General features: G+C 40.9%; 7 protein-coding genes across 23 annotated transcripts in view; 4 read left to right on the forward strand and 3 right to left on the reverse strand.

The window, feature by feature from the left end:
• Window positions 1–1,309: 1,309 nt before the first annotated feature.
• ulk3 (unc-51 like kinase 3) lies at window positions 1,310–14,468 on the reverse strand. Of its 11 annotated transcripts, none has more exons than XM_020080133.2 (19): window positions 14,333–14,468; window positions 13,969–14,122; window positions 13,603–13,661; window positions 13,281–13,412; window positions 12,856–12,996; window positions 12,496–12,616; window positions 12,141–12,236; window positions 11,766–11,909; window positions 11,023–11,105; window positions 10,043–10,198; window positions 9,737–9,842; window positions 9,546–9,586; window positions 9,262–9,364; window positions 8,782–8,846; window positions 8,400–8,478; window positions 7,007–7,047; window positions 4,374–4,421; window positions 4,094–4,157; window positions 1,310–2,398 (listed from the first exon to the last, which is right to left on the reverse strand). In XM_020080133.2, the coding sequence occupies exons 4-19, from the start codon at window positions 13,377–13,379 to the stop codon at window positions 2,382–2,384; spliced, it is 1,404 nt and encodes a 467-aa protein (XP_019935692.1). In that variant the 5' UTR covers window positions 13,380–13,412; window positions 13,603–13,661; window positions 13,969–14,122; window positions 14,333–14,468; the 3' UTR covers window positions 1,310–2,381. The 11 variants fall into 11 exon arrangements, 10 of the variants coding, with proteins under 10 accessions (XP_019935692.1, XP_069366492.1, XP_019935686.2 ...); XM_069510391.1 differs by having other exon boundaries at window positions 13,603–13,692; XM_020080127.2 differs by having other exon boundaries at window positions 13,576–13,692.
• tars3 (threonyl-tRNA synthetase 3) lies at window positions 14,379–25,996 on the forward strand. 2 transcript variants are annotated; one of them, XM_020080125.2, is made up of 19 exons: window positions 14,379–15,031; window positions 15,472–15,552; window positions 15,726–15,913; window positions 16,169–16,292; window positions 16,384–16,508; window positions 16,851–16,968; window positions 17,891–17,955; window positions 18,083–18,161; window positions 18,281–18,427; window positions 20,156–20,254; window positions 21,518–21,684; window positions 21,779–21,941; window positions 22,097–22,234; window positions 22,574–22,651; window positions 22,747–22,847; window positions 24,035–24,139; window positions 24,340–24,412; window positions 24,533–24,647; window positions 25,621–25,996. In XM_020080125.2, exons 1-19 carry the CDS (start codon window positions 14,711–14,713, stop codon window positions 25,767–25,769), a joined length of 2,436 nt encoding a protein of 811 aa, XP_019935684.2. In that variant the 5' UTR covers window positions 14,379–14,710; the 3' UTR covers window positions 25,770–25,996. The 2 variants fall into 2 exon arrangements, with proteins under 2 accessions (XP_019935684.2, XP_019935683.2); XM_020080124.2 differs by having other exon boundaries at window positions 14,680–15,031; window positions 15,729–15,913.
• A 279-nt stretch (window positions 25,997–26,275) lies between these two features.
• Window positions 26,276–32,201, forward strand: tm2d3 (TM2 domain containing 3). The gene is made up of 6 exons (XM_020080347.2): window positions 26,276–26,933; window positions 27,496–27,597; window positions 28,892–29,052; window positions 29,239–29,413; window positions 30,451–30,526; window positions 30,959–32,201. The coding sequence occupies exons 1-6, from the start codon at window positions 26,828–26,830 to the stop codon at window positions 31,122–31,124; spliced, it is 786 nt and encodes a 261-aa protein (XP_019935906.1). The 5' UTR covers window positions 26,276–26,827; the 3' UTR covers window positions 31,125–32,201.
• A 2,699-nt stretch (window positions 32,202–34,900) lies between these two features.
• On the reverse strand, window positions 34,901–41,324 carry larp6a (La ribonucleoprotein 6, translational regulator a). The gene is made up of 3 exons (XM_020080293.2): window positions 40,504–41,324; window positions 38,348–38,546; window positions 34,901–36,875 (listed from the first exon to the last, which is right to left on the reverse strand). Exons 1-3 carry the CDS (start codon window positions 41,319–41,321, stop codon window positions 35,778–35,780), a joined length of 2,115 nt encoding a protein of 704 aa, XP_019935852.2. The 5' UTR covers window positions 41,322–41,324; the 3' UTR covers window positions 34,901–35,777.
• A 7,164-nt stretch (window positions 41,325–48,488) lies between these two features.
• On the forward strand, window positions 48,489–85,376 carry LOC109624731 (leucine-rich repeat-containing protein 49). 3 transcript variants are annotated; one of them, XM_020079603.2, is made up of 18 exons: window positions 48,489–48,746; window positions 48,861–48,926; window positions 49,009–49,078; window positions 50,116–50,358; window positions 50,521–50,620; window positions 50,994–51,197; window positions 51,949–52,015; window positions 57,231–57,374; window positions 62,858–62,919; window positions 65,111–65,258; window positions 67,398–67,481; window positions 68,974–69,149; window positions 69,873–69,968; window positions 76,282–76,516; window positions 77,763–77,948; window positions 78,771–78,880; window positions 81,621–81,774; window positions 84,554–85,376. In XM_020079603.2, exons 1-18 carry the CDS (start codon window positions 48,666–48,668, stop codon window positions 84,767–84,769), a joined length of 2,442 nt encoding a protein of 813 aa, XP_019935162.2. In that variant the 5' UTR covers window positions 48,489–48,665; the 3' UTR covers window positions 84,770–85,376. The 3 variants fall into 3 exon arrangements, with proteins under 3 accessions (XP_019935162.2, XP_019935163.2, XP_069367009.1); XM_020079604.2 differs by having other exon boundaries at window positions 48,528–48,746; window positions 48,861–48,920; XM_069510908.1 differs by lacking the exons at window positions 48,489–48,746; window positions 48,861–48,926; window positions 49,009–49,078; ... (3 more) ...; window positions 51,949–52,015; window positions 57,231–57,374 and adding an exon at window positions 62,618–62,727.
• A 4,328-nt stretch (window positions 85,377–89,704) lies between these two features.
• On the forward strand, window positions 89,705–136,693 carry LOC109624789 (thrombospondin type-1 domain-containing protein 4). Of its 4 annotated transcripts, XM_020079704.2 has the most exons (19): window positions 89,705–89,988; window positions 90,738–90,766; window positions 90,974–91,025; window positions 91,191–91,260; window positions 92,461–92,777; window positions 93,991–94,414; window positions 96,184–96,286; window positions 98,387–98,523; window positions 125,843–126,047; window positions 128,025–128,200; window positions 128,386–128,482; window positions 129,344–129,541; window positions 130,075–130,204; window positions 130,617–130,821; window positions 131,131–131,304; window positions 133,089–133,262; window positions 133,402–133,581; window positions 134,568–134,712; window positions 135,049–136,693. In XM_020079704.2, exons 3-19 carry the CDS (start codon window positions 90,997–90,999, stop codon window positions 135,189–135,191), a joined length of 2,907 nt encoding a protein of 968 aa, XP_019935263.2. In that variant the 5' UTR covers window positions 89,705–89,988; window positions 90,738–90,766; window positions 90,974–90,996; the 3' UTR covers window positions 135,192–136,693. The 4 variants fall into 4 exon arrangements, with proteins under 4 accessions (XP_019935263.2, XP_069367107.1, XP_069367141.1 ...); XM_069511006.1 differs by lacking the exon at window positions 90,738–90,766; XM_069511040.1 differs by lacking the exons at window positions 89,705–89,988; window positions 90,738–90,766; window positions 90,974–91,025; ... (3 more) ...; window positions 96,184–96,286; window positions 98,387–98,523 and adding an exon at window positions 113,582–113,872.
• A 3,041-nt stretch (window positions 136,694–139,734) lies between these two features.
• Window positions 139,735–143,379, reverse strand: part of pepd (peptidase D) — a 13,921-nt gene continuing 10,276 nt past the window's right edge. The window contains exons 12-15 of the mRNA XM_069511178.1: window positions 142,173–142,321; window positions 141,675–141,859; window positions 140,885–141,076; window positions 139,735–140,805 (exon numbers count right to left, since the gene is read on the reverse strand). Of these exons, the coding sequence (XP_069367279.1) occupies window positions 140,668–140,805; window positions 140,885–141,076; window positions 141,675–141,859; window positions 142,173–142,321 (664 nt within the window). The 3' untranslated portion in view covers window positions 139,735–140,667. The remainder of the gene's footprint in view (window positions 140,806–140,884; window positions 141,077–141,674; window positions 141,860–142,172; window positions 142,322–143,379) is intronic.

Genomic DNA, 143,379 nt, shown 5'->3' on the forward strand with positions numbered 1-143,379 from the left:
TTCCTGCCTCTATCTGTTGCTCCACCTTTCACCTGAATAATGTGGAGGATTTGTTGTTCCCGCTGCGTTGTGCATGTGTGAAAGGCAAAGTCTGGGTAAACTTGCTGACCCAACTCCGGACTTTACCTGCACGTCATGTCTGAAAGCGGCTTTAGGGTTTACACTTTGCATTCTGCGCTGGTAGTCAAGTTGTCACCCTATGGTCATGACTGATGAAAACAAATCAGGAAGCAAATGAGAGTGACATTATTTCCCAACATCTCTGTTTTTGCCTGTCCAGACTGCAAAAAAGCCCTGGAGTGTTCAAAGTACAACAGGTCAAAAGACACTCGAGTTTGGACGGCAGGTGAAAACGTAACACCAGTGATGCGTTTGACAACTAAAATGTAGTAGTTTGGATGTAGCCACTGTCACAACATCCACAAATTCCAAATCCTCAGTCTGTAACACAGGCTTTCTGTTGATCAAGTTGTAGCTCGAAACCCTGATGACGTCACTATGACATCATCAGGGTTATTTTCTCCCAGTGCCCCTTTAAAACTGATCTGTTAGGGCGACATGGCTCAGCAGGTGGTCGTCTAATGATGAGCAAGATGCTGATACCTCAAACTGCCCCTAATGCAGTATTATCAGTGTGTGTGAATGAGTTATGGTAAACACTTCAAGTGGTAGAGAGAATAGAAAGGTGCCATATAAATACAGTCATTTACTTTATACTTGATCCTTTTCATATTTGTGGTGATGCTAATCCAGTGAAGATCTGTCTTTGACATTGTAAAATGGTTCACTTTTTAATATCTCGGTTTTTAGGAGCTTAACTCTGACTAAATGTTACATTACTCTTCATACATTGAGTGCTACAGTATGGGCTAATTTTGAGCCATCAGTGAAAGAAGTGTGACTGTCACGGTGCAGTGACACGAGCTGGATCTGTCATGAGCTGCAGAGGAGCTAGTGACGATTGAAGGAAACAAGATCATTTTCTTTTAATAAATTCTTTGTGTTTCTCATAGTTCTGGAGACTTTGGTGAATTTAGTTTCCATAGTTTTCCTGACTTCCATACAAATCATATAATTATAAAATGTCCTTACTTTCCCCGGCGTGCCTTCCTGTCTCCTCCCCTCATGAAGCCGAGCCAGCTGTTACTGCAGAGCGGCCTTCCAGATGATGACGACGACGGCAAGGGAACAGCAGCGCTGCTCCCCCGACAGCACATAAATCTTTCCATAGGTTCTGAAAGCGTTTGCCCTGCGCTGTTGACAAAACGTCTGAAGAGCTTTCAGACTACAGAGACGCCAGAGACTGCCATTTTATTTTCCACTGAATTTCTCATTTAATAAATACATTATATAAAATCACAGCTGTATAAACATTCAAATAAAGATTAAAGTAAACAGCAGTGCGGAAGTCTTGTCAGATGACACACAGTATTTATACTTTCCCTCATTTGACTTCGGCTTCAGGTATTCTCTCCAAAATGATTTTCACAAAGTACAGCTCCCTTTTCACAGTTTTCAAGCACTTCACCTGTCTAATATGAAAACAGTGCGTGAAGACTGAAAACAGCGTGGATTATCAGCCTACCACCACTGTTAAGCCTTTCACTATTTCACAGAGGCCCAGTTATAAGGCTTTCCTTGAGCGCCACAACTTACTGTATCCCTCAAATCCCCGTCCACTGCCAAACCTAAGAAAATGCAAGTCTAGAGTAAATAAGGCAGAGGCCGCACCTCTCCAGTTTTCCCCTCATAGTGGTGGAGAGGGCTCCATCAGTGGAGAGAGCATGGTGAGCCTGTGGTTGACCCACAGTAAAGGCAGTGGGTAAATGGGGGGGTGAGGGAGTGTGTGCATGTTTGCAAGGGCCTCGATATAATATTCTTAATACTACAGTTCAAAATCCTCATGATACCTAACATCACAGTTTATATTTGATTGTATCATCAGGTTTTCTCAGTTTTTCTGAATGACTGTCTCAGTTTAACTTGTTTACCATGTCAGTGTGGTATTGTTGTACAAGCTGTCCTTCATTTACATATCAATGGTGTGTCAGGAGGAGGGATTTGGGCGAAGCAGTGCACCAGTGTAGCGCAAGAGCCGGAAACTTTCAAATTCACCTCAGTGTGCAAATTCAGATTCCACTATCTATTTTTAGTAATTTACAAGCCAAACAGTTTTATTCCTCCAAATATTAATAATCTGATAGAAATACTTCCGGCAACCATGACCATATTTTGCCTTTGACTGCAGTATCCCACCCGCACACATTGAGTTGGTAAGGGTGAGGTGTGATGCAGATTTGATTTGGCTCCAACAGAAACCTGGTCAGGTGGAAGTTCTGAGTCCATGAGTATCCCCGCTGGTCCGCTGGTCCGCTTCAAGCTCACTGCAAACAGCAGGCTGAGGAGAAAGCAGTGATTGTTGTGTTAGGCTTCACTTTTTTTGAAGAATGTAACACGTTTACAATTTCAAATTTCATTCTATAATTTAAAAACCACACCAGTCATTCTCTGAAGTGTTTGTCTGTTATTGCCCTCACAATTATACAGAACAATATTTTATAAGTTTAGGACAAATTATGTCCCACTCAAAAACAGGTCAGTGCTTGGTCCTTGGATTATCATACTTACTGTTACATTACTGTGTTCCTTTACACATAATGTGGATTAAAACTGTTTTGACATTTTCTCTTAACCTACTTTCTCTCAGCCTATTCTATCAACCTCTAAATCAATCAAATCAGTGATTTTAAATGCATTCTAATTAACTATATCTTTCTTTGACATAATGAAAAAAGTAGCCCTTATAAGGGTAGTAATGTCATAGTAATGTCATCATTATTATCATTATTATAAAGAAATTAGTTTTCCTCCTTTTCATATGTATTTACTATGATCCTGCTAAATTGTGTATACAGCATAGGTGCACTCTTCTTGTGTTAACTGTCAAATACTGCATTAACTAGACAGATATATTACAACAGTCCTCTGCATTTTTCAATGAGCTACATGGTCCCCTTCCATTAGTTGCTAAATAAACTGAACCAGATTGGTGAGAATATACGTACAGTATCTAAAACATACTGTCATTTATAGATTAAGTACTGTAAACACATTTCAACGTGACAACACCTCTCTGAAGAGCTCTGAGTCTTTGCTCCTCAGGTCCATACACTGATCATGCAGGTGATGTAAGTCTGTGAGGGCTTAATGAGTCTGGGACGTTTTTACTTGCAGCGTGACATCAGAAAGGTACGCAGTCTGAGAGTCACAGTGTGATGTTCTCAGAATACCTTCTCATCTTATTTTGGTGTAGTCTAAGGTCAACAGGAACACTCCCACCGCTGCTGGGACCCTCTCCTGTCTGGCTGCTGCTGGATCAGTGCCAGCTAGCGTGGCTGACTGCTCTGTGGTTTTATTAAAATAACAGCAGCAGAATAAGAAGCCACGTTCTTCAGGAAACCTGAGCGGCCTTGAGAGTCACTGGTGCCCTTCCCCCATACCAATTTTTTTTTATTCACAATTCCCTAGGAATTTCTTGCTGGGAACAGGATATTGTCTCGGCTTTAGGTATCCTCTAACCATCTCGAGGCTGAGGCAAGAAAATACTAGGAACAAGAATATGTGCATATAGTTTACAACTAGGGAAGTGTTATAAAATGCAATTCATATAAATAATAAATTGGTTTGAATACAGTTTAGTGGTTAATTTAAGTTTAAGTTCATTAAAACTTTCCATTAAATAATGTGCTGTGAATATGTGAAAGGAATAAAGTGACGGTGTGTGCTGTTTGTGTTTTAAGTCACTTTTTGCTCACACTACGTCTCACTTTCACAAGGTAGTCTTTACAAGAGGGCAGAGGACAGAGCGGCCCTGGGCTGCACTGAAATGAAATCAAAGAGCCAGACAGTCCTGCGGAGTGGCCGGCACAGAAAGAGAATGGCTCATATTTTATTAGTGGAAAAATGTTCGCTGAAATGACATCCCATTATGACTTTAGAAGACCATTCCTCACTTAACCTCCACATATTAGTCACATATCTGCCTGCAGGTTCAGCACATCAGAGGAAAAGTTTGAAAAGTAGGGAAACTCACAGCTTCTGACAGAGTCGGCAAGAGGTTCTCGATCCAGAGACACGTCTCTCTGAGTCTCCTGCATCTGGTTATAATAAAGATATGCAAGTAAATCCACCTATAACTAACAAGCAAGCAGCAAAATATGGCCAGATAAATACAAACACAAAGGCCTGGGATTTAGGGTTTTCAGGAATATTGGTATTAAGATGATGTAGATTTACAATGATGTAACACAAATCTTTTTTCAAATGAAATAAGTTCTGTGTTCTGAGACACAATTTAGGGGTCACATGCTTACCTTGATGTGTTTTTTGAGGTATTCAGCTCTGCTCATAAGACTTTTAATCTGGTGAGACAGAAAAGTCCAATAAATTTAATTACAACAACTGGTTTTCTTTGGCAATATGTTTCCTACCGTACTTTTTTTCCCCCTAAGCTTGCTGTGTGCCTTTAGGGATGGCTCTGTTGGTTTGCTGGTCAATCACTCTCCAAATAACTCAACAACTATTGGATTGACTGACATGATGCACAGATATGCATGGTTCTCTGATGAATCCTGTCAACTGTGGTGTTTTAAAATGTGTGTAGTTATATCAATCTCTATTACTGCATATGGGTTGCAAGCTGGAGGCTGTGGCATCGTACACACCTGGTATTAACATGTGGTTTTTGTGATCTGATCTCAAGTGGACAGCTCTAAATACAGGTGTGAACCATAGACTGTGAACCATGGTGTGAACACACTCAGACTGGATATAGATCCAGTCAAACCAGACCACATTTGGAGGCGGGATGGGAGCAATCAGATGCTTCCCTGAAAGTATTTTGATGAGAGTGTATGTATTAAAGACAAACAGTGGTCAGATCAAATAATGAATGCAGTTGATTAAAGAATCCTCACTTTAAGTATTCGGTCCACATGTATCCCTTTTTAAATTGTGGAAAACACCAGATGTGTTTTCTGAGCTGAGTTTGTTTACTGTCTATGTGCAGCAGGGAACAAAAAAAACTTTAAAAAGCATGTTGACGTCCACATCCAAATCAGATTAAAATGATCAGCTCTGTTTCTGGCTCTTTCTGTTATTTTTTCAAACCATTTCATATGGTACACATTTGCAAGTAGTAACTGCTGTCAACATATGCTCGAGGCTGCCCTTTTTACTTTAATCAGTACTCTGGTGATGATGAAAGTTCTTGGCTGAACTTCATACTTAGTTGTATCCCCTCTCTGGGTATTACTGCAGCGACTTCTGAGGTCGTAATAACGGGAGACCTAAACTGATGGCTTAATGCCCCTTTAAAACACGTCCTCTGTGGTAAATAATCATTGTGACCACAGGTTTTTAGTATCCAGCCTTGACCCCAACCTCGTGTAGCCACAGCGCTTTAATCACAACTCCTTTAATCACCACGTACAACCATTGTGGAAGAAATCTACAAGAGTGAGCAGGACACATTGATAATATACAGAGTAACATGGAACATCATTGGGGTAAAAACGTCTGAGACCATTTACCATCGTCTAAGACTTTTGGACCCCAATGTACGTCTACTGAAACACAGGATATGTATTAAGTTAACATACACTGGTTCAATCAAACCTGTGTCTCATATATGAGAAGTCAAGATAGTGATTTGCAGCTTTGAAAGGCTAAAGTGAGCTCTACAGTTGATATGAACGCACGTGGAGGCCAGACATGGTGGCATGTGTTGGTTCTTTTGGGTTCTCACATGCACACATGCTTTCGATCAAACCCCCCCGTCTCTCTAATGCTGTGTTAGATTATTACAGCCGCATCTGAATTTACTTAAGACAAGCACCCATAAAACTTCAAATAGGGAGGTCTATGAGGCCCACTCAACCCCCCTATTTGTTGGTGAAATACTGTAGTCTGTTATAGACTTAGATGCTGGTTAAATAATGCACAAAAACAAAAGGTCTACCAGCATTAATGGCAGGCATGCACAAGTGTTTGACATGTGTTTGTTTGAAAAAAATATCTAGCTGCTATTCAGGGTCTTGATTCCGAAAAATGTATATAATATGTTAAGGTTGGTGCACAGGTATATATACTGGTGTATATTAAAGGTTATTATTATTTATTTCTTTATTCTTTGATTGGAACATAATGTTTATATGCAATATATTATGCAGTCTAAACCAAAAATGCTTTTTGTAACACAGTTCATCAAGTTACGTTTGTCAGATGTTTCACTTCATTTAACATTGTGTTTTTTCAAGAAATGCAGAAATCATGTGAAATGTAAAGTGGATAAAAAGACCTGGATTTGACCTCAATACACGTACTTGCAATATGATGGTAAACTGGCCAATCGACCTTGGTGGAGGGTCGTGCTCTCCAAGTGCTCTTCCAGTTTGAGCTTTTTTTTTTTCTTTCCTCAAACTCCTGAGGGAAATAACTGCTAACAACAGTTAGTTGCTAACTTTCTCTCTCTTCTGCATAAAGCTTAAAGAAACAGAATCTTGTTCATTTCCAAGAATGTTTCACGTACAAGGACTTTGCCTTGGAGTTTTGGTGCATAACAATGAACATAGTGAGCAGATCAATAAGAGCAGATGTTATTAAGTTTGCAGAGCTGAAGGGACAGACTGAGACGGATAATCCTCCACTTCACTCCATGGGAATCTTTTCACACACAAGTGGTCATGTGATCCATCGCTTATAGCCACTTTAAGTATCTAATTATAAAGTGGACAGTGATTTATGTGTATGAAACAGTTCTACAGATGACAGATTACATTATTTGAACACACGCACATATGACTGCAGGACGAAGGCTCATGGGTTATGTGATGGACTAGCGTGCTCTCCTAACTAGGTGAACAGCCGGGGGCTCGTTGGAGGTGACAGATAAGTTGTTCCTACCGTGAGCACTCAACCAGAAACCCTTCCGTCCTTGCACACTCACCTCACCGTGGAGCAGCTCTCTCCTGCGGCCCTGGGGCTCAGCTGGCTCACCAAGAGAGAAACAAAATAAGACACAATAATAATGAGCAGAGCAACGCAGGACAGAGTCACTCCACCACCTAATCACCTACTCAGTGACTAGATTGGATTTTTTCTGGCGTGCAGACTGGGGGCTCAGGGATGGAAATGGTTCTAATGTAGGCCAATGTTTTCACAGTCAGTTATCCTGGAGGGGAGAGTGACAGGGAGCAAAAGAGGGAGGAAAAGAGGGAGGAAAAGAGGGGGGTGGGAGGAGGAGGAGGAGGGTTCTCTGTTGGCAAAGGCATGTGGGGAAGCTGTACAACAAAGAGCTCCAAGCCAAACAAAGAACCAATGTTTTCTCCCCACAATCCCCCTGGTGGTTATCTTATGTGCCACACAGCCAGGCTCCCTGACAGCAGAGAGGGAGGCTGGTTGGGATTGCGTGGGATCCACTGACAAGATGGAGGTTCTTAACAAATAAACACACTCAAAAATTAGATTTAACTATCCCAGTCCAAATTTTGCAAACAATTTCTCGGGCTCAACACTATAAAATAAGTGGACTCTGGCTGGACGGAGCTGAATGATGTGATATGATACTCTCATCCATTAGTAAGATAATAGTTTTTATTTGTTTCCAGTGTGCAATAACACAAAGAAATGAAGTGTGCTGCATGAATGGGAAGCAGATGGCAGGGCTCTTATACCACACACAGGGAGCTGGCACCAGGTCTCATTCCGACTCAAAGCCACATGTGGATCGCTCTATCCCACCTCTTCCATTAGGCCGATCTTCCAGATGAGCTCATGAGCCCGGGCTAATGAACGCCAGGCCACAGTGAGAGTCACTGAAGACTCCTCTATAGTGCCTCTGTCTGTCTGTTTGTCTGCCTTATTAAGTGTCCCTGTCCCTGTCCAAACCTATTGCTTCACTTTACTTTCACTCTGTCAGTTTGTCTTTCACTCTTTCTACATCAGTTGTAATTTTCCAGTCGTTTTTACATCCAGCTCAAAGTCTCTTTCTATTTGCCTCTCTCTGTTTGCACTTAAGTCTCCCTTAATGTATCTCCATACCTTCACTGGATATCCAATACATTATGTCTTTTCCAACCTTTCCCTTGTGTATTATTCTCTTTTCTTCACCTGTCTCTCAGTTTCTGGCTGTAACTCTGGTTCCTGCCCTCTGGTTCTCTACTCACTTACTAATTCACTTTGTATCCTCATGCACCTCTATCTTTCAAAATAAATCAAACATTATTTAAATTAAATTATGGTTTAAATTTCTAACTCAGTCACAAACTGCCAAATCTTGGGCTACAGTGGAGTGGCATAAAGCCATCTTGTATAAAAATGTTAGAAAGGAGTTTATTTACCTGCTAGCACCAACAGTAGTTCTCCTAGGCACTGCTGGTAAAGATCCAGAGCCTCATGTTCATCCAGCCCGTTTTCTTCCTACAAGGGAATAAAAATCAAGCAGGGCTGCACAACACAAATGTTTTAAGACCACAGAGATACTTGGGTCACCCTGATACTTTTCACACATCAGTTTTTGTCTGTAAAAAGCAGAGGCAAAAAAATAACATGAAACAACAAATGAGCTATGAGCGCAAGATGCTTTGGTTCACCCAAATGTGGTTTGAAAAAGCAACATTTGAAAGAGAGATATTTGTATCCTATCTTTTTTTTTTTAATCACATCTGCCTCACCCTGCCTTCTATATAGCAGTCGCATCATCCAGCAATAAACCCTTCTAACCTTAGCAATGGCAGTAGAGGCCATCTCCAAAGCAGCCAGCAGCCGTGGTTGGCCCCGAGACATTTCTGAAAGAGTAAGAAAAACAGAAAAACTAATTTGAGTTCTATTGTTAAGCATGGTAAAAGTACAATCGTCTGGAAAGTATGTAATACATGTCCATTGCAGTATCTTAAGATTCCAGTGTTTATGATACTTTGATTATTTAAGATTTCTTAATATTTATTTCAGAGCAACAGGGTCATTGATCACAAGTCTGTCTGATCTGAAGCATGGGATTAAAAATGACTTATAAAGAAAAAAAAGGATCAGAAATCTTTGCTTTCTTGTTTACAGCAGTTTGGTGTGAGTTTTCATTACTATAAAAATTACACAGTGGAAAGTGTAGTAAGGTTTGATTCAAACACACATATCATTTCTCAGGCTGTCCTCTCATTCAGCACCTATCCTGTCCTTGCCTCTGCACTGAGCTGTGTGCGTTACCTCGGAGGACATCCCTGGAGGTTCGGGCCTCCTCAAAGCTCAGTCTGTTGTCTGAGGCCACCAGGGCTTTCAGCTCCTCAGCTCTGGACACATACTGGCTGACCTGCGGGAAGTCCTCTTAGATTGAGTCAATCACATCAACCATGCCATATGCTCTCCATTCAGACCATATGGTTCTCATAGAGGAGATTTCATTCCAAGTGAAAGCCACTGGAATTTAAAAAAGACCAATAGAAAATAGAAAGTAATCCAAATGTGAATGCAGGGAGTGTTTTCAGGCCTACCTTCTGCCTGAGGGCATCTTTACGTTGTCTATCTGTCTCATCTGGAAAAGGGTGTAGAGGAGAGGTCGGTGTTAGACCTGGTTTTACGTCTGCTGACTTTAGTTGACCAGTGTATTATGGTGGAGCAAAGGCAGTGCATTGTTTTAAGGCTTAAGCCACAGACAGGATATGAGAGAGGTTGTTGCTCTTACAGTGGATAGCGGGGACAAAGTGCTCGAGGGCAGTGCAGTACAGAGAGAGAGCAGCAGACCACTCCCCCTCCTGGTCCTTCTGAACAGCCTGCAGAACCAACTCTTTCTGAAACAGAAAATAAGAACTGGCATCACTGAATGCAAACGATAGCTACTCTCCAGAGTGAAGGAACCTAGGGTTAGGCATGAATGCAAACCTTCTAACACATATGTGCATGTGCTCAGAGTCAGTCAATCACACACTCATCATCCACGGTTATCTAGAAAATACACACACATGCCAACACATACTTCTTCTTCTCTTACCGCCTTCACTATACTCTCTGTACTTGGCATGTGCTCCAAATCCACAAAGGGGTGGGTGAAAAACTCTGCAAAGGTGATCCGGACATCTGGATTTCTCTCCAGCAGTCGCAGCAGAAGGTCCCTGCAGTCCTTGGATACCCTGGCCCCAGGAGGGAGCTCAAGCACAAAACACGACCTTATTAAGTTGCACTCAATCCACAGGAAAAGGACAGCAGATTGTTGCCAGGAGAAGTCTAGTCTCACATCACTACCTCCTGTCAAAAGATGACCTTAAAACTTTCTATGTGAATCCCTGGGTAATGGACCATATGCTAATGCAATCCAAAGTGCAAGCCTAATGTTTGGCTCAAGAATTCCAACATTTTGCAAGCGTACAGTTATCCTTTACACAACAACAACTTTTAACTCCTAGCAGAAGTTTTAAAATCTAGAGACATAATTGTTTGATGTGTTTAAGCATTAAAATAGACTTTTATACCATAAAATTACAGGTACAGGTTAATTAAACATCTGAATTATAGATCAAGTCTTAACTGAATAAATGAGCCAGTCTCTTCCTGTAAATGATGAGTTTGTTATTGGCGAGGAGCATGAAGTCTCCATTTCAGTGGAGTGCCTCCACTGTCACTGCTAGTAAGTGGAACAGGAGCAAACTGAGGAAGCATGACATCTAGTGGTTTTACAGTGAACATTCACAAATGTTCAATCTACATATCCTGGCATAAAATAACAGCAAAATGAAAAGACCCTTTAGTGGCACAGAGTTGCTGTAACTAAATGTAATATTGGCTTTATGCTTAAATTTTGGTTTTGATCTATTCAATTACCCAGAATGTAACTCATCATGGTCTTTCAGAGGTTTACGCTACTTTTATTAAACACTGTGCGAGCGGTGACTCATTCCGATTTTACTGCAGGACAGCTGGCGTCTCACTACAACACTCTCACTGCGGAGGAACTCATTTCTCATCGACACTTACCTCAATGGGCTGGTTACTCCGGATCTTCTCCTCCAACTCAGAATAAGACCTTGACGCAAATGGTGCTCGTCCAAACAGCGCCTCTGCATCCATAGAAACATAACTGAGTAGACTTTTGAAACAGATAATCAGCACTGATTACAGAATAGGGTGAGATTTTTGAGCATTGTGAGTGGACGGTTTATAAATCTTTTGACAGATTTGACTAAAACCGTGAAAACATACAGTCACAGAACTTCATCAAAATGAAGGCTGAGTTTGAAAATGTGTGTGGTCCAACCAATTAATACTCATATGATAATGTAGTAACCACGACTGACGAGGGAGACATTCTCATGAATTACATGCTGTTCTATTCGATGCATGTGACTGACAGAGACTGTAATTACTCTGATTATATTGTATATGGTACATTGTCACTCAACACAGTGCAATTACTTTAGTGTGCTATTGTATTAATATTTCACAATTACTGTAACAATAAAAGGGGGAGCAAGCCAGGGTTCCATTTTATGATTTATAATATGACTGTGACCTACTGAGTGAGCACTTTCAAATCTCCGCCAATCAACTGATACGCCCTTTATAATTCAAAAAATTATTAATCAGGGATAGTCATGCTATGCCACAAATAGATACTGTCCATGGAAATATTGGCAGTGAAATAATTGAATCACTCTGGTATCTGTGTGAAGTAGTGTGTAATTTATACGAAGGGTGGATATTAAAGTCAAAGTACTCACCATAGAGAATGACTCCAACTGACCAGAGATCCACCCTGGAGTCATACTGGCGTCGGCACACCATCTCAGGAGCCATGTACAGAGGAGAACCTCTCAGGACACTCTGCTCGTCCCAGGGTGACATGTACTGGGCAAAACCAAAATCTAAAAGCAAATCAGAACATTTTCACTGGGAGAGGTCCCAGTATATGAAATCCCCCTAAAAATGCCTTAAACTCATGTTTAACTCTACATTTATATAAATGTTCATAATTAAATGTGCACAAATATGACATTTACATTAGAAACTCGTATTCATTCTTGTTAACTCTGCACAGATAGGAGCTCAAATAGCATGACAGTAGTATTTTTTCTGTGTCTGGCACACAAGATCACCTGCTAGTTTGAGGGCAGAGCCGCTCAGCAGAATATTCTGAGGTTTCAAGTCCAGGTGTGAAATATTTCGTTCATGGAGAAACTGGAGAGCGCAGGCTGTATATTGAGACACAAATACACAATTAGAGAAAACAGCAATACTAAACTCTGCCTGTATCATCGAACTCATACTTGCAATAAATTATTGAGTATATATTACATCGTTACCTATTTCCAGTAATCCAAACAGGACACAAACCCTGAAGTTCACTTTTGACTCACGTTTGATTACCAGTCTTGAAATTGAGTTATTTGTAAGTCCTCTTAACTAACTCCAAACAGATGCATTTGTAAAACAGGTCTGGCAATTACTCACCTATCTGCTGCAGGAAGCGTCGAGCCACGCTCTCTGTTAAAATCCTGCGACTGCGGATGAAGCGGGAGAGATCTCCACCAGAGCACCACTCCAAGATCAAATAAATGTTCTCAGCATCCCACTAATGAAAGAGATTTCCTTTTTTGAAAAGAAACAATCTCGACAAAGTAGGTTGATTTTCTTTTGAGACTTCTTATGTCATGGCTATAAATTAAGACATAGCTTGTTTGGACAGATGCTCAACATTGTTACCAAAGTGAAAATACTTTGGGACATTTTAAATGGAAAGAAATATATCTTTATTCACAACACATCTGTTGCAAGAGCGAGAACAAAACTAAAAGATATAAATGAGCTTACCTGAAAGTCTTTAAGCTGAACTATATGAGGGTGACGCACCGTCTTGAGGATTTCAATCTCTGTGAGCAAGTTTTCAGTAGATGCCTTGTTAAGTGTCTTCTTCCCAATTACCTTCACTGCCACCACCTCTCGACTGTCGCCCTGCAACATCACATTCAGAAAGTATACTTCAACTTGCACTTTTAACCAACATACTAACCCTGCTTAAAATAATGCCAGCAAGTGGTATCTGATAATAGACTCATCGCGGACCATGCTCTTAAAGCCTAAGGGCAACATTTGAGATGGCAGAAAGCAGATTTAGTAGTGACACATCCATTGAAATGTCAATGTTAATGAAGCATTATAAATTAAGTCAGTAAAGTACTGGGAACCTAAGTGTTGGGCATCAAACATTTAACGTGACATATGACACACTAACCCACCTTCCTGTAGGCTTTATAGACTGTAGCATAGGTACCACTGCCCAGCCGCTCTGTGAGGATGAAGTCTGCCAGTTTTGGAGGAGCAAAGCTTGAGGCCATGTCGACAACATCAATCGAATTCCCCAAGCAGGTCTTTGACAACAAAGCATAAAAAAGTTAATTAAAACTTCAACACATACAAGCAATAAAATGACAATAAAAATAAAAGGTAAAAAGCAAAGGATAAAATCACAGTATCACATGAAAGCAAGTCTATAAAAGTGGGTTTTAAGATGATTTGAAAGAAGTCACTGACAGGCCCTGATGGCAAAGGCACGGTCACCTTTCGTTTTCATCCTCGGCTTTAGAACAGCAAGCAGACCTCCACCCGAGGATCTGAGGCTGCGTGCAGGCACATAGAGGGTCTGTAATTCTGTGACAGCTTGAGGTCAGACCCTCTGACACAGTGAACTATCAAATGACATGTTATTGAACAGAATCTGGTCTCTTAGGGCTTCAGAGCTAAGTTTAATCGAGCTAATGTGGCCCTCGCTGGGCTTTGGTGGCTGTACAGTACATTTAGCTTGTTGGTATGTAACTCCCACAGCTATGAATGTTAGTCCACTAAAAAATAAACTCTGAAGTCGATAAACCTCTCTGATGTCTTTGAATATGTTAAAGAATGCGCACGGAAGTAGCTGAAACGTACCTGTGAGCTAACAGATGCAGCACATGAGTGGAGGGTGAGTGTTTACATGGCACAGGGACGATGTGGGCTGGACACACGCTGCACTGCAGAGATCAGCTGACCGCAGAACGGAGGAGAAAATATCACACTGACTCCTGGCGTCGCTGAGAGGTTACTGCACATCATGGGAGGACTCGTTTCAAAACATTTTAGCGAATCACTGTTCTCCCTTCATGTTCAAATATCCACTGTGCACACAATCCAGCAACAGACACAATCCCTTATTGTTTTAGTCAAGTTCGGAAAACAGTCTAATTATTATATGTGAGGCCGATCAAACTTAACATTATTAAATGTAATGTGAATTAAATTTATTTTGCTTTACCTGGAGTTTCGCTTCAGTGTTTCACATGATCTTACTTCCGGAAGCTGCGACAACCCGGAACAACAACATGAGCTGCTCTCCTCCAGCCCTGCTTTGAGCATCACAGCTAGGCTAACGTTAGCAGGCTAGCAGCTAGCATTATGATCAACCAATCACAGTCCACCTGACCACTTTAATTAGATAAGTCATTCACTATCATCTGATTTTTAATATTATATTTATGGACACTCGTAGTATCATAAATAAATATAATTAGTATTCATTCATATTAAATTAAGTGATTATAAATATCTTTTTATACATTTTGAGTCAACAGGGCTTTTATTTTTCGAGTAACCCACACCGGATGTTAACTGTGGTCGTGGTGGTCTTTTAAAGATGGCCGAGTGCCTGGCAGCACGTTTGACCGCCCAGGAGGAGCAGATTCGGCTCCTCACCCGGGAAATATCCGCTCTTCGGGATGGACTGTGCAAAGGTCTGTGCGCCACCGGTGTCGCGGTTGTCTCCCCGGAGCTGGAGAACCTGCGGGCCGAGAACGAGAAGCTCCAGTACCGGCTGCTGCACCTCCGCCGGGGTCTGCAGGCGGAGCTGGAGCTGGAGGGGGCGCAGGGCAGGAGACAGCATGCTGCCAAGTGCGGCACAGCCCCGGAGAAAAACACCCGCAGAGACCCGCAGACAAACAACCGAGCTGACAACAAGGTAGAACAGAGACTGTGAACCCGTTTACATAGTCAGGGAGGGAGGACGAGTTGTTATAGAGCTGCTACAGGGTGAGGGGCCTCTGAACCAGCACACCCCCACACACACACGCGCTCTCTCTCTCTCTCTCTCTCTCTCTGTGTGTGTGTGTGTGACTTATATATAACCTATAACAGCTGTTACAAAGAGGACAAATAAAATATTTGTCCTTAAGAGACTTCCCTGGCTCCCTGTCCCACAGTGGATCCATTTCAAAGTCCTTCTCACTCCCAAATCCCTCCACAACCAGGCCCCCCACCTCACTCCCTCCCATACCCTCTACTCCATTGAGGCCCCCCTCCTGCTGCCTCCATCAAAACATTACTTATTACATATGCAAAGTATCTTAAAGCATTGTTAAAAGAGCTCTCTGTATATATAAAGATTGTGTTTGTTAACAGCCTGCAGCTCCTGATACCAAATCAGTTGAGAAGAACAAGAAGGAGAAGGAGAAGAAACAAGGAGATGGAGGCGCAAAGGAGGTGACTGTTACAGGACCCTGAGGATATCTTGTCCCCACTGTTCACCTATTGTACTAACGTGGACATAAGTTGTCATATTACAGTTCCTCACACAAAATAAATCAATGTTGGCCTCTAGTTCAACACTTGCACAACCAAAATCTCAAGTGTTTTATTATTATTCTTCCCTGTAGCAGAAGCCGTGGCCTGGATACGTCGCAGAGCGCCTCAGCCTCTATGAGCAGCTGAAGAGGGAGAGTGATGCCCTGCTGGCAAAGAAAGCTGCAGACAGCAAGCCGATCACTGTGGAGCTGCCAGACGGACGGAAGGTGGCAGGCAAGGCTTGGATCACCACACCATACCAGTGTGCCTGTGATATCAGGTTGGTTCCAAAACAGCTGTTCACAATCATCCGATGTCCAATCTGCAACTGCTCGACAGCTAATAGCTGCCAGTCTGATCAATTAATGAATTATTTAGCTATTTACTAATATCTCCGTTGTGTGACTGATCAAGAAATATCTATGTTATCTCACGTGTCCCCACCCCCACCTTCCTTTCTATGTAACAAATAGAATCATTCTGTAAAATGTGGACACAGAATGGCTGAGACAAATATCTTGCATTGGTCTTGCAGCCAGGGCCTGGCTGACAATGCTGTGATTTCTCGGGTGAACGGGGAGCTTTGGGACCTGGACAGACCTCTCGAGCACGACTGCTCTCTTGAGATTTTGCGCTTTGACAACGACGATGCTCAGGCTGTGAGTACAAATAATGGAGAAAAAAAAGAGATTCATTTAGTTGTACAGAAATGTCTGTGATCTGTAAATCAACCTTCCTTCGGTGTCCTAGGTTTATTGGCACTCCAGTGCTCACATCCTGGGGGAGGCAATGGAGCGTTTTTATGGAGGTTGCTTATGTTATGGACCCCCGATCGAGAATGGCTTCTACTATGACATGTTCCTGGATGGACAGAAGTGAGCAGACGTATTTTCACTGTCAATGTCTTTGCTGCTCTGGCCAGACTTTTCAGAACAGTTACATTTAACAGACATTGAGCATAGTTTTTAAAAAGTAAATAGATTTTTATGAATTGGCACAAGTTTATACATTCTATTCTTAACTGTGTATTTCTGTGCACTGAGTCAGTTAAGTGTTAATTTTGTGGAGCTAAAAAGAAGGTTTACAACAGAGCATGTACTGTTCTCTCACAACATCATCATGTCAAACATGATTGGTTAAATAAACATCATGTTACTTGTCAGAGTAGCCTTGACCATGAGCACTTGTAATGAGTGGAACACATTTGCTGTTTCCAGGGGAGTGTCCAGCACTGAGTTTGGGGACCTGGAGACTTTGTGTAAGGCTGTGGTGAAGGAAAAACAGCCCTTTGAGCGGCTGGAGATCAGCAAGGAGACACTGCTCAATATGTTTAAGGTGAGAATATGAACGCTCATGTTGGCTCTCTCTCAGCAAAGAATTCTCTGCTTGTCTGGGAGAAGTAAGAGTGGTGTGGTCCAGTTGTGGAAAAATACTGGAAACCCCCAAGGTGCTATTGTCCTTTCCTGCCAGTTTCTTGAACTTCCAAAAACTGATTTTCTATTTACACTCTGACCCAGTCTTACTACATCCTAATACCTGGGTGTGACACTCGACAGTCAACTCTCTCTTACTGCCAACATTACTGCAACAACCGGCTCGTGTAGATACATGTTGCACAACATCAGGAGAATATGTCCCCTCTCACTCAGAATGTGGCACAGGTTCTGGTCCAGGCTCTTTTCTTCTCACGCCTCGACTACTGCAACTCCCTCCTGGCTGGTCTACCTGCTAGTGCTATTCAACTGTTGCAGCTCATCCAGAATGCAGCTGCTCGACTGGTCTTTAACCAACCTAAGTTCACTCACGCGACTCCGCTCCCTTCACTGGTTACCAGTGGCTGCCCGCATCCGTTTCAAAACACTAGTACTTGCGTATCATGCTGTGAATGCCTCGGGTCCAGTCTACATCCAGGAAATGGTCAAACCTTACACCCCAGCCCGTCCATTCCGCTCTGCATCTGTCAATCGGCTTGCTGCTCCCTCACTGTGAGCAAACCATTCAACTGCTGTCCTGGCTCCTAGATGGTGGAACAAGCTCCCAATTACCACAGACTAAAGACACATCTCTTCAGAATACACCTTGGTTTAAAAAAATTATATATATATATATATATATATATATACATATATATGCACTTATATATATATATGCTAAATGTAATGTAATACCTTTCTTGAATCTTTTAATCAACAAAGACAATGTTGTGTGTGGTGAATATTCCTACTGCCCAGAACAACTTCTGACTTGTATCTTTCAGTACAACAAATTCAAGTGTCGCATTCTGAATGAGAAAGTCACCACCCCCACAACTACAGTCTACAGGTTAGTTTGTTACAAGTGAAAATAAGAAATAGTGACTGGATCTTTTTCATTTGAGATATTGTTGTAGTTTTGGATTTTCTTTTTCTGTGCCTTGAAAAGCTAACTGTGTCTTGTGAATGCTGGCTAGATGTGGGCCCTTGATTGACCTGTGCAGAGGTCCCCATGTCCGACACACAGGCAAGATCAAGGCCATGAAGATCTACAAGGTATTCTGAAAACAAACACAAGGTCTAATTTTGATGTTAATCATTTTTTATTAAAGTAATCTTTTGCAATCTTGTCTAGTAATGTCAATATTCAACTCTCTTCCACCCCCTGTCATCAGAACTCCTCCACCTACTGGGAAGGTCGCTCCGATATGGAAACACTCCAGAGGATCTATGGGATTTCTTTCCCCGACTCCAAGATGCTGAAGGAGTGGGAGCGCTTTCAGGAGGAGGCCAAGAATAGAGACCATCGCAAGATTGGCAAAGTGAGTCACTACAGGCAGTCATGTTCAAGCCCACCCAGCTGGCTCAGACCTAAAACCAGAAACTGAAACCCAGTACAAAGTGGATTTTGATTTGTAATTGTATAATGTGACAGCTGACACATCTCCTTAGAGGTTTGTGGAGGAGTTTTTCCTCATTCGAGTAGGTTTGTGGTTTTCTAGATGTGGTGAAAGGCTGAAATTAACCTGGACCAAGAACATAGTTTCTAGACATGAACTGTAAAGCCCTCTTTTCCAAAAAGGTTGAGTTGACTGCGCATAATTCTATGATCCAAAAATCTTCAGGCAAAACTGGTTTTCATCTAAAGGAAAATCCAAACTTGGATGAATCAGATTCAAGAGTTTCAAATCCACATGAAAACCACGTTGTTCTGGACTAAATTGTCTGTTACTGCTTTACACCAGCTGAGGGCACTGTGCTCCTTTTTCTATTTGCACTTTCAAGACAACTGTGAATCATCTGAGGGCCCCAGCTGGTTTCACAGCATGGGAGACGCAGAAGGCAGCACCTCAATCCGCACTGATTACAACACAGTTCCACGTTAAACACAAGAGTCAGGATATTGCGATCGAAGCCAGTTGGAGGGAGGTGACAGAAGTGGCATGTTGTTTTAAATATAGCGTTCCATGGTGTGACCCCAGTCAACCCACAACATTCTGGAAATGTCTAGATGTAGTTGTGTTACTCAATAGCACAAATATTGGGGGGGAAAAAAATCCCATCAGGTGCACCAGCAGGGATCCGAGTGTGTCAGTCTAATAAAACAGATCCAACATGTTTTACCTCACTACTTTTGACATGGGGAAATAAAAGCACTGCTCTGTGAATTTAAAGTGGTCTCATGAAGGGTGTTTCTTAAAGTAAAGTCACTAGTAACTGAGGCTCATTTCCAATAAATCCTGTTCTATAAAGCAAGTTAACAGTAAGTTACAATGTAAGTTACAATGTAAGTTACCATGGGTACCGTCCCTCCAGTCTAGCAGTCCTGGTCTGTTTTTATTTTTAAAGAACTTAGCTTGATCTCAGGCTTAACCTGTGCTGTCAGACAGAAAGATTCTGTTCCACCTGAAGGTTCCTCTTCACTGCTGCACTCTGAAAATCAGTCAATTTACAGTCAGTGTCAGATTAATCACATTGTGGCATAAGCTGCACTAGTTGTGTTCATTTTTTAAATCTATTTTATCAAAACTACAGACCCATAAACCCATTTGTTTAAAAGGAAGGAAGCTGAACGAAGCTTGCTAGAATTGTGTTAGCAATATTTCTAGTCACATGTCCAAAACAAATAAGCAATAGTCCAACTGATAGTTGTTCAGTTTCTAGAAAATGCTATTGCCTTAAAATAATTTGCATGGCTCTGTCCCATTGATGCCTCAGCGTATGTTGCATCTTAGGCAACAGCTTTTCTTTACACATCCATTTTGTTTGTTGAGGATTGATTCAGTTCATGTCAATTTATGTCAACATTTCAACTTTTAAAGGAAACTAAAAATACACATCAATCTGCAACCCCCCCACACACTCACACTCTCTTTCTCTCCATTGACTCAATTGAGCTTTCTTTCAGTGGTCAGGTACTGACAGATGGACTATTATGTGATGATTGGACAACTCCCTGCAGTGCTTAGTTGAGTTTCTCTCTTTCACTCTACCTGCAGACAAAAAGAATGTGTGAAGTCGTTAAAAAGTCTCCTTTGTCTGCCTCACAGGATCAGGAGCTGTTCTTCTTCCATGATCTCAGCCCTGGCAGCTGTTTCTTCATGCCACGCGGGGCCTACATCTACAACACACTCATCGAGTTCATCAAGGTAGAAGGCTAACTGCTCATCAGTGCCCATTTTAGTCACAGTGAATTTCATTATAATTGAGATGGAGAATTCAGTTTCATGTGCCTATGTGTGCTTCAGAAGCCTTCATCGTTTTTTTATCTTCACTCTTACAAAAAGTCATACTGTATAAATATTCATTAGCGTTAACAGTATGCTTATTGGTTCAGTTTTTTATGTTTTCAAATTGTGACATAAATTGTGCTGACTGTTTTTGGGGTTCCATCAACTTATTTTACAGGAGACATATTATACTCTATTATATTCAGGTTCATTCTTCTCATTTTGGAAGATTTAAATCCTCTAAAGTTCAGATATCACATCACTTTCTTCATACTGTCCATTGCTGCGCCTCATCTTTTCAGCCCCTTTGTGAAAAGCTTAGCTCCTCTCTTGAAGACCCCCCTCCTGATAAAGCCCTGTCTGCTCTGATTGGCCAGCTGGTGCATTCTGTTGTGATCGGTCAGTCGCTTCCTGAGTATGTTGGAAATGTCATCCTCTGCTCTCACTTTACCTGGATTTGTTAGAGAGCATACCAGACGAGCTGCCAGGCGTGTATAATTCATATGTGGGGCATTGACCTATCACATGACATCACAATGGTGTTGGAAGAATCAGCTGGAGTAACTTGAACTCCTTTGCCATGTTCAGTGGCTGTTCAGGAACATGTCTCTGTGATGTATTTACAGAGAAGTGTTGACATCTTGAAGACTTTCACAGCATACACCAACACACCAGACAAAGCCAAGAAGGCCTCTCATACATAGGACAGAAGTTGTGCAAGATAATTATCACGTCACTTCGGATGCTGTGAAAAGCATGCAACAGAAAAAGACCAGCATGCAATGTGTTTCCCCCTATGGCTCTATCACTAAAACATTTAATGGTGAGAACTCACTGTGCAGGGTAATGTGCTCACATGTCCAGCCTTTTGAGCCTGGGTTTTAATGCATTAATGCAGCATGTTTTCATTTAGCACATGGCATCCAGGGAATCATATATATTCAGGAAAAGCTGACTGACCTTTACATTCTCCATTGACATCACTCCTCTATTGTTGACAACTAAACACAACAACTGTACAATACTCTGCCTAAGGACAACAATTTGATAAAGCCCATAAATTCCGATTTCCAACGCAACTCCAGATTTTGTGCCAGAAGTCATGATTGAGCTCAACTCAGGTTACCTTTGCAATCCAACTGGCGTGTTCAGCCTGTTTATGTGGTTTAACTGTTTTTCTAGGATGAGTACTGGAGAAGAGGCTTTCAGGAAGTAGCCTCCCCCAACATCTACAATAGTAAACTGTGGGAGACATCTGGCCACTGGCAGCACTACAGCGAAAACATGTTCTCCTTCCCTGTGGAAGATGACGTCTTTGCTCTCAAGCCAATGAACTGCCCCGGGCACTGGTGAATTTTGAGTGTTTTATCAAATGTTGTAAACCTGATTATATTTTATACATGTTGCATTTCATTAACTTCCTTCTCTGTGGTTGTCCTTTAGTCTGATGTACAGCCACAGGCCTCGTTCGTGGAGGGAGCTTCCTCTGCGGCTTGCAGATCTCGGGGTCCTTCACAGGAACGAACTGTCAGGAACTCTGACCGGCCTGACCAGAGTCCGGCGCTTCCAGCAGGATGACGCCCACATTTTCTGCACGATGGACCAGGTGACCACACCAGGAGTGTTTCACACTTTTCTGGGACAATAGAAGAGAATGCTTTCTTTTTTGAACTCATGAAAACATTTTGGGAAAAACAAGTACATACTTATTTACTCACCATGTCGTAAATTCTGAGTATTCTTTTTTTGTTTGTGCTCCAGATCGAGACGGAGATGAAGGGCTGTCTGGACTTCCTTCGCTGTGTTTATGATGTGTTTGGATTCTCCTTCCAGCTTCACCTTTCCACTCGTCCAGAAAAATATTTGGGGGATATAACTGTGTGGAACCAGGCAGAGAAGGTAAACTGTGTCATGTATATTATATTGATTTGTGGCATAAAATCACAAAAAATATCGCTCAAGATCTGAATTTGTCCTTAAATTATGAAAAAGTACTTTGCCACAACTTAGTTTGTAGCAAATAAATGAGTGGCCTCTGTGGATGAAAGAGCTCATTCCCTGCTGTGTAAGTTCTTATGAAATTCTTTTGAATTGCTCCAGGTGGTGTGTTGATTTCTGCTATTATGTCCAGTAATAAGTCCTGCACTTAATTGTATTCTTCGGTACAATTTAGCCTGCCTCATAGTAATTGCTTTTCATTGTTTGGATTTAAGTTATATGCTGACCTATTCCTCACAGCAACTGGAGAACAGCCTGAACGAGTTTGGGGAGCCATGGAAACTAAACCCCGGAGACGGCGCTTTTTATGGACCCAAGGTCAGAACATGTCTTGATATTTCCTGCCAAATGCAAAATCAATTTAATTCCCCCATATCCTGGAAAGCTCTGTAATTCTTTCTGTGCCACTGCAGATTGACATTAAGATCAAAGATGCAATTGGACGTTACCACCAGTGTGCAACCATTCAGCTGGACTTCCAGCTGCCTATCCGCTTCAACCTGACCTTTGTGGGGTGAGTCACCTAATCAAAACATTGACACACTGCTCAGTCTGTGTGCTTTACTGCACCAAGGATTATATGTTAATCTCCTTCTGAGGGAGATGTCTCAGTGTGTGCTCTGTTCCCCAGAGTTGTGCACTTAAGAGGTGAAGAGTCACATGCAAATTTGAATTCACTGAGCAGATGACTGGTTAATCTATCATCTCACCAGAAACCGCCTGTAAACATGGCAACATAACATGCATCACATACAGCAGCAGAGAGAATGTGGCTTGTGCATCGGTCATTGTAACACATAGAATGAATAGATCAGCAAAATGATCCAAAGTGGTAAATAATTGATACATTTTAGAGTCAGATTTAGGGCCAGTTGGTTGGTAGATACACGCTGCATCTATCTTATACTCACATTTATTACTTTTGTCATGTTTCAAACAAATACTGCAATTTTGCCCCTTGTCTGTTTTTTCGTCTCTTGTATTTTAGCCTTTTGTTCTTTACTCTTTGTGAAATGCCCTTGACCTGCTGCTGTGATCCAATAATTTCCCAAATTGGGATCAATAAAGTACATCTATCTATCTATTTCACTTCTGTCCGTCCTGGGAGAGGGATCCCTCAAATGTGGCTCTCTCTGAGGTTTCTGCATTTTTGGTAGTTTTTCCTCACTCTTGTTGAGGGTTAAAGACAGAGGATGTTGCAACTTGTTAAGCTCTATGGGACAAATTTTGATTTGTGAATATGGGCTATACAAATAAAATTTGATTGATAGATACAGTTGGAATATGTGCAGTGTTAATGGTGAAACATTGTACAGTTGTTTCACTGTCATTTAAAACACTGTAAACTTCTTTTGTAAGAAACTGTGCTTTACCAATCTAATGGGAATTGGATTCAAGACAAATAGTGCTGAAAAATAATGAATCTGAAAGTCCAATAATCATTTTAGTTTACATACTTCAGAATCCCTTGGATGGTAACAGGGGTCCCTGTCCCCTTCGACCTCCTAAAGTCCACCACCAGTTCCTTTGTCTTTGACACGTTGAGCTGAAGGTGGTTTTTACAGCTCCATGTGAGAAAGTTGTCCACCACAGTCCGGTACTCACTCTCATTACCATCAGTGATACATCCTACTACTTCAGAGTCATCCTGACCTATTTCACAAGAATCCTTAATATTCGTTCTTTTGCTGTGTCTTACAGGAAGGATGGGGATGACAAAGCCCGACCAGTTATCATCCATCGTGCCATCTTGGGGTCAGTGGAGAGGATGATTGCCATTCTCACCGAGAACTATGCAGGGAAATGGTGAGTTGTTTTCAGCCTGCTCTCGCATTTGGGAGCTTTAGTTTAAAATGTCATTACTTTTAAAACAAATCTTTCAATTAACCATTGTCCACATTCCTGATATGGTATCAGATGGTTTGTGTCATTTGTGTTGTGTGTTGGTAATGTTATCACATTTACACGTTTCAAGTTTCATTTAAGCCCTTCTGTCCCTGCACCAGGCCTCTGTGGCTGTCTCCACGTCAGGTGATGTTAGTGCCTGTCAACCCGTCCTGTGAGGATTACGCCAAGAGGGTGAGTCTCCTGCTTCCACATCTCGACCACATCTAAGGAGAGACGATAATTATCTACTGCATTCAGAATTGTAGAATACAGATGGGACGTACATTAATGAATGGTATATCTATCCATCAGGTGTGTAAGCAATTTACAGAAGCTGGTTTCATGGCAGAGGCTGACCTGGATTCTGGTTGTCTTCTAAACAAGAAAATCAGAAATGCACAGTTGGCCCAATACAACTTCATTCTTGGTAAGAAAAGGGTAAACACTGACTGACCGCTGGTTTAGATAGCATTTTCAGCACCGTTTTGCTGCTCACAGGGTTTCCTGCAATCACTTAAAGTATACAGAAGTGGTACATTTTTTGTCACTGTGAATCACCACAATTAAGAAACAAGACATGGACTACATGTGGTTTTAAGTGGCTGCAAGTTTAAAAGGAACACACCACACAAAATGTATGCATTTATTGCACATGCTTTAACCCTTCTCTTCAGGGAGTATAAACTTTATACTGATGTCAATCATTTTCAGAGTTTTTACTATTGTGTAAAACGTTGTGTGGCATTTATTATTTAAAAAAATTTATTCAGTGGTGTCCAGCAGCTTAAAGGTAAAGGTGCGTACTTGCAGAACTGAATGTCCAAGCTTTGGTTTCTGTCCAGAGGATCTGCATGACATGCCCTTCTCTATTCCCCATCACATTTCCTGTCTCTCTAAGCAGTTAGCAAACAAATGATTGGAAAAACATGCCCCAAAAAAAACGAGAAACAAAAAGAAAATCCATCTGCAGTAAATGTCCAAAATACAATGTTTATATAAAGCAAATGCGATTTTTAGCAAACTATGAAAACCTGATTACGTCTTTAACTATTTGGTTGTCTGCAGATTTACCATTAGGAACTCAGAAGTCAAAATACACTTTAACTGGTTTGAATACAAAGCGAATGGATCTCCAGGCTGGCTAACCACCCACAGTTGTTGAATTCAGCTGCGCAAAGCAGAGAATGTGTTAGGCTTGCTGTGTGTGTGTGTGTGTGTGTGTGTGTGTGTGTGTGTGTGTGTGTGTGTGTGTGTGTGTGTGTGTGTGTGTGTGTGTGTGTGTGTGTGTGTGTGTGTGTGTGTGTGTGTGTGTGTGTGTGTGTGTGTGTGTGTGTGTGCACGTGTGTGCGCGCTGTGACTTGGGCCATGTCAAGCTGTTATATCATATTGTGTCTTGGCAGTTGTCGGAGAGAAGGAGAAGATGACTAACAATGTCAATGTGCGCACGAGGGACAACAAAGTCCACGGAGAGCTGTCGGTGGCAGAGGTGCTGGCTCGCCTGACCATGCTCAAACAATCTCGCTGTCGAAACGCAGAGGAGGAATTCTGATGAAGACGAAGGCTCACATTTAAATACCTCACCGTGTGAACTACTGCCAGGAGAGCAGTAAATGATGGCACATGTCGAGGTGGTACAGGGGAAATGGTAGCACAAAAAAAGGTGGTACTGGGAAAGTGTAGTACAGAAAGTTTGTGAATGTGAAATTGGCCATGGTCTATTTTCTCAAATGTCTGTCTCAATGGAGAACAGTAGAAAAATAAATTGTATCTTCCAAATGTGTGTTTTGTTCTTTTAATTTCACAACATAAGTGATATGTTGACACACAGCCTTCCATGCATTCATCCTGGAGGCTAAAAATGAGTTCACTCATTCCAGCAACAACATGGTGCTGAGAAGATGCTTTTAGCCATTAGGTTTCAGTGAAGTGCAAAGAATTATAGTTTGGAACACTGAAAGTACAACTTTAAATTTAGCTGTTGAGCAATACAGGGCTACATCCTCTTGCAGCATGTCATGACATGAACATTCCACAGTGTCAGGCCAGGTAATTAATATCTGATGGCTTCTCTTTATAGGAGTTCCTCTGGTGCTCATTAGAGGTCAGAGTAGTGTCAGCTAGTGTCAGCTATCAGTTTTCCCTGATCACAAACCTCAGATGATTTATTAAAATCAATCTGTGTATAAGATAAGTTGTACCTTTATTGAGGAAATTCACAATTGAGAAAGCGGCACAAGGAAAAGTAGCAGTGCGAGGGGAAAAGATAAGTATACAGGTTGTTTAATTCTGCAATTCATTTACATATATACAATCTCTCAGCATGTAGTAAAGTTAAGTAATTACACTTTATTTAATGCACCTTTCACAGAGCAAGTTATTACCACAAAAACAGTTAATACATTTAAACTCTAAAATAATCAGACAAAGCATTGGCCCTAACTAGACCTAATCTAAGAAGTATGTGAATGGATAAGTGTTACAAACATACTTGTAAGCATTTCAAGCCCATTGAATTAATCTTGCATGTCATTTTAGCTGCTTCATTAGGCCAGGCAAGAAGCGGTTATTCCTACTTGATTTGAACGCATCCTCCGCTCTCAAGCAACAATGGCTACGATCTGTCAAACATGGAGACCGGACCGAGGACGCTGCTTCAAAACCTGCGGGATAATGACTCTGTTGTTCATGGACCTGGTTCTACAGTGTGTGAACGGTATGCCTGTGAACACAGCCACATGTTTACACTAGCCTGCTTCCTGTCTGGGGCTTATTTTCATTTAACTCGGGCTATGTGTGGCCGCTCTAGCACCACAGCGTTAGCTTCCTCCCATTGAGTTAGCATTGGCTGGTTAGCTTACGAGCTAAAACTGCCCCGTTAGCGCAGCTAGCTAGCTAGCTAGCTAGCAATACACGGTTCCGATTTTAGCAACGTTTTTCTAATGTAACGGGCGTGTTGTGTGAATGATAAAACTTTAAATGTACGTCAAAGAAAAGCTAACAGCCATATGTCGCTGATGCACTGAGAATAATGTCACTACCATGTCAACGTCTTCCCAAATGTGAAGTAGTGAGATTTGAGCTTGTGTTAAACACAAAGACCTGCATCCAGTTACCAACACCACTGCTACGTTTCTGAACTATACATGATATTGTCGCGTCTGTCTCCTGACACGTGAGTGCAGCAAACGTTTGTAGCCAGTACCCATTTCCTATTACCTATATAACTGTGCGATCATGATCCTGACTCAGACTAACACGAGCTGGTTTCTTGTCAGGATACCTGAGCTCTCCTCATGTTGGCCAGGAGCCCCCTTACAGCAGAGATGCCCAGCATGGTCCTGTCATCACCAGCCCAGTGGTCCCTGCTGCATCTTCAGGTGAACACACACACACACAAGTCAATAATCCACATCAGTCACACTGACTGTAAGCAGGGTTAATTTTTACTGTGGCAACGTATAGGTCAGACTATAAAAATGTAGGACATGACTGCAGAACATTTATGTCAGCTTTATGTTATGTTTGCAACTGGATTTTTTTTTTTTATAAATAACCAATATTAATATTTCTTTCATTCCTTTCTTCTCTATTACCACAACTCTTGTGGTTTGTGGGCTTCTTAAGAGTATAGGACTATTCAACAAAAGAATAACTATCATTTTCAATTATATTTAACTTTCAATAAACATCAACACTCTTACAAATCATACAGTACAAACAAAAGTATAAAAGACAATAATCACAAATGACAAAAAAAAAACTATTAAAGGTTCAGTGTGTAGAATTTCATGACATCTAGAGTAGAGGTTGCATGTTGCAGCTGAATATTCCTCACCCTCCCCTTCCCAACATGAGAGAGAACATGTGGTGAACTTCAAAAATATAACGTATTTGAATATAAAAGGCGCATTCTAGGGTAAAGAAAACAACGATTTTTTAGTTTTTATATTTTGTCTTTTTTCTCCTTAGAACTGCACAAATCAAATTAATATACTCAGTGACTTCTGGCTCTGTTCTCTTTCTCTCATCCTTTCACTCTCACACCAACAGACATACAAATACATAGACAAAGGCTCAATCTGTTTAGTCAGACTGGCTAAAAACAACATAATTTGGTCTTCACTGAAAAAATTACAATCATGTTTATTTGCATTTAGAGCTTGAAAATGAGATCTGATCACAGTGTCAGCAGACGAGCTGAACACCTGACCCACCTCTCAGGACAGATTTTAATCCCAGTTCTGAACAGGGTCACAATCTGTTTACAGAAAGACATAACAACCTGCCAAAGTACTCAGAAGGGCCTCTGAGGTACTCCGTTACAGCAGATGTCTATAGAACCATATTTTGTCATGATGACATCCAAGGGGAAAACTATACTAGCCATGCAGTCTCCGCAGCCTTGATGGTGCAATCAGGAGAAAATGCCCTTGTTCACTCATTCTTTGATGGCCTTTTTGTTGGAGGCAGAGTGTTAGTCATTTACCTCCCACAGCATTTCCCAGTTTAGCAAAAGATTTAGACGGAAGCAGTTCCAAGTTTGTTGACACCCATAACGGATCCTAGGCGCTAAGTCTTCTCAGTGCTGATATCTTGCATCAAAGCTTTGTTACATATTATTGATTATTTGCACAAATGAATTCCCATAACTCAATGTTTGCTGTTTTGCAGTGTCTCCTTCTGATAAAGAGAACTACACCTCCAAGTGTCCCAGTGGGGGTTTGTGTAGTCGCCTGGCAGCTGATTGCATTCAATGCAATTACCAATATAACTGCACCTACGGGAAAACGGCTTCCTTCACTTGTAAACCCAAGAAAGGGGTTCACTGTATAGTGAGTAGAAGTATATTTTGTAATATTTAAAGTTCATGCTGCATAGAGGTAGAGTAAGATCAGCATATAAATATACCCACAATTGCATTTGCATTGTTTGTTGATAGAATTAGATGTAATCAAAAATAGCTACCTTAAATTTGGGAATAGCTGTGGAGTGATTTCCTGTTGTTTCTGTATTTTCAGGGAGAGTCAGGACAGCAGCAAACCAACTTCTCCCTCTCCATCATCTGTCAGTTCTGCTGGCAGCTGGATCCGTCCCAGTATGACTGCTCAAACTTCATCAACTGTATGACAGTGTCCTGCCCACGCAAGCGCTACAACGCCACGTGTAACGTGTTAGACCATGTACATTGTTTAGGTACGATAAAGCCTGCAAGGCTTCATTGATTTCAGTCAAAGGCAATGTAGACACAGTTATTTTGGGAAGGCAGATTTTCTCATCCAATGTAAGTTTTAAAAAAGGGAAAAAATGGATAAACAGTAAAGCATTTGTTTACTGAGGCACATCCACTGACTCTATCAATCAGACTGTATTTTATAGCACTTCTCATACAATGTACCACAAAGTGCTTTACAGAATAAACGCAATCAGAATAATACACCCACGTGACCCACACAAATCCATGGTAATATAATCCAAGGCAATATTCGCGGGATCTGAGGAAACACTATCGTTAATCTCATACATTTGAAATGAGGAAACACCACAGGCTGGTTTAAAAAAAACAAATATAAAATAAGACTTAAAGAGAAGTATGTAAACCCAGAGATAAAAAGGGTAGGTCTTGAATTTGCCTTAGTCTCTTCCATAGTCTTTATGTCCTCATGTTTTAAGGGAGAATAGATAGAGAATAATAATTATAATTAAAAGATGCTTCATTGTGGGTTCTTGTTCCATCTTTGGGTAAAATTCAAAGTTCATGACCAAAAGACATGAGGGTTTGAGAGGGATCAGATTAGTAAAATAAAATCTGATAAATGATTAGGACCCAAGAGCATTAAGAGCTTTATAAACCAATAAGAGTTTTAAAATCAATTCTAAAGCAGACAGGCAGCTGGTGCAGAGACTTTAAAATTATTGTAATGTGTAATTCTCTGTTTCTGGTCTTAGTCAACACATGAGCAGCTGAGTTTTGAAGCAGCTGCATTTGAAATGTAGTCTTATTGTAGAGACCAGAAAGTAAAGCATTACACAATCCTCACTTTTTGCTTTTTATTGTCTAAACATTCCTCAAATGTTCCTTTTCTTGTTGTTAAAGAAAATGTGTCTGCAGTAAAACTAAGTTGTTTTTCGGAAATGTTCCTTTGTTTCTGTTTTTCCCTATTTCTTTGAAGATCTGCCATGAACATCTAAGCTGCTGTACTCTATCCACTAAATGTGTTTTCCCTCCGTAGGTAAAAGACGTTTCCTGAAACGTTTGTTTTGTGACTGGACTGGAGGATATAAATGGTCAACAGCCTTAGCACTCAGGTAAACCTGCCACCATCAGGGAAATGGATATTAACATTCCTTAATAGAAGGGCACTCAGAAAGTGCATATCTCAGCCAAGGCTGATTGGCCAGTTATTTACCATATTGCATATACATGTATTCAAATCAGATACATCCAGGCAATTTTCTGAGTCCACCCAAAATTTTACCTGCTCAAAAAATTCTGGATCTGCCCTCTTAATTCAATCTGTTCCAAAAGTTAATGGGGTCTTCTTGTCAAATACTGCACCCTTCCACCAAGTTTCAATAAAATGAATCCAGTAGTGTTTGTGTAATCTTGCTACTAATCAGACAAATAGCAGACAATAAAAAATAACCCCCTTGGTGGAGATAAAAATCCTATTTAAGTGGCATGTGTTGCTCTGGTAGCAGTTTGTTTTATCAGTGTTTCTTTTTCTCTCATCTCTTTAGCATCACACTTGGTGGTTTTGGGGCAGACCGATTTTATCTGGGCCAGTGGAGAGAGGGTCTAGGCAAACTGTTCAGCTTCGGAGGCCTGGGTATTTGGACTTTGATCGATGTTCTTCTGATTGGAGTTGGTTATGTAGGACCCGCTGACGGTTCTCTCTACATCTGAAGCAAAGCCCTGGAGACGTGGTTGAATGGTTGATGCTTCCTCTTCAATCTCAAAAAGATTGAAGATCTGAGATGCTGTGTCCTTAGCACGTTTCTCCTGCCCGAGCTTGCTGTGCAACACATCATCCCATCTGCTAACAGGCAGGAAGTGTTTTCCTCATCACACCATTGATGACTCTACCCACACAACCATCAGATCAATCCCAATCATTCTGCGTCTGTCTCCTGGTGAGATTTCTGCTTCTCTGGTTGGTTTGACTCAACTGGTGGTTAGGCTCTGTTATGCTGATACATAGATAGGTTCGGTTTCCTGTGGAGCCCTGCTTTCATAGACATCCTGTCACATTGGAGCCGTGTGTTGTTCCTGCCTTGTTGCAAGGTGAAAGCATCACTAGGGGGGTGGGGCAGTCAAATGGTAACCATGGCCACAGAGCGTTTTATGGTGACACCAGACACAATTGATAGCGCAAGTGTAATATTGATGTCCTGAAAGAGAGCATGAATATGCAGAAGGGAATATGTTCAGTGTTTTTATTGAAAGGAGATACAGTAGTTGCTCCTCTGGAGGATTTTTATGGTTAATTTGCATGTTCAATGTTGATCATACACAGAGTCCACAGTGCAGGTCACAACTGTAAGAATGTCCCCCCCGACCTGCTGCAACACTTAGTCTGATTTTTAGAAAATGCAGAGACAAAAATCTCAAACAGAACCTGTTTGCACAATACACAACAAATATTGACACACCTTGGATGTGTTTCACTTGCAAACTGCAGTTTCTTGTGTTGCAGATGTTGGAGATATATCCTGTGTATTCAACCAGTATTTTTCCCTCAAACACATCATCTCATTCTTCACATTGTTTAGAAAAGTATTCTGTGTACTAACACTGTAAGATCTGAGTTTGAGACTCTGTGGCACCCCTCACTTCATGTAAATATGTTTTCAGTTTCAGGTCATTTTAATTTGTTGGGACACTGTAAATGACATTTTTTAAGTCATGTAAATAAAACTGTGTGCAATTTTGAAAGCTTTTGAAAGCTTCCTTAGTTTCACTGAAATAAAACCCTATGTCTGATTTCCCCCCCCTCCTGATGTTCTATCTATATTTCAATAAGAGTTCAGGTGTCAGCGACATCTCAATACAGCTTTTCTCCTGCACCCTCTAAGGGAACTCAGCTCCATTATTAGCTGAGGTCCTTTTCACAGATGTCTGTGCTTTTTCTCACGGTAAACACAGTGAGTGGTGCCAGGAGCCCGTGTTTCCCTCAGGCATGTGTCACATAGAGGAGGCCAGGAGGCTTATGTAGAGGCTGAGGGACACTCCCTTCCCAAACTTGTTATAGGGCCTTTGTGCAAGGCATCAACCTGCAGTTGTAGCTCATTTCAGTGAAGCCAAGCCTGCACAAGAGCATTGTTGATATCTCTGCTCATCTTATGTAATGAGTTTAAAAAAATAAAAAAAAATCAAGGGAGGAAAAAAAACTCATGTTCTTTCTAGTAAGTTCTTAGTTTATGTGTCGACTTATCCGATTGGCTGCTTTGCTGATGCTGTTGTAAATTTACTCCACCCTAATTCTAGTTCCTCAAATTTGACACCAGCGCTGCAGCTCCCTCCCACAGACTGACGCAAGTGTTTGTCACACACTGTGCTGCTCAAGGAGAAGACTTGAAACTCCTAAATACAGTGTAGTCTGAAACAAGACGAGTTCTTTTTCTTGTACTTTTAGGAAACGTAATAGAACAAATTGAAATACATTGTGATCTTTAGTTCATATGGCATTTAAAACGTGGAGTGGGTGTGTTTATATGCATAAATTCACTGAACTGTTTCCGATGATGCAAACTACAGCAACTATGATAAATATGTTGGAAGAATATTTTAGTGGAATAAAAACCTGACAAACTGACCTCAAACTTAGTTGTACATTTTAGCAGAAATAATCTGATCACCTCACTAATTACAGTATATTTTGACTAAAGAGCAGAATTACTGCACGTAATAACCTCATTCACACATCATTGTCCACTGCCCAATTACAAATAATAGCCAGATTTTTTCTGGTTTTCTCGCTTTATGATATTCCCATTTGCTGTGATATTAATGGTAATTATATAAAATTGTATTTCTCTTGAGAATAATAGTTTAATTTTGTCAATTATTCCAAAGTCATTATCCACACTTTTTGGGGAAGAGAGACAAAATATTGTCAGTCACGACTTCTTGGTTTTGAATAATGCGTGGAAGAGAACAAAAGTTTATTCACTCCACTGAAATGCAATCCCACTTAGTCTCATCACTGCTGTAAATTCTATAGCGTCGACTCTGACCCTGTGTGTCCAGCGCTGCCCTGACAGACTGTGTCCACCCATCACGTTCACTCCCACAGGAGTGTTTCTCACAAAAAGTGCACGAACAGAATCCAGAGGCGTGACAACTCAAAGCATTCTATGGTCCTTTCTCTCACACTTGGACAGAGCATTTAGCACCACCTGGGGATATGGTACAAATTACAGTGCAGATAAAAAGTACACACTGCCCATGGACTTTTTCCAGTTTGCTGTCACTGAATCACAAAGGTGTGACTCATTTGTTTCAATCAGCCAAGAGGACCAGTTAATGACACAGAGTGAAAACAAAGCTCCATATGCTCTAAATTAAGAACAAATGTGAAAGTTAGAATGACTCTCAGTAGAGTGCATATACACCAATGCGGAACAGTCTCCTTATGAAACCACATTTAAATTCATTAGATCCTTATTTTTATTTGGACCTGCACCACATTGCACACACTCATACGTATCAGTCCCCTCAACAAACCTGTTTTTCATCAAGCTCCATGAATTATTCTGAGAGAAATCGATGATTATGTGTAACAAAGAAAAGTTAACAGGAAAAGTCACTGTTGTAGACAGTTTTTTATTTTAAGTCACATGATACTTCAATAGAGCTCACCTTGTGTAATGGATTAGTAAGAAGTGTTTTCAAGATGTGTGCGTCTGAATGTGAAATGTCTTTTTAATGTCAAAAAAAGGAACATTCCAGGCGATTGTGCAACACAGTTTTTGAAAAGTAGCGATCTGTGTAAGAAACCAGCACATTTCCCAGCGTAACTGTCAGACCACATTGTCAAATGAAATCATAAGAAAAGTGAATTTCTCGGCATTGCATACAATCAGTGGCGGATCTGGGTTTTTTCTAAATAAGGGGCTAGAAAAGGGGCCACAATTTACACAGAGGGGCCAATTATATGCACAATTCCTCATTCAGTAAGGTGCACATTGAAGTCATTCCATGTTAACTGTCATCGTTTCATATATTTTTAAAATTGTTCCTCATTTGAGCACATTGTCTAAGCTTAGAAAATAAAAAATTTATATCATCAATTTTTGTGACAAGGTCACTTTTGTTTTAAAGACTACTGACAGGACAGGCACTTCAGGGCCCAATCAGATACCACCCTTAAATCTGCCCTTGCAAATAAGCAACCTCAAAACATTACTGGTGCAACTTGTATCACTTTTATACAATTTAAATAGCACATAATCCAAAAACTCTTATCCTCCCATCTGTGCAGTCCATTTTAATAACAGTGTGCCAGTTCTGCTTTCCAAGTCTGAAACCACTCGTATAGACTTGGCAAGGCAACAATGTCTCACTTATTGTGCTTACATATATATGGAATCAAAAACTAAATAAGGTTGGATCATGGTTGTTTCAGATCAACATGACTCAAAATATGTAACAAAAATAAAAAGGACAAAGTCAAACAGACAGCAATTTTAGTGATTTATTTGTACAATAGGAATTGCACTGTACAAATACCCCAGCTCAGATGTGAAGGCAAGAACGTGTCAGCATCTGCTCTGTTCTGCCTGACCCGAACATCCCTCAAACCACACTGTGAGCATAGACTGATGGAAACAGATATGCACAGAAAATAACAATAAAAATAAAGCTAAAAAAATAAATAAACCAGCTGCCAGCTGAAAAAATTAACAATTACAGGGCAAGAAGAGACCCTTCCCAACTAAGTGCCAAAGCATACTGAAAATATTGAAATTAAAAAAGGCTAAATAAAAACTAAAAAAATAATATCATATCCAAGTTTACCTCTCCAAACTTTATGGCAGTGGAGTGATTATGGTCTCAGTTTAAATAGCATGTAAAAATGGAACTCTCAGTAGACGAATACAGAAAAAGGCATATGGTGATATCTCTATCAGGTCAATGCCCCTATGACACTTACACTACGTACACATGTATACACCATCCACAGACACACTAAGGTGTGAGCTTTTACACACATAACGGGACACTTGCATAAAAAAAAATTCCTTCTCAAACCCACCCCATTTAAATCACGTTTGACAGCAATGGAGCATGGTGTATGCAAAGTTTTCTCTCAAAGCAATATCAATTTACATTCACTCAAATTTACATTAGTAAATCACTAATGTTACCATGGTAACTGAAAACGTCGTATAAAAATATAACAAAGGCTGAAAACTGATGCACTCAACAAAAGTATATCTACACAGTTTCAAATGTGGGGTGGGGGCTGAGCGACATGGCTAAGAACAGCTCGTACTTCCAATCTCTCATCTTGTTTTCGGGAGGGGGGCTAGGGAATGTATAAGGACTCTCCGCACATCAAGTCTGAGTAGCAGCAGTTTTTCCCCTCTCGCCAATAGTGACACAGTGAAAGCCGCGGGTTCCATCAGGACCCCTGGGCAGCCTCATTACACCCGGTGGTAGGCCGTCAGCGTTCTGCATCTTTCGACCCAGCATCGGGCTGCCGACCGGGCTGCTCTCCTGAGATGCCACCTGCTTGCGCCGCTGAACCCACGGACTCCCTGAAGGGGTGAGGCTACTGTCTGAGGAGTAGTCTGCCCAGCGACGCCCGGGTTCAGGGCTCAGTCTGCCCTCACTGGCCAGGGGAGACTTGTGGGAATGTGGGGATTTGCGCTGAGGACAGGGGCTGCCGCGGGGGCTGGACCATGGACTGTTACGCGGGGACATTCCAGGACTCAGGTGATTGTTCTGGAAGCTTATGCTGGCAGTTGTGGGGCTGAGCTTGTTGCAGGACTGGGACTTCCTGGCAAGCCTTGGGGATGTAGGGTTGCTCTCAGTCTCTGAAGAGCTGCAAGCGGAGTCGTCCCCGTGGTACTGAAGCTCCCTTATTCTGCTGTTGAGCGAGCGACTCTTGCGCATCCCTCCCTCCTCACGTGGTCTATCTTTGGGTACCTTCTTCTTGGGCGGCTTGGTGCCAATCAGGACCACTTTCAACCCTAGCAAACTGGCCCCACTATCGTCACTCCCCACAGCTTCGTTGGCTTTAACAGCAGCCTCCACCTCCTCAAACTCCACGATGGCACACTCCTCAGAGCCCAGCTGAGTGTAGCGGCCACTCAGCCTCTTCAGGTCAGCCGGCAGGTCCTTGCCAGGCTTCAGGACTCGAACAGAAGCAATGGCCCCGTATGTTCCAAAAGCTTTCAGCAACAGCTTCATCAGCTGCTCCTGCTGGGTCGCTCCTCCCTCATTCCCTTCATTATCCTTCGTGAGAGCAGCCAGCTCTGGCCACTGCTGCAAATCACTTAACAGCAGCATGCGGCTAGGCAGCGACTCACTGGCAAAGACGGGCACTGCGGATTTACGCCGCACCTTACGCCCCTCATCATTCAGCTCAAGTATCTTTGAGTGTCTCAGAGCATAAGCAGTTGTTCTCCAGTCACGAGTCAAGTGTTTCACCTGCAAAGAGATGATGGTTGTGTTACATGGGTGAGATTAAATGGTTTAGAAGTGCCATCTCTAAACCACTGGGTCGCACCTTTGGTCTCTGCAACTGTTTCTATTTTTACAGCTTTTACTTTTTAAGGCTTGAAATGTTTCAACAATAACTTAGGCTTGTGCGCATTAGGGCTGGGCAATGATTCACACTAGCTCATGATCAATAATTCTCACAATGAAATAATTTTCATATATGGATATAATGCTTATACGTTGTGTAAGCAGAGTGGCATAATTGATCTACCTCAGATTTGTACAATATTTTGTTGTTTATCAAATGTTCGTCATTCTCTGCTAATAATGAGTTTAAAACCACAACCCAAACTCAGGCAGGGGCAGATCCAGGGTTAGAGTAAGGGGGCACTGGCCCTGGCTGAAATCTGGATGGCCCCTGAAGTGCTCCTATAAACTAGTCAATTATTAACAATACTAACCATAAATATGACAATTTGTTATAGAATGATATCTTTTAAACTGTTTAAAATGTTTTGTAGCTTTACTCAAAGCTATAGAGCAAACTGTAAACAAGGAATGACTTAAATGCGCACTTTATGGAATCAGGAATTGTGCACAGAAAAATTCTAGATTAGCCACAGCACTAAGTCTTTAAAGTTAAAAGATATAATGTGACATTTATTGGGATGATTATCAATATCAACTTATATTAAAACAATTATCTTGATATAATCTTTGGCCTCATCGCCCAGCCCTGGTCAGCATGGTCAATCAGTTATGTCTTCCTTTAACTCATAGGTCCTGAATCAATAACTGAGTCTGTGGCCATAAGCCAATCAGTTCAAGTATCCTGAATTCACTGCAGGAATTCATTAGTCACATCATCGCTGTATAATTTTCTCATCTTTAAAATGTGTCACCTCAGTGTTGCCAAACGCACGGTTGAATCCCTGTTTACATTAAAAATTTGTGGGTGTGAGGGGGACTCGGATCACTTGTAGCATAAATAGAAAAACACAAACACACAGGCCTACAAATCTGTATGCATGAACCTCAAGTAGCACCAGCTTTTGTGAATCAATAGGAGAACACCGTTGCATCCCAACAACAAGTCATGTTGACATTAGATACGTTCATTACTATTAAATTCTCACAGGCCTCTGCATCATTGCAATTAAGATGTCAAGCGCCTGGTTCTTATTTTAAAACAGATTTTTCCTCAGCTTTGTTCGTTGTACATTTTTTGTCAGTGTTCAAAATACTTTATATGATTGTGGTTGGATACTATATGCAGCTGACTCTCAGCTCGATCAGTATACAAGATTAGAGCCCATAATGAGCCACCAGTGGACGATTGGACGCTATATTTTAGACTATAATACTCAATGGCTTTGTGTGCAATTCGCAGCCTTATTAGCTAAGGGAGTTTAAATGACTTCTTATTGTGGTTCAGGAAAATACTGTGCAGTCATGGTTACCTTTTTGAATGATGTCAGCAATTTGACGCTGACAAATCCCAGTTTGTTACGCCTGACATGTTTGAGCAGGAAGGCGTCGTGCTCCAGGTTCTCATCGGAGAGGTAGTACTCGATCTGGGCGACCAGCTTCTGGATGAGCTCTGGATCTGGGGGCTGCCAGCTCTCCTCCTCCAGCTCCCCTCCACTGGTGCCGGCCCCGCTGTGTATGGGAAGACAAACATGCATCGTGGTCAGTAGTGCGTCACTGAAACAGCAGAATGTTTGATACCCTAAAACTGCAAACTAATAAAAAGTCAAATCCGATGCAGAAATACACCATGTAACCTTGCCACCGAGAGGAAACTGCTTCTCAGCCCAGCTTGTACCCTGGTGTTCGGAGGATGACTTAGAATCATGGAGCTTAAATATGTCAAAATGACTTAAGCACAGGTCTTTTAATGCAAAGGAAACTGTTTGTTTACCCAATCATAACACGACTTGGACTTGTTGTTATAAAAATGTCTCATACCCTAAAACTGCAAACATTACAACTGTTATATGTCTCAATTTCATTAATACAATAGGCCAGAGAATTACAAGTTGTTGGCAGCAGTGCATCATTATCCTGCCATGCCTCTCTGCAACATGAGAAAAAAAAGAGATGGACTGTCTTCCTCCTTTCGGATTTTGTCTCTCAGTAGTTGACAAGCTGCGTCTCCAGCCATGTCACCATGCCTCACTGCCAGACTTCGACCCACAGTGTCGCCCCAGTCCTGAAACTGCCAAGACCTCTCCATCTGAAGGGTGCAGAATCACAGGCTCTACTTCCCACACAGAATATGGTGGCTCACAATATCAAATACACACAGTTTACAAAAACTGCTACAAATACGGTAGAGGTTTAGAGACAAAAAGCACAAAAATCTCCTGCAGGCACCTGGCCAAAGCCACGAAGCAGCACAGTTGGGTAGCCCTGCAGATTAAAAGTGAGGGTCTGAATGAAATTTTGTGGATGACTCATCACCTCCCCCAGCCTCCTCCCTCGCACACCCTCGGTCAACAGCTTTCCAGCAGACTGACCACACAGCTGGCACAAGCCCACGGCTTCCACAGAATAACCACCAGCATTCAGAGGAAAATACTCTCACCGCACGATCAAAAAATCATTTAAAGATGTGCATCGGAGAAAACACTGCAGAGATGATAGATACTGAAAAATGTCTGCACTTCTCACATCGCTGTTACAGCGCAATGTGTAACAGGAATATCAGGTGCAACAGCCGTATGAACACTATCCTCTATTGGTACCCAACATCCTATCACATGTTTGGTGCTCTTAAACTACACACTGTGTGGAGAGCAAAAATGTGCACAGGTGTGACCTACAAGCAAATAAAACGCTCGGAACAGAGAGAGTGATTTATTTTTCTCTTTGGCCCTTTCTACCACTGACTCATTCTTTTTACACGTTGTCCAAGTGGGAACTTGCAGGTCAATGGATAAAAATAGCAGGCCATGACGCAGGGGAATTAGATTAAAGTAAAGGTACCTTCCTTTATCTCTGTCACAGGTGTCTGGCTTTTACAGCACTGCCACTGATGCCTGCAGGTGGTTACACACTTCACTTCCCCATTGTCCCACCCAGGAGATGATAATAATAATAATAATAATATCCCTCAATTATGTCTGTCTGTGAGAATTTGCACACCCGGTTGGGAGCATCTATTGTCCTCCTGGGCACATTGTGATTCCTCTTTTTTGTGGTCATCTGTTTGGATGGTAGCTCTGTTTAAACAGTATCTGTGTACACAACTGGCATTCTTCCAGTGGCAGAACCACTCCAGCTGTACCTAATGCAGTGACCTGCCAGCACATGAGCAGCAAGTGAAGCTACAGGCTAATACAGAGTAAAATCCAATCCAGAATGTAACCTTGCCACCAAGAGGAAACTGTTTCTCAGCCCAGCTTGTACCCTGGTGTTCGGAGGAGGCACTTGACTTAGAATCATGGAACTTAAATGTGTCAAAAAGGCTAAAGCACAGATCTTTTAATGCAAAGGAAGCAGTTTGTTTACCCAGTCTTAGTATGAGGCACTGTCAATGTACAGTAATCTGACATTTTCTTGTACAAAAAACTCTGGTTGTTATGAAAACTTAAAACTATAGAGTAACTACAACCTTGATTTGTCATATCTTCCTATTTCGTCCTCGCTGCAGCTTCCCCCGAGGAAGTCGATGATGCTGGACGACACCTCGGGCTCCTCGTCCTCCGCCGCCTGAATGGCCACCGTGATCGTCACCGTCCCCATCTCCTGCGAGTGCTGATCCACGGTGATTACCTCATCGAAGCCCTGCTCCGCTGACGCATCCGAGGCGCACGCCGCCGCGTTCGGCGCGGGGATGCCCACAGACCCACTCATGGTCCCCGAATAACCTGAGGTCCTCCTGCCTGCTGCCTGCTCTCCTCCGTCGGCTGTAGCAGCAGCGGCAGCAGCGGCACCAGCGCCTGCCTGGGCGCTTCTAATGTGGCTCGAGTCGAAGGCGCGGGCAGGATGCGCGGTGCGTAAAGCCGGTCGACGCTTCTTCTTCGGGCACCAGTAATGGCGGAGAAGCACCCAGGGGGTTCCGAAGACGCGCTCCACGGCTCGCCAGAGACCCCCGATCCAGATCCGACCCGGTGGAGGGCCCTGAGGAACAGCGGGGCTTGTAGCAGCCGGCGAGACGCAGCCTGGACCTGGCGAGACGGACGGGCTGGAGCCTCCGCGCAGTGCCTGTTCCTCTTCTTCCTCCTCCTCCACCACCGCCGCTGCTGCCACTGCTGCTACTTCCTCAAATGTAAGAGGCTTTCTGCTTTTGAGACGAGCTCTGCGATTGGGCCGCTGCAGCAGCGTGTCTTCGCACTGGTTCCCAGCCCACAGGCAGGAGCCGACACAAAGCCGAGAGGGAGGAAGGAGGAAGGCCAGGCAGCGCATGAAGGCGTTCACCAAGGCGTGCATACTTCTGTTTCTCTTTTTTTGCTCTCCACACATACACACACATGCACTCTGAGTGTTGTCTGTTTTCCGTGAGGACACGAATGCCTCGTTTGCATGTGTCTAAGTAGGAGAGCAAATTCACGTGTTCCACTTCCTTCTAATTAGGAAAAGGCCGTGCCAAGGGCGACCCCGTCTCTAACGCTGCTAAGTGGATAATTGGCTTTGGGCTCCTAGTTGCAGGTAGGACGGAAGTTGTGCTCGTGGAGGAAACCCATAAATTAGTGGTAGGTGTCATGAAAGATGAATTGGGATTACAAACCATTGGTAGCCTAGTCCCTGAAAGACTAATTATGCATTATGTTTGGTGATTAGGTGCACAGCTCCTGGCCAGGGCTGATGATTCCATGTTAGATTGAACTAGTGCAGTGTCCTTAACCTGACTGTTTTCTAGCCCCATGTAAGATCTGGAGCATCTTCAGAATGATTCCTTGTCATTAGTGAGTCCTCCTCCAACAGTTAGTCTATGGTGCAGAGTGAATTCATCCTACATGGTTTATCTGCAGTGAACATTTTACAAGTCAGAGACATGACATTTGCTTTATTTCTGTTCGTGTGTGGGGTTTACATATAATGGGATAATGATTTACTTAACTGTTGTTATTTTTCATACAGTGCATGTTGGGTTTTTAAATCTGACACTCTAAAGACAATTCTCTGCCAATTGCCACTTTATGGCTACATTATTTTGGAATGGTCGCACATGTCGGCATTGAAAAGAAACAGTGTGTGACCTTGTGAAAATATTTGGTACATCGTTTCATCGCAGTTTGTTAAACTCTAAATCCTACACTTGATCTCATTAGGAGTATTTTGTATTCTTCAGTTAGACAGATATGGTAATGTATCATCATATGATTGTCTTGCAATATATCCATTATCACAGAATCACTATATTGTGATATATATATTATTCACATCTTATATGGTGATTTCCACCAGTGGTGTTAGGCAATCCACACAGCCTTTAGACCCAAGTTCACAACGTTTCAAAAATAAAAGCTCACCATTAACAGTACACTTGCTAAGTGTAAAGCTGATGTGATAGATGTTTGTCGAGATGTGCTTTCAAGAGACAGATTTCTGACACAAGAGAAGCAATTGCAAAATATCCAAAATACCCAGTTTCCTTCCGGTTCAATCTTAATGAACAAGGTCACACTCAGGTTATTTAAAGTGGATTCAATTCTAGTATTTCTGTATAATGAGACATTGACTTCCTTTATTACTTTGACAGTCACTCACTATTTCAAACAGGTTCATTTGTTCCTGTAATTTAATTCAGGCAGCGCTCTTGTTAGGTTCAGTGACTGCATAAGTCATGTTTTCTTTATTCCTCATTTATTCAGAGTATTTTTTGTTTTACTTTGTTGTCTCTTACATCCCATCTCTTTTCAGATTCCACTTCCTGTCTTTGTGTTTCTCACCACTGTGATTGTCTTTGTTTCACCTTTGTCTCAGTGTCTCCTTGTGTATCCAGTCTCTGTGCTGCCTTCTCTCGGTGCCACTATGTCCTTGTTTCTTGTGACAGTGTTTCATTCGATCCTTGTGTTTAAGCTCCAATGTGCTTTTTAACTTTGCTTAGTTTTCTGACTTTGCCATGTTTGATGTTGTTTGTGTGTCTGCCTGATCACACGTGGAACCTTATAACTTATTTTTTTTGCCTTGAGTTTCGCATTCGTCACAGCTAAACACAGAAGCATTACTCTGACTGGCACTTTGTGTTTGTTTAAGACAGTTTGAAATGTTTTCTTCTGCATCCTAACTGTATGACTTGAATTTGCAGCACTGATGGAAACTCCTGCAGTAGGGACAGTAAAGTAGAATCTTCATGTGTTGACTTTGCGTTTTGTTGAATTACAGTGTTTGATAGTGAATGATGACAGTTATGGAACAGAATCACAACCACTTAAGTTGTCCTGCTTTTCAGGCATCAGTGATTGAAATGCAGCACAAGTGTAGTAACAATAGCTGAGAGAAGAAATGTACGTATGTTATAATACTACTCCTATTATGAATTCTCACAGGACATGTCAAGTCTTTATTTGAAAGGGACAGAACACGATGTCATAGTCGTGCTCCCCGTCTCAGGCCTTTGCAGTCTAAGTGACCCATGAAGGAAGCAGTCATTGTGGACCGCATAGACCCTCCCAGGGATGCAGCCCCTGAATTGAGACAAAGCTTTTGACTCTTCCCTTTCTTCCTCTACCTCTTCTTCTACAGGGCAGAGTATATATTTAACATCAAAAATTAAATTAAATTAAATTAAATGATAAGAAAAACAGATGACAATGATCAAAATGCTAATCCCCTGAACTGAAGTTTGGAGAGGATGGGTTTCGGAGGAGTGGACGGACATGCAAACACACAATCACACAAGCAATTTGTAATCTCCTCTCTCTATACAGGTGGGGGTATACAGGCCCAAAGTTAACTTTAGAAGCACTGATTTCAAGGTGATTTGTCGCACAAGAGCACATATGGGTGATTTGTATGAGGGAATTATAATCACAGTCATCTGATAACTTCTCTGTGGGCTCTAGCTCAAGTCCATTTTTGCCACTTGTTGCCGGACTCTGTTCTAATAACCCTGCAATCAGCCACACCAGAGTTGTCGGCTGTTGCCAGCTCTACATGAAATATCTTTAATCCTCCCCACTGACAAGCCACGCTCACAGCTGGTGAGCAGTCTGACTCACTATCAGCACCACATGCCAGTTTGTGTACAATGCAACATGGGGGCCTGGTGTGGGGGATGGGGGTGGGTTCTAACAATTAATCTGTAGACATTCAGTTTCTTATAGTTATTGCTATATTCAGTGCTATTGAAGATTTTTTCCTCAGAGCAAATTACAAAGTCTGGAAGGTCATTTCCACTTTTCAGTGTAAATAAACCATGTCTCACAGCTTATCATGCCTTGTTTAATTAAATTTACCAGCATTTTTAGAAAAATCCTGAAGCAACAGAATTGAGACCACCTCCTATTTTCAGTAAACATCTTTTGTCAAATGACCTTCTTCTCTTTCAACTGCTTGTTTTCTCACTTGTCTCACCTCTGACACATTCTTGTGAATATGATTAGCTACACAAAGACAGATTTAACTACAGGGTTGTCTGGTTAAGTTGGATTAATTGCATGGGGTGTATCTAAATCTCAAAATCGCCATGTACATGTATCAGTCATGAAATCATTTCCTGGACATTTTCTTTAATTTTTAATAATTACCACTTTCCCACCTCTGGCTCACACTGCAACACCAAACATCTCTTTGAGGTGTCTCTCCTAAGGATAGACCCCCACAACTAACACTCCGATTTTTCAGTCTTTTTTATGCTTTTCAAGAATTCTACCTCTCAACTTGCAGGCAGGGCTTAAACTGCCAATCTGGACCTTTACACATCACAGCTTTCATTCACATTGAAAGATCGGATACATTTGACTTCCCATGAGACTGTGATGAATCTGCCATGGGAGTGTGGGAGTCTTCATTTGACTTCACATGTGTAATCTAGGGACTCACATTTGCAGAACATAAATTAAGTCCTATTAAATAAAAACAATCTCTACTGGTGGTACAAAAAGTAAATTACTTATATAATGCTGAGGCCAATTGTTTTATGTTGATGATTTATGATGAAATATCTCAATAAGCACTGAATGGATTAAAAAATACTGTACAAATAATCAAGGTCTCCAGGGACAATCTATTATTATTTTAGGGATTCACTTACTTTTTTTCACTGGAGCCTGCATGAGGTTGACATTTGTTTAATTTGCAGAGATGTCGCAATGGGGTACGGCAAAGCAGCAACTGCCTGAGGCCCTGAGTAGAGACGGGCCCCCAGAGACCAGCTGATTATGTTTGTTCAAAGCAGCTGCACTTTGTGGGACACCGCTTGTTAGACTGAAACAATGCTATCATCAGAAACCCCCTTAACATGACCAGATTTTAGCCAAAAGCTTTGTTATTTCAGTGCAGCAGTGTTAATTATGTGATCAGTAGAGGTTCAAGTGCCAAGGACTCATCTGCCATTGCTCAATAGAACAAATCAGCACATATTTGATTGAAAAACCTGAATGTCTGTGTTGAACACCCAATCCTATCCAGGAATAACACCTTTTATTGTTCGGTGTCTGTGTTTCTTCAGTGATGTATATTAAGAAATATAAAATAAAGCTTGAATCTACATATTTGTACGTAACTGGAATTTACATTGTATTTTTTCAATGATGGCCTGTCACATAAACTGTTGATGATCGCCTCCCATAATGTGTCAGCGTGTGCTTCCTGAATAGACAGTGACAGGCAATGTGTGGGATGTCCCTTTCATGAATCTGGATTTGTGTTCTCTGAGCAACTGCTTATTACTGCTCGAGTAAAAAGGCTGAAACAACTGTGCACAGTTCTATTCGATCATTCGATTAGGTGTTCTGTGGTGTTACTGACTGAGATTAAATTTGGATTATAGTTTATTGTATATAGAGCAAATAAAGAGCATCAAACATGTGTGTAAACAGTATCCAAAATGGTATTATGTACTCACTGCATGACAAAGAATTAATAAGTTGTAATACAATCCATGAAACAAAGCATATTTTAACTTTACAGTCACTCAAATGGTACTTCTTCACATTTTCAGGGTTTTCTGACTCGTCAAAAAGGTCTTGGCAATTAAAGTTTGGATTACCCTACATTGAAATGTTCAGTCTATGTACATTTAACTGTTATATAGAAGAGGAGGTTGATGGCAGGGATAAATCAGTTTAAAATAAATCAAGGTTCTGTGTGTGGCTCCCTGCTGCAGCCGCACTGATACGCCTAACCCTAAAGTGGAGCCATAATTTGTCTGATTTGTCGCACCTATGCCTCTTTTCATGTAATGACAAGATGTCCGCAGTGAGAGGTCTGTCATCAGAGGTGTTGGGGTAGTTATCGCTGCAATCTCAGGCAAATACAAAGCAGAAGGGAAAAAACAGGCCCAAATATGATGTTCTCAGGTGCAAGTGTAAGCAATTACTTTCTTTTTGAAAGGTTTTGTTTTAATTATGTTTAGAATGATGATGGAAAAAGTCTATGCAAATACATCGCAATCATGTGTAATTTGCAAAGAGACCTCCAGTGTGATGAGAAAAAATTGAAGGCCGCTCCCCCCGGTGTGACCTGTGTGCCCCTGCTGACTGCTGTTCCTCTCACTCTCTGTGAACAGTACACAGAGTGTAACCTGTCAAGTACAGTGTATGCAGCAGACATCATATGGTTGTTTAGAAAGCCAGATTCCTAAGAGTCAGATCAATGTGGGATGCTACCCTCAGTTTATTTTATGCTTATTTGACTTAAGAAAATGTTGTTGTGGAATAGAGCAATGTTAACACAATGTACAAACTAAAGTAAATCACATTTATACTGCTACTACTTCAACTAAAACCACCGCAGTTACTTCTACTTCTACTACTACTACTACACTACTACTGCTACTACTACGAATAATAATAATAATAATAATGATTATATAAATAGCACTTTTAACAATGATCAAAGTTAAAAGGAACAATATTTAAGAGTGAATTTTGTACACGTCTCTTCTACAAAACACTGCCTCTATGGACATTTTACAATTTGTTGTTCCCAAAGTTCAGACTGAGTTACAAAGGAAAGCTTGAAGGGTTTTGGTACCTGATTCATGGAATAATTTCCAGACTGATATTTAGTTTTAAAACCATGTCAAGTTGAACAAGTTCTTGTAAAATCTCTTGGGTCCAGGTTGTAAGTGTGCAAGTGTTTAATATGATCAAGTTTGAATTTGAATGTTATCAATTACTTTTACTGCTGAAGCTCTTTTGTAAAAGTGATTGCTTTTATGTCACTGGGACTAAACTGGTTAAATAAAGGCTTATAAATAAATAAATAAAACTTCCACCATTTAAGCGAATAATACTTTAAGGAGGAGCATAATAGAATGAGTCCACCTATAGGGTGACTTTGGGTAATGTGGGACATTAGGTTGTGTTGGACACCTAGGCTTTTTTTCCTTTTCTAACTAAATCAAATTTTGTTTGTGGTGTCTTCAAGCAACAAAATGTGCATTAAGTTGTTGAAAATGTGTTTTAGTTTTTTTTCTCCAAATATTTTTTAAGTTGTCCCACTTTATCAATCATGATCTTTTATGTGGCACACCATGCTTTTGGTAATCACTGAACATCTCTAAATGGGGAAATGTGCATTTAGGGACTGAAGCAAAACAATGATCAACTAAAGAGATGTAGCATATGATCTGTAGTTGTCAGACAGGAGTAAATGGTAAAAACAGTCTGTCCCAGTCTGTTTAAACTAATTGTCTGGTTATTTAACTGGCACATAATCAGTTTGCTCTCAAGGACAGAGATGATCTAAAAAGCACTGAAGAGTCGGTCCTGTGTTCTGCAGCCATTGGTTTCACTAAACACGTGGAGAAGACAATGGGCTGATTGATGATGGTGAGTCTCTCACCTGCAAGGACAGTTTGTTCACCCTGATAGAATGAAACATTACTGAATGGACAATCTGATATTGTTATTGTTGCTTGCTGTTGATTGAATTTTAATTGATTTAAAAAAAAAAACCAATTTGATACACCTTTAATAGAATGTTTTAATTTCATTTTATAGTTTCTTTATTTAAGATGGAGTTCTTTACAAAAATAAGTTAATAAGAACCAATGACATTTCCATGACTTGTATATGTTCTTATTGAGCTTTCTGTAATGTATGCTTGGAGATTCAGACTTTCTTTAAAGCCTAATACAAGTGTCCCAGATTACAACACGACCTGTGCCAGATTATCAAATACAGCCAGAAGTTTTCTAAGTTTCTCTTTTGGCACAAAGGATATAAAAGCTGTGTCATGTCTCCTGTGAGTATGATCTCTCCATTCTTTCCTCTGCTGTGGTTAGAAAACATCTGAAGGATGACAGAAAGGTGTAAATCTGTTGATCTAATGTGTGAAGTAAAATGCCCCGGATCTCCTGAATTCACCCTATAGCAAGAGGAACATTTAAAGAGCTGTTTCTTCTACGGATCGTTTTTTTGGTAACACGGGAAGTGAGAGTAACCAAGCAACTCCGTCGTTCCCATGGTAACAGTGCTTGCCTTGGAGGAAGTTTGTAGCGTCAGAAGTGAAGATGAGCGTCGGTTCGGAGGAATACATCTCAGATGCAGCCGTCCAGCAGCAACTGAGTTCTTCTGCTACACGTGTTAACCCTCCTGACGTTGCACCGGAAACTGAAACAGCTGTTTCACCGCTGATATCGGTCCAGCACACGTTAGCCAAATGGAGCTAAATAGCAAAACGAAGCGCTCTCACAAACACAACACGTGTGTGAGTGATAGAGTGATGCTCCTCACCCCCATGGTAAATATAACTTTCAACAGACCTCTGTTTCAGAGGACGTCAGCTAACTACTAAAAGTTGAGATGATCCCGTCTGTTTTTGTGTCCTATTCAATGCAACACAATTGATGTGCAGGTCAACAGCTGCAAGTTGCACCTCACACCTGACAGATCACTGGTGCTGGACCGAGCCCAGGTAGTGGTGAGTCAGCACAAACCACACATGCAATGGTTAACCGCTTGTTTCCAACGCTTCACCGTTTGTCGTGTTCACCATTTTACAGTCCGCCTCTCAAGATACTGTGAAAGACACACACGTGAATTCTTACCCAACAATGGATCGCTCCAACCAAGGTAACCATAACCCAGTCCACCCATTCACACACCCACCGTGAGATTCAACATTAGATTGTATTGTAATATCAATCATTTGGCTTTATTTATACAGCACCTTTCAAAACACAGTGACAAGGTGCTTTACAAGTTAAAAACTATTAAAAAGCAACTAAACTCTGAGAAACAATTTCAAAGCAACTTGAAGATCTCACAGACAGAGAAATTAAAAATGTCGAAGATGAGAAAAGAATGATAACATGATGAAAAAACGTTATTAAATGATTAAAATAGACAGATTAACACAAGGAAAAAGCACAGTAAAAATGGGTCTTTAAGAGAGATGTATAAGTGAATAAGGAGTTTATTCTTCCAAAGAGTGGCAGCCTTGACAGAAAAGGCCTGGTCACCTTTAGTCCTCAGTCGGGACTGTGGAACGGCAGTGTGAGGACCTCAGTTGACCTGGCACATATGGTGTCTAAAGATCGGAAATGTACTTAGGTTCAAGTCCAGTCCGGGCATTAAAAGGCAGCATTAAAATCAATTTGAAAAATTAAACAAATTCTGAAATTTACTGGAGGCCAGTTAGGAGGAGCTAAAATCTGAGTTCTATGTTATCTCTGTCTTTTAGAAGAGTTGGTGAAGAGTGTGGCTGCTGCATTGTGGACGAGCTGTAATTTATGTAGACTCTGTTGGCTCAGGCAGGTGACGAGAAAATTACAATAATCCAAGCCAGTGGAAGTGAAAGCATGAATAACAATATCCAGGTTTCTCCTCGATGAAAACATGCTGATCTTTGAACGTTTTCTGAGCTGCAGAAAATACGGCCGGACAACTGTGTTGACATGATTATTTAAGGTGAGGTCGTAATCAAAGGTGACACCAAGTTTTTTTTTACAATTTTACCCAATATTTTGAGCCAGAGAACCCAGGTGCTCTAAGGTGTTGACTGTGTCAGGGCCTCTCATCATTACCTCGGTCAATATTAAGCTGCAAGACCTTGTGGGCCATTCAGTATTTTACATCCACACTCATTAACTGTGATATCATCTCTGTAGGAACCTGGTTGCTTGCGTGCAGCCAGAGAACATTTGTCAAGACAACACCACCCGTGCCATCATTTGCCAGTGACTCTACAGATACTGAACATCATGATGTACCACCAGCAGCAGCTGCCGCTCTGAGTGGTTCGGCTGCATTTTCACATGCTGCACAAGACGGAAGCGACAAATCTAAGAGACCAACCCACAGCGCTCTAGCTGCATACTACCATAATGTCTTAAACCTTCCCAAGCCAGCTGGTAAATGTTGCAACATCACTTAACACATATTATGACATTAGGAAACTGTTTCTTTTGGATTTTGATATGTACAGTTTATAATATTCTCATGTATTGCACAGATTGTTATTCAATACACAGCATAACGTCTTTTGTTAATTCAGTGTGTAATGTCTCTGCCAGGTGGTTCTGGAGGATACTACAGTGCTGTTCCTGGTGTCCCTTTCACACAGTTGCCCTGGGACAGTTTTGAGTCCAATTTTCAACGCATTGACTTGGACAGGTACCTCTGCCCTGTTATTTACTTTGGTTGTAGTGTAGAACATCTTAGTTTAACTGGAAGTGGCTGTAAATGGGACAAAAAAACTGGAAGAATTACAAGCAGTGCAGACCACCAGACTTTCATCTAAATTCGCAAGTGCTTCAGGTAGCCACCAGGGAGCAGCATAGACTCAATTAAAACCCACCCCGTGTCTCCAATGATCAATGTTTGCTGACAAAGAATTGCCTTATTGGTGAGAGTTCAGAAACAAGTCAGTCAATATGTATATATTAAACATCTCTAATAGCTCATAGATAAAATGTCTTTCTAATGTCAGGAAGATGAATCGATGATCTGAATAAAACCTACATTGTGAAACATTTTTCTTTTCCAGGCGCTGTCTGCAGGAATGCCCGCAGCTGGGCATCATGGAAAAACTGCAGCTACTCAACCTCCAGCACAATCTAATAACAAGAGTCCAGCATTTGTCCCATCTGCAGCAGCTTGTTTTCCTGAACTTGTACGACAATCACATCTCTGAAATGACTGGCATTGAAGCTTTAAGTTCTCTCAGGATCCTAATGCTCGGGAAGAACAGGTTAGTTTTCATTACAGACACAGCAACAAGCACAGGAATGAAAGAACATGTCAGATTTGTCTGAATTGCCTCTGCTATATGTTGAAGGTATTACGGTTTAGTTCATATTTGTGGCAGAGCAGATACAACTTCATTGACAAATAATTATTTTTGTTCTTGAACAAATGTGAATTTAATGTGACATGCGGCAACACTTAAATATTACACAGTGGCCAAGCAACATCCTGAGAAAGTGTAAGTGTCGCTTGTATAATTTTTAATACATTTTGGATTTAGAGTTTTAATGATTTATTTAATCACATATATTTCATTGTTGGCCATTTTTATTTGAAAATGTCGACACAGTGGTTGTCACAAAGATCTTACAGATGCACATGTATTCCACAGTTATAAACATGACACTCGTCTTTTTAGACTTACTTCCACGGTCAGGTGCAGTTTCCGAAAAGAATTCTCTTCATATTCCATTGGCATTTTTCAAGAGACCAGAGCCTTTCATCATGAACTGTAACTTGATCTGAATCTATACGGACGCTCCTGAACAATAAGTCACTGTACACTACTGTAAGTTCAGTATCCTCGGGGGAATGTAACCTTTTGATACGCTTTGATCCCCCCCCCATCACTCACACACGCACTCTACCAAGTGGCTTAGCCTGGTACAGTCATGAGAGCTGAAATGTTATTGATTGACTTGTGACAATATGTATTTCATGTACATTTTATATCAATTCTTCCTGATGCTTCTCAGAATCCAGAAGATCTGTTGCCTGGAACGCCTGTCCAAACTGAATATCCTCGATTTGCATGAGAATCAGGTACCACACTCCCACCTACAGCGTGTGTGCGTGCGTGCGTATGTGTGTGCGTGCGTGTGTGTGTGTTCAGTCTTGTTCAGACACCCATACTGTGAATGGATTAACAATTTTCAGCTGCAAAGTTCCATAGAAGTGGACTTTCTCCTCTTCCTCCTCCACACTGTTGATAACTGCTGGGTTGTTATGTGAGACGCAGTTCTCTGAATGATAGAGTCATAAAGACCCGACAGCGGGAAACCAAGCAGCCGTGACAATTGATGTAGTCATGCTACGTCTAAACCCTTCATCTTAGTTGACTGACCTATAAAGGGATTTCTACCCAGGGCACTCGTATTAGCTGAATTGTCCAGTTGTTACTGTCAAATGAAACTTTAAATAGTGCAGCTCTATTTTGTAGATCCTAAACACTCTTGGGAACATGTAGGTCATGTCCTGGAATCACTGTGTCATATTTAAGCCAGAAATCATATTGGTATTAAAATCATTCTCTCACCTAGGGGCTTGTCTTTAGCATGTGATTTAGTTCACAGCACTGTGAGTGAACAAAGGACTGTAAATCATCAGAGTCTACTCCCACATCCACTTTCTCAGTGACCCCAGTATAAGTCATTCAACAGGCACATTTTAGTTCTGCGCTCTTGCAGTTTACAGGCACACCTCAGTAAAACAAATGCAGTCTAATAAATCCAGTAAATCCTGCGTCCATCAGAGTTATAATGTTTTGTATTTCAGCAAAGTGTTGATTCAACTTTATCTGAGTTTTGGAGGCTGCAGTTTGCGCTGCTCTTAAATTCTATTGCATTATATAGATACATGTTTCTATATGTTTTTTCAACAGATACACCTCTTTGTATAACACAATACATTTCAGCAGCATTGCTAACTAGAAAGGCTTTGAAAGGATTTACCAATTCATCACCATTTTGCATATTGAGATCAGATATATATACCATGTACACAGTTTTAATCTGCAAACTGCTCACAAAACATAGGTAAAATATCAATTCTCTTATATATCTGAAATTAATTATTTGATACCATACAGTAACTGAAAAAAAATCACCCCCCTAAAAATATTTATTTTGATTCACAAAATCTGAATCATTATCCACCTGTTCATACACATGCCTGATTCTCTTCATAAAGATCTTTGCATTATGTCTTGAGAAAGTTGAGACTTGAGAAAGTCAAAAGACAATCTCACGGTGTTAAAGAAAGAAAGAAAAAAATCCTGGATCCCTGAATTTAGTGGATTCTTCTTGGATGTATATATAATTTTTGTGTAATCTTGCTTAAAATCAATCGAACGGAGGTAATTGCATCTTCCAAAACTAACATATGGTTGTATAAAAGCCTGAGTAAAACAATTTCAATCAAACTTGAACCTTCTCACCTTCATGAATGTGGGATTTATTTCAGGGCTGCTGTGTTAGACTGCATTAGACTTAAGCTGCAGTAGGTGTAACTAACAAGCTGCCAACAGAGAGTAAGTTCACAGCATTGGCAGTGGTTTTCAGCTGTGGCAGATTAGACTACTCTGCAATGAATTTGAGTATCCATGTATTATTAGGTGCTGTTTGCTCAGCCTCTACAGCAGGGCCTGGCTCACTGATATCAAAAGCCAGAGAAATAAAAAATAATGCAAGTAACCCAGATGTTAGGTGAGGATTCTAGCAGCACTTGCCATAAAAAAAAGAAGAAAGAAAACAATAGGATAGAAAAGTGTCCCTTAGTCAAATCAGTGTTTTGCCAGCAGTCTGCCTCCACCCCCTCCTCAGAGAGCAACTCCAGACCTCTCTAATGTTGGCTCCTCTTTACACGAGCAAGGGTCCCAATTACTATTCAGTGACTGTTCAGTGTTATGTTATTTTCCCTCACACAGGATGCTTTGTTGCCTTAAGCTCTGTGCATTGGCTCTATTTCCTACATCTACATCTGTACAGTGAATTTAAACATCACTGATAATGTGACAATTAAGTGAGTGACTTTAGAACGAGGTAATAAATATAACCTTTCATGCTGTCTTCGCTGGTAATGAAAGCACATTGTATATATAGGTAGCCATTTGTTGAAAGGTGCCTCTTGAGTAGCAGATGATAAAGCTATTATTCTGCGCAGGTTTCTTTTCAATCACTTAAACAACTGTTCAATCGACTTTCTTCAACATTTTCCAAACTTGCCAGAGACCTGACCACCCAAACGTTATCACTGCGATGATAATACAAGATGATGAGGTGAGGGAATTCAGCAAGGGGGAATAATAGGCAAATGAATTCAAATAATGTTGAAGTCATGGTTATTTTACCCACTCAGGTTGTTGTCAAGTTTCTGTCGTGCACATAACACCAGCTGCTTGTCCTCTTTCCTTTGGTTTGCTCGCTCCAACCACAAGTAGTACATCACTGTCATCCAATCACTCCCGACCTTTTTTTTTTTCACAATCTTTTCACTCATTTTTATTTCTTTAGGAGGATGCTGTTTCATTTCCATTTTTTTTTAGGACTATTCAAAAGCAGATATTCTCTTTGGGAGTGTGCATTCACTCAGTCTGAGTGAGAAGGGATGGGGCTACAGTACAAAGTGACCTGACCTTGTTGGATAACCTTTTTTTGTCCACATGATTTTTTACTAGTTTCACAAAGATCTCCACAGAAATCCTCTTCTCTCTCAGATTCTGCTTACATATTTATTAAAATGAAATCATATAACTGTAGCACAGATCAAAGACTAAAACCACCTTACTATATTCTGCATGCCTGACCTACAGCATTCATGATGTGAAATACAAGATCCTCAAATATCTTCAGACGGGTTTATCCAAAGTCTACTAAGGTTTGTGTAGAGACACTGTGTCTTGACAGATATTTGATATAAAGGCGCCTGTCCCGTGTCCATCAGGGAAGCCAAAGTCTGGCTCTCAGATGATGTTGTTTAAATCTTTGCGAGTGTTTTTGCTCATATTAGTACATACAGTGATAGTTCACTGCACACGTGGTTACTTTACATCTTCTGATATTCAAAGCAGAAATCATCACAAGTCTGGGTCTGTTCCTTTTGAAACGCTGTCGTCCTGTTAGTGTGTCATGATAATGTGTTGACTGAGGGTGTTCACTCCTGTGAGACCATATACACAACTATTGTAAAGCCTTTGAATGCAGCGTGATGATCTCACTCTGTAGTGTCCAGCACCAGATGAGACTGTATTACTGTTTATACTCAAATTCTTTTAACAATGCTGCTCACTGCATATGTTCACATGTGGTCAGTAGACAGAACCCTCTTTAGTTAAAGTTACTATCCATTTTGTCAAACTGACAATAGTCTGTGTCTTTAGGTGTCATACAACACACAACTGACAGTTGGACACACTTCCTATTGTGCCTGTAAGAGCTATTGACTGTAATCTTTGACGTGGCTCAAGCAAAGAATAAGATTCAGAACCTTATCACTAATAGGAAGAAACTGTTTAACAGTATCTCAGTGAAAACAAGTTACAATACCAGCATCTATACTGTTAAAGGAAAAGATTGTAGGTATCTGTATGCAGTGTGAAATATGCTTCTCTACAGATTAAATAATACTGGACATTACACACAGTTAGTGAAATATTTTTAACATAATTTACTGAGTGAAAACTAGTAAATAAGAAAACAAAATAAAAGTATATATATTCACAGTTCCAGAGCATTTTGTTCTAACTTTGTTACCTTGCAAATGATCTTTAAATACCAACAGAAAAGGCAATTTTTACATTTCCGTACCTTTCTGTTTTTGCACAGCATCAGATTGGTGTGAATTGCTTCATAGAGTGAGGGAGATAGCACACAAACAAGGTTGCAGTTCTCAAGCAGTTACTCAGTGATTAACTGAAAGCCTGCGTCACAAACTCATAGGAATGTCAAGTTTGACAGATGGTTGCATTTTCCAGGCAGACATACATATTACTGAGTTTACGCTAATATATTGTATGTGTCTGTGTTCCTCCCAGCCAGAGTCTGAAGGTTTTCACATTGTCCGTAAGTCTTTCTTGTGTGAACGCAATATCTCAAGAACACCCTCAGGAAATTACTTCAAATTTGGTGAAACATTCACTTGGACTAAGATAAACTGATCAGAACTTGGTGGTTGATGGTCAAAGGTCCCAGTGAGCAAATGTTCTTGTGACTGTGATGTTTTAGGAACACCCATAGGGAATTTCATTACATCTGGGACAAACATTCCCTTGGACCCAACGACCTGATAAAATGTGGAGGTCAAAGGTCAAGGTCACTGTGACCTTACAAACATGGTTTTGGTCTTGTGAACCAATGGATCTCATGGACACCTTGAGGTACTTTCTTTAAATTCGCTTGAAGGCTAAAGGTCAGGGTCATATGAGTATTGAAAAATTATTATATAGACTGAAACTCCACTGGTTGTTGGAGGCAGAAAAGTGTTTTTTAAACCTTTGTTTCTAGTTTAAACCAGATTTCATTGTTTGACTCTTATTAAAATTTCTATGGTATTTCACCTATTTCACATCATTATGTTTTGACAGAATCCTTGAATCCTTGATAATTGTTTGTCCTTACCTTCACATGTACAGTGTGCACTACAGAGGGTAAACACATCATCCCCTTTGGGGAACAGCCCCTGGGAATTTATAAGAAACTGTGTCATAATGACAGAGGCTCCTAAATTATCTCCCCCAGAGAGAGAGAGAGTGAGAGAGAAGAAGGGAGAAGGCAGGCAAGAGTTCACCACAGTTTGAACCTGAGCAGTTTGTTTGTTATTATAATTTGAGAAGTCAAACAGGAGTCAGGGCTTAATGTAACTCACTTTAAATCCGTCATTTCAAATCTTACCAAGTGATACAGATAGTCTAAGTGAAGGGGTTCACATGAGGAATGTGAGAGGTATGGAAGCGCCATTTCTGTTTCAGTGTCAACTGCAGAAGGAGTAGCCTCGAGCATTGCAAAGAAAGGAGAACGCTGCTTTTGGGGTTTCTTTCACCCCTCAACATTAAGCTGCTGCAGGCTAAAGAATTCTAAACGAATTTAATCAGATTATCCTCAAGTACATGGCCTGAATGTGAGAGTGAGCACTGAATGTATACAATTCAACTGTGTTATGCTGTGCTGGTCCTACCTCCCTCTGTGTCACTCTACATGTAGAATATGATTATCTAGATCTGCTCTCTGACACAACACTCTGTCTTTACTGTGCTCTCCTGCAGATCTGCAGGATGGAGAACATTTCTCACCTGAGTGAGCTACAGGTGTTGAACCTGGCAGGAAACAACATCTCCAGAGTGGAAAATCTGCAGAACCTCGACTGCTTGACTGAACTTAACCTGAGGCACAACTGCATCTCTTTTGTGGTAAGGGGCCCCTTCTCCAATCAGTGACCGCTTCAAGCATTTTATTCACTGCATATTCAATTAACTACAAAGTCATACAGAGAAAGAGGCACCGACTGTTCAGTGAACACAATCTTATTTTAATTCAAGGCTGAATTTTCATTTAGGAGGTTCTGTTTTCTCCTATTTGAAAGTGTATGGTAGATTTAGAAATATTTTAAAAATGTTATACAAGGTAACCACAATATATTTGCAGGATACAGTCAATACAGAATAAATGACTTTTGTATAGGCTGCTCCTATAACAGGATTTAACTAATTTGTTTGCACATGTCTTATGTGATGATGTGCATTGAGGCAGCTGTTTACATGCATCATTCACATGTATTGGCTCAATGTTAATTCAAATCTAGTACAAGATGGTATACATGGTAAATGGTTCATTTATATAGCGCTTTATAGTCACAGAGATCGGCAGGTTTTTGTCATTCACCATTTCACACACACATTCATACAGCGCGTCTATGATCAGCACCTTTTTTACAATGAGAAGGCAATTTTGGGTTCAGTATCTTGTCTAAGTGCATTTGGGCATGGCATAAAACAGAATGAGGAAGACTGGGGTACAAAGACTGGGATTGAACCCCAAACCTTCTGGTTAAAGGATGACCCATATAATTATATTATATATATATATATATATATATATATATATATATATATATATATATATATATATTACAACATCCAGTGGTTTGACAGGTGTGTAACATCTTGTGTGCCAATTAAGTTCCTGCCACAAACACTCACACAGATCCTGACAACTGGTCCTTGGAAAAAAAAAAAGTTCCTCACAGGATGAAGGGGCTGGTGTTGTGCTTCATCTTTCATTTAATATCATTCCTCTGGACCAGGTCCTCTGGATGGTTCCTGTTTCCTCTCTTATGGGATCACATGTAGCAGTTTTCGCTGTCACAAAAAAACAAACAGAAAAATTACATCAATAGAATCTTTGTTAGGAACTCTACGGTGTGTGTGTGTGTATCTCACTGGCGTTACCTAGAGAGACGTAGCTCATTATCCACAACCTCCCACCGACTCTCTGGCGCAGATAAAAAGAAACTGGATATTCTAAACATGGAAATTCACTTCCCTTGGTTACTATAGTTTTAATCTGATAAACAGAGCAGCGCATGCCAAAACAGGCCCCTTCATTTGTATGCAAATCCCCTCAGCCCTTTCCTGCTTTTTGGGGTAGAAAATACAAACTGAATCCAACATTGTGTTGTGTGAAACCTCTTCCCGTCACTCAGCTTGTCCTCTGCCTCCAAGTTCTGATCAAGAACCACTTCCAGCCCTAATTATTGGATGCAATGTTTTATTTGATACATGGGCGGAAAAAAAAATACTACCCCTCAGCAGATTCTTCAGTCTCTGTCATTAGAGGTATTTGCTGCCAAGTGCACAAAATAAATAATCATCCTCCAGGTGTCCAGGTTTTTTCCTGAAGAGAAGTCAGATGAAAAGTAGAAACCAAAAGAAAAATTGTCCCCTGAAATCAGATTTCAGATGGTTATATACTTGGCCCAGTTATTAAATAAATGCATTCTATCTATGTTTAAGTGAACATTACAATTCTAGACACTCCTTGCATTTGCGTACTGATGTTTGTAATGCATCCAGTAGTGCAAGTTTTAGGATATTTAATGCATATATATACTTTTCGTATTTAACCTACTTCATTAGACTGTTGTATGTGCTCATCAAATACCTTCAGTGTAATCCACACCATTTTCATATCCGAAATTGATTTCTATCTAAAGGTCCAGTGTGTAAGATTTAGGTGAAAGGGATCGATTGGCAGAAATTGAATATAAATAATAATAATCCTCATGATGTTTTCACTAGTGTGTTTCATCAAAATTGTATGCATGGTTGTTTTCTTTACCCTAGAAGGGGCCATTTATATTTGAATACTTCATATTTACATCAAGGGGGTCCTCTCTATGGAGGCCGCCATTTTTTTAACAGTAGTCCAGACTGGACAAACTAAACACCTTTTGAGTTTTTATGACAACTGAAGTCCACCACAGGTTCTCTTTCATGTTTCGAAGGGGAGGGTGATGTGAGGGGTGTTCAGCTGCAACATGCAATTTCAACACTAGATATCACAAAATTCTACACACTGTACCTTTAATTTTTTTCTGTTTTAATATAAATGACACTTTTATAATAACACAATAACTTATTACACATTAGTGATTCATCCCATATTGACAGGAACATGTTTGCTGTTTACACTTGCTCTTCACATCTAGAGATCCTGTGGCAGTCAGTAAGTCATGCATTTTACAGGTGTGGCAGCAGCAACAGTCAGTTTTATAAAACAGCAAAAGTTAAAAGTTTCCATCAGAAAGAGACTATGAATCAGCATTTTATTCGATGGACTTGTCTTCTTGCGGGTCAGTATTGGGTCAAGCAGCATCATGGTTGAAAATGTAAAAAAAATACTGTAATGTTCTTCCACATTTTTGAGAATTTTCTGTTCTACATTTTATATACATGCTGCCTCAAAGTTGTCTGGAAAATAATTGAATTTAATAAAACATTTGCCACTATACAGTTACAGCAATAATACTGTAAGTAATGCCCTAGATGCAAAAATATTTTTTTTTAAAGTCGAAAATTAAATTTCTTGCAAAAAAAGAAGCCTTAAAAGTATAAAACTGTCTTAAATTCAGATTGTATAAGTCGTTTAGCAGCACGTTTATTTGGAACTAGTAAATGTTTACTTTTGTTGTGTATTTCCATCACATGTTTAGTCTTAACTTTAACTTCAAGTGGTATTAAAAAGTGGTCTTAATAAGTCTTTTGACTTATAAGTCTTTTGAACGTTTAACTTGTTTATAGCTGTAGACACACTCTTTACGGGCCGAGAACATGGAAATGTTACAAAGAGAAAATCAATCCTCTGTAACCAAAAGTCCAAGAGGAAATCTATGTGACTTGTGTTTCTAGTGCACAAAAGCAGAGGCTGACAAGCTGACATCTCAAGTCTGTGTTATTCAAAGAGCAGCCACGCAACACAACAGCGTAGAGTCTTTGAAACCCCCTCAGCATCCACATGTGCCTGTGTCTTTATTTGAGCAGCTTCCCTGCCCTTTTGTGTTGTGTGTTGTTGCATGCAAAGGAGACAACAGTGATGAGAGGTAGTTGTGTGTTTGTCGAGTAATGTATCTACCAGAGCTAAGTATGAGTGTGAAAAACATAGTCACGCAAGCTGTCAGGGAGAAGAGGGTGGAGCAGGAATAAAGAGGTGAAGGCACGGGCACACAGACACATAAATACACCCCTGCAGGCAACAGACACACACACACACACACACACACACACACACACACAGAGCTACAAAGCTGTGCCGAATCTCACATCAGACGCCGTCCGCTGGTTGGTTCTGATCAATCTGTTTTTTTAAATGAGACTACATTGGTGGGCGATTGTTATGCAGCACATCAGCTCAGTGATGACATCATCCTGTCTGAGAAAGGGCTGCTATATTTAGTTGCAGACAGCGTGCAGTGGCTGCCTCTTCACCAGCATCCATACAGGGCTGGGCAGGGACAGGGACTTAGTGAGGTGGAGGGTCAGTATTAGTCAGGACTGGATGGTGTGACTTGCATTTTATTTTATTTTTTACAAGTAAAGAACGCAATCCTGTATTGCTGTTTTACACCGAATAGCATTATGCAGCTAAGAAAAAAATAATCAACACTCAACTGTAGCCTTGATGTATATAATAACTTTATTCACCATGTTGAATTATTGTTCCTGAGAAGAATTATTATTATTATTGAGCACAGCAACAGTATTACAAGTGTCCATGGATCTCGTTTCTGTTCTTGTGTTGTGAATTCAACATTGATTGTAAACTAGTGTTCAGCAGAACTCTTCTCTGAAGAGATACAGGAGGAAGAGTTTTGGAGAAAAGTCAGACATGTTTCTTCGGGTGTGCTCAGTGTCTTAAAGTGAAAAGTTGGGAGACATCCATCTTGTTGATGACTAATGTTAAAGAAACGCGCGGGTAAATCTCAATTTATTTGTCATATTGGCATTAAGCTCTGGCTTCAGGCCTTCTCACCATTAGCTTGTCACTAATCAGCTGAATTTGAGACATGTTTCCTTTGTTAGCTGACTGCGTTCAGCCAAAATATTCCACTGTAATGAGTTGACTGGCTTAAAGGTGTGATTCAGATTTTGTTGGCTTCTGGTGGCAGTTTTACCATTCAGACACAAGACTGGTATCAATCTTCTCATGTAATTTTCAGAATGAAAATCAACCCAGTGGGTGTATGGTGAATTACACATTGAAAAGTAACAATTCATTCTAGCTTATAGGATATGAAATTGATTTATATATATTTTATCAACTAAAATGATCTAATTAACTATCTTAAATTCCAAAGATCAAGCTTCAAACACTGAAACATACAACAATGGCTGTCTCCATCATTGCTCCTGTTGCCATACATTGTACAACAGTCGGCATGTTGGCTGCTAGGATATGTAACTGGATGTGTGGATTGGGTTTGTTGCACTTGTGTGACTAATGTGATGCTGCTGCTGTGTGGTACTGTTCTCTGCAGAGAAGCTAGCATAGCTTTAATGCTAAGCCGATATCCCATTTTAATAGAGACTGGCAACAGTGCTGAACAGTGCTGTGGGGCGGTGGCTGCAATATGGGCGGATGTTGACGCAGCTCATTCAGACTGCTGCTGGGCGTGTCCTATCAGCTTCCATGTGCATCACTGGCCACACACACAGATGTACATGCAGCACAGACCTTGAAACCACCTAACATGATTCCCCCCACACTGCCATCTGATTAGCTGAAGTCATCTGGGTAGTGATACTGCCCACACCCATGTGAGTGCTCTGGAGCCTGCCAGCTGGCCAGCTGCTGCTCTTCACCCCTTACACTTCGATAAGTGCGGCATTGATTTTGTTGCTGCGTCTACCCGACAAAGAAACACCCCCCACCCCAGCCAGTTCCCATCTCATCCTCACCATTGTTCTTGGGAGAGGAAATACAGCAGCTGGTGGGCGTTCATCTGTATGTATATGGGTTTCAGTGAGCTTTTCGAGTCAGCCTCCTGCAGCAGGGAATCTCTGCATTAGCGCAGCTCTGCTCTCCCTCCCTTCCCCCTTTCTCTCACACACACTTTCTCTCCCCTGCCCCTCCTCTCCATGTGCAGACAAGGCAGCATGCTCTATGTGTGTGTGTGTGTGAGTGTGTGTGTGTGAGTGTGTGTGAGTGTGTGTGTGTGCGTGCGCAGGGTGGATGGGGATGCTGTATGCTGGTGCCGAGAGCTGCAAGGTGACTGAGGGAATGGAGAGGGATACAGAGCTCTGACGACAGTGACGATGCAGTGCCCTCTTCCCATCCACCTTTTCACATCCCTCCATATCTATCTCTCCCCTCTCCCTCTTTCTCTTTCTCTTTCTAGACTGAGGTGGACCGCCTGCCCTGCTTGCAGCGCCTCTTTCTCAGCTGCAACAACATCACCAGGTAAGAGCTCACAGCGCTTAACTCCCTCATGCCCGCAGTGCAGGAACAGGGATGGTGGCTGGACAGTGCCACGTCCCCCTCCCTTGGCTCCTGGCTGGGCCTGGCCAACAAACCGCATGCAGAACACACTCACACAGAAACATGCAGAGACACGCACAGGTTTGCTTTAGTGGGCAGTGTCTGTAACCTAAAAAAGAACAACCTGGAAGTGTTCTTTGTTTTTAGAAATTATCATGCTGTAACCTAAGAAATGGGTGTGACTATTTTTTTAAGTTCTGCAGACAACACAGTGGCAGGACGAGGTGAAGGTTGCTAATTTCCACAGGAAATTAAAGAGAGATTAGAGGGTTGAGTGAGTTCAGGAGCAGCACAGCTGGATAAGGGTGTATAGATGAAGAGATGAGAGCCGTGTTTTGTTCCTCACACTTTTTCCAATATCTCTCTGTTAGCTTCGCTCAGAGCCCAGCAATAGAAATGTCATAGAGTTAACTTGTTAAAGCTGCATAGACTGTTCATCAGCCTCCTTGAGCGTAGTCACTTCATGCTGTGATAGATCCGACCTGACGTTTAAAACACAGCCCTGTTGTTCGGGTGCCTGTATGTATCTGACACGCTGTCACAGAGAGGACCATGATACAAAAATCAACAACAAATTATCACTTTGGGCTCTGAAACTTCTCAGATCATTACACGGTGACAGCTTCTTCAAAGTACAATATATATACAGTGTATTTTAATCAAATTTTGATTGTATGTATTTTATTCTCCATGGTATTCTACATTTAGTAAATATAATCTTAATAATTGCTACTCTTTTCAATTTTATAATGGTAGCATAGAAACCTGGTGCCTTTTTGAAACTCATCAATGCTGATAGGAGAAGACTTGTGCTCTGTTGCTAGGTAGAGGGACAGTCCACATGCGTTTACTTGGTGCAGTCAGTTTGGCCAGTTGAGGATGTTGGGGTTAAAAAATCCCTCGTCATTATATCACTGAATATAATACTGCATTTTTAATTTATAATGCCTGACAGCAGAAAAGAACTGATGTAAATCAGTAGATAAAAGATGCAGGTGTTGTAGTGCCACTATGAAGTTGGAGGCTACGCAGTTTTTGACCCCACCCCACTCTGAACACACAACATTCACACTGATATTCACTCCTCATTGCACCTCTGACAGCGTCCAGGGACTGGTGTAGAGAGAATTTTCATTACTATTGAACAATTTTATTGGAATAACAACTCCCAAGAGAGCATAAGTGATTGCGACGAATGCAAAAATGTGGCAAATTATGTATGAGATGCACCATTTCCATCTCTCTATGTTTCGAATGTGTTTTGTATTTATAGTTTGTAATGTCCCATTGTAGTTCTTTCTAAATCATACAGATATTAACACACTATAATGGAACTACAAACAACATCAATGTTGAACTGTTATCTGAGCCTCCAAACACCCATCTTCAATTTTGGTTCGACTCCTGGATCTCTGATATTCCTTCACATCAGTCGTACTTGAAAATAGTTAGTGAATTTCATTCATTACGGTTTTAAAAAGTCTAAAATTTTGCTTATTTAAACCTGCAGGAACCCTGAAGATAGGAAGAAACACTATCATATGACTATCATAATTGATATTTGAGTTGTGAAATTTTGCTCTGCATTTGTTGGAGCTACAACATTGTCCCCTGATGGTTGTACTTGTTTTAATAGTTCAGAAAGGCTAATATATGGGCCTCGTGTGCATCCAAACAAACCTCTGGCTAGGTTCAGGCACGGTGCAGTGTAGAAGTTCCAAGCAAATGATTTATCAAGGTTATTATCACAAATTAACAATTAAATATCTCCAGTGCCTGACATGGCATGACTGTGCTTTTTCATGTATCCTTTTGCCGAAGGCTGATATCATCAGTGTAGCGGATCTGTCTTCGTTGCCTCCTGAGTAATGTCAGGCTGCCACTGTGCCTTCAAATTACTACTACTACTACTTGTTTTAGCTTAGCGGTAAAAGCCAAGATTGAAAGTTTAAGAATCTGAGGATAAACAGAGGACGTTGTCTTGCTTGACTTACCCAGAGGATGACTCAAGCTTCCCAGTACTTATTTAGGTCAGCATGCCTCTCTGTCATTGTCAAGCCCTCTTCCTTTTGGAAAAAAAGTCTCATTTAAAATGTACTTTCTTCGTTTGCAGTTTTGATCAGCTAGCCTGCATCGGAGAGTCACGCTCTCTTTCTGAGCTCACCCTGGATGGGAATCCTGTAGCCCTGAAGACATGGTACAAGCAGGCCGTCCTGCGCTGTGTGCTTCATCTGAGACAGCTGGACATGAAGCGCATCACAGTAAGACCGGATTGATTAACTGTGTCTGTTTACAATAGGAAAACTGTGCCAAATTGTACTAATTACTATATGGCTGGTAGGTTTAGATTTAGTTTTAAGCTTAGTTAAACTTCCTTCCAGGTATTTTCATTTCTGCATGTTAGATACAGTGATCACAAAACCACAAACTGGGACCATGATGTGATGTGACAGTTTTCATCATGCTACAAACGAGAGATAGATGCAGATGTCTGGCTCTGTATATTGTTATAGTTGATGTAATTAATACGTCACTGAGAACAAATGTTCTCATGATTTCACAGGTCTAAACTAAATAAACAAAACCTCAGAGGCAGACTCCCATTCACTGCCAATGGGGCATCTCTAAGCTCCTGTGTATCTTGATGACAATATACTCTTTATTCTTTTGTTCTCTGTTATTGGCATAGCATTCATCATGCTTTTGGTTGCATATTAAAGGCAAAAATGTGTCAGTGACTAAACTGAGATCATGAACAAAGCATTTAAAATACACTGTAAAATAGATCTATAAAAACAGTGTGTGTACTTCATGCATAAACGTGAAGTCATTGTGTTTCATACACTGTGCCAACAAAGTGATACAGTGCATATCTGCATGCTTTTAGAGGCGGCAGGGAGCAGTCAAGCAGGGAGCACCCAGGTCTGAGCTTGTATTTTAAAGGAATCTGAAAGAGCACCACACACCTTGCCCTCAGAACATTCTGTTAATATTTAAAAAAAACCCTCATAACCCCAATTTCAACATGTTTTTACTTGAATTTTAAGGAACAGGCAGGTTTTCACGACCTAACGGTCCATTGCATTTTCCCAACGAACTGCTGTCTGTAGCTGTCAAGCCTGAAAACTGAGCTCTTTGTCTTATTTCCATAGAGTTTACTTAAGGGAGATGCAAAGTTTTGATTTGAAAACAGAAATGTCAGCCGAGTGCAGCTTCCATCTCTTTAAACTGTGTCACGATATCGCCATGGGGGAAAACTTTGTAGAAGTCACTGAAGATCTCAAATTTTTTTTTCCTCCAACTAATTTGGAAATACTTGCCCCTGTGTGCACTATACTGTCAGTAGAGGTGAGATCAGATGATCTGAGATAAGATCTGTGCCTGACTGCTGGAAGATTGACAATTATTTATGAACGAAGTTAATACCACAAATTAGATGATACAGTGGTACTGTTGTGCTTTGGGCTAAAAAAGTGAATGCCGTTCCTCTGTCTCCTGCAGGGTTTTATATGTGCCAGCAGCATTTGAATTATTTAAAACAATAAATAGAGCAAGTTAAAACAACACACATTCAGTTAACTGGAGCTGACCAAAGATATTATCAGTTGGCTAACTATTAATTATATTTTATTGAATTTATTAAAATGAATTAATCAAATCATTTTTCTTGATTGCATCATTTACCTGTAGATACATTTAAAATAGCACACAGAGCTTCTTTATCAAAGACAACTATCAGGAATCTACAATCTTATAAATAGATTTGATAGGAAATAAATCATTAACATGTTTTTATTTAATATTCAACTGGGAATATTGTACTGTATAAACAGTCTGATAAACTTTGTGGCAGCTACCCAATCAAAGAAATTGTTATCGCTGAAAAAAGCTGTTATCAATTGATCAATTTGCAGACACACTTTTGTCACATTTCCCATTAGAACCAGTCCTTCCCATGAAATGAATTCAACTCAGGTCGAGCTTCTAAATCTCCCTCCACCAGCTGACATCAGTCCTTTATTCCAGTGAGGTTTGCATGTGGTCTCTATTGATCAGGCTGAAGCATCGTCTCTACCAGCCCGTCACAGACAGCTGAATGTCCCCCGTGCTCTCTGCTGGCACACTCAGATTGTGTTGGCAGCATTGCATTCTGGGAACTTTGGTTTTCCCTTAACAGCTGGGCTAGGATGATCCGAGACCGAAAATCAGACAGATAATCCTGTGTGATGCTGCCGGCCACTCTGAGAATTTTCTCCCAGCCTCCACACACAGTGGTCCAGTTGTCTGGCACAGGGAACAGTCTCTCAGACGGGGACATTTGCGGTTCCCCCTTCTCATGAGTAATTCAGAACAACTCCTGAATGGAGCGGCACTCTGATTGCACTGGCTGTCTTTTTCAGGACGAGGATCGGCGCATGGCTAGTGTACATGCTCGGAAAGAGGAGGAGAAGAAGAGGGAGAATCACAAGCAGACCATTCATAAGGTAACACTCTGATCTGATCTCTTCTTGTTGTCTTTGTCTGCCGGGATTTTGAGTTTAAATTTACAGAAAATACGCAATGATGGCCTGTACGCCAGACCCTAGATTAACGTGACCTCTGTATGGCCTTTAGAATTTACAAACTGTTGTTTAATACGCTTTCTAAAGTAGAAAGAAAATATTTGGTTGCAATGGTTCAAAGTATAAGATCAAGCTTTGATAACAGTTAATCTTCTGAGTGTGATTATTTTAACCATCAGCTAAACGTTATGTAATTAAAATCCAAAACACATGACAGCATAAGGCCATTATTATTATGGCTTTCATGTTTAAGTAAGGCAGTGGTCATTAGACACAGGAGAAAGGAGGATTTTTGGAAAGTCTTATACAATTTAAAAACAATTCAATAATATTGCATCATATTTTATCCACAACTACTACTGACAAACAATACAATCTAATTTAAAATAAAATCATGCAAATAACCTTCTTTCCTTGTCTCTATGTGACTCTTTGGGCGATCATGACAGGTTAGGGACAGCCTCAGTTGCAGCAGCTCAGTTTACAGCACCACAGGAAACAACATGTGCACGTGGGATTATCTTTCTTTTTTTTTAAACTCGTTCAACTCCATATCCTTTGAGATAATGGGGCTGGCAAATCTGAAGTTAGGTTGTGTATATATTTGGATAGTAACCAACCTCTGGCTTCATGATGGTAAATTTTAATCTGCTCAGCTTTCCCATCATAAAACATTCGATGAGAAAGCTCTAAAATATTAGGTCATGTTAAGAATTGTTTTCACAGTAAATTTTGGCTGTGATTGACAGGACATTAAATACACATTGTATATGCTGTCATGAACCCTCAACCTTTTAAATCTATCCACATCACACAAAGCCCTGTGGGCACATTGTAAAAGAATCAAGTTAAAGAGTCTATGTGCACAGTGGATCTTAATTTTCCTTTATTTCTTATAAATGGTAAAAAAAGATATTGATAGTTGTCTATTATGCAGTAATGTGTGTGTGTGTGTGTGTGTAAATATTGATGTGTGTTCCTGCTGTGTCTGCACTGCACGGGTGTCTTTTGCTAAGAGATGGTCCCAGCAGATTGCATTGTCTCTGTGTAATTTAACTCCTTGTTAATCCCTGGTGTTGAGAAAATGTCATATTGAATGCTGCACCCAAGGGTTCATGAGGGCAGAGGATTCACTATGAACTGATAGTGACTCACCCCTGCATCAGGGAGTGGCACATTCCGTAGAGAAGCATATTGAAACTGCAGCTTGGCGAGAAAAGGACAATTGAAAGTGGAAGCAGAGGTAGAGACATCTTCTTCCTTCCTTCCTGCAGAGAGAAATAGTTTTAGCTGTGACCAAGGCAAAAGAGACAGGTTCCATTAGCTTAGTATATCCCCTCTGTGTTCTGTCCTGGGCAACTGTTTCTTGAAACCATCTCTGTCCTCTGCTTGTGTGTGTGTTGTGCTCATCCAGGAGAAGCGGCGTCTGGCGATCCGTAATGCAGCGCAGCAGTGGGAGGGTGTCAGGGCCTGCCTGGAGCTGCCACCAACACAAGGTGCAAAAGAAGAAGTGAGCCCAGAGAACAGCCCCGCCCACAGCCCCGCCCAGACAAATGGTCTCACACAGGAGCCTTCTCCAGATGAGCCAAGGTACACAACACATGACAGATACCAGTGTTTTGTGTCACTTCATGTTTATGTTTCACGGTGAATTGTGGTTTCCCTGTGCCTGTGGTTGGTTGTGATGTAGATCTGGATAATTTGATACCTCTTGATTTACTATTTAAGTTTTTTCATCATGCCTGCAGCATTCCTCTCTAGGAATGTCTCTCAGTGGTTCATGGTAAACATGTACCTTAACATCATCGGGCATAGCTACGTTTATTCTTAAATTAAAACATCAGAAATGAGAATCTCAATTTAATTGTGTTAAATTTTGCATGCCACTGTTCAATGAATAGTTTTTGATTATTTGGGCTTCATCAGATCCTGTTCAGACCTGGTATTAACATCTGTCCAAGTGAACAGTGCTAAGTTCACATGTGAATGCACCCAAATGCTCACTTTCAGATGGTCTGAGATGGATGTTGCCAAATTCTTTTAGCTGTGTGAACACAAGTGTGTCCTGGGCAACATATAAAGGATTGTATACCCAGCTGAGGTCCTCTGACTCACTACAGTTTCCTGTATTCACCCACTTATATAATGGTAGAGCTGCCTGCTGTTCATTGATTCCCTGAGATGGGAACCTGTGAAAATAAGAATGCTGTATGTTGTGTTCAGATTTCATGAGGTTTTATTTCATAACCTTGTCTTCAACTGAAATGGTTCTGAAACGAGTTGAAAGTGTTTGTTATTTATTTATTTTTGTAGACGAGTAAGTCCAGGGTCAGGACCAGAGCGACCATTAGGGGGAACGGAGAGCAGACTCCGCACTAACAGCCGTCCAAACAGCCCGCGAGATCCCAAGTAAGACAAAAACCACCACCTGAATGATGAAATCTGCAAAGCTGTGTTAATGCACAGTCCTACAATGCTGTCATTGACACATGAGGTATGCCTCCTGGCCATAACCATTTTGACACCTTCCTTAAGAAACAAATGGTTTCAGTTGAGCGTATCTAATAATGTTTTGTGCATTATGTCAGTTCTCTTTCCTCTTCCCAAGAGTCATCCATATCTGTCTGTCAGATCAGAGCCTCTCACTTTCACACCTTTCAAAATAGTGGCTCACACTATCATCCCACATAACTGTTTACCAGTGTTGTTTATGTATTGCAATTTATTTCTCAGTCAGTGAACTCATGATGTTAGGTTTTTTGAACTGCTATACTCTCATTCTATAGACATCTGGAAACATAACAGCATTTCACTGCTTCTAAAATGTCAGTGTTTCTGAGCTCATCATCTGTGAGAGCAGTAATTTTTGGCTCTTTGACAGATTTTCAGTTTCGTTTCTGCTGTATAGACGTCAGGAGATGCTAAGAACTCTTTTTCACTCATCCTGCATGTATGACCTCTGTATCACTTTAGACTCTTTCGTTGATTCTGCAGATGTGTCCAATTGTTGTCAACCCAAAATTAAACATTACGGCTGAGTCAGTAGCTTCTTCTCCCACCATCTTCAATGTGCTGTAAACACAGTCAGATTTATCTGCTTCCTTCCTGCTATACCCAGCTGCCAGTCCTCACCTGAATGTTCAGTATATTTTCCTGTTGTGAAAACTGACAATCTCCTATGTGAAAGGCAAACTGTCCAGACCCAATTACCTGCATTTTTCTGTCTGAAAACAATATCTGTAAAATACTCTAGTTACACTGGTACTCTGTCTATATCTGTTGTAATCAATGAACACATAATTGAATGGCCCAGAAATACAAGACAACCTCGCACCTCATAGCGGGAGACAACATATTTTCCTTCATTTGGTTCGGTCTTATTATAAATGGAAAAACCCTGCACTGTACATGGCTCTACCCCACCTGTTTAAAATAACTTTAAACCAAGCTGTTGGTAAGCTGCTCGTCCTTACCTGAGCCTCTTGTCCTTATGTCTTTATTTTGATTATGCAATGTTTCTAGCAGCTGGACTAAGGCCTTTTTCTTTATTTATCAGCTGGCAGAATGACTTAGACAGGGCATGTAGAGAGATCATCCAAATTATAGATGTGATCCCTGCAGCAGCTGGTTCATCAAACGCATCTTGAAATATTCTTGACTAAAGCAATGACTCCTCTACTTACACCATAAGTTCTCTGGGAAAAACAGTGTTTAAAGTCCATTTTCTCCTTCATACTGTTTCTAAAGCGATGTTGGAAGCCCTGCATATCATCAGTCTAATGTAAGCATAGGGCTCTGATATACTTTCCCTTCAGAGAATATGATCCAGCTCTGAATGAGTGATGAGGGGGAGGGTGGAGATGAATATGGGGGCTGTGTCAAGGACTGTTATTATACGTTTCAGAGCTGACTCTTCCTTCCTACACCAGGATATGAAAATGGCCCTGAAGCACAATCCCTCTATGGCAATGGTTCTCCTGTACAGGGTCTATTATCATTTCATGTGTCTGTTTAAACTCCATGTGGTCTAACAGGTTGTTGTGACAAAGAGGACTCAGGCAATTCCGAATCCCACACTCTCATAACTTTGGAATTGTATTACTTTGGCCAGTACGTATGACAGAGTGAAAAAGGCCTTTAGAAAGGAAAAAAGAAAATCAAGTTTTGTGACTAAAAGTATAAAACCTTAATAATGTTTGTGAGTATATACAGTAGGTGGGAATTTGAAAGGTCCTTTCATTCCACAGTGTTTGGGTTTATAGAAAGGTTGTAACGCCTACACAGTGTAGCCCAGTTTACCTCAGATAGCTGTTGAAGTATTACACCATCCTCCCCCGTCTAGAGGACAGATGATGGATGACCTTGTCTCTGTTTGTGAAGCCTGTGTATCAACGCTCTTGGCTGTCTGTTGCGTGTTGTGTGTCAGGTCGAACGGGGTGTGAATCCTCAGGAAAGGCTTACAGCAGGAGTATGGTTTGTTATAGGTCATCCATAATCCTGCTACTTCAGAATCTCTTTCTTGCTTTCGCAGACAGGTCAGGGGCAGAACCCGAACCATCCAAACATCTGGATCTGCTCAGTGGGAAGCAGGGGAACACAGCAACTCTGCACTCGTGTGGATGTATGTCTGTGTGTTTCTCTCTGAGTAGCAAACTGGGGATAGCCCTTGAAACTCTGAGAGACGACTTATGAGTAAAACACGTTTGGAAAAATCAGAAGTATATGATTAGTCACGTTCTGGGAATTCTTTTAGTGCTTTGTGTTTCACATAAGTTTTACTGGAGTATGGATGGATTTAATGGAAATATGAAGTGGTAAATTATTTCATGAATCAGTTTGAAAGATATCCAGAAACAGGAGGAATAACCACCTGGTACAAACATGGCTGTCGATGGAATCTACTGCTGCTGTATTTTTTCATTTAGAATTTCTATAATAGTCTCAAAAATGTTGCCTTAAAAAACTGGCCCATGACATAAAAAGAGGAAAAGACGCAGACCAAGAAAAAGTTGTTGATCAATATGATATGTTTTCTTTATGGACGATAGAATGTTTATTGCAAATCTGACAACTTAACACACATTGACCCAACAATGCTGCCTCAGAAGTTAGTTAAATATGATGGAGAATAGGAGCAAAGACAAACCTACTGCTGTGTTAACATGAATCAGCTCATTGAACATGAAATGTTGACATATAAAGTCTTGTTTGTCAAATGGGCCTCTTCAGACCAGACCACATTTTACATACTTTATAACATGAGTGATTGAGCTGTGGTAATGCTGCTTTCAAAAATGTTGGTGCCTCATTGCTAATATCCAGTGTGGTAAATGCACATAGACATCGTCTCCAAGTCTACAAAGCAAAACTAATTTGGAAATGCAGGAAACCTGTATTCACTCAAATTGCCAACAGGGGTGGGGGAGAAATCAGTTTCTATAGAATAAAATGACCCTTCTCCACATTTGATTCATACAATTTTCTTAAGGAGTTCATGGTCTCAATCACTAGTTGTAAGTGGACGATAATGTACAATATGCATGAGGGCATGAATACCATGTGATTGACAGCCAATACCGTTCAATGGGTGCGTGCGTGCAGTGTCCTTGAGCTCTCGGTCAGGCTCACCCCCTGTTCCTCCACATACTGTTACTTGTAGTTTCCCACTTGGGTAGATGGGATTAATTCAGTGGCTGTGTATTAAGGAAAAATACGATGCCATCTGTGCTCACCATTAGCAGCCTCCGTTTGTTGATAAGTTAAAATGAGGTAGAAGTGAATTTGACAGCATCTAACAGCAACACACTGTCATTACAAAGAATTATGGAACAAGCTTTTGCCGCTGCCAAACTTTGACTGTGTTGCAGGCCCAAGTTTATTCCTTTGTTGTACTGACCTAATTTCCCCTGAGAGGAAGAGTTCAAACTCAGAACAGGGCAGTTTGTCACTGTTGGTCACTCCTCAACTTACGTTCATCCTGTCTTACTTTGAGTTTTTATTATATTTGTCTTAGTATTAAGTTTAAATCCCCATTTTGTAATTTATTTGATCTCACATCACTGAATTGGTTCTGTTGTTTATCTTATGATTCTGGTTTATTTGCTGCCCTCTTGCTTGTTTGATTGTATGATAATTATTATTACATCTGCACTGTATCAGATGAACCATTTTTAGTTCCGTATCATACACATCCCAACCACACAGTATTAAAGCTATTACTAAATTGTCGAGAGTGCTGTAGGATTAAGTAAGGTATCTCTAATTGAATTAGATCCTGATACCAATAGGCCGCAGCAGGATCCATGTAATCGTGACAGATTCTTTGCCCTGTCTTCCCCGCCTTGTTCACTCCTTCTCTTAGTATTTGTTGCTGGGTTCATGTCAGGAGGGTATTCAGGGCCACCTGGCAGCCTTTCAGTTGTGATTACTGGAAACAATCTGCGACACCGTGCAGAGTGTGTTGATGGCAAATTTCCAGGCAAGCAGAAGTTACTCCCATTCTTTATGTGACTTGTCTACATGTTACGCTCCATGTCCCGCACCACTCCCGACTCCATCTGATTTTCTGCCTTTGGCATTCCCACATCTCAGGGGCGTGGCATATCCTGACATCTTAATTTCCTTTCAGTGTCTGATGCCTCCTCCTCTAGTTCTAGCCAAGTCCCATGTTTCTGTCCGCGTGTGTGTTCGTAAGAGGAAACAACTGTTCTTGACTACCAGGTTTGGTTTCATTTCTGGTAGTCATTGCTGTTTCCTTTTGATTACCCATTTGATTATCTGAAGTAGTGCACTCATCTTCAATCATTTAGATACTTATATCTCCTTTTGTAGCTGCGGTCACTGCAGCAGCTCACTATTCTAGACTGACATGATATGTGTCAATATCTGTGTCCGTTTTAGACAGTGGTAGTAAAGTATCATTGGATTTGTCAAGTTGTCCTGTCAACAGTTGTAGACAAGTGGTTTGTTATCATAGTTTATGGGGGAAAAGGCTTTCTGTACTTTCAGTGGATTTGTAGTTGGAGCTCAGAGGTTGGTCATTGGAAAAAATGACATCAAGGATGACTCTGCTACAGTGTGTCCAGTTATTTTAATATATCCACAGGATCCCTACAGTCTGCTGTGATCACCCTTTGACATGTCATTCACTTTGTGTAACCTTTGTCTAGATACAAATACTAGGACTGTGTGGCACATACCCTGTCAGTCACTGTTTAGAGAGATTCAGGCGATATCACATGGTTATTCTGGATGATGTGTTGTTGTGAACTGACTCAAGCATAATTTGTGCCTCGTTTTTTGTTTTGTCTCATTATTCCCTGAAGATTATTTAAAACTGACTGAACTCTGAGGCACAAACACATTACGACCTCAAGGAGACATTGACTTTTGCTTCCGACAAAAAACACACCCACGCTCGCGTAGGCGCAAAAGTTTTGTGATTCTGCACTCTTCCATCTCCTGAGGCTCAGGACCATTCACTTCTCTTTTACACAAGAATGAATAAGTGAAACTGACTCGAGGCCAAGTGTCATCAACCAAAACCCAGATGTCAGTGTTGTGTCACGTTCCTCCTGCTTAAACATTTGAAAGTAACTGGTGGAAAAGACAAGACAATCACTTGAATCTGACGTACCAAACTCGTTTTTTTCTCAGCTGGAAGGGTTTGCTGCTTTCTCTCTCTTTTGTGACAGTAAATAATATGGGATAAAACCACTTTTAAGATTTCATTTTGACATTTCTATCTAGTGTTGAGTAGATAATTTTAACATGAACATTAAATACCAGCTTTTATATTACAATTCATTGTTCAATGTGCGTTATCTGGTTTCCTTGTATGTGAAGTAGTTTAAACTAGCTCAACCTCCAGCAGCTACAACAGTAACATGCTGCTTATACACTGATGCTTCAATATTAATCAATATGATGTCATGTAGAGTAATCTATCAGTCAGAGGGACAAAACAGTACTTTACCATTTTTACTGAAGTAGGTTTTGTAATGCAGGAATGTCACTGAGTTTTTTTTCTGTTTATTGGTTGTTGTTCAACCATTGCTGGATTACCATACACATTTATATCCTTCAGTCTGTGAGTGTGTGAAATTTGGTGCAGTTTTGATTTAAGGTTGGGCCCTGGTGGAGGTATGCACTCTACTCAGTGCCATTCTAGTTCCTCTTGTTTTCCTTTTCTCTCTCCGTCCCAGACTCAGCATTCTGTCTCTGACTACGCCACTCACACACATACTTTATGAAAATCGGTCTCAACAAGAATCTCGGATTAGAGTTCTGCAATCAAAGGATTAGTCGTCTAACCACTGTGGCTTTCTGTTGCAGCGAGATTGGAAGGGTGTGAAATATGAATAGGGGTGATTAGTTAGTTGGCAGGCTGAGCCCAAAATGATCAGCGTTGAGTAGCGTGCAACCAGTAGCCGTCTGATGCCCTGCTATGCTGAAAAGTCCCCTGAGTGTCAGCAGACCCAGAAGGCTGAGCACATGGGCTCGGCCGAGGTGATTATGTCTCCTTGGGACTCGCCAAGATTCTCAACTCTCATGACTCTCTTGTCAAGGAAGGGCTCTTCAAGTGTTTATAGAAGAAAAGAAAACAATTAGGCAACACGACTGGACTTAGACATTGACTGGACCACCGAGTGTTCTGTAGTTATTTTGATTTAGATATTCTTCTTCTTGAAGCATATTGTGATTGTGTTTGTGTGTTTTGCAGGCTTTCGGAGTCAGGGAGTAGCAGCGTGCAGAGTTTGTCCCTATCTGACTGTCACCTAGTGGAGCTGGATGGAGACACCCTGCGTTTGTTTGGACTTGGAGCCCTGGAGGCCCTGGAGAGGGGATGGGGAGTTCAGACCGCCGGTGCTGTCACCGTAATAACCTTCCGCTACATCAGCTTTGATGCCATCGTACCGACACTGCCGCGAATAAGGGTCAAGTTCCCCAATCTATCGGTGAGGGCACCAGTCACAAAGAATAACCCGTGGCGTGATGTTGAAATTCCCCCAGGAATTGTGTGCTTGAGAATGAGGATTTGGGAGGTGTTGGCTGATGGATATGTTCCCTCTCACCGCCAACTTGTCCTTGTTTGTCATCAACTTTAATCTACATCTACTGAACTTTAATCTACATCTACTGAACCATTTTCATATATTAAATTTTTTTGTAGCAATAGAGCTCCACGCTAATCAATGTATTCCCATGAGCTTATCTAACTTCACCTGACCTCAGCAGACAGTTAAAGGTGTTAGATAGCCAGTTGTAGTCATTTTTGCATCTCCTGCTCGAACACTCCAGTTCTGTCTTTGTTACAAAATGACTTTCAACTCATTCTCAGGGCAGATGGTCTATGGTCTGATGATGAATTAGCCTCTGGGGCAATGGCCAAAATTTTGGGCTTCTGGTGTATACACCAACCAGGCCATTGTTCGTCGTACACTGTTTACAGACTAGTCGAACAATTGGAATATTCACATGCAGATTACTCTCAATCTAATTTGTCATCATTACAAAATTGCTAGAACACTGTAATTAAAGGTGCACTGATTTTGATAGGGAAAAAAGAGTATACCAGGCTTGCAGGGCCTGATGTACTACTTCAACCCTACATGTAGCTAACTGACAGGTGATCCTGCTTCTGGGCATGACATAAGATGCATGTGAAGAATATAGCAAGAATACAGAGCATATGTGAGCAGGGGACTCTGGTTGCTTCTGTACAGAGAAAAAAATAAAAATTAATAATTTTGACCCTTTAGTGTTGTTTTTACAATACAAGTTTTACTGGTCAGGTTTTCATAATGTAAGGCAAGTTTACCAATAATATTAGTAATATTCTTTATATCGAATTTACTTTTGTTATAGTTCATTCTAGATTTTATTATTGTAATGGATGGTCACTCTTAAATTTCTGTCAAATGTTTATTGTTTTATTCTTTTATGAGTGTGTTTTTAATTGTTTTAGAGTTTGTTTTGTTAAGTGTAATATAATATAAGATATTATTACTATTACTGTTATTATCATTAGTTGTAGTAGAAGTAGTAGTGAAAGAATTTGGAATTATATGCAACATGTATGTTCAATGATTTCAATGATTCACTGTGACAGACTGTACCATGATCAACTCAGACAAGAAAAACAAATATAACCATATACTATTATTCTACTTCTCCTAAACTGACTTGTTTCTTCTTCCGCAGCACCTGATCTTCCTGGAAACCAACATCAGCCGTCTGCCTCAGCTGGCAGCCCTGGCTCAGGTGAGGCGTCTGGAGCAGCTGACCATCCACCCAGAGGGAAACCCAGTGGTTGGTCTGGCTCTGTGGCGCTCCTTCGTCATCTACCGCCTCCACCACCTTAACCTGCAGAAGATCAATGGCCAGGAGGTGAAGATACTGATCATTAATTCAGCCCTCCTGCTGGCATGTGCTGTTGCTTTTGCAAGAAACAAATGTAGTAAACAGCTATGAATTTCACTTATAGATTATAGATGTTACATTTATTTTTAGATTTCTTACATAGAGGTACCTTGATTGATTAATATGTTTAATAGAAGCAAACATTTTGTTAATGCAAATTTAAAGGTTCAAGGAATGATGAAAAAAAGTCCATTATAAATGAATCTTTTTGTAGCAGTGGGCCAGCACAGCTTAGCATAAAGACTGGAAGGAGCTTGCTAGTTCTATCCAAAGATAATATTATTTTCCTACACAGCACTTTTTAGATCATTAATTATCATGTTATATTTCATTTGTTACAAACATTACAACATTACAGTGCTGAATTATTTCAGAGTTCTTGGCAATGACTTGGGAATTTCAGGTGGCTGCCTGGCAAGTGGTCCCTGCCAAGTAATAGTTGGACACAGCACTTACCCTGTCATGGCAAATTGTCATTATCACACTTAGATTTTTGTTTGGATTAAACAATTTAAATATAGTGTGTTAGCTTTAGCACTACTGGTAGGTGGATTTTGTTATCTGCAGACTAACAGACACTCATGCTGTGTCCAGTTTGTATGCCAAGGTAGGCTAACTGGCAGTATAGATAAAGAGTGATTCTGAATGTTTCATCAAGTCAAAAAAAGTTTTTCTCTCAAAATGCAAACTGATCTTTTGTTGTTTCCAACCTTAAGCTAGGAGCACATAGGTTTTGGAAAGACCCATCTGAGGATTTTGCCTCTTAATCCATGTGTGTGTCTGCCTCAGGTGACCATGAATGATGTGATCGCTGCTGAGCGGGTGTTTGGAACATTGGGTCATATAGCAGCCACTGAAACTCCACGTTATAGGCTCCTGCTGCTCCTGGAGGAGTCCAGGTGAGAACTTGATCTGAGACTCTCAACCATTATATAACTTTAACCACAATTTAATGACAGGTGTGTGCTGAGACTGGACTGTGTGTATTTGCGTTAAATATTTAAAGAATGTGGGGATTCATAAAGAGTTACAGCTTCTGAGTGCGTATGCTACTGTGCATGCATGTGCATGTCTGTGCGTGGCATTTTGCGAGTATACGTTTGTGTGTGTGAGATAGTGAGACAGAGCCTGGCACTGAGGAGCCGGGAGAATCAGACTATGTGTCTCAGGGTAAGGGTGGGTATCTGGCACTCCCACACAAACATTCCTCTCTCTCCCCAGCCAAAAACTATTGAGAGCTGTCACTGTCGGTCAATAAAAAAAACATCCTTGCAAAGCAAAAAAAATCCACTGAATTTGTCACGCACAAGAGTGCATCTTAGAAAAAGAAAAAAAAATCACCATTTGTGAAGCTGCAAATACATTAATTTTACCTAAAGACTGGAACCTTTCCAGGTTTAATCATCTGAAAAGTTTTAATTCATTAAACCCTCTAATCACTTGTTTTTGAAAAGTACAGCAGTGTCTGAGCTTCAGTGTCCTCACTTACTGTCAGAATCATGTTGAAAATGAACTTGTGAACTTTAGGACATCTAGCTCCTGACTGTGTCTCACCCTGATTCATACTCACTCTGTTATGAATAGATAATACACAACAGCCCAAGGCTAAGGATTATTTTCATATCAGTGTTGAAATCTTAAGCACAGTTTTCTGCATGCAGAATTACTTCCCCGAAAGTCAATTATATCCATTTGTCTCACTAAATGCTGTTGGATTTGAAGTCTTATCTCTGCTGCAGACTCTTTTATCTATTCTGTAAAGTGTGTTTTCTGGTTTCAGTTTATTTGCACAAATAAAAAAATTGTGTACTCAGTGGGTAGGTAGCTAAACACTGTCATCAGTGTGTAGAGGAAGACCCTAACAATCACAGCGTTTATTCCCACTGATAACCCTTGTTATCCTTGTAAAAATCTATTTGACGAAAATCTATTTATCCTTTCAACATTAATTTTTGAAATGTGTGAACTACTCTCAATAATTAGAAACATCAATATTGTGGACAACGTTGTGCCTGCAGCATAAAGTGTGATTAGGAATTATCCTGGTGCTGTGAAGTAGTGGTATTATACAATTCTTAGTCATAGGATTTTTATTACAGATTGCTTTGTACTGTCTTCTGTAAAGTGGATCTGCTGTTGCCCTGTAAATATTATGAAGGGCAAATCACTGTGGTTTTCTATTGAACAGGTTCATCTGCAGCCATCACAAGTTGTCTAATGTTTCAAACTTTTCCTTCTGGTTGTTTTCTTCCTTCCATTCAAAGTCATAGAAAGAATTGATGAAAAGCTTTTTTGAAATGGGTTTTAAATTTTCTGAAGAGCAGTATGAATATTCCTCAACTGCTTATGTGACCTCTCTCTATACAATACTACCAGAATCAACCATCACATGCGGTAGCACTGGTCGGATGCTGTACTTTGTTAATTATCCACTTTTATGTGATGTTTAATTACACTGCTGCACTGTGAGGAAGATGTCATGAAATAAAAAAAAAAGCCTGAAGCATTTTTCACTAGGAAGGCATTTGGAGAGGGTATGCCTCCATCAAGGCCAGCAACCTATCTCCCCATGTTCAGGAGAGTGACAGGGTTTCCTGTATCCGCCTGTTTATCCAGATTCACTCCAACATGTAATGGATTCTGCCTTGGGTCATTCTGCCTCCTTCCACAAAATGTCAAGGAACAGGCACAGATGAAAACATAATCTTTGGTGGAGGTGATTTCTTTTCATTATAGAAGTATTTTCAGGTCATTTGATTTCTACCTCAGTTGATCTCTCGACCTTCACATGAGAAGAGCTAATGTTAACTTCTATCTCAAATTTCATCCAAAGGGTCCCATCGAAGAGAAGCCATCATAAGATCTTTTTTACTGAATGCTCCTATATTGCTCAATGTCCATGTTGCTTAAAACATCATATTATACAAAAGTCCTCGATATTGCACTGGACCTTTAAATAGACTTCATTGGCTCTGTGTTTGCAATGCTCAGTCAGCAAGTGACATATCATGTTAACTCTTGGCTCGCAGCCAACGGGAAGACAATTAAAGTCACAGGGTTTGTATCAGACATTGTCTCACACACACATACACACACACACACACAGGTCTACCTTTCTTAAGCGCGTTTCACCTTGTTAGTCAGCGTAATGTTTGATTTCTCTCTCTCTCACTCTCTCTCTCTCTCTCTCTCTCTCTCTCTCTCACACACACTTTACAAACTGTCTTATCCCATATGGAATGTTTGCCTGCAGCCTCCTCCAGAAAGACTATTTCAGCATCCTGGCACCGGCCTGTGGAACATGTTGGTGCAATAGTGTATCACATGAGATTTCACACTGACAGATGTAGTTTACATCACTTAAGTCCTCTACTGCAATTAAAACACCAACATAGAAATGTTTTCTAAAGAAAAATAATTATGATTTTATATAGCCACAGTTTTATTGCTGTCATCTTTTTTGGAAGAGTGGAGCTGCTGTCGGTTCTTTTTTATTTCTTAAAGACTTGTTTCATAGTATTCAATTGAGATACTTATTTGATGGACACAAGAAGACCTGTTTCTTCCCAGGTGTCTGTGTGTCTCTTCACTCTGTGTCTGACTCACCCATCCCTCCGGTCTCTCTTCATCTTCATCAAGGAAGCGTCAGCTGCAGTTCCTGTTGGAGGGGCGAGGCCGGCGGCCGGGGCTCAGTCCGGAGGAGCTGCGAGACAACGGGAAGCTCCTGGGAGAAGGTCTGAGCAGAGCGCTGTTCAACTACCCCAGCAGAGACTGCAGTGCAGAGAGCCCTGAGGTCAGTCCTGTTTCAATCACACCACCCCAGTGGTTTGAGAGACTGCAACAAATCTTGAAACAGATTTAAAGGTGCAGTGTGTAGAATTTAGTGATATCTACTGTTGAAGTTGCCTGTTGCAGCTGAACACCCTTCACCTCACCCTCTCTTTCCAAACAAGACAGAGAACCTGTGGTAGCTTCAGTTGTCATGAAAACTCAAAAGGTGTTTAGTTTGTCCAGTCTGGACTAATGTAAAAAACATGGCAGCCTCCGTAGAGAGGACCCCCTCAATGTAGATATAAAGTATTTAAATATAAAGGGCCTTTTCTGGGGGAAAGAAAACTACAATTCATACAATTTAGATGAAACGAAGTAGTGAAAACATCATGAGGATTATTCTATATTAAATTTTTGCCAATTGTTCCCTTTCCCCTAAATCTCACACACTGGACCTTTAAGTTACAAGTTTGATCTGCACATAACCCCATTAGTCTAAAATTGTTTATTGAGTTAGCTCCTACACCACCTCACAGTCTTGTTCACGAGTGAGAACACGGTGTCCACCATGTCAAAAGGGGGGAGCATCTAATCAGGATGCCTCCTGCGTGCCTTCCTTTGGAGGTTTACCGGGCACACCCAACTAGGAGGAAACCATGGGATAGACCTGCTGTTCCATCAGAAATGTGTTGCAGAATTTTACTTTGTCAACACCAGATACACTCACAGAGCACTTAATTAGAAACACCATACTGACACTGGGTAGGGCCTCCCTTGGCTTTGTGGCGTGGATTCCACAAGATGTTGGAAACTTTCCTCTGAGATTCTGCTCAATGTTTACACGAATGCATCTCATCATTAATGGAAATTTATCAGCTGCACATTCAAGCTGCCAATCTCTAGTTCTACCACAAAGATTCTGCTGGATTCACATCTGGTAACTGGGGAGGTCACTGAGGTCACTGAACCCATTGTCATTGTGACATGGAGCGTTATCATGTTGGAAGAATTCATTAGAAGATTGATAGATTATGGCCATAAAGGGAAGCACACGGCCAGTAATAATATAGCATCCCAACCAGCCTTAACTGTGAACACAAGGCAGTTTAGGTTTATGGATTGAAGTTGTGGACGCCAACAATCTGTGTGTCAGCAGAAATCTAGATTCATTGTTCAAGTCTTCAATTGTCCAGTTATGCCTCAGATTTCCGTTCTTGGCTGACAGGAGTGTTTCCTGACTGTTTTAGCCCATCTGCCTCAACATGTTGCTCATTCTGAGATGCTCTTCTGCTCACTACAGTTGTAGAGAGTGTTGCTGTAGACTTTCAGCTCTACCAGCCTTGCCAATCTCATCAACAAGGTGTTTCCATCTGCAGAAATACCACTCACTCTGGATGCTTTTCACTCCTGCAACATTCTCAGTAAACAAGACAGAAAGTTGTGTGAAAAATCAGCCTGTTTGGCAGCAACCATTAAGGATAATGGTAAATAGACTGTATTTATATAGTTTTCAATCTCATCAGCCTCTCAAAGCACTTTACTAGTTACTAGTAACAGTACCAGTTACATTTACCCGTTCAAACACACATTCATACAGCGCCTTTTCTATCACACACCACTCATACACTGTCGACACAGTTGTCAGGTGGGAGTTCAGTATCTTGCCCAAGGACTCTTTGGAATGCAAACAAGAGGTGCTGGGGATCAAACCACCGAGCCTCTGGTTAGTGGATTACTCCGCATCTCATGAGCCACGGAAGACATTTGATTATATCCTCATGGATCAAAGGGACAAAATCTACTGCGTGAATTTCCTGAAAGTCACGCTTCCAATGATGCCACTCGACTTTTGCTGCCAAATGGAAACTACACACTCAAAACAAATAAAAAAAACCTAAATAAACTCTGCATCACATCCAGACGGTGATTTTAGGGATCTGAAACCCACTCTCCTTTACTGAATACAGCTGATATTACCTGCACTTGCTTCTTGTCCCAAAAGTTATTTAAATATTTTCTCTGTTCAGTTCTACAACGATAAATATGTAGGATTTTGGGATTATGGTTGATTTAGCCTCTGAGAGGCTTAATTTTTTTTTTCCAATGAGTGCTATGCATTTTAGCTACCTCTGCTTTTTTATGATGGAAAGCATCAGCAGAGCTAATGCAGTTGCAATCGGATTTTATTTTCAAATCTCTGTTTTTCCTATGTTGTACATTATTTGGAAGCTCTGAAGATCTTTTTTTTGGGTGGAAATATTCATAAGATGACAGATTGAGCCTATTTATGAAATGGAGGGGCGGGGGGGGGGTAATGTAGAGCATGTAGGACTGGAGTTGTGGCCAATTTCAAGGTGAACATGTTGCAAAACAAACTATTTTGTCAGGATTAGTCATCTCAAGACTGAAAGTAGACTCACTGTTTTGTCAGCACTCACTCTATTAATGTAAAGTCTGGAATGCACATCAGCTGACCTTGTAAGCATATGTTGGGTGACATTACTTATTTATACTTTTTGCTCTCACAAAATATCATTTTATTTTTTAACGCACTGACACACATTTATGTTGACATTCTAGACAACCAATATCGTACTTATCAACTTTAATAAACATGTAATAGCTACAATTAAACAATGATTTAACTGATAGGTTCACATTTGACAAATTGTCCATCAGATCAAATGTTCTTCATCCAAACCTGTTGAAAATGTTGCCAAAGATATTTAGTGATTTTTCTGCTCTTCACCTTGATGTTATTACAAAACAACAAAAATTACATTCTTTTCTTTCCCTGACAGGAAAGCACAGCGGAGTCGTCGGAGCGAACCACCATGATAGAGCAGTACCTCCAGGAGTTGGTCCAAAGGGCATCAGACACAAACCTGAAGGGCGAGGCTCTTCATAAGCTCTGGCCCTCCATGTTTGCAGAGATGGTGAGAGACTGTGTGTTGGAGATGAGGGACCGAGCGGCCTTCCGCCAAGCCAGCCTTGCAAAACTCTCTGACACCAAGTGAAGAGGACCAAAGTTTCACTCTGAGATCACTCAAACACACACATGCACACGTGGACATAGTTTTACCCGGGGGCTCCAGCACTCACTCTTAAAACGCCATCTCTAACACATCATCACTTAGCGACTTTATCAGTTATTAAAATCTTTGAAAGCTGAGGGTGCATTTGCCCGGTGTGTGGGAAACTCTTCCTTAAGATGTAGATTGTTTTAAACATGTCTATAGAAATTGCTATAACAAAGGCGTCTTGATTTGAATGTAGATTTTCACTGAAAACACGGTCTGATTCTTCAGTGCTTTGAGCTGCGACATACTTGAAGAACGTTAATAAAGGACTCACTGTGCATTGTGGTCCTTACGGAGCATCTTCTGCACTTTAAAAGCCTTCTGAATGACCCCCCCACACCATTACTGTCATCTCCTGAAAATAACTGGCGTCTCTTTTCTTGAGGCTAGAATGATTTTCCTGTCTCAAATCTTGTGTTATGCATTAATCTCTCACTTTCTCCTGCCTGATTTAAAAAGAAGGGCACAAACAAGGACAAGGACCTTTCTTGTTTACCACTGATTTTCTGTATTGTACTTAGAATTAAATGATTCTGTAATAACACAGATTGTGTTCATGATTTTTATGTTTTTATGCCTCGACGTGGATGACAAAGTAGCCAGATGCACTTGGGTTTGGGTTTTCCGTCCATCCATCCATCCGTCCAATTCTTATGAACATGATATCTCAAGAACGTCTTGAGGTAATGTCTTCAAATTTGGTACAAATGTTCAGTTGGACACAAGGATAAGAGGTTGTACATCAAAGGTCAAGGTCACGGTTCATGGTTCTGACTACAAAACTTTCTACTGCTGTAATTTTGTACAATTATGTCTTTGGCCTCTTGAAAATTGTATCTCAAGTCTGTCTTTAAGGAATTTCTTCAAATTATTACCAGTTCTCACTTAAAGATTAATTGATTCAGTGGCCCGAAGACAATGGTTGCAGTGACCTCATATTTTTTTGTGAATGTAATATGTCAGGGACAAGTGGAGGGACTGAAACTACACTGGCAACTTCTAGACTTGTCTTTATTGGAGAAATCAGGCTTCAGATCTGTCCAGATCAGCGTTTTTTTTCCTCCGTCCAAAGATTCTCCTGATCCCCAAACATGAGTCCACCTCAAAACTCTGTAAGAGCTCAAGTTCTTCTCTTCTGGTTCCTTGAATTAGAGCATTATCTCTCCTCACAGCCACTGGTCTCCCATGAGGCATAGGCTGTGTGTGTGTGTGTGTGTGTGTGTGTGTGTGTGTGTGTGTGTGTGTGTGTGTGTGTGTGTGTGTGTGTGTGTGTGTGTGTGTGTGTGTGTGTGTGTGTGTGTGTTGGAGGTCCAGGAACCATGCAGGGTCCTCTGGGTGGTGTGAGCTCAAACTGGAATGTCCCTGAAGGCACAGACTGCACCAGTTCCTCAACACCTGTTCCTGTTGCCCTCACTCAAACCAACCTGCAAAGAGTTTCTTAACCCTTATTTAATCAGGCATGAGAACACAGCACCGACCTGGACGAGTAACTGCAGAGGGATGAAGTGTTAAGTGGCTACACACACACACACACACACACACACACACACACAGGAGTTGACGTACGTCTGTCCAATGTCATCCACTCCACTGGAGATCAATGCCTTGCTCGAGGGTATTTAAATTTGAAGAAGACAAGAACATCAGGTTGGATGTTAAAAGTAAACTTTTCTTCTAGTTTTCAATAGCATCAGTGACCAGTCACTCTCTATGTATTTTTCCATTTATCAGTGAATGCTTAAGTTGATGTTAAAGACATCAACGGTCTCAAGATTCAAACAATGAATCTAAACCAGACTTTTGTATGGTCCTCTTCCTTATTTCAGTATTTTCTGCACTTTGCTCAGAAATTATTATTATTTAGCCAAATGTGTCCTTTTGCTCCTGCAAAATAATTAAATAGAATATCTCTTTATCAAACCAGTTTATCTGAATTAGAAGACATAAAGCCAAATGCTGTAGAGAAAGTACGACTGGAGTTCTTAGCTTTTATGGAGGACGCTAGCCTTGAAGATCTCGTGCAAAAATGATTTGACAAGTAACCACCCAGTGAAAATGTCTGCTCTCAGAAAGCTACAACTGGTTTATTTTTAGCAGCTCTCATAAACCACATTGCTTTGTGCTGACACATTTTGTTGTTAAAGGACTCAACTGGTGACTGCATGCAGACTCAGAGAGAGAGAGAGAGAGAGAGAGTGTAAGAATAATGTGTCTCATCACTGGAAAGAAGTCAAGAAGCTTGGACAGTGAAGCACAACACAGCTAAACACTTCAACATGAAATCAATATGTCTCGGTGAACAGTAATCCACCATCAATCTACTACTCAAATATAGTATTTGTTTTAGTTCACTATAAAGAGGGAAGGCAGGGATCTAGAGCTCAATGACTATGTGCATGATAATGTGTCAGTTTATCATCTATTTATCCACCTAACATATCTGTTAAGTTGTTATATATAACCTTTCATACTTTACATAGATACTGCAAAATCAAGCATGGAGGTCGCCATGCTGATTTCATTATTTGATTTAGTCATAAATAAACGATCTTTACGAAAATAATCAAGCATGTGTATTGTGCCAGTATCAATGAACAGTTGACTTTTGGTGCAGATCCAGATAATGATCTAGGTTTTGTTAATCAAAATAAATGTTATTTAGGGGGGGGGGGTCTTTATTCAGTTACTGCATGGTAGCAAATATTCCTTTCAACCTTATCAAATAGTGGATATTTTGACTATGTTTAACTATTGCAGTTTGCAGAACATTCCTGTCTACATGGTGTACGCAATGTTGTGATTAAGTGGCCAATTAGCCTTGGCAGAGGTTTATAAAAAAAATCAATCAAATTTTCCTTTCTCAAATAAATATGTATATTAAAGCAGTTCTGGAGATTTCAGACTCTAATACACTCACTCACAAACACACACAAACACAAAGGCATTTTGGTACAATGAAGGTCGATTAATGAACAACACTGGCTCATGAGCAGATGGGTAGAGGAGCTGGCAGACAGAGTAGAGCTGTTATATAAATTGTGTTCACAGAGGAGGTCAGTGTACGAGAGCAGCATTATTACTATATTAAAATACTCACTTACCAAGTGATGATGGCCAAGCAATATTATCTTCACAATTGGTGTTTGGTTGAAGGACAAGCAATAAACCTAAGCGCTGGTTTGGAGGCTGCAGTGTTGATGTGCTCGACCCTCTGATAAACCTTAGTGAGACGTGGCTGCCAGTTCGTTCCACCTCACAGGACCAACTATTAGTTTCTCCTGGAATGAAAACAGTGCATTGTTTATTGTGCGTCATGAAAAAAAATAACCACCTGAAACTGGAATTTTTTCTTGGTTTCAAAATCTGGATTTTATTTAACATAAAAATGTAATTACTGCCTCGCGGTTGTGCACCTTCGCCAACCAAGTTGCAGGAAATATGGTCACAATCACCTCTTCTGTTCCTAAACTGTGGTGTTGAATCGTGGCCAGAACAGCTTCTCTAAAGAATAATATGAGCTCAAACTGAAGGTGACCTTTGACCTTGGCGAATATATTATACTTATTGATAAGTCAGCCAAGTATAGGAATGATTATTGATCAGATAACATCAGATTAAGCAGCAGTGCTGACCATCTTTCAATGCTAGCAATGGTGCAAATGACTACCACCAACACTGTCAAATATTTTATTCATACTTTTTTAAATTAGGGGTTTTTCAAACAAACCATGTTCCATTTTCCATTACAAACAAAAAGCCTTTACCTTATCCAATTGTGTCACTACTGAATGATATGTACTCACCTGATTCAATTTACCTTCATGAAATTAGCCTGGCCTTGTCACATAGGTTATAGATTATGAACCACTACATAGAAGTTCCTCTACTACATTCATACATTCCACATTTCATCAGCCATTATAAAGCCATTCTAAGCTTTAGTGGTCTATTACCTTTACGATGAGCATGTTAATATCTTTCGTGTTTGTATTGAACAGACATCGTAAACGTTCAGGGTGGCAGTAGAAAAAATGAGGAAACGCTTAAATTTGATAATTGGTCAAACCACCTTTAATGGCAACAACCTCAAACAAGCACTTTCTCTAACTGTGGTTCAGACCTGCACATCATGAAGGAGGAAGTTATTGTTCTGTTGTCCCTCTGAAATCAGAAAAATCTCTTTTGTTTGAGTGTTTTTTTAACCAACGCCTTCAACTTTGTGTCACTGATATGACTTGGACTGGCTCCAGCCAGCTTTAGTTAGCCTCACGTTTGATTTTATTAAATATGGACAACAGTGATACAATGGGGTTTTTGACATGTCCCTTTAGTGTCCACCTTCAGAACTGTTGGGTGGAGCTGTCCGCTTTGTCCTCACTGAAAGTAATAAATGAAATAACTTAGGTCGGCTCAGGTGACTCCAATCTGAACATGTCACTGTGCGTGTGTATTAGAGTGAGCCTCCACAAAACTTTTTAACTCTAGCTCTCTAACCCTCTCTTTCATCTTTCACTCTCTCCCACAAACACTCCCTGACTGCCACACACACACACACACACACACACACCCACACCCACACCCACACACACACACAAACAGAGAGAGAAGGAAAGAGATAACTTTTCAAAAACTATTGCACTCTTACTCTCTGCACGCGCACACACACCCACACACACCCACACCCACACACACAAACACACACACACACACACACGAGAGAGAGAGAGAGAGAGACTTAACGATTGTTGCACTCCCTCTCTCTTCCACACACACTCGCTGGGTGCCTCACACACATATATGTGAACACGCATTGAGAGAGAGAGAGGGAAAGGGAGTATTATTAGTCTTAGTGACGGCAGGGGGCGCAGCTGAGGTTGCTGTCTGTCATCCTGTGTCTTTGTGCGTCAAAGCAAACTCTGGAATCACCGTGGTGACCGAGCTCCGCACTTTCTCCTGCGCCAGGATTTCAGTCACTGTGAGCGCGAGTCTCCGGAGGTACATGGATCATAGCAGCTGGTCTGAGGAGGAGATAAACACCTGGATTAATGCTCCGACCATGAGGATACCTGCACGTGGAAATGGATCAATGAAGGCTGTGTAGGACACACACTGAACAGAAAGTTCACATAACTCCACTATACATCAGTCACACACAGGTACGTCTGCTTATCACGTGTGGATGTGTTGATTCTTTTGCTACAATATTAATTATCATCATCATCATAATGATAATGAGTGTGAGAGTGTTTACTGTGCAGTGAGTTTTGTTTTTCTCCTGGTTCACACACTGAGACGTGTCTGCAGCACCCTCCACCATCCTGTCTGCTTCAATCAACTTAATTTAGACAAGGTGCACTGCAGAGCTAAGTTAGATGGTCCCGGGTGAGGGGTCAGAGTCCTTCTCTAAGTGGGTCTCAGACCTGCTGGTGAGGAGGGTGACAGGTTTTCAGCAGGGGGGAGGGTCCCTCATTAGGAGCCAGAGGTCAGAGAGGTCAACTCACACGGTCAAGTGGGCGGAAGCCATGTGTTTTTTTAGTCTGAGTCAGTGTCTGCAGGGATTGTCAAGCAGGGTGATGAAGTTGCAAATGAGAAAAGTGTCAGAAGTTTGACTGTAACTGACACTAATTAAGCCTCAGACCCCATTTGACAAGAGTTATGGTTTTAGATGTTTTATCACCGGACGTGTAGGAAATAATAGTCACACATACCAGCAGCATGTTACCTATGGATGAGATTATAGTTAAATTACTTATTTTACAGTATTTGTATGCTTGGAGATTGAAAAACAAAATAAGAGTTTCATTACATAAACTGTGTTTACCTGTTGTGTATATGACAATAAACATTTTGAATCTTGAAATAAATGATTTCCCTTTTTGACGGGGACCCTCTGGAACCTCTCAAGGGCCCTTCATTTATAGGATACAGCTACAGGTACAGTAATGTGATTTTCATTTTTTATTACTATTTACTGTTAATAATCCAGAGTGGAATCTTTAATCTTTAATTTCCGTAGATGAACAGAAATTAAAGTTAAACTTGGTCTTCACCCTCTTGTGCCTCTGGCCACACAGATTGTGTTGAAAATGCCAGGTACCACTCAGGTGTGCACTCATGTAAACTTCTGTCTTTACACGTCAGTGTCCTCAGACTCCAGGAGAGCTATGCAGCGAGCCTGTGTCTGGATTATCAGGTAACATCAGTCAGATTTATTTTCTTTACTCATTCATTTGTATTTATATGTGGATGGATGTCTGTTATCTTATTTTTTGTGTGACTGGCTCATTCTCTTCGCACCATTTCAATTTTTGAAACCATTAAGGTCATTTGAGTCAAACTACCTGTTTTTTGTCTGTAGAGTTTCTGTGCTGCTGATGTTGCTTTGCTCAGACCACCTGGACTGCCAGCACACAACAGACCACAGGAAGGTGAGCAGCAGTTGTGTAGCAGGTGGTGCCACTGGCAAAAAAAAAAACTGTGTTTAAACATGTGTGATCTGTTACTCTCACTTTCATAATAGTAGATATCATCAAATATTTCCAGGAACTTTTATATCAGCCTAATCGCGCGTGGTTGGCACAGGCGAGTGGAAAGCTTGTCTCCAAACATGACTGCGTCTTGTTAGTGTAGCAAAATGCCACCTGAAGCTATAGACTTTCAAACCACATTCTTTTTTCCCAGGGGAAACCTGACCCGGGTGCTAATCTGTTAAATAGCAACAACATAGTGAAATGTTGTGTTGATTGCAGCGAGAACGAGAGGACTGATGTCGGTGGACCACCTCTTGATCTCTGGGGCCACAGGAAACGCATGGAAGCAACAAGTGTATGAAGATGACTGACAGATCAACTATCATGTCAGCGTGTAGGGGTTTTGGTGCGAGTCAGCCCCATGTGCTTCCATCGGGAGTCCAGCTGTGTGACCTATGGCTGACACGGGAGATGACAGTGGCGTAGAGTTACAAAGGCTGAGGCAGGGAAAGGGGAGGTGGAGGGAGGTCTGAGGTCTCTCTGAATAGCTGCACAGGCTGATTGACAGCCGAAGAGCTTCCTGCCAACTCTCCCTACTGCTCCTGTATTCTCTTTCCATCCGCTAAAAGTCAACGCCAGCTGAACTTTTTTACGATGGCCATGTGTTTGCCCAAAGAGGTTGCTGTGAATGGAGACAAAGTGGCCCATAAAGAGCAGGATTTCCACGCGGCTCCACGGACAAAGCCGCCTTGGCACAGGACTCCTGCTGGCAGGTTCCTCAAACAGAGAGTGCAGTGATCACAGCTAATACGTCCCTGGCAGGGCTGCACAGGGGGATAGAGTCAACAGTGAAAAGTGCAGGTAGCCAATGGGGGATAGGCCACTAAAAGACACCCACTAATCAGCCAAATCACGGTTTTATAACCATGAACAGAGGTCTGTTTGATGAACAGTGGTAGGAGGCAGAGGAGCACGATAGTCATGATGAGGAGATTAGGTCACTGACTTGAGCTTTTATACAAGGCCATTATCTAGGGAAGATTAAAGTATCGTTGATGGAAGCTTTTCATCAATCCTTGGCATCCACATCTTGTAGCACTATCCTGTTTCTTTGCACTTGTGGTGTGAGTAATTGTGGTTATTTCTGTCTCCATGTAGGTTCATCAAAGGGCAGAGCCCCAACAGGAGTTCAAGGCAGAACATGGAGAAATTCAGGGCTCCTGGGGTGCCTGGGGGTCCTGGACAACCTGCTCCCGGAGCTGTGGAAAAGGGGTACAGGAGCAAAGCAGGCCCTGCCTGCCTGCTTACACTCCATCCCAACATCCGTCAAGAAGATCTGGAAGTCATCCTCAGCAACCAGGCCACGTCATCTCAGCAGTGCAGCCGACACTCTCTCTGCACAGTGACACGGTTAGGCCTTCCAACAGCAGTCGTCGTGGTGAGCTGAGGAAGGAGACTCGACCAAGTGGACGAAGGTACGACTCATGGTTCTGACTACAAAACTTTCTACTGCTGTAATTTTGTACAATAGAATAAGTGTTCAAATATAGATGAATATGGAGGAACAAAATGAAAAGAATAAAGCATGTAGGGGGCTTCATACAGGATCATCAACAGAAACGAGACAGGTCTGATAAATACGGGTTTTATACTACAGACTTTGATGATCAAAAATGTTTCCTCATTTTATGATGCTGTACACATGAAGTGACACATGGAACCATTTGGCTATCAGCATTTGAATGATAACATCTGTGAAGGCATTCTCTGTACGCTGCTCACACTCATCCTATTTCTACCAACTGAGAAGAAAAAGGTTCCAGGTTCACCTTCATTCATAATATACTGATTACACCGTCATTCCTTATTGGGGCTTAGGTGGCATGGATTCATTGGTCCCTGGCACCACACCAGCTCCCCTATGATTACCAGTAATCCAAAGTGTAGCCTGCAGCAAATGTATGATTAATCTGACACATTTATCAAATTGGACGGCAAAAACATTAAGCTTGATTACCTTCCTACTGTCCTACATACCTTTACTGCCGTCTGTAGTTTTTCAATATTACTGCTCATGTCTTTGCTTGGATCTGCAAGTCCTTAAAGACCCTGTAGGGCCATGCTGCATGCTGAGTAGCCTGTTCTAAAAGTGACTCTGTGGAGCCATCACTGTGGGTCATCTGACTTCCCTCCAGTGGAAAGCTAGTCTTTTATGGCTGAAGTCAAAGGCTCCGCTTGTGCTTGGCAGCTTTGTGACCTCCTTCCTGTTGTGCTTGCCTTTAAACAAACAGCACTGACAGCTGAGTAATGGGGGTTGTTTGAGTTGGAATCTAAGGAGCCAAATAACGACAAAAGCTCCGATGATTTCTGGTACTGGGATCCTGGAGCTCCCCAAAAGTTCTTGTTCGGGTAAAGCTGCTTGACAGTTTCCTCAGTCAATGAGGACATTTAGCTTCAACACCCCAACAGAGGAAGAAACTGATCCAAATATATTGCATGGCCCCTGAGGTACAATCTGTAGTTGGCTTTTGTAGAGGTAAGAATGCAATAATTTCCACGGTGAGACAGATGAGAGGTTAGTGGATTCACTTCTGTATTTTTCAGCGGGGTCTTGTGTTGCTCTAGATATGGAGGTGATCATTGGTATACTGTCACTGGTTTACTTGTTTGTCTTGTTTATATTTTCAGGAGGCTCGGTCACATCACCCCAGGGAGGTATGGCTACGGAAGAGCTCCATATGTTGCTCCGTTGCAAACAGACGCAGGCCAGGGATCGGGGACGGCTGGCCCCCGCAGACAGAGACGCTCGGCAGCTGCCCACCACCCCACAGCTAGAGGCCAAGGTGGCCAGAGGTCAAACAACCTGGACCCTTCTAACAACCTCCACCGCTACAGCGTACCCTACATGCAGCCAAGGACACAGCAGCCCACAAATAACCAAGTCTGGGCCCCCCTCTACCAGCCTGGATCAGCCCACCAGGCTGAGGAGCAGCAGCTACAGTCAGGCAGCCAGACCTCCGGGCCCCAGCAGCACCACGCGAGACCCTATAACCCTTTACCTACTTCTTTCTGTGCGGGGGAGCGTGCTCGCTACAGGATCTGTAACAGTAATGTACGCAATATCTTCGTATCATCTGTGTATGTCTGCTAGTGACAGGTATTTAAAGGATTTTAAAACGTCTAAGCACATCATTGATTATGCTCATCATCCAATGTTTTACACTTTTTTGTTGATCAGTAGGTGAAAAACAGCACATGCAGATTTGACATATTCGTGCTTTAGTTTTATTGCTTAAGCTCTGATGAAGGAAATTTGTTCTACTACTGTGACCTTTGTACATTATATGAAAGAGAAAGAAGTGTTAGAACAAGATCTTCTCTCTAGAAACGATACCTTTGGCCTCACCTAGCCAAAGACATTCAAACCTGTACATGACAACTCGATTTCAAACTAGTGTGTACACTATCAAGCCTTTTAATTGACATGGGTGGGGGAATGATTTGTGTTTTTACAGATTTATGAAAGGACCAATGTCTCAAACTTTGCTTGGCAAGGATCAAATTGTGATGATTCCCAGAATCCCATTTCTTTTGTACTAATTCTATGTGATGGTCTGATCAGTTTCTCATCAACAGACTTTGAGCATCTGTTTTCTGTGAACTAGGCCACATCTCAAGTGATGTAACTGGGTCCTGATTAAATGTGTGATTAAGTTAGCTAAAATATACACAAATCATTTACAGGTCTGCCATTTCAGTGTAGGCCTTTAATCATAGGGTAAGTCATAGGGTTAGTGTTTGGGGTGAGGGTTAAAGGTTCAGTGTGTAAGCATTATATGATTCCTAATCCTAGTGATATTTTCACTAGTGTGTTTCATCTACATTGTACATATTGTTGTTTTCTTTTCCCTAAAATGAGTCCTTTATATTTAAATACTTTATATTTACATCAGGAGCGGATCCTCTCCACAGAGGCCTCCGTGTTTTTTATAGTAGTCCAAATTGGACAAACTAAACACCTTTGAGTTTTTATGATAACTGAAGGCCACCACAGGTTCTCTTTCCTGTTTAGAAGGGGATTGTGAAGTGAGGGGTGTTCAGCTGCAACATGCAACTTCACCATTAGATTTCACTGAATTCTTTACACTGACCCTTTAACTCTAACCCTAACATCTCCAAGTCTGGTGGTCCGTATTTTACTATACTCTACTGGGCCATGCCAGATAAAGCTTATTTCTCGTAGCATAGAGCTCTAATTTTATCCAAACATAAAAAAAACATAATCTTTACCATCACAATAAAACAAACTGGAGCTGAAAAATACCTGAGATTTTCTACACTGTTTTGGATTTAAATATTTACTTGAATTTAAAGCTGTTTAATGCACTAAATATTTTTTACTGGCAGCTTAAGGAAAAAAAAAACCTTGGGTAAAGCTTTTGGCTGAGGAAACCTCACCAGTTGAATCCCAGCTGTAAAGCACAAGTGTCAGCTTTGCTTATCGGATTCATGGAGTCAATCCTTTGCATCAAAATACATCTAAACAGAGGCTGGTTCTGTATATTGTCTCTGGTGTGCGATGACACAGATATTTAAGCAAAGTAAAGCAGACCAGCGGCTTGTTTAGACAAAGGAGATATGAAGAGACACGAGGGAGATTAGGTTTCACTGGCGAGCCTTCATAAATACTGGAATCTAACTACTTTTTGGCAAGAATGAATGAGCCACAAGTGGAAGGTTAAAACAGTTAAAACAGGGCAGGTTGACTCCAGCAGTCAATCAGAGGCTGCAGAGCATGACAACAAGAAATGTGAGCTTCCTGCAGCACTGAATCTTCATGGAAAATAAATGTATGTATGTGTGTGTGTGTCTGGTCCTCAGGCCTGTCCTCCATCCAGCAGTAACATCAGGGCTGGTCAGTGTTCTTCTTACAACAACCGACCTTTCATGGGCAGACTGTACGAGTGGGAACCCTTCAACGAGGGTAGGTCTTATCACACATGTTTATGTACTCCATGTATGCACAGTGTGTGCATACATGGAGTACAATACAATATATGTGTATGTGAGAATATTTTCACATTTGCAAAGACTAAATTTCAGAATAGTCTATAGTTTTTTGTGGATCTTAGGACCAACATGTTGTAAAGCTCTATGCTGGAGATATCTAACAGTGAAATAGATTTTAACAAATGAGTTGTAGTAACAAAAAGTCAGTGACCAAAAAGTTAAGCCAAAGCATCTTTATCGCCTCCTGGTGGTTGGCTGTAATATAGGTCATAAACCCTGCCTCCTCCATGTTAGTGGATGGGACATGGACCAAGCCAAAATGAAGTACACATGAACTAAACTTTTCTTAAAGATGGTTTCTGTCATTTTAGGTAGTTCTTATAACATGCATGCAAGTGTTTATTCTCCCCGATCGCTACTGTACAGACTCATTTGTAGTTGGAATATTTTTTGGCTTAATTTCTATATGGGGGAAAAAGTGGAGACACATCTTAATAAACAGACTATAGTTTAAAAGATCAAAAGAAAGACAAAACAAAAATTACTGAACACAAGTGGTTGAAAAATTATGTTTGTTCTAAATATATAGCTTGCGTCCTGCTCTAATGTCTTATAGTCAGGATGCAGGCTGTTTTCAGCTCCCTGACCTATGACCCATATCAACTAAGGTGTGCAGTGATGTCAGACCAGCAGAATTTCACCTGTCTGTAGCCTCACAGAATAATGTTCATTCACACAAACTCTCTGACCTTACTCACTCCACGTATCCAGGCAACAGTCAAAACACCTCCTGAAATCTCATTTCTCAGAGAACACTAATGGAAATAAAAGTCTCCAAATTAATATCCTGTCAGACAGATGTGTATTTTGAGATCTAGTCTTTGTGCCGCAGTATTGACTGACAGCTAATGCAGATGTAAAGATGAAATGACCCCAGGTAGATATATGAGCCTGGATCACGTGACACCCATCTTGTAGAGTGTTTAAACATACTCTTGTGTATCTGTCTGAGAAATATTTGGCTTTTTAGGTTTGAGAAAATATCCAATCGATTAAGCACCTGAACAAACTGGAAAGAGCAGAGATCGGGATCCTTTCACTGCTGTTTTTTGTGTCATCAAATAAAACAGGGAATCTAGTTCCAAACAAATTGAAGCTAACTTTTATTGCTTTTTTAATGGGACATTATGTTACTATATAAAGTCTTTCAAAATTATTTTAAAACTATTAACTCCATTAACGTTGTTTTACATCTTTGACTGACTGAAATTAAACTCATAATGTGAATCTGACAGAATACAGCTTGAGGGTAAGACTGAAGCAGAGGTGCTAACTATTGCATAGTACAATGGTAAAACTGTCATTCAGCGGGCCACATGGTGAGACCTTTAAGTGTTTCATGGCCTCTACCTGAAGATTTTTCTGCTACAGGTCTTTCTAGCATCCTTTAAATGTGTGCCCATTGTATTCTACAAATTGTTTGTTCTACATAGCTGCTAAATATTGAGTTTTAATGCGTATTTTGTGAAGGTACCTGTATTTAGACACAAGATTAATTTATGGAGAGACATTTCAACATAACATGTAGAGTTAATTTAAGTTCATCTGTGTTTGTAAGTTAACATTTTGGTGTGGTTCCAGATCAGGAGGCAGATTCAGGATTTCTTTTCACTTTATTTATAACTTTAAGATATATATGTAGGGTATATGATATATTTTTTACCATTTCTCAGAGAATAATTCCTGGATCATAAGGAAAAATTCAGACACGTTAAGGGGACTGATATTTATGTGTGCAATTTGGAGCAAAGTTAAACTCTGGTCTAATTGCCCATCTTCCAAATTGCAAAGTTGAGCCTCACACCACTTTGCTCTGTGACCTTTGGTCAAATTGAAATGCAGAAGGATGTAATCTACTGAGTTCTCTTCTAGTTATTAGTTTGTGTTGTTAATAATGCTTTTGTTTTTTTGCAGTTCCGTTGCCCGTCTAGGTTTTGTCAGTGTGTGCTGTGAAACTAATATGTCATCAAAATGTCTCTGGATACCTAAACCAATCTCATCAATCTCCTCTCAGTTCCCGGGGCTCAACACTGTGAACTCAACTGTCGGGCCATAGGGTTCAGGTTCTACGTGCGGCAGTCAGACAGGGTGATTGATGGGACGCCATGTGGACAGAATGATACCTCTCTGTGTGTGGCGGGAAAGTGTACGGTAGGCCTTTTATATTTTCACAAAGAATCCAGGGAATGGTTTTGTTGTCATGCTACATAGTCAAATAATTTTATGTGTACGTTGTATATTGAGATGTTTTAGCTCTGTAATACTTGGTCACTCTTGGATACTACACAGCTTCATGGAGGCTGCTGGTACCAAAGACTCCTTAAAGGTCCAGTGTGTAAGATTTAGGTGAAAGGGAACTATTGGCAGAAACTTAATGTAGAATAATCCTCATGATGTTTTCACTAGTTTGTTTCATCTAAATTGTATGAATTGTAGTTTTCTTTACCCCAGAAAAGACCCTTTATATTCAAATACTTTATATTTACATCACGGGGGTCCTCTGTACGGAGGCCGCCATGTTTTTTACATTAGTCCAGACTGGGCAAACTAAAACCTTTTGAGTTTTTATGACAACTGAAGCTACCACAGGTTCTTTTTCATGTTTGGAAGGGGAGGGTGAGGTGAGGGGTGTTCAGCTGCAACATGCAACTTCAACACTAGATATCATAAAATTCTACACACTGAACCTTTAAGATATAAACTTTTTTTCATGTTGGGATTTGATCCAGAAACTTCTCAGTGACAAGGCAGTGTCTTCCTGTTGTCATGTGTCAGATCCATGGTGTTTGTGAAGACGTATACAAATGAGAACAATGCAGTCATGTGTTTTGCAGAAAAAGTCAGCCTTAGCTTTCTCAGGCTTTTGTTTTTATCAGTCGTCATTGTTGCCGTAGCACTGCAACCTTCACATTTTAATGTCTTCAAACAAAAGTACAAATAATATAAAGACATGGAGGATAGATGGAGACTTAACTGTGGATTAGTGGATTACTGCTTTCACACAAATTTACATCATGAATGAGAAGGTTATTTTTGTAAACACTTATTTTGATATTCCATGCTGCAATCTTATCATGAATCATGTTGACAATGAATCATTTTTCTGGTGGTATATATATCTCTATATCTCATAATCATCTAACACAACCCATACTTTAAAAATAACCCAGTCTGAAGGTTAAATCCCAGCCCAGACTCATTACTCATTTAACTCACACATCACAGTCACTTCATTATAAAAGGGGTTTTGGAGCTGGACAGTTCATCTCTATAGTGTGACTGTTTTGCACGTCAGGCAGCAAGTGTGACGTAGTGATGGTTGTGAGCAGCAGAGGGCACTACAGCATAAGACAGCTCCACGAGAAGCATGGAGGAGTGAAGTGAAGGTCAGGATGAAGCTCTCACTTTCCCCTTGGGCCAAAGCTGCAGATCTGGGATCTCAATGTAGCACATAGTTGTACTTCTGACCCCACATTTAATGCACACCATGAAAACACACCTGTGAGCACAGAGCTGGAGAGACATGAGTCGCTGTGTGGGTCTGCTTTCGGCTGGCTATGTATTCAGTGTGCTGGATTCACATCTACATTCTTTTCAGCAGAGAAATATGTTGAAGAAAGGAGGTCATCTCCAGTTGCTCGTGCTGACCTTGCTGTGTTAACCCCATCTATTTCCCATGAGCTGTAATCCAGCAGAATTCTTTGCAACATCAAGATTTAATCAAAACAGAAAACCCTCTGATCTCTCATTTTGGCCTTGATCACAGTTCCACTGTGAACACAGTCGGCATTGTGACCCTCCATGTGGGTAGGTTAAATTACTACAAATAATGTAAACTAAACTGTGATTTATGGGTCTGAATCAAGTAATTACACACAAAAAAGTGAATCATTTATTTTCCTGCCTTCGACTTTGCTGGATGATTACTTTAGGATTCAAACTCATCAGCAGCTTTTCAGAAAAGGGAGTTTTTTTTTCTCATCTCCATCCCCACTGAGATTTTCTCAGCTGGTTCAGCCATTTGAACTGGAGATCACCCAATAAGCAAGCCAAGAGATAATATAAAAACATCTGGATAATTTAATTAATATCAGAGCTGCTCTCAACAGTGAAATTAAACATGATTGTTTGGAAGTTGACCCTACAGGCTCTGCACTCCCCTCCAAGGGTAACAGAGTAACAAGACTCAGCAGATACATACAATGACATATGGAATATACATAAATGCACAGGAGATGTGATTGTGTGTATTTTGATTTAAAAAGAGACGAAAAGGGAGGGAGGCTGGTAAAGAGAGTAAGAAACACATCTATTCAGCAGCAGCCGAAGGAGCATGGAGCATGAAGGAATCACAGGGAAGAATGAGGAGCATCACTCATCCACTGTGCCTGACCTATCATGATACTTTTAAAAATACTATAATAATTCATAAATAGTGGTTATAAATTAAGCAAAACTTTAGAATTGAATGTATTCTAAATTCAAAATCACATCAGTAACATTTGATTTTCTTATCACAACTTTGTTAGAGGTTTAACATATTTTATATTCCATACGTGAAGTGCACATGTCATGACTGTGGATGATACATAGACTGTGTATAAAGATGGACGACACAGCTCCGATTCCTGGATATGAACGCTGACATCTTACGCAGTTGTGAGGGGACAGGGCCAAGTTACACAAGTTCTTGCAGATACACAAGCTTGATCAATCACAAGTTAGTCTCAGATATCAATTGTGACGTTTCATCCCATTTTTATAGCATCAAATTTCTAATTAAAACCAAAAATTTGCACCTGAACATACATAAGTGTAATAAGAACTACCTAAAATGACCAAGACCATCTTTGAGAAAAGTTATTGGACATGTCCCATAAATTAACATGGATGAGGTAGGATTTATATCCTGTACTGCAACCAGCCACCAGGTGAAGATTGATTTGCTTACTTTTGGGGAGCTGTCATTGTTTTCTAACATACAGTTTTGGAATGGCATAGTTGGTCTGTTGGTTTGACATTTATAATAATAGTACTTTTTTTAAATAGCCCTTATGTAAACAAGGTATCAAAGTGCTTCACACAAAAGTCCATGGCAAAATGAAGAGAGCAATCAGGAACATCACACTTGAACTCTATAAGACTGATTGTTGTAATGAAAATAATTACCGCATGTTAGAAATGCTTTCCTTTAAAAATAAGTTTTGAGCAGATGGGAAGTGAGTTGGCGAGCCTAATCTCATCAGGCAGGGAGTTCCAGAGCCCGGTCACCTTGAGTAGCCAGCCTTGACCTAGGGACAGCCAACAGGGAGAGGCTGGCCAATTTCAGGTTACGAGCGGGGTTATAGGGAGTCAAGAGCTGCAAAATGTATGTGGGGGCCAGCCCATGTTGAGCTTTAAAAGGTTTTAAAAGAATCTTAAAATCGATCCTGAATTTAACTGGTAACCAGTGAAGGGACGCAAGAATTGGCGTAATATGAGCCCTAAGGTTTGTTTTTGTTAAAATACGAGCAGCAGTGTTTTGAACAAGCTTACTACGGTTTGGGTTCTGACTAAATTTTAGGATGCCATAAAAATGCCATTCAAATTTGCTGAAGATATCTAAGGTCTCGAGATAATTTCTAAGAATTTGGTGATGCCATTTTTTCTCGAGTGCTACCAGTAGTTTAAAATATCTTGTTTAAATGTGTCCAATGTTTTGATTTAAATAAACATGACTGCAAGAGTAATATTTTCCTTAACCTCAGCTCCATGCTGTCTTTAATAGTAATTTACAAATGTTAGCATGCTGATGTAGAAATGTCCTTGAGCCAGTAGCATGACTGTGGACTCTACAGTCTAAAATACAGATGACAACTGACATTATTACCAACATTATTGAATCTTGAAATATCATTCAATAGCTGATTGGAAACATAAACACAGCTATACACCACAGTTGCACCCTCTCAGATGTGTAACTGACAGTGAGACTGATGCAATTTGTCTGAAATTTATTTTACATGAACAGGTTTGATTTCATTTTAGACCCCTTTTGTGAATCTCATTACAATCTGACATGTTGTTACATCATTCAGCTGTAAACATTTATCTAACAGCTGAGTAATGTAATAACCTTCAGGCTTTAGTTTTTGGGGGCTGCAGCAGCAGCAGTCAGGATCCATGTGGAATAAATCCCTAGTTTGGATGTGGTCCTGGCAGCCTCCAGCTCTGCCCAGAGGCCAACAAGATTCTGCACAATCCACTGTGTGTTTCAAAATGTGAGATGGTCTCTAGTCCTGGTATACAGGGATATCATATAATCAGTATTTTGGGAGGAATGGTGTGATTGAGGACTGAACAATCTTTCTGAATTCTTAAAGTGTGTGTGTGTGTGCACTCTCAGAATAACAATGTGAATAGTACTTGGGATATAGTTAGATGGCATCCCTTCAGTAGAAAACTGTATGCTTGTTGCATGAATGTCCACAGCATGCATAAGTGGTATCCACTGAGTTTGGCCTGAATCCAGCCCTCCTACCAAAGACGGTAAAATCTTTATGGATGGCCACCGACCACCGCCCCCCCACACATTTTTCTCAGTGCTGTTGATTGTTATTCTGACTCTGACGGATGGTCAGTGTGTTTGTGGAGGAGAGAAAGAGGAGGAGTGAGGCAGAGTGCGCTGTCTTCTGGTTCTGTTAGATGCCATTCGGTTTCAACCTTTAAAAATAAACAGCAGATTTAGTTAGCAGAATTTAATAACGGATGCTCGCCTGCACACAAAATGTTTCTCTCTGCACATGCAGTACTCTCTCTCAAAGGGGATGGAGGGGTGGCAGAGAGGGGATGGCAGAATTGACAGGTTTTTAAAGGGATACTTCACAGAAAATTGAAAATTCACTCATTATCTACTCACTACTATGCCAATGGCGGGGTGAGTGAATTGTTTGAGTCCACAAAACACTTCTGGAGTCTCAGTGGTAAGGAGTGTTGCAGCCAAATCCAATACAATTAAGTCAATTGTGATAGCCTCCTCGGATGCTCATTCACGTACCCTCTGGCACCTCAGAATACCACACACAGTCTTGCCCAAGGGCACGCGGGGTGCCCATTTGTTGCCACTTCCAGTAGTTGACTTTTAGACTAAAACCCTGGTGTAAATGATCTCATTTTGAGTCGAATATGAATGTTGGGACGCTTGGATGACACCGTACAAGCAGTATGGAAGCATGTGTGATTTTCTGAAGAAGAGGTAACTTTGGCTGAAACACTGTTTGAGTGAATTGAAATTTTTCTTTGAACTATCCCTTTAAGAGGGATTGTGTTTTTGTAATTTTGGTGCAACAACTCCATATCCTACTCTGGATCTTAACAGTTCACCTTTCTTTGAGTATGTCTGTCACAGTGATTCCAAAAGAATTTGGGTTTATCTTCCAAAAGCTATAACGGGGGCTATTTTTCAAAAACCAGGAAGGTAAAAACACATTAAACTAAGCATAGGTCTAGTAAAGTTCATTTGAAATAAAAGACTTGTGCACTAAATGGTTGAGTAGTTGTCTCACATGCAGCTGCTGTGAACTGGTGAACTGTCCCTAAGGCACAGAGAGGTGTTACAGATGTATTCCAACCTGGAGCTGTGCCAATAGGTGGAAAGCATCTGATTCAGATCAGATCAAAGCAAACAATTATTTCACACTAATTATACAATAGAAGCATCTCGCAGGTCACAGCCTGTCCTTACACAGATACTCTACATTTTTACTAGAAGCCCAAAACACATAGATGACTTTGCCAAAGGAAGAGCTATTTGTCATTGGGTGTATGTCTTTAAGGATAATTTTGAGTTGACTACTTGTATGTGTATGTATTTATCCTGCTCATTATTTAAAGAAGTAGCTCTTTGTTGCACAGTGATAACATAAGCTGCTTTCATCGATGGATGCAAAACTGAAAAATCAAAACAGAAATGAAGCAAATATCTCATGCCTCCTGCATGCTCTATGCAGCCACCACCCCATATTATCCTGCTGTCGTGAATGCCTCTGACTCCTGCTTCATTCTTCATAGAATGTCCAGACCCAGTTGTCCATACATTTTCCCAAGTTCATTTCTGAAAATGGTTATATTGGATGCACTTATATGCAAATGAATCAGTGCAGTAAATTCAAAGCTAAAAATGATACCTTTCTCTTTTACTAAGTAAATGTTTTTAAATGAAAATACAAGCAGACAAAAACAAAGCAAACACATTTAAAATACAATATATAGAAAATTGAATTGTGGAAAATAAGAAACCACATGTGCAATGGCATTACTCTATGAAAACTTTTTTTTAACAAGAGGGGGTAATGCTTATAAGTTTAGGATATCTTGCAAAAAAACAAGTACAAAGTACAAACAGATTTAGAATAGTAATAGGAACTATAAACACACGTAAGTGAACAGCAAAATATACAAATGTAGATGTGCGAATAGTAAAAAGTAGAATCCCAGTGGACAAAACAGGAAACTTGCAAAGAAGATTGAAATTAATTTAATAGTAAATTAACTGCAGGTTAACTGAATAAAGTGTAAAGTGGGTCGACAGTAAATTAACACCAGAGTACTGGTGACCGTCTGCAGTAAGAGGAGTGTATGACAAGTGTATAAAATATCTAATCCGCCCCAAAAATAGATTGATATACTGTATGATTCAGTTCTGGTTCAAATAACTCATATATCATTGCATTAAAGAAAACAATGTACATCATTGTAGTGATATTACAGGATTAGATCAAATACATTTGTTAGTGTTTGATCACTTTTTTTAGCATCATTTTTGTGCTCGAAAAGTCAAAACACTGAACGTTTCTCAGGACTCACGTGTCGACATGAACACATTGAAAGAGCCGGCGCTGGAACTCCCCCTGAACATGGTCACTCATTTCAGATGAACTGTGAAAGAAAGATCCCTTTATGGTGGGAATTCCATTCAGCTGCCACTTCTCTCCCTTTATACCAAGGAAGTGCATTTGAGAAGGGTGTGTGTATTTTTAAAGGGTGATCACTGACCACACACTTCTCTGCTGGCGGTGGTGGGCCCAGCTGAGGGTAAAAATCCATCTTGCCTGGACTATTATAGACCCTGTGCTTGGTTTGCACTGCTGAGCACACTGAAGTCTGAGACGATGATGAAATAACATTAACGCTGAAGTTTAAATCACTTTGATTCGTGCGGGTGGTAAATTTGCCACATTTTGCACAAGCCTGTAAAACCTCTTATATCAATGTCTGTTAATAAGCAGTGCAGCATTGACCTGACAGTTGTCAGTGCAACGTGTGATGTATTGTTGTCCTCTAATAAAGATGACGGATAGAATGAGGCTGCGTCTGACCCGGTGCACTGTGTCAAGGTCTCAGCCACAGTCCTCCTCTCAGACTGGCGTGTTTCCCAGCACTTGAGCGTGGCCCCGGCCCAAACTCATCAGACAGCAGCCCAGGACACTCCTCACTTCTCTGCTCTGACAGCTGCATCTGTTTTATTCATTCCCTCACTGGGGTGGACAGGCAGACTTGTTAAAAGGGGGATGAGTGCTCTGATATACAGCCCGGCTGGCACAGACTGGTGGAGGTACCTCCATCCCATCTCTGTCACGACAAGCACCAGCTGTAGGCTCACAGGGTGTTCCCCATCATCACCCACAGCACATGGTTATAGGTTCATGTCAGCAGGGCTTTCGTCAGTAAATGAATTGATATTAGTGCTTAATAAATTCAATAATGTTATTATCTGATGCTATAAAAACGGGGTGAAACATCATGGTTGACACCTGAGACTGAATATGATGGGTCAAGCGCTTGTATCAGCAGGACATCCAGGATTCGGGATTTCTGTCCCCATTGGTCATGTGACCCTCATATTGTGGGTTGTCACAGTCCGTCAGGAGTCTCCTGTTGCTCGAGGGATGTCCGTGGTGGTAGATCAGCTGGTCCACCACTTTTAGACTGAAATAATGCAACTACCAGCCAATTGGATGGCTTGTCATCTATTTTGTACAAACATTCATTGTCTTCTCTAATGATGATCCTTAAACTTTTCATCTAACGCCATCAAACAAATATAGATTTCAGTTTGTCCTGTATCATACTTCACTAATAATTACCTGAAAAACTAAGACCGTTCCCATGAGCCACAGCTGCACTTCTCTTCTTTAGCAGCAAACGCTTGTATGCTAACTTGCTGGACTGAGACATCGATTGATTGATTGACATCATACCTATTAAAAGTCAGTAGGTGTTAACATTGTCCTTGTAAGCATGTAGAATTTAGCGCAGAGCACAGCTGTGTCTTGGTTCAGCCTTACAGAGCAGCTAGCCCGACTGTAGAGGCTTACTCTTGTTAAACTGTTAAACCATGACTTCAAATATCTTAAAACACTTCACTGCCAGGAATTGCATCTTAGAGTGCCAGTATTACTTTGTCTGCATTGTAAAGACAGAGTATAAATGAGCTGAATATAGGTTTTTTCTGTAATGCTCAATTTATCTGTGGAACAGAGATATACTGCTTCCTCTAACATTCCTCCAGGGAGTAAGAGTTCAGGTTCAGCTTTAGAGCAGCAGCAGCAGCAGCAGCTCTGGACCCAGTCATGATACATTATCCTTCTTAATGACACTTCTTAGGACACTTGTTGCTGTCTTTTTGAATGTGAGTATTCCAGTTGGAAGACAGTTAAGACAAATAGGGGGTTGAGATGTGAAGAAGATGACAGATTGATGTCTTTATTTGGTTGGATCTTGACGGGGTCTGCTGTCCCCCCTACAGGCTCTCACTGGCCCATGTTGGCCCTTAGTGGCGCTGTGTGACTGGTGCTGTGTTTCCAATACATTTGATTTATTTGTGGCAGTCTGTCACAATTTCAACATTGTCGGCCACTTCTTGATTTTTAAAAAAAAAAATTTTTTACAGTTTCACACAGATTGGATACAGTTTATGTGTTTAGTGCATTGAGTTGCTCAGCCCCTCCTCTCTCTCTCTCTCTCTCTTTCAAACACATCTCATCTCACTGGGTCACATTGGGCCCCTGAAGCACTGGTAGGATGGGCCAGTGGACCCTGTCTTTTGAGTGGCATGGTGGAGTGTGCTGTGTGTGTATGGAAATAACCCTCAGCAGCCTGACATGATAGAGCATATTAATGTATTGCTTTGTCACAAAGTGGAGTCTAGCTCATTGTATGTATTTAATAATAAAGACACCCCCGCTGTCATCTACTGACACGAATCTAACTCTGTGCACTCTGTGAGGACCACTGAGGTTTATATGGTAGTCTTGTGTGTTCTGGGTTTGAGACACTTGTTCTACCCTGCCACACCTCTGCTGGGCTCTGCCAAAGCTCATAAAGTCTTTCTTCAGGAGACAGGGAAGTATCTAACCTTGTGTGGGGCCTCGTTCAAGCCGCGGCCTCATTTGATGTGTTGCCAACACACTGGTGGTTTTACTTTTCATATCCTGTATTTTATATTAGGTCTGTTAATTTCCCCTCAATAATAGTTGTGTTTTTTTCCCTCAGTTCTGCCTTTTGTCACTCTTGAAATTATATTGTGAAGCATAGAAATAATGTTTGTATGAGTGCATTTTTCTATTAAATTGTCTGGATTGTGTTGGTGTGGTGCCACACAGGAATACAGGACCACAGGGAGAGCAGAAGTTGAGCCAGTGCTTGGCTCTGGGTTGAACTTCCATTTCCTGATCATATTCTCGCAGCTCAGCACAACAACAACTGGGCCAGCACCCTCAAATACTGATGTCAGCAGAAATAGAGAAAGTATTTGCAAAATCAGATCTGTTTTGATTTTCCCTTTTTGTCTCTTGGATTCAAAGGAGCACCAAAAATACCTTTAGTAGTGATGAAGGAAGATAAAACAAAGTGCACGGAAGGAAATTGAAACCCTGCTGGAAGATTTTTAATGATTTATTGTTCTTTATTGCCATTTTCTTCTGTTTAATCCACTGATCCACTCTTCTGTGATATATGTTGCATCATCTCATTGATGCACTTTGTAGCCCTGACTTGCATTTCTCTCAGAGTTTGCAGACTAATTAACTGTCTCATGACCATCATGGTGTGTTCAGTACGTGTGGAGACTAAGCCGGTGGACAGATCTAATAGACGGATACGTGGCCGATTAGGTAGACTAATGATGAGGTGTCTGGGGGGACAGCTGATGCATATCGTGCTAGGTGGCTGACACACAGCAGGTTGAGTGCAGTGAGCCCCAGGGTCCAGTGTTAAAGTCAGAGTTATGGGGGTATACTACACAGATACGAGGTTGTATTTTTAGAGCTCAGCGGTCACACAGGTCTTTCTCAGACAGACGGCCGTTGACAGTGATTGGCTGCTATCTGGGTGGCTGTCAATTGAAGGGACAGTTGAGCACATTTTATGCCTCATCGGTTTGTTTGGAATGTCACAGATCTGGAGCCATTGATGTGTGGTCAGCGCTCGCTGGGTGCCAGGAATTTAGGGTCGTTTGAGAGCAAGATAAGAGACGAAGAGGTGTGTGTGTGATTGTAATCGTAGGTGTTTGAGAATGTGAGAATATACTATATTTACGTGTGTGTGCGTTTGTAAATGTGTAAATCTATTACTAAGTGAGTGTATCTGCACTGTAGGTTATCTGCCGCCTGAGGTCAAACCCTTTGGTAAGTTAGTCTCTTATCTGATGGCATTGAACGGCTTTATTACTGAAGGCGTCCAGCAGGTCTGTACACACATTAAACACAGAATCTGCTCTATTGTTCCTTGTCTTGTCAGTCACAGTTTTGTGTTTCATAAAAGCCTCTTGTTGAGGTTAAGTCTGCTGAGTAACTAATGGAGCTTGGAGCCTTTACAGGCCACAGTCTGTGTCTGCTATCAACTCTCCCTCAGTGAAAAAATGCAGTTTTCACTGTGCAGGCAGCCTTGGTTTAAAACATGTAAAACAATGACGCTGTCCATGACAATAACATATATTTTGGATTCTTGTCTGTTACAGGCTTAAATCATCAAGTTTCCAGTTTAAATCAGTTTCTAAATGTCCAGACGAAGTACAATTCTGTGTGAACATTATGAACACATCACTAGAAGTCCAGAAATTTCCTATAACGTGGACAAAATATTGTTCAATTGTTCAACATAGTCATTTACCAATTCAGATTCACATGCTTTCCTTGTTTCCTTCTGTGTGCATTAATGATGAGCTTGAAAATGGGCATTCCACTCATTTTTCATCATCATTTTAGCGTCTTATATGTCTTCTGTGGCTGTGGAGGTCTTTTATAGATTATTGAATATTCCTGATTATGTCATTATTCTCTTTTATTCAAAATGAAACCCAAAGCCTTTGTTACAAACAAGTTGAGCTTAAGGAAGAATCATTTTGGTGTCGATCTGGATCAGGTTGTTTTTTTTACTTTCTTATTGATTAATTCATGGATCTCCGTGAAAAAAATATTGTTTAGGGGACTGGCATTTCTGAGTGTGTGCAATTTGGTGCCAACCTGAATCAAAATCTGGATTTAGTTCATTTAAATGTGGTCTCATGAGAGAATTGTTCAGCTTTGGTGGAGGTATGCACTCTACTGAATGCATCCAGATATGACCTCTTGTGAAAGCAGACTTATGGAAATAAGCGCTTGAGGAGAAAACCTAAACCAATCAGATCATCCTGTATGAACCAGACTCAGACTAGAACAGGCCGCTACACATCTAACTTTCGAAATTTTGTTTGATTATATACATATCAAGCTACATGTATGAAGCTAGAATATACTGTATGTTGATGGCCATGATGTTGATCCAAACACCACAGATTAAGATGGGAAAGCAATCTCAGACATCAGCTGCTGAAGTGTGTGATTAAAATGAAAGCCCACAAGCAGAACCTGTGCAGATGCTCCACGATGGCATCTGGTAGGAGACCTCTGATGTACAGTAACTGTTTTATATCTCCCTCTGCAGACTCTTTTTTTTCCAATGAAGCAAATATAAACAACAGCCTGCCTCAGCCACACCTTGCCCCTCCCAGCAAATCCCCTCTGTCCACCTGCTTTATTCATTAACTCTCCTCCCTCCTCTCCTGCCTTCCTCAGTCAAACACATTTCTTTAAGGGAGCAATCATGGGACGAACATGCCCCTGCTGACTGATATATATCCCAGATGCACAGAAATCATGTGTTCGCGCTTCCTGTGTTCTTACTAATCAAGTTAACAGATTAGGCTGTTTTGGAGGAGGTGGATACAAATGAAAGGAGACGTTGGAGTTGACATTTGTTGGATATTTTGAATAAACCTGCCAAGAAGTGGAAGTGCTGTATCGACATCCTCTTCCCTCATCCTTAACTGTGAGCATGTATGGAGCATGATGTACGGGAGATTAATGACAGAAGCACTACAGCTGCCAGCTACAGTGTTTCCCACTGAGGCCACACCTGCTAAAGTGTTTGCAGTCATGGTTCTTCTAATGAGCTTTGGTTTTAAATGTCCACCAAATGCCAAGTGAGGCTGGAAAGGTGACAGAGAAGAAGAAGAGGAGCTGAGTACAACTATTGTGTGAGTGTGTGTCTGACAGTGTACAGCCCACCTGCTGTAGAGCATGACTCTGACTTGTGTGCATTGGCAACTGGAGGAATCAGGCGCCTGGAGCCACTGGTTGAAGGAAACAAAGACCCGCGGGTGTACTAAAGCGTCAGTCTGGCCCCGCCCGACTTCTGGGCGCTATGCCTCCATAATGAGATGTGTCCAGATCAGAAGCAGCTCAGGAGGAGCTGGAGACCACGTCTGGAGCTCCATCATGACGGATGGGCTGCTGAAAAGGGCCGTTCCCTCCTACATGTCTGCAGCTGGACTGTGTTTTACAAGAGAGATTACTTGGCTGCTCACTGTGCATATACTGATGCTCCATGGTGTCTCTGGTGTCTGTGCGTGCGTGTGTGTTTATGTCTCAGATGAAACCGTTCCAGCGTAAGCCAAGCCAGTTGCAGGTGTGAAGATAGTCGTCTCAGGCTACTCCTGAGCTTGCCTATGAAGAATATAATAAAAGGTGGCAGGTGGAGACTTGACATGAATATCATTACCAACTAAATACTTTGCAATCTGTTCAGCTAATACCTGATATAGTCCCAAGGTTCATAGTGGCTGTTATTTTTACTGGTGTTTAAAACTTTACAAATTTTCACATGGTTGTGTCAAAGCCAAGGGAGTCCTGTCGTCCATTAATTTAACATGCGGTCGGGTACATGTATTTATCTATAAATTCATCTGTCATTCTTCTCTTTATCTGCCTAACGGACTGAGATGGCGTGATTTATCATAAATTATGACATCTTACATCTCTCCTCATTGAAACTAAACCTGTGTGTTTTTACAGTAATTTTCCTGCACATGCAAAAGTAGTTAATGCTTGTAGCTGTAGTTGTTATCTGACAAAATGACAAAAGCTTATACACTAAAATGATGCTCAGGAGAGCTCATATCTCTATAAAGGCCCAACAGTCCCCTTTAAGTCAAGCTGCACCAGTTTTCACACAGTTGTATATATTGGTTCCCTAAATATGTCTGATATTTTTTCATCAAGATCTGTGAAGTATTCCCTAGGATAACGGTGAAAATGTTGAAAAACACCCTATAGGATCTGGATCCACCCCCTGATCCATATCCGCACCAAAATGGTTCCACATCCTTGTGGAAATTTCCGATTTTCAGTAGCTTTTGTGTTATCTAGCTTACAGCAGACAGACAGACAAACAAACAAACAAACAAATAAAATATAACCCCCTTGGTAGAGGTATTTACAGGCAGGAATCCATCATAATTATTCTATATTTCAAGCAATACATCACATCTACAATATGATCTTTTCAAAAAATAAAAGAACTCTCTTGTCCTGTCATTCTGCTTTGGAAAACATTCTCATTTCATCAAATCTGTTCCTCTGTTAAGAGTTTTGAACATTTATGTTTAGGTAAAGATAAGCAGAGGAATACTTCTAAACCTTGATGCTAGTGGAGTAATATATAAATTGCTATACATTTTTCACGTCTTGCAGTGTTTTTCCTCACAAATATGAAGTATATTTAGTAAAGTTGCCTTGTATATATCATATACTGAAATGGATAAAAAGTTTGTAAAAGTCAAGGAGGATCAATATTAGTTGGAAGAAGTATAACTCACCATAAAGATTTGCATTAGTGTCGTATCATATCATCTTGTCCATCCTTTAGTTTCCCTCCCTCTCCTCTCCTTCTGCTCCCTCCATGTGTGCTCTGCTGCTCGGCCCATCTGACCACAGCCTTTCAGTGCCTGTTGTAGTAGTTAATTGTGCAGGGACCTGTTGTGGTCTCAGTGTGACACGTCAAACCAGAAAAGTTTTCAATTATCTCATGTATAGAGATCCAGAAGTCTCTTTGTGCGGAACCAGGTCCAGCCACATTGTCCCAGGTGCGTTTGGGCCTGTCGGTGCAACTTTATGAGAAAACCAACTGTCAGACATGAGGATGAAGAGCGTGGCCCTCTTCTTCTTTCAGTGTGTCCTGGTGAATTAAGGTTAAATGTTGTGGAAACAACAGTGGGACAATAAGAAAACCATATGATGAGTTGGGTTTTATTTGCTGCAGCAGTTGTGCTTTCAGTGTTACGATGTGGTTTGTAAGGAATTCTTTGCGGGGGGCTCAAAGAGGAAAAAGGGTTCTTATTGTTTTTGAGTTTTTGTTACTGCATCTTGAGTTTTTTATATATTTCCCTCAGGATCACAAGACCGTGAAACTTTATTATTTCCCTCTTCTTTATGGTGTGGTTGTATTATTAGGAAGAAGCATGAAGGCAATCCTCTGCTTAAGTGAGTGATTCTGTACTTCCTTTTTGCTGGCATCCCTTAAAGATGGCATGACCACCTGCCAACTATTTCACACAGTTTAACCATGGTGGTTTTGCTGACACATTCATTTCAGCCGCCCTGCGTAGTATTTCCTTCCTCTCCTACTTCTTCTGTCACATTTGAAAATACTACCCAAAAACTTCCTCCCTGACATCCAATTCACAGTCAGCTGCTGCCCTCTCTTCTCTGTCTCCTTTCCCTGCTGTCTCCCTTTCCCTCCCTCCTATTCCTTTTCAACCACTCATTCTCCCTCCTTTAAAAAAAACTCCAGTCCCCCCCAATTCCTCCCCCAGCTGGACCTCCCCCAGCTCAGTTTACAAGGAGAGAGCTCGTAGAGATCTGCTCTGTAGTGAGAGGGGTGCATTTTTTTTGGCATTCTCAAAGCTGCTTTGGCGAGGAGGAGGCTGACGGGAGCGGCCGCTGGACTCGTGCGTGAGCCTGAGTGACTGGTCGGACCATTTGTGTGGCCACATGAGAGAATGCTGTCAGGACTGGCTCCTCTGCTGCTCCTCTGCCTCCACGTGCGTGTGCAGGGGAAGCTGCGGTCACAGGTAGGACCCGCTTCACCTATGTTGGCTCCTGGAGGAAGAGAGGGGATTCCCATGGATGCTAAAACCCTGCCTGTAAGAGTTGCATTGCATGAAGTGTTGCTCAGTGTTTGCTGTCTCTCTGCTGGTTTAGGACATGGTGGACATGTTGCTGCATGCTTGTCAATAAGAGAAATATTGTGTTCTACTAGACACGGTGATGAAATTAGCTCAGATTAAAATTTCAAAATCCCTGGATGTAGATTTAAGTAAGCCTGGAACTCATATATATTCAAATTTAGTGCATGTAAGCAGAATTGGAGAGCGTCACTCCATAATTCAGAGCGTCAGTGCAGCCCTGTGAGGTGGTCCCTCTCCTGAGTGGAGGTATTTACAGTATGGCTGTTTTCACTGTGGCTCTGCTCACTCTCGGAGCTGTTTATTTTTCCACAGCACATTCACTGGCTGCTTTAGGATTAGATTTCCCTCAGAGTGGAGGACTCGGTGACTCAGGCCTGTCCTGGGACTATAAAGATGTACTGAACTCTATTAGGGATAGACTGCGAGCCTGAATTAGCCTGTCACTGCCTGTGGCTTGACTCGGTTAGTTTTAGCTCACCTGTTTGCAGATGATTAATGACCCCGGTGAGGTGCCTGAGGTTGTTAATGCAAACTTGTGACGTGCCAAAGTCTTGATGAGGACGTCTGTGCCAGTTCTATGGTTTTATACAAATATTGGAATCTTTCATCGCACAAAATGTGGGTTGAGTTATGAAAAATAAAAGAGTGAATCTTTGGGGAAATCAAGCTGACGGAAGGTATTATGAATATTGGATAGAATTGGATCCAACTAGTACTACTGTAGCAGTAGTGTTGTCTTTATCAATTTTGCTATTGTTCAATCATGGAAAAAAAACGTTTGCTGTGCCAGACACATGGTTTGAAAAGGTTCTACTTAATCTCTTAATAATAATGGATGTTTTAGTCGTAAATTGCAATCAAACTATCACAGTGGCATCTTCTTGTCCCCTTAAAAGCCAGGTGTACTCACATCTTGGCAGATTTATGTTACAGTGGTGAATCTGCCAGGTGGTAGGAAAGAACACTTCTCTGTGGAGGAAATGGATTTGCTCGCTTGTGAAAGCATGACAGCAGATCATCTGTGTGTGTAAGAAGGAAAGTGTTAGCTCGATGTATACCTGCCAATGTAGGCGCATACTACTATCTTGATAATATACTTGTCATTGAGTTTTGGTGGTCAATCATGTCTCAAGATAGCAATACGGCAGCAGTGCACCTGACCACACCTCATTTTAAGACCAGCATGTCCATAGGTCCAGATTATGTCCATCTGGTTTTTAAACAGCATGGGCACTGGAGGAGAAAATCAGCAGTTGAATTGTACTTGCTGCTGCTCTGTGCCATGTGAACAATAGAACCCCATTATCTTGTGAGTCAGTTCAACTCTAGAGAAGTGTGAATGTCTGACCTCTTTGGAGCTATTAAAAAACATTATAAATTTAAATTAAATTGTGGCTCAGGGGCTAGAGAGGATCTTCTATGAACCAGATGGTACTGGTTCGTAGTAGTGGTTGGTAAAACTGAGAAGCACTATATGAATACAGCACATTTACCATTTAAATCTTCGATGTGGGATTTGGGAGGAACAGTTCTACAGAAAAGTAAAAAAGGTTTTGTAGCTGGGGACACAAGCATTCAAAACTGAAGTAATATGACATTTGCTGGAGTGTATTCTTAAAAAATCAGGAGCATTCATGAAGTATCCAGTGGAGAAAACAGTCAGGAAAGAGGAACTGTAACAAAACAAAACTTGCTGCCACACAGAACCATATAGTGCAGCTCCTTTCAAAATACCAACCCTAATGTAACTGTTAACGTTTAGTTATGTTAACTGCATTATATGTTGAAAGTCTTCCTTTTACCATGTCACCAGTCCATTATCTCCTGGTGTTAATCCCCAGCAGAAACCATTCTGTCATCCAAGTCCCCAAAACAGTCAGAGCAGTGATGTCAGGTGAAACCCTATGCATTTTAATGGCTGTAGATGCACTGTGCTCACTGCTATTTCGGAGCGCTTTACAAGCATGGGAGCCTTTAATGAAGACGCTGTGCCCTTCGCCCCGGGTTATGAGGGCAGCTGGTGGTATGGATGTGGCCTCGTTTTTACTGTTAGGATCAAAGGTCTCACAGCTCATGCCTACATCTGCCGTCACCACTTGGCTTTAAATGCTCATGCCTGCAGTTGGCACGATATCCTGTCAATATGATGACATGATTTCAGCTTTTAGTCCGTGATGTTACAATACTAACAGAAAGTTGAAGAAGCTAAAAATGCACAAACATACATAAGTCAATTTGTAGATTTGTTGGAGGCAAAACTCGTCTCTTTCTTGTTACAAGAAAATAATCGCATTGTCTGTGTTCCCATGTGAGTTAGACACATGTTGCTATTGACTACAAGAGATGTTATGTTGCGGAGAGTGGAAAGCTGAGAGATTACGGTCCAAAACACCAAAATGTGTTTCTGGTTGTGAACAAAAAATAACCACAGTTAGTCCTCTAGTTAGTGTTGCCATTATACCAGAGCCAGAAGAGAAATCTGAGGGACAGAGACAAATTGAATCAATCTGCAACATCTGAGCTACTGATGAAGTCACATTTTCCATATATCGCATGTAAAACCAGCCCAGAGTCAGACTTTGATTCCTCTCGGTGCATCCTGCATTAAAAAGCTGTTCCTGCGTCACTCTTTTGATAAAATGTCCACCGAACATGTACACATATATATATATATATATATGTATGTGTATATATATATAAAAATATATTCTCTTTTTGAATCAGTATTGAAATCATTCATGAGACATTTCAATTTCGGGCTCAATGTTTGCTGATATGCACCAATATGAAAAGCAGCTCTTTTTATTTAAATTTATATTGAAATATATATATATATTTTTAAATAAAGTATATACATTTATATATTTAGTATACTAAATATAGTATTAAGTATATAGTTTATAGGCATGGAAATATACATGTACCATATCCGCATTGCCACCCCCCAAAACAACAATGATATCGATGATCATATTTCAGTGGTGTAATGGATATGATAGTCCATTTATCAAATTTCTTTAGAGAACAATAAGTGCTTGATTGAATACATAGTACATAAAAGCAGGTCTAATTTGTAATCAGGCACAATTGATTTCCGGAGCTACAATAACAACAAAATGATTTCAACGGACTGAGGAGAATCTTCAAAAGGGATCTAAACACATGACTTGGTAAAAGGCCAGAATGTCTAAATCAGTTACTGATTCGTGCAGAAGACCTGGAAATAAAGCTGCAGCATTGTTCTTGTATTTCAGTGTAGCATTCAAATATGTGCTGTTGTTATGGCAAGTCTTCATTTAAGATTTCAAATTTGAGTTTATTGTAACTCGCTCACTCTGTTTATTCCAGGTCACATTGGATCAGGTTTACATCCAACACCCTTAACTCTGATTGACCTGTTTCCACACAGAAGAGAAATAATTTAGAGTGAATGAGATGTTCATGAGTGGGACTATTTAATGTGACATCTTGCCTCATTAATGAATGTATTTCTTTGGTCTTCAAAGGGACACTCTCATGCCAATGGTAGAACAATGAAGTGAATTCCTCTTGCATATCCTATATTATGTTGTATATGCAAATTCATATTTTAGCTCATATACATTTACTCCTTTGATGTATTAAGATTCTCTTCAGAACATCACTACCAATTATTGATGTGTCCTAAATCATGTCCAGTGTGATGCTCACAAAGAGGAAATGATACTTCACTCAGTAAAGACAGCTAATCGTCTGTGGTTCACTCATTTTATTAATGAGCGTGTCAGATGTGAACTCGCTGGCAGTAGCTTCCGTAGATGCAGAGCTGTTTGAAGTGCAGACTGAAGAAGAAGCCGTGTTGCCTGCCCCTGCTCATTAAAACCAGATGAAAGATCCACAGCTTCCCAGCATGTGGGAGGCAGATGCTGGTAGCCATGACAACTGCAATGTGCACATCACATGAAAGACAGGGGGTCTGTTATCATGACATATTTCATCCTTATCTAAACCTTACCTTAAAGCAATCATAATCCTACCGGATTTATTTATTTTTTTGTCTTTGAGATTTTTGTAAGGTCTCAGTAATGTCATTTCCAGACGCAGCGCCGCAACTCGTGGTCACTTCCACTATAAATTCTTTGTCTTGTTGCTTCTGTATTCTCACCTGGAAGTCAAGTTAGGGCTCGATCGCTTCTCCAGATGAGCTGGTGTGTCACAGCTGACCAAGTCATGATAACTTCATGGGCTGTTGCCAAAGAACTCTGCACATTTTTGATGTGTGAAGAGCTGTGGAAATCCCCAAAGTGTTCAGCACACTGCCCCCTTTAACCCAGCGCTCATTAATATGCTTTAAAATACTGCTCCACTTCCATCCTGGCATGTTTTTTTTATTATAGGAGTGCAGATTATAGCATGCCTTTATTCCCAGAGTTCTCCTGTGGAGCTGTGCTAATATCCCATCGTCATCTGTCTGACAGGAAACACACTGACATGAACAAGATAAAATCATTTAGTATTGTAATGGAACCTGTACTTTGTGTTTACAGCAGTGTAAATGGTACATTTTAAGTTACAGAGAATATGTTTTTAAGAGACAGCAGTCTGTGTCTCACAGCAAGGTTGGTTTTTTTTGCTTTTGGCAGTCAGTAGGAAAGCTGAGCAGTAAACCTCACAGACTCAGGTTAGAAAGTTCTGCTGGGATCTGACTCTGAGCCTCAGCCAAGGTGGATTCAAACTCAGGAGGGGGGTTGACCACTGCACCATGTCCAGACTAAGAAAACATCTTTTTATTCATAACCTTTTTTATTTTTTGGACCAGCAGCATGTAGACATGTTATTTTTTAATTCTTGTTTTTTTTATAGGTAATAAAGGGATAGTTCACAGAAAAATGAAAATTCACTCATTATCTCGCCTCTATGCCGATGGAGGGGTGTGTGAAGTGTTTGTGGAAGTAACTGGGACCCCATCTTCAGATAAATGAATATGAGTGTCAGGGCTTGCGGACACTTGGATGACAGCACACGAAAAGTATGGAGGCATGTTATGTTGTTTTAATACCCAGACTTTGCTTCAGCACTGACTCCTCATATTCTGTTGGTGTTGATATTTTTACTTTGTGTGGCCTTGGTAGCAGCATTAGCTCCCTGACCTACAGATTTGTGGGAATGAGACATGCAAGGGGCAGCAGTCACATAAACTTTATATTTGCATTGAACTCTATCTGTCAGACCCCATATAAACATTGAATGTTGACAAACTGATGATTTACTTATGTGATTTGGATACAAGAAACTTACATTTAATGGGAATCACTGTTTTGAAAAATAATTTAATGTTTTTATGTGTGTTTATGAATAACCAGACCAGTTTGAGTATTGATGACCACTAAAAATTCATAAAATGCACCACACAGGCAGCTGGATACATTTCAGGGATAGAGGGAGAAGGTGAAAGAAAATATGTAATGTGCATTTGCTTCTGTTCTAGTGGTTATAGTTTGTGTGTATGTTCCCAGAAAGCTGCCAACATCTGGATGCTGCTGATGCAGTGTAACTCGGTGGTCCAGCCATAACCATCTGCTGGTGTTAACTGTCAGCCTTGAGCTTGATGCCTCTGTCAGTGGCAAATTATTCTGTCTCAGCAGCATAAAGTCTCACTGACAAATGTACACATGCCACACAGAAACTGGCAACTGCACTTTCCAAACTCTCACACATTCATTGTACTTTTCAAATATATTTTATATCCATAATTCCAGACACCAGTTTACTTGCCCCGGTTTGTGCTTCTCTCATGTATTTTTTTATTTTTGCATACATGTACACTTTTGTTCCATACAGTACTTACCACTTGCCCTGGAGTCTACTTGCCTGTGAAACGTCCACCAGCTCAGCTCTCTGTCCCTCACCATCATGAAATGTGGCCATTGCAGGCTGAGGCTGCACAGCTTGAACATTCACTTCTCCACTCAAATTATGCTGCAAGACCTCATGTGTGCTACTGCTGTTAATTTGCGACATTACGAGGGATCACTGTCCAGAGATTCAAGCCTTTTCTTGCTTACATTTTCAGCCCCACCCTTTTCTCTCTGTTTTCTTGGATTTTCATCCGTATGGTTTTACTTGTATGCTTGTATTTGACCTAAACTGCTTCTATTGGAGGATCACACTGCTCACACTCTGGCCAGTCATGGGCTGCGTTCGGAAAGTCCAATAATCACCTTTCCTAACAACTATTCCTTAACAGCAATACGTCATGAGGTCAAGGGCAGATGTGAAGGAGAAGTGGTAAGGAGTTACGAAAGAAAATCCGAATCCACATGCAAAAACTTACATCTTTAAAAAAAAACTTTATTTATAACAGAAGGTACGCACAAAATGTACGGTAGTCTGTGCTGTAGGCTGTTGGCTGTCAGTTATATTAAAGTTTCCTGTTTAAAACAGTATGGTACGTCCTGAGAAAAGATGTTTTCAGTTCATACAGAGCAAACATTTAATCATTACCTACCTAAATAACAATAAACCCAATTTAATTGAAAATGAAAATAAAACAAACGTTGAAGTGTTGAAATAATATAATAATATGAGGAATATACGTAGAGAAAACCTTATTTAAATGCATTCCACAGTCAGGGAGTTGGAATAACCTATATATGTATTGAGTTCTGATGGTGTTTTTGTGACCTATTAGTTCAATATGCTTGTTGATCCCTGTGACTTCTGACTGGACAGATTTGACAGAGGAGAAATCAGACGATCGTGTGAGGAGTCACATCAGTTCTGGATCATGTCATGAGAATAAAACAGCCGTTCTGTTTTTCATATTTATGTGGGTGTGTCCAGGTGTAAGCAAGAGGTGATGTCGCTTTAAATGTTGCTGCTGCAAAGAATTGTGGGGCAGCATTTTCTCCTTTCTTTTCACAAAAGATGGTCAGATGTTTCCTATGCTAAAGAAGATAAGTGAGGAAGCTTTGAAGCTCCTTTTATAATCATTTAGAGAAATCGAACAGCTCTTATCATGGGGGCCGCTGAAATACTTCCGGGTCATTTCACTCAGTCAGGAAGGTTCCTAAGCAAAATGGACTAGATGAACACACCCATGCTCTGTCGCAGGTCTTACTTCTTCTCAGGTGTTAACTTGCCGCACAAGAACCAAATGTTCACAGTAGCGCCCCCTGTTGCCTGAGAGTGCAACTATCTGAAATGATGATGTTAAAACAACAACTACAAGACAATAATCCGAAAACTATATTGAAAGTGTCACTGGTGGCAAACAGCTCGTCATTTTCAAATCATTGCTAAACCTCTAAACCACTAATCAGAGAAGTCTCCCATCCTCTCCTGCCCCTCGGCTTTATCACAAACACACCGTTTGAACCACTTGCTGAGACACTTGGGTGAAGTTACACTTTACGTGAAGGAAATGTAAAGCCCTACACATTACATCTGACATGAGATATCCTTCTGAGCATGAAGCTTTTATTCATATTTACTAGCCCAGGCCTCCTACATGGATAAAAGCTCTATTACTGTAACATTATGCCAAAGCTGTCATGAAGCAATGCAACTGTATCTTGACATTGTGTATGTTTGCTCTCGGGAATGATTCAAATGGCTCACATTTGCCACTTTCTCCCCGACACTCTCTGATATCGGTGTAAACATTTATTTGCTCGCTGCCCTTAAATCTTTATTTCAGAGAAGAGACGCCTCCGCACATGTGTAGAGAAACATGAGTGAAACAGCAAACTGGGAATTATTTCTTCAGTTACACTTTAACAGACAGATCAAGGAGCCTGTGCAAATCATCACTTATATCTGGGCTGCAGAACGAGGCGCAGCAGTAAGTATGTGACCTAGTTAAGAATTTAACTGCTGAAAGTTGTTTGAGGTGGAAGTTACAACTTGGAGTCAGTGTGATAGAGGATTGTTTTAAACCCCAACACATTGATTGCATATGCAACATATTAATTGCACTTGTCAGTTTACCCCTGTTAAAGCTGCACTAATCAATATTTATATTTTAATAATCCTTCAGATAAGTGTGTATAAGCTGCAGGGTGTTACTCATAACCCACTGTGATTTATCATGTGACTATTGCACCTTGAGTTTACATTTGTCAAGTTGCCTGAAAATAAAACTTGATGTTTCACCATAGACAAAACAACGTGACAGCTCCCCACCTGGTGGCTGGCTACAGTATAGGTCAAAAATCCTTCGGCATGTTAACCCATTAAAGGCACCAGATAAACCTGAGGGTTTATTGAAGAGCTGACCGAAATGCCAATGTTTACAAACAAGCTTGTGCATTTGGCTGTGATTATAAATCATCGTCTTTTCGCTAAACTTCCTGAACATTTTTAATAAACTGACAAAGCTAGCAAATTCGCTGGAATCCCCCCATTCTTCCTCCTTTCCTCTTCCTCCTCAAACATGTCTTACTGACCGAGCCTTGGGAGAGGCACACAGACATCGCATCCAGTCGTACTGGGTTAGTGGATGGGACATAAACCAAAAAAGTCAAAAGCAGGCTACACATACATTTTTTTCTTGATGATGGTTTTGGTCATTTTAAGTTTTTTATCACAAGGATGTTTTTTAGTTTGATTTTATTTAATTGTTTGATAAAAACCGGGTTCAATATGATTGACAGCTGAGACTGACTCGTATCGTCAGCATCTCGAAACTGCGGATCACATCTGGGCAGATTCTGGCTACCAATGTTCCAGATGGTGGCGTTCGTATCCAGGGTATTTCAGCTTCATTTCTGGATAGCGGGAGGAGACATTTTGTTCATTTACAGTCTGTGTGTTGTCCTGTCTGCTGGATGTGTTACTGTTCAACATTTTAACTCTATGAAAACATGATAATATCAGTGTTTTGTTCTTAGTTTGTTTCCCAAGTTGCCAAAAACCCTTTTCATGCTGCCCTAAAATCCTGTTTTTATTGAAAAAAAAATCTCCTCGGACATGTTTCATATCACTAACAAGCCAAACAATGGCATTTCTTAGTAGCCTGCAGACATACAGTGGCTATGCCATAAGCCTAGAAATAAAGGAAAGGAAAAACAGCCGAGGGTTTAAGAGGTTAAGTGAAAGGCCAGTGTGATCCCTTCCTGCTATTTTTAAGGTCCTGAAATTCACATGACCCCAGACGATAATTGTTGTTTTATTAATTTTAAGAGGCAACACAGCCATTTTGTGTGTTATAGTAAATATTTAACCCTACTATTTACAGTTCACATAACTCTGAGCAGTGCAAGTCAACACTATAGGCCCTGACCTCAATGTTTAGGGTCTGTTCCCAAGTTTATTTTCAGTGTTCAAACATTAAAGCTGAAAAGGGAGGAAAAGTGCCACCATCATCCATCTGTAGGTCAGTGTGGAGGTGAGCTTAAGCTTTAATAAGAACCAGACAAAAATCTACGCCTGAGAATATCTGTGTCTAATTCCCTAATGTCTAGTCGTGTTTTTCTGGCAGCAGAAATCTCGAGTGACAAGCACCTGTGGAAAAACGTGTGTGTGGCTTCACTTTGTTGGAAATACTCTGCAGTACGATGAGTTTAACCCAGCTGCATGTTGACGGTGCATAACATCAGGATTAATTAATAGATTATGCTACTTTCAGTGGGTTTTAGTGGCATTTTTCTACTGAAAACTGGGCAATTTCCCTCAACAGATGGCACAAGCCACCCACTGAGGGAGGGTGACAAAAGACTCAGTGTGGAGAAACCCTACCACACTGAGACTTCTGCTTCTGCTGATGGGAAGAGCCAGCGAGCCTTTCGCCAAGCCGTGGTTTCACTCATCTGTCCCGACACCTCGGTTTGACGGGTTCACAGTTAAGGTCACGTTTGTCAGAGACAGCCTGGAGAGCAGATGTGACAATCTGGGGACGGGGTTTATTCGGGGACAGATTAGGATGTTATTTTGTGCTGCATGCTACCGCAAAGCTGAAAAGTTTGTCCTGACAGTTTAGTGATGTTAATGGTGCAGCTGTCCAAATCACTAGATATCAAATACTCCCTCAACTCTCTAATGCTTCCTGCACTGGAGGTGTAAAACCTCCCGGCTTCTGCCACATCAGAAGAACAAAAACCCTGTGTGAGTTTAAATCCAGCCATATTATATTAAATCGTCTGTTCAGATTTTGGAGGTCGGTTAAGTTACTCTGCTCATTTTTCACTCCAAGGTGAATATGTTTTATTTTCCCATCCAAATGGCCACAGATGACCTCTGACCATGTCAGCGTCTGTTTTATGAGAGGAAATTCTTTTCACTTTTTCAGGCAAATGCTGCTGGGCTGCTATAACTCTGTTGGTTTAAGGCATTTATGGTGGAAATGGAGATATTCATTGGTAGTCATATCACCAACAGCCCTCCTCGACTGCATTTTTATTTGTTTTCCACAGTGGACTTACTGTAGCTAGTTAAAATGCCCACCCATGTGTTTTAGCATGCATTATGCATTCCTTTATCTCTGCACTGTAGCTGCTTTGTATTCACTGATGTGTAAACTGAGAGCATGAGATGCAGCAGTGTGTCCCTGACTGTTATCATGTCATGTTTAGTGATTTCCATCCTAGCTTTCATTCTTGCCCCATGCTGTAACTGCCACATAATTCCACGTTGACTACAGGAGCATTTGGCAGTTGTATAGTATTTTTCTCAGCACTCACAGTTTGCTGTTCTCTTCTCTCATCACCTATTTCCTGTGTGGAAGGAGGCACTTCATGTTTTTTTTGGCATAGGTGGTGTTTTGGCTCAGAAAGGAGGGATCTGCTGCGGGTGGGATCGAGCCAGACTCTCCTCCTTTTTCCTTCCATCTTCTCATCATTTTGCTTTATATTTTCTCATCCTCCTCCTCACCTTCTTTTTCGCCTGTCTGTAGTTCCGCTGGTCTGCAGCTAACTTACGGCTGCTCTCATCCAGCCCAACCCACAGAGATGACCACAGTTTTTATTACTTTTTAGACACTTGCTGTAAATTTGTGTAAGTCTTTAGAGTTTAACACATCACAATCACATGTAGAGCTCCACAGCCACACATTTGTTCTGCCAAGTGCATGCAACACAGTAGCTCTGAGGGAAATGTGTTTCTGTTGCAAGACAGAGCAAGAGAAATATGTCGACTGCGATCAGGGCATCCACGTGGAAGCCAAGCGAGAGCTGCTCATTAGAAAGCCTGGAGATTGGCTGCTGTCCAATCACAGGAAGGCTTATTGGCAACTGTGGTCTCTCTGCGACTGACCTGTACGCCTCCGCGGGACCAGTTTTGGGTGCTTCACCACCTGTTTGCACAGCGAGTTACTTTTACTGCCAGTTTGAGTGAATTTATGGACTGCTGATGTTAACTGTTTTATTTTTACTGTACCCACATTTCTTATAATGTATAACGACCGAGGGGACAGAGCAAGCCGGGATCCCAGAGAAAATTCAGAGGCCAAATTAATGCCTTCTGGAAACTTAACAAGATCCCTGGTTAGTTAGTTATTGTATAGTAGTTACTAATATGAGTTTATAGTGCTCATTTAGCAGGTGCAGCTGGCTTTACTTTTAAAATATAACATTTTTATCCCAAATTAGCTTTTTATGTGACCAAGTTCAGACGATGTGGTTGGGGGGCGGCTGTGGCTAGGGGTGGGGGGGTCATTACTTGCCAGAAGATTGGTGGTTTGGTCGCCTGCTTGCCAAAATATCCTTTAGCAAGATACAAAACTCTGGATTGCCCCTGAATGTGTGAATTGGTGAATGTGGCTTGTACTGTAAAGCCCTTTGATTGATCAGTAAGACTAGAAAAGCACTATGTAAATAGAGTTAATTTACTGTTTACAAATCCAGTAAACCTTTTAAAGTACTATTTTAATGAACACTTTGATGCTCCAGCTACTGCAATGTTACTCTGCAACGCTCTAACAATCAATCTTTCTTCTCCTCTGTGTGGCAGAGTCTCGGCTGTGATGACTACCTTGGAACAGGAAGGGTGATGGACAAGTGCGGCATGTGTGGAGGCGACAACTCTTCCTGCAGGCTGGTCTCTGGAGTATTTAAACACAGTCTGTCCAAGGTCGGCTACCACAAGATAGTGGAGATCCCAGAGGGCGCCACCAAGATCAACATCACAGAGATGGTGAAGAGCCGGAACTACCTAGGTGGGGAAGAAAAAAAGCTGGTCACATTAAATTAGCGAAATAGAACAGTGGTCCTCAGTCTTCTCACTCAAGATTAGTTTGCTGTTTTTTCTTCTCACTACTGTTTTACATCTGTTTTACATCAGTTAGTTGGGAGGAGCATCTTGAAGGTTGTTGAGAGTTCAATAAAACCATATAGTCCAGAAGGCTGAATGCCAGAGATATATGAAGAGTTTGTAATCACACTGGAATTAACCGGGTTCCAAGTTTCCAAGTTTCCAAGTTTTCTGTTCTGCACTGGTAAATCTTGGTTAAATTTATATTTCACATTAAAAATATTTTACATTTGAGGCTTCGCAGCACTGGCTGGACTCCTTGTGTTGATCCAGGTTTACAGTTTCATCGGTAACCACTCAAAACACATGTATATTACATTATGTTACAGACTAAATGTATGACACCGGTGGAAAAAGAGTTAATGACACAGCATAAAATAAATTATTATTTGACAAAAATTTATGTTTTTAATTTGATTCGCAGACATTAGACAACTCTACTTGTTCCAGCTTTAGCGACAATGGCTTGTAAAAGTAATTCAGTTTGTCTGATTTAGAAAGTGACACATTTTCAGGCAACGTGTGACATGGAGAAGTCCACTCAGCGCTCAGGTGCAGCCTTTCAACTGATACCTATTGCCAGTAAAGCCTTTCTGTGTGTTTGTCCCACGGTGCATCATTTTCAATGTCAAGAACGTGCGGAGCACTGAGGCGCTCTCTCGCCTCGCTGTCATTCATCTGGGTGTCACATTTCAATCACTGCCGATCAGAGCTGATAAAAACCCTCCTCTGCTGGAGTGAGGCATGTGCGTCTGAGTCAAACCCACTGGACTGATGATTAGTGTCTTTACAGAGGTGCTAAAGTGGACAACTATGAGAACCATTGCCTGGCTGAGCAGTAACGGCACAGAAAGTGCATGAACATGCTTCCAGTAGAGGATCTCATCCATTGAGCCTCACCTTCTCTTTTAATTAAGGTGCTCTGTAAATCAAACCAGGAAGACAAGAGGATGGATTTAGTGGCTACATCTCAAATCCTTCTAACCTGGATGCCAAGTTCGCTCTGCTTTCTCTCCTCACATTTAAAACATGCATCTTCTGCAACATTCACTCACTGTGTCTCTCTCTCTCTCTGTTTCTCTCTCCCTCTCTCTCTCTCACACACACACACACACACACACACACACACACACACACACACACACACACACACACACATACTGTACTGTTTGTATGGGTTTGGATGATACTTGTAGAGCAAACAATAATGCATGAATAAAGACTATTCACTATCACAATGTTACTGAAACACAAACATCCTTGATGATAGACAAACACACATCGTCTTAGATTGCTGTTTTTGCAATGATGATATGGGCACAAAATTGCAAGTGGCAACATGTTTTCTGAATTTGCTTTATAGGTTTAAAAAATATTTCAGTAGACAAGGCCAGAATTCTCACAGGAGCCCCCTACTGCATCCTCACCAAGTCCATGATTTCCCCTCAATAGGCCTCTGTTCTGTGCACGTCTAACAGTGCTTTAAGTTGTCCAAACACTCTTTTACAAGCCGGTCTAATGTTACACTTCTAATGCCTTTCTAATGGCCTCTTGTCCTTAATCCATGAAATCAGTGGAAAACATTTTGGGGGGTTTTGTTTCAGGATTTGCATGAAAGACTTGCCAGCACAAACAGATTTTCACGTTTATGAAAGGCATCGCTTTGAAAGAGCACGTGAGAGCGTTTATTCAGTTAGCTATAATTACTTTTCTTTGGGTGGAGAAAGTCAGTGTAAGACCTTTTTTTTGTTTTTACTACACTTCTCATTATGTCTTAATGGTTTTACATTAAACAATAATTATGTTGAAGAGGCTGTGGCAGTACTTCCCTCCTCAGGGCTGTCAGTAGTGATTGTGTGGTTGTTCTCTCCGTCTCCTGCAGCTCTCCGAAGCCGATCGGGGCGATCCATCATCAATGGAAACTGGGCTATTGACCGACCAGGCAAATATGAAGGAGGGGGGACCATGTTCACCTACCGGCGACCCAACGAAATCAGTAGCACGGCCGGGGAGTCCTTCCTCGCTGAAGGGCCCACCAATGAGATCCTGGACGTTTATGTGAGTGGCGAATCCGTTTGGACTTATTGAAGTGACTCTCTCCTTTCATTCATTCTAAAACGCACATGTTGGGCCAGAAAAAATACAACCTTTAGAGCAGGTATCACATTTTGTGTGAGAAAATATTTGAAGGTCAGAAGTATTATTTTAGGATTGTTGACTAAGTCTCCGCTACTTTCTGTCAGATGATCTTCCAGCAGCCGAACCCTGGTGTTCATTATGAGTACATTCTCCCTTCAGAGGAAACTGTTGGCCCTCAGCAACCAAACCTCAGACCTGAAGGTAAACAAGAACCTCTTTCTACTCCCACACTGTTTATTACTCTAGCTTTTTTTCTGATGCCTCATTACATTTTATAGACACAGTAATTAATCAAGACAAGAATCTTCAATTGAATCGATCGAACAACGTGGATTAGTAGCAGCCCTACCCAGGTAGAGAAGAAGTGCTCTGAAATGCATTTAAATGACCTTGTAACTCTTACAGTATGTTTATGGTACATTTGTATCTCTAACCTCTAACATGCTTTCTTGAAATGTATTTGAGATATATTGTCTTGGACGTAAACATACTTATCAAAAGGATACTTTTAATACAATGCTTTTAAGAAATATACTTAAAGATAATCACATTTTTGCAAAATTCAAATTTAAAATAATATTTATTCCACTCTTTTCAACGTTTCCTTCATGTAAGGACATGTGTTAAAAACACTTGTATGGCAATAATGCTAAAACACATTTTAAATATTGACGTAAGGAACATGTGCTTCAGCCTGTTGGCAATTGTGCCTCAGTATGAATTATAAAAAAAGAAAGAATGAATGCTTTATATATAGATAATTTACATTACTTTCAAATTAAATATTTATTATAATCAAGTGTTTTGCCATCATACCATTTGAAGTGGATCAGATTTAAGAAAATACCTGTTTTGTAATTAGGATTACACTTTAAACAACACATTTTTTCCCATATTCAGTCACATTCCCCATCATTAGTGAATTTATGACATTAGGACAGAATGCAGACAGACCAGTGAAACTTTTATTCATCCTCATATGTCCCTTTTTCTTCTTTATCCATCCTGTTACCATAGTGACTCTGCGAATCTTATATGTCATTTCCTGTGTTCATGTCTCAGAGAACACTGTGAATGGTCAGGGAGGATACGACCAACACAGTAACACACACCGGGAAAACTTTGACACGGTGGGTGGAGGGAGGTATGCTCCTCGTCTCCCTGACAACCAGGTACCCGCCGTACAGCCACCTAGACGAGAGAGAGACCACAACTGGAAACTGAGTGGTGTTACAGAGTGCAGCGCCTCCTGTGGTAAAGGTAGGGAAACACAGTAGTTGTTGCATAGTAATGCTTCAGTGTTTTGGTTGCAGACAGGAAAAATTCACGATCTCTGATAATATCCAGCCAAGTCTGTCATCTCTACTTACATAGAATATTATTTATGTACCATTATACTTGTATATTATTGGCTTATACTATTTATGTACTGAATTAAATAGTATCAAACATCAACACTTACTAAATGGTCCACTCTCTGTCTTTCCTTTCTTTAAGAATATGTATTTCTGTATTTATTTATTACTATGCCCATTTGCCGTGCCTTTAAACAAAGCTAGTCTTCCTGGGGTACAACTCAAACACATTAAAATGAAAACAAAATTTAAAAAATGTAAAACCATATAGAGGTACACACCAAAAACAAACAAATCATTTGAAATGATACAATAATACACCAAGGCAGTCAAATCAGAACTGAAATAAACAGTTGTTCTTTTAGTGACGTCTTGAAGGAGACTATTCTAATTAGATTCTTAACTTCATTGAAATATGTGCTCTGTGTAACTTTTTAGGATTCAGATACTCCGTCTTTCAGTGTGTTCACCGGCTGAACCATGCCCAGGCGTCAGATGCTTTGTGTGACAGCAGCAGCAAACCGAGTCCACAGGAAGAGGCCTGCAACCTGCAGCCCTGTCCAGCATTGTGAGAGAACACTCCTCTGATTTCACACACATGCACATCACTGCCAAATTTAAGATTTTCTAAAGTTGACCTAGAATAGTACAGGCACTACTGTTGATGGGCCCTTTTTGAAAACTGAAAGTGATGCCAAGATAGAAAATCAGTATTCATTATCATCTAAGCTGATGGAATGGTAGAATTAAATTATTTTATTAAAATTAAAAATTAATTTGAACATCACTAGCTTCGAATGATGGTACTCTAAACCAATTATCCCTCAAAATGCTTATATTTAGTTGCAGAAATAAAAGATTTACAGATCAAGCAAAAGCAGCTTCTCAACATTTCATGCTCATAGAGAATCAGAATGAAAATGAAAAAAACCAACAAAATAAAAGCTAGTAGCAGGCTCCTGTGATTTCCTCCTGAGCAGCTGGGATATTGGAGAGTGGTCTGAGTGCAGCAAGACCTGCGGCCTGGGTATGCAGCACCGACAGGTCCTGTGTCGCCAGGTGTACGCCAACCGCACCCTCAACGTCCACACGAGCCGCTGCCGACACCTGGAGCGGCCAGAAACAGCCAGCACCTGCCAGCTGAAGATCTGCAGTGAGTGGCAGATCCGCTCCGAGTGGACCGCCGTGAGTGCAGCTTTCAAACACCAAGTGATTCAGTCATAACATTCCGATCAACACGTATTTCTGCAGAAGCATAGAGCATCATTCTAATGACATGAAGCTGTATTTATAAAAGTACTGTGTTTGTCTTTAAATGTTTTATCCCTGACATCAGGGAAATAGCTTCTGTTTTTGTTAGTTTTGGTGATGCTCGCATCCTTTTTACTTTGACGTTGTGTCAGCATGTTTTCAAAGGTGATGAAAAAATACAGTGTTTCCAGCTGGGCGTTCCCCCACACTCCAGCACTAACCGTGTGCGCTCTGTCTCTGTAGTGCTCTGTGCCGTGTGGGCTGGGTCAAAGGTCGCGGGAGGTACGTTGTGTCAGCAACGTGGGCGACTTTGTCCCAGATGAGGAGTGCAACATGAATCTGCGGCCTGTCGATGCAGAGAACTGCGACATGGGAGCCTGTGCCAAGAGCTGGTTTTACACTGATTGGGGGAATAAGGTGGGTGTTAAAAGTCAGTGTGAGACACAGCAACCTTCATTCATCACTAACAACAGAGGGAGTCATTGTGCAGGTCTGTCTTCATCCGTCAAGCAGCTGCTCTTGAGAAGCAGATTCTAAAAAAAATTTTAATAAAGATTTTGACAGCTAGAAAAACTTGGACAAGGCTTCTCTTGTCTGCCCTGATGATGGCAACACATGATGATCCTCTTCTGCTGCCAACAGTTTCTCTTTTGGCTGAAGCACTCATCTACAATGATTTACACACACAGTAACAGTAAGGTAACCTTCACCGACTAGATTGCCTTCATGTAAAGATGGATGTAAAGATGGATGACATGACAGCCATCCTAAAGTGAAGCCGCCTGGTGGCTGGCTGCAGTATATGTTATGAATCCTGCTTCTCTCATGTTAGTGGATGGGACATTGGCCAAACTAAAAAGTCAAAATCAAATACATTTTTCTTTTGAAGAGGATTTCTGTCATTTGAGGTAGTTCTACCAAAGTAAAGGTAGTGTTGGCAGTTTGTTTCTGAAACACTTTGTTTTATCTGTTGAAATAATCTTCAGCCATTAATAGACAGAGTCATCTGTCGGTCTGAATGAGATGATTGGCTGGTGTACCTGTGTGTCACAAACCTACCTGCCTGCCTGCGTGCTCTCTGTCTATGCCCTCACTGCTCAGCCGGAGAGATACACACCACTGAAGTAGAGACGATAGTAAGAAGTTAGTGAGCGAGACACAGAAAAGCTTCGGGGAGGTATCAGTGCACGTTTATGTGTTCTTGGGGCGTAGCTTTGACGACAGGGTTGATGGGAGGGGGTGGGATGTATCTGTTGCATATTTTCAAAGTGTACGGTAAGTGTTTCTTGCTAGTTTTTCCAGGATTACCAACCCTAGCTTTAAGTAGTTATTTGATGCTGTGAAAACTGGGTGAAACATCATGATTAGCAGCTGCTACTGACTTGAAATTGGTAGAGCGAGTTTGTATCGCTGGACCTCGATAACACGGCTCCATCCCCTGATCGCTACTTTTGGCTTTATTTATGGATAGTGGAAAGAAGTAGAGACGTGTCATCCATCTTTATATACAATCTATGCTTTATCATAAGCAACTGGTAGGAGTACTACTCTAGAACTTAAAGTGTTAGGAAAGTGAAAGAGTCAAATATGAGCTAAGAAAAGAAGGAATAGGGATGTTTTCAACATACAGAAGAAGATATTAGAATAATGAAAGAAAGAAGACAATGCACGTTTTCGTTGAATGGCTACAGAGACATTGTCTGGTATGTTACTGCAGAGTAAGATGACAGGAGTAGGAAATAGAAATGAACACATCTCTGTTCTACAGTAATGATACCACCATAGACTGTATATAAAGAGGATACCACATAGCATTATTATTGAACAATACGTCAAGACTCTCAGAACTGCCCTTCAGATTTTTCACAGAGCTGACATATGGATTGTTCAAAGGTGTTTTACATTATTGATTGATATTGTATTTGGCCCTCATAGTGTGTGTACTACATAGCTTATCTTTTTATACAGTTTAAAGTGCTTCACAAATATAAGAAAACAAGTTAAAATACAGAAAAAAAAAATCAGGGAATGTGGTACAATTTTTAAGCTTTGATTTGAAAGAAGCCCTTGATTCAGCCTGGAACAGTAAAAATGCCCCTGAAACATGTAGGTTTTCAGTTTGCAAGTGGTTATGGCCTACATAGCCCCAGTCACTGATCACTGAACAACATGAAATGTAAAATTGAATTTTCACTTCACAGTGCTCTGCTGAATGTGGGATGGGTGTACAGACGAGAGGAGTCCTCTGTCTGACCAATCACATCAGCAGCCTTCCTCTGGAGGGGTGTGGCAGTCAGCGGCCTCCCGACACTCAGGTCTGCAACAACGGCCCCTGTGAGAATCGCATAGAGTGGTTCACAGGCCCCTGGAGCCAGGTATGAAGACGACAGGAAGTCACGCTTGGCTTAACGGTTGTCTGGAGTAACTAAATACAGGGGATTTTACAAAGACTTTACATTGACAATATCTCTCTCCTTTGCAATGCTTAATTAAATCCTTATGGTCTTGACCCAGTGCTCTGCAGAGTGTGGTGCAGGCAGCCAGCAGAGGTCAGTGGTGTGTCTGATGAGATCAGATGAAGGATTCTCCGTCATGCCACCGTACGAGTGCTCCTCTCTGGATCGACCCCTCAGTCAGCAGAGCTGCAACCTCAAGGACTGTGGTGTAAAGTGGTACCACACTGACTGGAGTGCTGTGAGTACGACATCAGACCATCTCAGCATGTGGTTCTTATTCTTTACTACTCTGAACAGGTGATTAATGGCCTGGATCGCTCCTGTAGTTTAAAACCTCTGTAGATGTTTGCTTGAATGCTTTGTTTACTAGTATGTGGTTTTGTACACACACACCCATCACAGTAAGGTTCAGTTAATCACGGATTACCACAAAACTTAGTACACGGATGTGGTTTGGGTCAGGATGCAGATCAGGGGGCTTATCAATAAATATTGTTCTTTAGTTTTCCAAGGGTCTCGGATCTTGATGAAAAAAATGAAATGAAATCGGTCATATGTAGGGAACTGATTTCTATGACTCTGTGACATTTTGTGCAGTTTGACTGTTTTAAGGAGACTGTTGGGCTTGTGCTTCACTGAGTGCCATTCTAGTTAGTTTGATTATTAACAGGATTACGCAAAACTGATTTCAATGAAATTTTGTGGAGGTGTAGGGAATGATCAAAAAGAGAATCCAGTATATTTTGGTACAGATCAGGAGGCAGATCCAGGAATTGTTCTTCACTTTCTTTAACATTGCGAGATTTTTTCAACATTTGGTTGATTTCTCAATCAAATATGTGTCACTTAATCAACTACAATCACATTTAATAAATAATAATAAACTCTACTCGAGAGTGGAGAATGGAGACGTGTCCTCAATGATGAGGACCATTGATCAGATTTAATTAACAGCTATGAAACAGCCTAACAACTGTTTCTGCACTGTTAGTGGTGCCCTGAAGTACATTCCCACGTCAAACCAGTGAGTAGAGCAAAAAAATAAATAAAAAAAACTGTATTTGTAGGATCCCATCTCTCCATAAGAAGCTAATTGAGAAAATAAGGTTTCAGTGCCTTTTAAATGTTTGGATATCGACATTAATCATGTTTGCACAATTGCAGCAGTTTCAGCACTGGAGCTTTTATTAACCTGTCCGCTGTCACCAACTCCTGTTCTTTCAGTGTTCAAAAACATGTGAGGGAGGTTTCCGTGTGCGGGAGGTGCGCTGCCTGTCTGATGACATGCTCTCCAGTGAGGGCTGCAATGAGCTGCAGAGACCAGCGGAGAAGGAGGACTGCAACCCAGAGCCCTGTATACCCAGCATAGGTCAGTCATCTAATAGCATGTTAGCTGGAATAGTACTCTCCTGGATGAATGCATTCCTATTGTATTGTGTCATCATTTGAAAGATTACTGCTGCCAGCTGAGAATCTTCAGGAATAAGGAGCAGATATTTTGTGTTCTATCTATCTCGCTCCTGAAAGACTGAACCAAAGTTGTATATCGAGCAAACCTCAAACTGTGTCCAACAGTAGAAGCTCTGGCAGCAATGGGGAGCTTTGAGTGTTGATAACTCTTCCATCCCTCTGTTTCCGTGTGTTTTCTTTGAATGAGCATCATACAATCATTTCTTTTTTTTTTTTTTGCTTCTTTTTGTTTCAGATGAGAACTGCAAGGACAAATACTTCAACTGCAACGTAGTGGTCCAGGCTCGCCTCTGTGTGTACGATTACTACAAGATGACGTGCTGCGCTTCGTGCTCACGTGTGACCCACAGACAGACGATTCACAGGGGCCGCAGCTAGCACTTTCTTCTTTTACCAGGGTCCCTCAGCTCCATGTTGGGGGCAGACTCTGAACCCGCCGCAGGCGTTCTGGTCCTGCGCTATCCCGGGGAGTGGACCGGCTGGGCCTTGCCTAAAATGGGCTAGATTTTCTTTTGCCAAGGATAGAAAGTGAAAAAGGAACATTTGTGCTGACTCTCTTGGAGACAGCTGCTTGGAGAAAGGCAGAGCTAAGAATAGTGGAGGACAGGGATTCAGTCAGTGGATAAACAGAGCCCTGTCGGGGTGAGAGAGATCAGTAGCAAACTGAGAAACCTACAAAAATGTATTTATGGATTATAACAACTCTCTTTTTTTGTTTCATGGGAAGCAGTTTGCAGCTGACCGAAGTGGATTACATATGAAGAGCATGTGTAAAAAGTTTAACATGGACTATGTATAGACTGTTTATGGTCTTTACTCCATAATGCTCAGATTTATGGCACAACGTCATATGAAGTTGGTCCAGTTTCACCTATAATCAACTATTTAACTTTGTTGACCAAAGATATGTAATATCTTACTGTGTATCCATGGTGCTGATCCTCGACACAGAATGGATCCACAATGAAAAATATCAGTTTGAATTCTCTGTGGCCCAGATAAAATGTCTTTCTGATACCTTGAGCAATCTGCAGACCACTCCCTGCACAGCCCTGAGGTGCTGCAGCCTTTGTAATATGATTGTATATATGTATGTATGTATGTATGGTGAAGTGAATCAGACAGTCCTCACAGCAGCTGAAGAGAGAAAAAGCTCTCTTTATTTATTTTTGTGGCTCCAGGGGAGGACACTGGTTTATCGGCCACCAGTGGCCCCTTCTTGGCTGTGGGGATGAAAACCTTTGTTGCGTTCCTCCACCAATCACAGCCCCTGAACTGAATGTAGGCATTCCACAGCCTGTTTGATGGTAGAAGCAGATGGTCAGAAATCCTAATGTATTTTTTTGGAGCGGTAAAAACAAACTTTACTTAGTATATATATATTATTTTCTTTTTGTTCCTGCGGGATATGATCATCCCAACATCACCAATCATAAGTATATAGAATTATCCATAGATTATGATTAATATTTGGTTGCACAGATAAATCAGTGGGAGTATTTTACAACTGGTATTGCAGGTTATATATGAGGTTTACATTCATATAAAACCGTTTCTTATGGAACAATATTCTGACCGAACTCAACTAAGCCAGCACACAGTACCTCTCGAGGGTTCAGCCTTTGTTGTATTCTAGCTGTTATCAGTTCCCTCCAAGAATCAACTTACCTCTGATACATAAGTACTGTATTTATCTATGTTTAAACAATCAAGAAGAGTGGAACTAAAATAAGAGAATCGTTCACTCTTCAACACGCGACTGGAACAAATAAAACATCAGAATTTGCCTTTTTTATTTTATTTCAAGTGTTCAGCAGTTGATCCTTATGTATTGTTCTTGAGATTCTTTGAAATAAACAGTTTTACTAACTATTTATAAACTCATCGGCAGTTTATCCTTGTGTGATTTAGCTTGAAGTCACAGTTGACATGGAGGAGGTGATGTATTTGATTGAAGTCATCCACCTAGAGGACAAAGACAGTATTACAGCAAACACATCCAGCAGAGGTTGCACTTATATCATATTCAATCCTGCGTCATCTATTGAGGAAGTGTCTTTCTTTCTGGTTCACAGAATCAAATATAATCTGAAGGGAATAATCTGGCTGGGCAAAGGTTTGTGGGGATGAAGGAGACTGTAGTGGACACAGTGTTTATTCTCATCCTGAGTGGATTAATGAAGAATTTACAATTCTACAATGACTTGGTGTAAAAGACTGCTGTTAAAAAATATCAATGAAAAGCCATAAAGATCATCAGTATTAATGCAGTTTGATCTGTGATCTAAATGGATTTAGAACTTTACATTTTTTTTAAATTGAAATAGGTTCAGAGTGTAAATTAAAAGGCTGCTATATACTGTAGTAGATGTCACAAAGAGCAAAGACCAGAAACAAGATTCTTTGTTTAATTAAATTACTTCACAAGTGCTTCCAAACTCCAAAACGGGGATTTAAATGAGTTCATCTTGAAAAAATCTAGTCTAGCCTCAAACTGTCAAAATCACCTCATATAATAACAAGAATTGTATTTAATTTGTTGTATTCAGAGGAACCTATGGTGCTGTCCTACCCACAGGAGTCTACGAATGAATGATAGGAGCTCAAATCCAGTGACCAGAGCAATATACCAGTGTGACTCCACAGAGTAAGCAGAGTAATTGAGAGCCAGAGACAACAAGCACCAGTATGCGCTGCAGAGTAAATATCACTCTAGTGAGTTGGCAGCGTGGCCTTTCTGGGATAACTTCCATGAATGCCATGAAAAACAAACATCCTGCATGTCATTATAATGAAAATCATTCTCGACACAATGACTTTGTGTCTCAAAATAACGATTGAGATAATAAGTGTGACTTTAGCTTTCAGGAAGTTTGGGAATAAAAAGGTTCCTGTCAATGGTTCCATAACTGTCAGGCTCCAAAATTCCACTGGAAGAAAAACAATCAGCTGCAAGGCTAGTGAAGGAAATTATGATAGTCAGCAGGATGAAAGCAGGATGTCAGCAGAAACCAGATTATTACATGAGAGAAACAAAATCAATCTTTGAATTCTGTTCAAATTCAGTCAGTCTCATACTCGGCTGCATGGAAGGTGGAGATTCACAGAAAAACTGCTCCGACACTTTGAGGGAGACCAGGTAGCTTTTTCTTTAGATAATAATAATAATAATAATTACTTATTATCTCCACTAAGGAGGAATGTTTTCACCCCTCTCCATTTGCTGGTTTAATCTGAGAGTTTTACTTTAGTGTCCTAGTGTAGGGAGGCATTAACATACTTTTTCTTTCTTAGCCCTGTTTGTGTTATTATGGCCCTCGGCCAGTAGATATGATGGGGCGGGGAGATGGAAGTTTGGTCAGCTCAGGCAGGAGTAGAGGCTATGGAAGAATTGTTTTCTCAAATCCTTGTGCATTCAGTGAACTTCAATGGCAAAATAATAATTATCAGTGGCAGTGAAAATAAAAATTACATTCACCAAATATACAGCAGCTGCACTGTATCTAACATGAGTTGAACTTTTTCTGACTTGTTGAATTGTAAATGTTGTGACTTATGTTCGAAAAGGAAAGTGTGGAGGAACACGTATCTCATGTCCTTAATCCGTCCTGAATCCACTTTTCTTGTCTTCTTTTGTCCTACATCAAATACAATGGTCATGTGATTATATGCAAATTGGCATTTCTGGGATTTGATGTTTTCTCTCACTTTTGGGCAAATACTTCTTGCTTTTTATCAATCAACTATTTCTCTTCAAAGATAGTCTATCGAGTGTCCAGGAAAAAAATACATTTTGAGTTTTATGAGCAAATTATGTGTGCAAATGCATCTGCCTACTCTGCACAGACAGGGGACACATTATGTGTATGTCATAAGTTGAGGTAAACCTTGAGCTTGGTGTGCAAACCTGACTAAGCCTAACTAAGAAAGCATGAAGTAAACAAATTGACCATTTTGTAATCTGGACGTGTTGATTATAAATCATGGACTCTGGCCTGTTGTTTTACTGATAAGACACAAAACACGTCTGACTCAGTCCAGACTCCACTGAAGATGAGACTCTAACCTCACAGTGTTTCATGGCTCAGTGATTTCTGCCTCATTCACTGAGTTTACAAGTGTATCAGTGAAGACACGGTCAGGTGGAGTGTGGTGTGGGTACTGAACCTGCAAATGATGCTCTCTGTGACTCTAACAGCGTAGATATGAGTTAACACAGGAGGTTGCCACACTAATGGATGGTACAATACGGGGAGGGGTCCTTGTTGTTTGTTCTGATCTGATATCCAGACCGTTATCTCCTGTGGTTCTCTCTCCCAAAGAGGATGCAATTTACTTGTTCTCCTCCCTCTGGTAGCTAATTTTTTTTACATACAGGCACCAAACTCAGCATTTCCAACAACAGTTGTCAATAGAAGTTTGCAAACATAGTAATGCTTTTATAGGGCATATGTTTTATCCTTTAGATTTCTTTTCTTTTCACCATAGTGGCAATATGGTGGCCCTTGTTTTTCTTAACAGTATTCTCAATACAACAGATGGAGATAAACAATGTAAGTTCTCTATAAGTGTTGCTATGATCTCCAAGTATTTCATGCCCCCCCCCCCCACATCTTAACCCATCACCCTACATGTTTTTATAAAACAATCCTTAGATATAACTAATGTGCGCATAATGTGACTAATGTAAACTTGAATCTGGTACTGAGCTGATGTCTTCTGTTATTATTTATTAGAAATTGTTGTGTATAAATGTGCCCAACATTGACTATTGTGAACTATGGTGTCTGTTTATGCTCACAAGTCAAAGTTGAAATAAACATATATATATATAAATGAACATAGCTCATGTCTCCACTTGGCTGTTAAATAAGTCTGTGTAAACCAATATCATTTTTATAAAATAATCTGCTGCACACAGTTTCAAATTAAAATGTTTAATTTGACAGGTCAAATCAATGTTTACAAAGAAACATAAAAGTAAGATTTATTTAAAAATACATTATTTTCCTCAGAAGCAGAGAAATAAACTCTGTTACTGGGTAGAGATTATCTACCCAGGGAGGAACTGCTGTCTCTATAAGCCAAACATGGCACTTCTGAAGATGAGGATTTGTTCTGGCTAAGAACAAGCGTGTGTAGCATAATCGCTACCATCCGACCTTAGAGAGCAGCAGTTCACTCCATGGCATGAAAGAGGTCAGTCTGCTAATAATCAATTATTTAGCATGGCTGCAAAGGATGTTATAAAACTGAAATAGCCCTTGATAGGAAAAAGGTTCCTACCTCTGCCTTAAAGTGACAAATGCTAAAATCACCATTATAAAGATAAGATATGGAAGTTTATGTTTTGCTTGATAGAAATCATACTTGTGTTGATTTTACTTCTTAAAGGGCTACATGTAAGTTTTTGTAATGTCATCCAAACAGCTGAATTTCTTTTCCACCCATATGTTATACTTGCACTATAGATGCACAAGGTGTTGCTTGTCTAAGTGCAGAAACACAATTGGATTGATTTGTTTCTCGTTTGGCTTGGTTGGCTTGTTCGGGGGAGGGTCAGGATATGTGTCATTCAACTGCCATATTTAATGTTACTAACACTTCTATCCAGGTTTTCTAACTTCTTCTTATAACATATCTGGCTTTGCTATCACCTTGTGATGTTACTTGTTCAAATTCTGTTGATAAGTACAGTTATTTCTCTACTGTTTTAAACCAAAATACTTACATATAGCACCTTTAATTATAATCTTGATTGTGAATGTTATGTGAGATATATGAGATATGAGAGTAATAACTTCATTTTTAATGAAGAACATTCTTTGTTTCATTGACCAGCTCAGATGTCAAGTCATTCACTGCCGACGACAGGGCTGAAGTTTTTTGCAGAGTCTGCCATGAAAGCCTCTATCTCCTCCACAGTGCGAGGGACGCAGGTCAGCAGTTCCATACCAGTTGCTGTCACTGCTATGTCATCCTCAATGCGAACCTGCACACAGCAGTGACACAGTAATTAGTTAAACATGTTAGAATTACACAACCAAATAAAACCGTGGTGGCAGACTGACCCCTCCAAAGCCTCGGAAGCGAGCCAGCACTTGGTTGTTGATGAAGCAGCTTTGGGTAGCGTCGGCCAGGGCCTGGTCCAGAAGGTGGTTGATGAAGTATATGCCGGGCTCCACAGTGAGGACCATCCTCTCCTGCACCAGGCGGCCCATTCGAAGACTCCTCAGTCCAGGCTCATTGATGCGCTCAACCCCCTGAGAAGCAGAACAATTTGTTACACCCAAGCTAGATAGATATAAGAAATACCTCAGTGTTAAACAGTATTGAGTATTTATATTTGCATTATGGATTGACTGAGGAGCGCAGGCACAGTTCTAGGAAACCTTTGAGTTTTTAGCTTAGACTTTCGGATCATTGCTTCAAACCTTTTGACCGAGATAAAGAGAAGCAGCTAATACTAGTTCATACTGTGATTTGAGGTCAATTGTGTGAGTCTATTGTTTGTCATGCATCTACAGAAGATGACTTTCATATTCAGCAATCATCTCACAAGGTACTCTATACACTGACACGTTCTGCAGTTGGTCAAGCAGCAGATCCACTGGAGCTCCTGTGGGTGATCTGTCTACTTGACAGAGGTGCATGAGAGAATAAAACCTGACACCATCTGTGTTCAGACTTTCCAGCTTCCCCTCTCCCTCACCCTGTACCTGTTCCTACAGCTTGGCCTCTTTCTGTTCCTAACTATTTTATTGATGACGCATCAGTATAGGAGAAACAGGAGTGTGTTCTCTTCTTGTGTCCTCTGGATGGTTGTTATGTGTTGCGATGTCAAGTATCTTTTGTCCTCACCTCAGGGTAGCCTCCAACGTCGTGCACATCAATGCCCAGCAGGTGTCCCAGTCCGTGGGGCATGAAGACGGCACCTAGGTGGACCGCCATCATGTCCTCCACACTGCCATTCAGGATGCCAATCTTCACCAGCTCCTCCAGGTGAACCCGGTCAGCCAGACGGTGCATGTCAGTCCACTTTACACCTTTAACACAAATAGCTTGGTTAATAAAGAACATTAATGTGTTTAAAGTGCGTGAGTTGATAATCTAAAAAGTTACTAAATATTTGGCAGATGCAAATAAAAGTAAAGTTATCATTAAGTTAAGCTGTACTGAAAACTACTGAGTAATTATTCAGGTAAAATACCACCACAGTGGTTATTATAAGACCAACAACAAAAAGATGAAATGTATCTTTACCATTTGCAGTTAAGATATGAGGGCAATAGATTAACGTCAACTTTTCAACACTTTTTTGTTGGTTAGTAAAGTGTTTAACTGAAAACAGATGATAACCTGGTTTGATGGCAGCCATGACGGTTTGGGAGGACTTGAGGACGGCCTCGTAGATTGCCCTCTGGTCTGGAGTGAACTTGCCGTTGGCTGGGAAGGAGCAGGTGATGTCTGATGAGTAGCAGTAGTACTCCCCACCCATGTCAAACAAACTGCAGGGGGCAAATTATCAGAGCGGATTCAATCAAAAATATTTCCGAAGTAGTTTTGGTTTGTGTCTAAAATGTTTTCTAGTATGTTTAAAGTGTAACTAATATCCACAGACTACTACAACACTGACGATTACAACTTTAGCAGAAGAGTAACAATTCCATTGAGAGTACTAAAGACTTTCTTTTATATGGGTCTGAGTTATGAAATATAATACCTATTCCCTCTTTTACTCCATCATCTTAAGAGCAAAGATAAAGACCAGCATTCTGCTGGTGGTGTCCACCTCTGCCCCTTCTATCATGCTGTCTACATTATGAATTATGACCTCCCTGCTCACTATGCCTTGCCCCAGAACACCATTTGGGCCATGTGCCCCCTATTTTGCATGTTTGTCGGTGGCAGAAAATCTTCTGGGAGCGGATACTTTTGTGGCACCCAAAGGAGATGCCAACAATGACGGTGCTAGCTGGGTAGAGCTGACGACTTAGACCACCCCCTCCCCAGTTTGGATGAAAGCTATGCATGGCGAGAGTCCTCTGACTCGATTTCATCCATTGCTGGCTTCTCTCCGAGTTTTTCTCTCTTTTCACTGGAAGAGATGGAGTGTGACTGGGGCTGATGTTCCTCTGTCACTCCTGCCTACCAGTTACCTGCCAGCCTTTAGGGCACTGGTGGGCTAAACTTACAGCGGTCAGCAGGAAAGTAAACTCCATACTTGACGGGTGCAGTGTCTGATCCTGGAAAGCTCAAGGCACCAGTCGCCCACTATTCAAGATTCAAGGGTTTATTGTCATATGCACAACAATTACATTTAGCAGTTGCTAAAAATGAAATGCTTAAGTCCCAGGCTGCCCTCAAGCCATGCTCAGAAATTACTCAAGGAAAAAATATAAATAGAATACAAAAAAATGAAATAAAATATATATAAAATAACAATAAACCTAATGTCCCTATCACCAGGGTGCAAGTTGACACAGAGCATTGTTTTGCCCCCCTGGGTTAACCTTTTTGGCAGACGTCAACCTAGTCTTCCATCTCCCAGTGATTAATCATCACC

The sequence above is a fragment of the Paralichthys olivaceus genome, chromosome 1, assembly GCF_024713975.1.
Source record: "Paralichthys olivaceus isolate ysfri-2021 chromosome 1, ASM2471397v2, whole genome shotgun sequence".
Lineage (NCBI taxonomy): Eukaryota > Metazoa > Chordata > Actinopteri > Pleuronectiformes > Paralichthyidae > Paralichthys > Paralichthys olivaceus.

Coding starts and splice junctions, on each gene's coding strand:
- ulk3 (XM_020080132.2), bottom strand. CDS start 13,379: ATGGCCTCAAGCTTTGCTCCTCCAAAACTGGCAGACTTCATCCTCACA. Junction 9,365..9,545: donor AAGATGCCCTCAGGCAGAAG/GTAGGCCTGAAA, acceptor GACTTCCCGCAG/GTCAGCCAGTATGTGTCCAG. Junction 8,479..8,781: donor CCTCTACTGCCATTGCTAAG/GTTAGAAGGGTT, acceptor ATTCCCTTGTAG/GAAGAAAACGGGCTGGATGA.
- tars3 (XM_020080125.2), top strand. CDS start 14,711: ATGGCCGAGTGCCTGGCAGCACGTTTGACCGCCCAGGAGGAGCAGATT. Junction 16,969..17,890: donor CACTGCTCAATATGTTTAAG/GTGAGAATATGA, acceptor TGTATCTTTCAG/TACAACAAATTCAAGTGTCG. Junction 24,140..24,339: donor GAGAACTATGCAGGGAAATG/GTGAGTTGTTTT, acceptor TCCCTGCACCAG/GCCTCTGTGGCTGTCTCCAC.
- tm2d3 (XM_020080347.2), top strand. CDS start 26,828: ATGGCTACGATCTGTCAAACATGGAGACCGGACCGAGGACGCTGCTTC. Junction 27,598..28,891: donor GGTCCCTGCTGCATCTTCAG/GTGAACACACAC, acceptor GCTGTTTTGCAG/TGTCTCCTTCTGATAAAGAG. Junction 30,527..30,958: donor TCAACAGCCTTAGCACTCAG/GTAAACCTGCCA, acceptor TCATCTCTTTAG/CATCACACTTGGTGGTTTTG.
- larp6a (XM_020080293.2), bottom strand. CDS start 41,321: ATGCACGCCTTGGTGAACGCCTTCATGCGCTGCCTGGCCTTCCTCCTT. Junction 38,547..40,503: donor GGAAGATATGACAAATCAAG/GTTGTAGTTACT, acceptor TCCCATACACAG/CGGGGCCGGCACCAGTGGAG. Junction 36,876..38,347: donor TGCTGACATCATTCAAAAAG/GTAACCATGACT, acceptor ATCTCTTTGCAG/GTGAAACACTTGACTCGTGA.
- LOC109624731 (XM_020079603.2), top strand. CDS start 48,666: ATGGAGCTAAATAGCAAAACGAAGCGCTCTCACAAACACAACACGTGT. Junction 62,920..65,110: donor AGCTGCAACAACATCACCAG/GTAAGAGCTCAC, acceptor CTTCGTTTGCAG/TTTTGATCAGCTAGCCTGCA. Junction 76,517..77,762: donor TCAAGTTCCCCAATCTATCG/GTGAGGGCACCA, acceptor CTTCTTCCGCAG/CACCTGATCTTCCTGGAAAC.
- LOC109624789 (XM_020079704.2), top strand. CDS start 90,997: ATGCAGCGAGCCTGTGTCTGGATTATCAG. Junction 131,305..133,088: donor ACACTGATTGGGGGAATAAG/GTGGGTGTTAAA, acceptor TTCACTTCACAG/TGCTCTGCTGAATGTGGGAT. Junction 133,263..133,401: donor TCACAGGCCCCTGGAGCCAG/GTATGAAGACGA, acceptor GTCTTGACCCAG/TGCTCTGCAGAGTGTGGTGC.